The 144179-nt window shown below is 45.9% G+C and overlaps 1 protein-coding gene and 1 long non-coding RNA gene across 2 annotated transcripts; one reads left to right on the top strand and one right to left on the bottom strand.

Annotated features, from left to right (window-relative positions):
• Positions 1-6145: 6145 nt before the first annotated feature.
• LOC136996602 (transmembrane protein 164-like) lies at positions 6146-32390 on the bottom strand. Its single transcript, XM_067317497.1, has 6 exons — positions 31926-32390; positions 24133-24182; positions 22229-22295; positions 12916-12994; positions 7536-7636; positions 6146-7141 (listed from the first exon to the last, which is right to left on the bottom strand). Exons 1-6 carry the CDS (start codon positions 32388-32390, stop codon positions 6935-6937), a joined length of 969 nt encoding a protein of 322 aa, XP_067173598.1. The 3' UTR covers positions 6146-6934.
• A 1321-nt stretch (positions 32391-33711) lies between these two features.
• Positions 33712-67593, top strand: LOC136996603 (uncharacterized). Its single transcript, XR_010887610.1, has 4 exons — positions 33712-33762; positions 35290-35362; positions 46609-46662; positions 67517-67593. It is a non-coding gene; the product is annotated as an uncharacterized lncRNA (long non-coding RNA).
• Positions 67594-144179: the final 76586 nt, after the last annotated feature.

A 144179-nucleotide genomic window follows, 5' to 3' on the forward strand; every position in this document is an offset into this window, starting at 1 on the left:
TCCTGAATTAAATGCCTATTGCGCTGAGAGGCACTTTCTATTGCGTATGAGTGAAAGGGAACATACTCCCTCTGTAGGATAATTATTGAGACAAAGCAAGAAATTTTTAACATGCCTCTGCAAGTGTTTTTGTCTTTGACTAATCTAAGACTTGTGTCTCCTGTCCATAGATGCAAATTCCTAAAAAATAAATAACTAAAAAATCCACGTAACCTTTAGATGTCAAGGACTGATACAGACATTACTCCGCTTGCTTGAAGCCTCGATGTGGAAAATAGAAATTAACTCTGCAGGGAAAAGCTCCTCAAGTAAATAGCTTACCTTGTCATTTTAGCATTTTACAGATTTGGTAGCGGTACCAAATCCAAATCCATCTTTTGGATTGATGATTAGCTGTCAAATATTCAAGGCCCTCTAGGAATCTGTTAGTATTACAACTTGAAGTGGAAAGCCAAGTTCAGTTTTCCTACCTAGTTTTAAAAAGTCATAAGCAAGACACAGTGTCTGGTATGTCTAGAATGAAACAAACTGTACAGTATCCCTTAAAATGCATTTATTTGTTTTAATATAAAGATTTAACAATTATTTGCCCAGTGAGCTGGATTTAGGGCGCAACAAAAAACAACTGGACCAAATAATTACAAAAACAAATACACAGATTACCCCTTCTTTGCAAATGTTACCTCATAACCAAGTTTTAGCACATTACAAAGTTTACTAAATGTAGAACACTCTTACAGATTATTCAGAACTAACAGCACATGCGGCAGTTCAGCCTCCCCACACCAACCCTTGTCCCTGCCATTCCATCCTGTGCCTGCATAACATGATGCTTGAACGAGAGAGCTGGGCAAGCAGAACTGCGAGTTTCCGAAGACAGCGTTGTGCCTCAGCCCAGTGCACGAGCAGCGCCAGCTCCCTGGCACAGGCCGGTTGGCGAGAGCGGTGGGGGCACGCTCACTGTTCTGCCTGCTACGTCCTCTGCAGCACTGAGATAATGACATGGTAAATGCAGAAATGATCTTTAAAAAAAGTACGAAATTGACCCTGAAGAAAAATAAAATCAATTTTAAAACCACCTTGGCTTTAACTTGGAAGTTGAAAACTACCCTTCAAAAGAGGGGGGGGAGATACTGCAGCTCCCGCAGAGGGAGGCAGGGCAGGCCAGGAGGCCGGAGGAAGGCAACGGGGGCAGAGAGACAGTGGCTTTTGTCGAGAGGTTTGCAGTGCCTGGAAACACAAGTGCAGAGGGGGAAATGGGGTAGTGGAAGGGAGAGAGAGAAAAAGGAGAAAGGAAAGAAAGAAAGAAAGAAAGAAAGAAAGAAAGAAAGAAAGAAAGAAAGAAAGAAAGGAGAGAGGGTAGGGGAGAGGGTAGGGGAGAGAGGGGAGGGGAAAGGGGGGAGGGGAAAGGGGAGAGGAGAGGGGGAGGGGAGAGGAGAGGGGGAGGGGAGAGGAGAGGGGGAGGGAGGGGGGGCAAGGGGGGGCAAGGGGGAAGGGAAAGGGGGAAGGGAAAGGGGGAAGGGAAAGGGAGAGGGCAGAGGGGGGAGGGCAGAGGGGGGAGGGCAGAGGGGGGAGAGAAGATGGGGAGGGGAAAGGGGGGAGGGAAGATGGGGAGGGGAAAGGGGGGAGGGAAGATGGGGAGGGGAAAGGGGGAGGGGAAAGGGGGGAGGGGGAGAAGGGGGAGAAGGGGGAGGGGGGAGGGAAAAAAGGGGAGGGAGGGGGGAGAGGGAGAAAGTGGGAGGGAGAGAGAGAGAGGGAGAGAGAGTGAGTGCACGAGAGAGAACGCATGCGAGAAAGTGAGCGCACAAGAGAGGGCGCATGCGAGAGGCTGAGGGGGCAAGAGAGGGCATGTGTGGGAGAGAGAGGGGGGGCAAGAGTCAGCGCGTGAGAAAAAGAGGGGGGCAAGAGCCCGCGCGCGAGAGAGAGAGAGGGGGCAAGAGCCGGCGCACACGTGAGACAGAGGGGGGGGGGGCAAGAGCCAGGGCGCGAGAGAGAGAGAGAGGGGGCAAGAGCCGGCGCGGCGCGAGAGAGGGGGGGGGGCAAGAGCCAGCGCGCGCGAGAGAGAGGGGGGGCAAAAGCCGGTGCGCACGAGAGAGAGAGAGAGAGAGAGGGGGCAAGAGCCGAGGTGCGCACGAGAGAGAGAGAGGGGGCAAGAGCCAGGGCGCGCGCGCGAGAGAGAGAGGGGACAAGAGCCAGGGCGCGCGAGAGAGAGAGAGTGGGGGCAAGAGCCGGCGCGCGAGAGAGAGAGGGGGGGGAAAGAGCCGGCGCGCGAGAGAGAGAGGGGGGGAAAGAGCCGGGGCGCACAAGAGAGAGAGAGGGGGCAAGAGCCAGGGCGCGCGAGAGAGAGAGAGGGGGAAAGAGCTGGGGCGCACAAGAGAGAGAGAGGGGGCAAGAGCCGGCGCGCGAGAGAGAGAGGGGGGGAAAGAGCCGGCGCGCGAGAGAGAGGGGGGGGAAAGAGCCGGCGCGCGAGAGAGAGGGGGGGGACAAGAGCCGGCGCGCGAGAGAGAGAGAGGGGACAAGAGCCGGCGCGCAGAAGAGAGAGAGAGGGGGCAAGAGCCGGCACGCAGAAGAGAGAGAGAGAGAGGGGGCAAGAGCCGGCGCGCAGAAGAGAGAGAGGGGGCAAGAGCCGGTGCACGCGTGAGAGAGAGAGAGAGGGGGCAAGAGCCAGCGCGCGCACAAGAGAGAGAGAGGGGCCAAGAGCCGGGGCGCGCGCGAGAGAGAGAGGGGGCAAGAGCCGGCGCGTGCATGAGAGAGTGAGGGGGCAAGAGCCGGTGCGCGTGAGAGAGAGAGAGAGGGGGCAAGAGCCGGCACGCATGAGAGAGAGAGAGAGAGGGGGCAAGAGCCGGCACGCGTGAGAGAGAGAGGGGGCAAGAGCCAAGGTGTGCGAGAGAGGGGGCAAGAGCCGAGGTGCGCGAGAGAGAGAGAGAGGGGGCAAGAGCCGGCACGTGTGAGAGAGAGAGGGGGCAAGAGCCGGCACGCGCGAGAGAGAGAGGGGGCGAGAGCCGGCACGCGCGAGAGAAAGAGAGAGGGGGGCAAGAGTCGGCACGCGTGAGAGAGAGAGGGGGCAAGAGCCGGCACGCGCGAGAGAGAGAGAGGGGGGGGGCAAGAGCCGGGGCGCGCGCGTGAGAGTGAGAGGGGGCAAGAGCCAGGGCGCGTGCGAGAGAGAGAGGGGAAGTAAGAGCCGGCGCGCGCGCGCGAGAGAGAGGGGGCAAGAGCCGGCACGCGTGAGAGAGAGAGAGAGGGGGCAAGAGCCAGTGCGCGTGAGAGAGAGAGAGGGGGGGCAAGAGCCAGTGCGCGTGAGAGAGAGAGAGGGGGGGCAAGAGCCAGTGCGCGTGAGAGAGAGAGAGAGGGGGCAAGAGCTGGCGCGCGTGAGAGAGAGAGAGGGGGGGCAAGAGCCAGTGCGCGTGAGAGAGAGAGAGGGGGCAAGAGCCGAGGTGCGCGAGAGAGAGAGAGAGGGGGGGGGGCAAGAGCCAGCGCGCGTGAGAGAGAGAGAGGGGGGGCAAGAGCCAGCGCGCGTGAGAGAGAGAGGGGGGGCAAGAGCCGAGGTGCGCGAGAGAGAGAGAGGGGGCAAGAGCCGGGGCAGCGCGAGAGAGAGAGAGGGGGCAAGAGCCGGCACGTGTGAGAGAGAGAGGGGGCAAGAGCCGGCGCGCGCGAGAGAGAGAGGGGGGGCAAGAGCCGGCGCGCGCGAGAGAGAGAGGGGGGGCAAGAGCCGGCACGCATGAGAGAGAGAGAGAGGGGGCAAGAGCCGGCGCGCGTGAGAGAGGGGGGGGGGGCAAGAGCCAGCGCGCGTGGGGGGGGGGGCAAGAGCCAGCGCGCGTGAGAGAGAGGGGGCAAGAGCCGAGGTGCGCGAGAGAGAGAGAGAGGGGGCAAGAGCCGGCACGCGCGCGAGAGAGAGAGAGGGGGCAAGAGCCGGGGCGCGCGCGTGAGAGTGAGAGGGGGCAAGAGCCAGGGCAGCGCGCGAGAGAGAGGGGGAGGGCAAGAGCCAGCGCGCGTGTGAGAGAGAGAGGGGGCAAGAGCCGGCACGCGTGAGAGAGAGAGAGGGGGCAAGAGCCGAGGTGCGCGAGAGAGAGAGAGAGGGAACAAGAGCCGGCATGCGTGAGAGAGAGAGGGGGCAAGAGCCGGGGCGCGCGCGTGAGAGTGAGAGGGGGCGAGAGTCAGGGCGCGCGCGAGAGAGAGAGGGGGGGCAAGAGCCAGCGCACGCGCGCGAGAGAGAGGGGGCAAGAGCCGGCACGCGTGAGAGAGAGAGAGGGGGCAAGAGCCGAGGTGCGCGCGCGAGAGAGAGGGGGGGCAAGAGCCGGCACGCGTGCGAGAGAGAGAGAGGGGTCAAGAGCCGGGGCGCGCGAGAGAGAGAGGGGGGGGGGCAAGAGCCAGCGCGCGAGAGAGAGAGGGGGCAAGAGCCGAGGTGCGCGAGAGAGAGAGAGAGGGGGCAAGAGCCGGCACGTGTGAGAGAGAGGGGGGCAAGAGCCGGGGCGCGCGCGTGAGAGTGAGAGGGGGCAAGAGCCAGGGCGCGCGCGAGAGGGGGGGGGGGCAAGAGCCAGCGCGCGCGCGCGAGAGAGGGGGGGCAAGAGCCGGCACGCGTGAGGGGGGGGGGGGGCAAGAGCCAGCGCGCGCACGCGAGAGAGAGGGGGCAAGAGCCGAGGTGCGCGAGAGAGAGAGAGGGGGGGGCCAAGAGCCGGTGCGCGCGCGAGAGAGAGCAATGGCCCGCGCGCGAGAAAGAGGGTGTGCGTGCGTGCGTGTGTGCGAAAGAAAGAAAGAAAGAAAGGAAGAAAGGAAGGGGGAAGAAGGGAGGGAAGGGAGGGAAGGGAGGGAAGGGAGGGAAGGGAGGGAAGGAAGGGAAGGGAGGGAAGGAAGGGAAGGAAGGGAAGGGAGGGAAGGAAGGGAAGGAAGGGAAGGAAGGGAAGGAAGGAGTAGAGGGGGGGAGAGGTGAAGGGGGGGAGGCCGCTTCTCTTTTTGTTGCTCAAATTTTTCCAGTAGCTACAGTATTTTTTAGAACAGATGTGGAAACAGGAATGGTTCTTCAATAGTAACTAAAATTAAAAAAAAAAAAAAAATCAATAAATGCCAATGCTGCAAAATTTGATGCAACGCCAAACATTCTTCCTAAACTGGATTTAATCCAATTCAAGGCATTTTGCAAATTTCTTAAGTAAATAAATAAAACAAGATAAACTTAGCAGTAGCTGGGGGGAGGGCAGAGTGTGTGTGTGTGTGTGCCTGTATTTTACAGCCAGGCACGGAAGCAAGCCAGAAAGCAGTTTGTAAATTAGAACATGGGGCAAAGCACTCCCGATTCAAGTTTGTTTTTTTTTTGTTTTTTTTTAAATCAAGTGGAGTTAAAATATTTGGAGAAGCCATTTGCTCTCTCTCCAATGAAAATTTTGCTCTTTTAAAACAAGAAAGAAAAAAAACCACCACGCTTATCATTCTTACTTTGCTTCTTGAGGTATGTGTGACTGTACCTTAACTCCAGAATATATCTTCAGGTGACTGAGCTGAAGGAGGAGGTATGGTGGTTTTGTTTTATCTTACAAGTCACAGCCATGACAATGCAATGAAAAGAATCTATAAATTGCAACAAACGTCTGTACAACAAAATTCCTGCAGCCCTGAAATACAACAGTCTGCACAAACAATGGCCTTAAAACTAACTATCGGAATAGCTACAGGTCACGAGTTCCCATCTTGCCGCGCAGCCCTTTCCCCCTCCGGACGTGGCAGAGCTGAAGAGGTTCACCAGCTGACTGTTTATAATGCTCTCTACTTGCATCCCATTCTACTCCAAAACGTGTCAACAAGAAATTTAGTGCTATCTCTTCATATAAATGCAATCATACTAGTAAACTGGAACACTGCCTCTCCAGTAGAGGGTGGACTGATTTAACTCTGCTTTTTATACCTATACTTCTAAATCTGTATACAGAGCATATCAGAGCTGTAGAGAGAAAATAATTTAATTTTGTTCCCTCACTAACCACTCTACTGAGGTCAGTGCAGAGCACAGAGCAGGAATGTTTCAAAAGCTAGTAAGTTTAAAAAAAAAAATTGGATGTTCACATTGCACTTTGTATCTCTACTCCCGCTCCAATCTAAGCTAAATGTCAATAACCATCTTGTTCAAAGGCAGGTCGGAACAGTGGATGAAATACCTATTTTAGCCTAGATGTTACACGGCTTTTTGAAATAGTTTCAACCTGGTGTTTTTCCAGTCACTCAAAAACATCTCCAAAGCTTTAAGACAAATGGGACCTAGTTGGATATTAATCTACAGCAGCTTATAAATAAAGTAGCCGATTAAAACATAGTTTTTGTTTGCAACAATTTTTGTTGTTACAAATATTGTTGCAACAAGTTATTGTTGTTATTCTCCCATATTTTCAACCAGCTTAATGAAAATACAGTAGAACCTCATTGTTTCACACTTGTCACTGGGAGATTCAGTGTACATTTCTTCACTGTGACCATTTGACAACATTCAAGCACTAAGAGTTAAGCTAGGATGATGTACTTCAAGATATGCTCTGTTCTTATCAGTGATGAGTTATAATTCAGCTTTATCTCCTATTCCGGGATGTAAGTGTACTGATATTTAGTAGAAAAAAAGTCATAAAACGAGGCAGCACTGACACTCTCTTTGCTGGAATGTGGACAGATCCTGGGCCTAATTTTAAAGGGTGGCTTCGCAAGATTCTACTGTAATCTACACAAAATGTATAAAACACGGACCATTTCCAGAATAAGGCCACTAATTTTGCCATTGGCAATTAACAGTGAGAAACAGCAGTTAAAACACTCACTTGATTACAGAGGTGTTTTTGAGGCAATAAACTGTGGGAAGAAGTATAAACACACAGTCCTCTCATCCCTCCTCTTTCTTTTCCAGTAGGAGTATAGGTGTCTCTGCTTCCTGTATGTACCTATTCCCTGAGGAGAAATTTCAGTCTGTTTTCTTAGTGGGGAATCTAAACAAGTCCACGCTACATTTAAAGATGGGGACGGCGCTGTAAAACAGTAGGATTACAAGTTTCCCATGAGTCATAGTCATGACAGTCTGATGTCCAGATGCCCAGATTCGATACCAGCGCCCATAAAAAGGGTCCGAGATGGCTGGGCATAACATGTCGTTCAAATTCACTTCTGTGACCTAGGAAATGGACAACAGATTTATAAATTAGTAACATTTTGTGTTGCGCTGATTCAGACACCTAAAATGGTAATTTTCAAATTACCAGAGTAATCAAAAGTGTTTAGCTGGCAATCCTTTGCTCACCATCAGTAGGCCAGCTTTCAGAAGGAAAGCAGATCTGAAGGCAGTTGCGCATTTAAGAGATGGATTTATACACGTGCATAGCTGATTTATACAAGGTTTTGCCACTACTTGTGAAACATGAGATACAAATGGCCATTAGGACGTGCAATTAAAAATTTGTATTCAAGTAATTTTATCCATGTGAATCTGAACACTTTGAAAAACTAGTGAGTGTTTTTACTTTGAATGTACCTGCAAACTATCCATGTACTAACACACATTTACTTACCAATCCCAGAATCTGCAAGATGCTAAAATGATATACGAACATAAGCCCAGTAGACAGAAGAGCCCACCAGAAATTGGAGAGTGGTTCTGGAGTGTCGATGCCTTGAAAAGAAAGGAATACATTAGTATTCAGCTGAATTACTGTGTCCAAACACTCATGGAAAATCCTCTTTTCTCCTCTAGATGTTGGGGTATCTGGTTTTAGCTGATAACCTAGTGACTACTGTTATAGTAATTAATATTTGAGAACCTTACTTCTTACCTGGAGCATCTGGATCAGTTTCTTCCCTCCTTCTGCTCCAACATTAAAACGTACAGTATATTAGCTCATTAAGCTTGCCTATTTTCCACCAACACCAGTGATTTTCACCTCATTTACCTAATTTTTCCTTCTAACACAGAAGTACTAAATGTATCCAAAAGCAGGTTGTTAATCGTACTCAGACACCTGCTCGTTATGGGAGCTATGACTTTAGCCTGCACAGAACTAACCCAGGTAGTGGCAATTACTGCGCAGTCCTGTACTGGAGTGTGGCTTGATAGCCATTTCCTATTTTATTGTTGGTTGACATCTATTCAAGTAATTTGCACCAATAATGCACAGGAACAGAAAACCTTTATAAAGTAGTCAATCCATTAGTGACAGACCATGCTCTTACGTGAAAATTGCTGTGGAGATACTCTCAAATATACCCTATAAACAATTTTATGTTCAGTAGATATCACAGATGCTGTAAAGTATTTGTCCCCCTCAAATGAAGCAGCAGGTACCACAGTATTTTGGGCCTCTCCTCCTGAAAATGAGTTTTGGCAATTTAGTGAAAAAAACACAATGTCACATGATCTAGAGTTTACCAAAGAAGTAAGAATACTCTAATAAAAGTACCTTCAGATGCAAGACTATTTTTAGAATTAAATAGTCACACATATAGCGAGAACAGAAACAGCTTACAGAGTTGTCAGTCTTACTAACAGACACGTTAATAAGATGTGGGGAAAATATTACTTTCCTTATGACTTTAATAACCTAGGGACACACACACAAAAAAGATGCACACTGTCATGCTGTTCAGACTCTGTAAAAAGCTGTAGACTTTCAGACAACTATAAAAATACACTGTCATTTTTATCTGCCTTTGCCTGCTCTCTGCCCTGTTAGATATTATCAAATGTTGACACGTATATTCATTACTCAAAGGATGCCTTGTGGCAGAGACGGGCATATTCATATTACCCTTCACTAGCTAGCACATTCAGCAATAACCATAAAGATTCAATAGACTTCAGCATAGGCTGTACAAGCCTACTGGAGACTGAGAATAACTATGCACATGTGTAGGTAGCTATGACTACTCACTACACTAAAGCTGGTATGAGTACGCCTATGTACGGTATCTTATGAAGAAAAAGGCAAATAACTCCTTTTCCCTGCTTCACCGCACCACCATTCAGTCATGCATGCTCTCTGTTTTAAAACCACCAGAGGACTGCTTTCTCCATCCTTATTGCCCTTTTACAATCCTTTCCTGCATTTATTTTTCTGTAATTTTGGCTGTCATGCCAGGTAGCTACAGCAAAATCAATGTAATTTAAAGAGAAATTTCTGAAAGTTACAATATTCTTCCCAAAATTACCTACACTTTACATTCTAAAGCAGTAGAGCTATCCATTGTCCACTGAAAATAACATAGCGGCTCCGTTCCTAGTCAGGAAAGAGCAAGAAGTTGGTGGTATACTTGAATGACAGCACACGTATGCACCCCATATATCAATCGCTCTCACTGTGACTTTAATAAACAACAACATTATTGTAATTTCACCCAAAATACAATTGCATACCATGTGTTAGTAACCAACCTGTGATTTGATGCAGCCATGACAAAGAGGAGCAGGGAAGCTACTTTGAAAGCGTAAGGCAGCTTATAAGAGTTCTTTTCCAGTGGGCGGATGAAGGTCAGAGGAAGTGTCTGAACTACAAGCAAAATCCAAAGTTAAAAGTGAACTTGATATGAATAACGGAGTCCTCTGTAGTTAAAGGGAGAAAATTCAGACTCGTCTAATACTTCTAACATACTTAGCAAGTATGATCTAAGAGCTGGGGGGTATCCTGTTTACAAACCAGTACAGAAAGCTTTACTTAAATAGCAATGATATTAATTAAACTCTGCTACCCGAAAACGTCGGTAAGATGGCAGATACATGATACCACCTGACGTATGGTTTTTCATTATAGATAGTGAGAGAGGAAGCAAGTAGCTTTGGTGTCAGAGCTTAAGCGACCACAGCTCTATTACCAAAGTACCAACTTTAAGTGACCTGGTCAAGCTATACATAAACTTTTGTGCTGCCTCCCCAGCTGTAAAGAAAATGTCATTTGACTTGCAAAGTTTTTAGTGTTGTCTTCGCAGTTTTAGGTGCATTTTTAACCTAGATGCAATATACAAAATAATATTTAAATAAGTTAAGCTATCTAAAACAGCTCCCAGGAACTGGCAGAGTAGTGCTATACCATATTTGTTTTCACATGAACTCACCTGGTTGACATTTACTTATGTTATTTCAGAAGTATTCTATAAAGCCTGAGAACAGATGGTACTGGACTAAAGAGGTAAACATTCAGAAAAGCTGGGATTCAGAGACCTTGATATTTGGGGGACAACTTAGGGGCCTACATCGTTTCACTAGGCAACATGTAAAACTCTAAAATAGACAAGCGGTCCTAGCTATGAAACAGGCTTGGAGGAAGAATGCAGTCTTTAAGAGATTAAGTAAATTGCCCAAGATTACAAAGCAGAGCAATGGCATAGTTTGGCTTTGAACCCATGTTTCTCGTATCCAGCTCGAACAATCTAGTCAGAGAATCATGTTTCAGCAGACACTTAGGAGAGCTGTTCAGGTTCTTCCAGCTAAGAATTTTGCACTACTACATCCTCTTTTTTTTCCTTGCAAAATTAAAAAAAAAAATAGTTACTCTCACACTCCACAGACTTCTGATCTCACCAAATAATAGAAAATCCCCCTCGCTTGCTAGACTTCACAATCCTGAAAACAACAGTATGATATTCAGTAGTGTCATTATCCAGACATCGAGGGACAAAAAGGAAACAACGACCTCCGCACAGAAACATTTCAGAGCGATCTGGATTCCCACATGTGTTTTGGGATACTAATTTTAAATTCATATCTGGGATATTTTGTGAACGTTTCTCATTAGATAAATAATCGCTACAGATTCTACCTCTCTGCAACAGTGCTATTTAACAGATGACTGTTTAACAGGCCAGGGTGATCTACTTTCCTTAGCACACAGTCTGTTAACAACGGCATACAAAAAGGAAAACTGAGATCCAACTGAGAGGTTGTTTGAACGGCCTGCGGTGGGTTTGTCACAAGCTATTTGCTGCTCACATGGGAAATCAATTTCGATATGTAGCGGTGAGCTTCACCATCTCTCTATTCACTAAGAATCACAGGCACTTCTTATACGGTATGTTAAGCACATTCAAAAAAATTTAATCCGACTGCCAGTCTGGCACTAATCTCATTCTCAGAAACGCTCATGCCCCAGACAGTTGAGACCATTCCAGATCAGGGGCATCCAAGTAGGCTGTATATTTGCTCTTGTGTTGAAATAGCATGGTAATGGATATTTCAGTTTAAACTTTATTATTTCAGTAGCGCTGTTGGGAAGGACTTAATATGGATTCAGGAGATTTGGGTTCATCATCTGCTTCTGCAATAAGAACTCATGTGACCTTAGACAAGTCAAATAGTTAATTCTGTCATCTAGGCAATGGAAGTGTGGCTTTAAAATCTAAAGATCAACAAGGAACAGAGACTACATTTCTTTTATACTTTTTCCCCCATGAAGTCTTGTGCTAGTTCTAGTGTCCTTACTAATTATTTATTTTTATTCAAACTTCTCAAAAAATAGGCTTGTGAAAATCTTTACAGAATTTAACAGAAACTAATACTCTTTTGTATTTCCATCTAAGCATAAGGCAGTAGAAAATTACTCTTCTTTTGATTGCAAGCAGAGATTTATATTTTTCCCCTGCCCAAAATACAACCAAATCACTTTACTCTCTCCATAGTGTGGACAACCTGGGTTTGAATTGTGAATTTTGCACACCCATTTTAACAAAGAGGATGCTGGAGACTTAGCTCCCCCTGCAGTCTAATATGTCTGAACCATACAACGACGCTGTTTGACACTGAAGTGACACTGATACAGAGGCCTCTGATTAAGCATAAAGGATATTCCTGGAACTTCAGGTACATCTGTTCACACATCAGATTGCTCCATATGCTGGAGATCTCAAACTGTAAGAAGGATTATTACCTGAACTCTACTGCTAAGGAGTAGCCACATATTAACTCTTATTCCATACCATTGTGGAATGATGCCATTTGCTCACAGCACAAATATGTGGCTGGCATATTTCACTAACAAGAGACAAACAGAATGATCTCTGAATTACCGTACTTCACTTTTTCTTTGGATCATTTTTTACTTCACTTCACTCAATAGTCAAGAACAAAAAGGAGGTTACAAACTTATAGTATAGTAAGCGCAAAGGATTATAAGTGGCGGCTGCTGCTGTAAAACACAAGAGATTCACCAGAATGAAACAGGCTGAGTTTGTTCTGAGCATGTGCTAAATTGTATCCCACTGCTTGGCATCACATCCCTAGGTTGTCAACTGAAGCTACTGAACATCCAGACCATACATTATGAGCTTCTATTTCCTAAATGAAACAATGCAGCTCTGCTGGACAATGCGGCTGAGGGCACATCAACACTAGAGGGGGACAAAGCATCGCGCTTGAGGAACACGTTCTACATTACCTTCTCAGGGGTGATGATTAGAAAACCCCCTGTCGACGCAATGGTTTAGGATTCCCACACTTACTGCAATATTACAGTAAAGTGAATGCAAGATAGTAATCCTGTTTGAGCAGACAACAAGCAAGCTAGCCTATTTTACTAATGTGTGCCACTACAATTCATTAGAGCTTCAGAATTCCAAGAAATTATCTAACTAGCTGATTAATATTTACCTGGGATCTAATGCTAAAAAGAGATCTTTTCAGCTCAGTTTAAGGTGCAGTACTTCCCAAGAAACATCCAAGAGGGCAAAAGTCTTGAAAACAACATAAGCCTTTGGGCAAAAGACCATCTTTTTATTCCCCTAATTCAGGGCCTGATGCTGTTATCCAGGATGGAACTCCAACATATCACCAGAAGCTATTAAGTAACAACATACAAAAGAGTAATATATACTTCAAGAAAAAGAGCAAAATTTGTGGTAGCCATTAGGCACATCTTGTTCCATTGGGTGGGACGAATTCAACATACAAAGGGCAAAGTGCCAACCTACCTCCTTTCCGCAGCAGATAGAAGGGCACAACATAGAGCATCACATGCTGGATGTAGTAAATTTCCATTTCAAATGGGAGCTGAGGAATAAGGAAAACATTTGTAAATATTTTTCATTATTAACACCTGAATCACAAGGAACCATTTTTAAGAAGGAAAACTGCTCCTCATGCCCCACAAGAATCCCTTCATTTAAGTTCTTCTGTCACTGTGTATATTAACAAAGTGATGACAGACATTAATGGTCAGTGCTTTGAAAACGCAGCTATCTGTACCCGTCCCATCCTCCTTGCCGCTAACACAATACAGTGCTTCTAGCAGAGAATTCGCAAAATTAGCCAGCGGCACAATAAAGGAGGAATAACATAAGATAACATAAGCTTGCTCTCTTCCTTTTCCCAGTTAGCATAAATTACCAACAACAATGCAAAAAAGCAAAGTAATCAAACATCCCCCACATGGCAGCAGCCTATTTACAAAAAAAGTTAACTGCTAGCTTGCAAGTGATAGAAGGCTATAAAGCAGGTATTTTAAAATCATTGTAATGAAAAACAAGTTATTGCTGAGAGAGCCTGTGCAAAAATTTTCAAAAGACCTGATTTAGCAAACTGCACACGTGCAAAACTACTGCGCTTCTCTTAAAACCAATAAAATTCAAAATAGATGAATACCAGTCAATCTTCAAGCTGCAGAAGAATGCATATAAACAAGTTACCTGTTAGCAGATGAGCAATACCTGATTTACCACTAACAACTTTTGAGAAATTACTGTTAGACATTTGTCTGTTTAGTCGAATTCATGTTTCCTCTCACAGGAGGGGTCAGACAGACTGTGCTAAAATAATACTGTTCTAAAATTAACCTGAACCAGAGCCCAACTAATTCTAATTCTAGTTCTGTATGAGTTAGAAAAAGTAATACACTATATCTGAAAGTTATTCCCATCTCCTGTAAGTGTTTTTGTCTATATCCATTTGTTACAAAAAAAAAAAAAAAAAAGGCTCAAACTAGACCATAACACATTTAAAATTGAACAATGGCAGGAAAAATTCAAATTCAAACTTCAGAATCCAAGTTGTTGTTGCAGTTCACTTAAAAGGCTGAAAAGACATACTTTTCTAATATATTTCAGATGTGAAAATTGGACAATACCCTTACTTGAGTCTGAAATCTCACAGGAATAATGCAAAGCCAAATCATTAGCTTTGGTTTAAACGCAGGCTCATTTTAAATGCTAAAATGCTAAAGTGACTCCGGATGCAAGTATTACTATCATGGCTTGTCTGTTCAAAAAAACAAACAAACAAACAAACAAACAAAAAAAAACACCCAAAACCCCCACAAAAAAAAAAATCTGCATCAGCAGAAGTCAGAGATGGAAACAGTTCAATTTTCTTCCTAAATAAGTCAATAAAGAGCAGGTAAATACTACAGTGATGTTTTAAAGTCTACAATTCTTTTTAATCCAATTTTGAATGTAAAAGCTGTTAAACCCAACAGCTGGATTCCATTAGTCCTGGCATCCGCCAGCTGAATACTTTAAACACTATCAGTGTCCTGATTGCAAACTCCAACATGTTAGCTTACTCTCCCAAGAGCTGGCTGAAACGATCTTCCATACAAGCTGTTGGGTTAATTTGCTCCAAGTATTCTGCATCAAAACATAAAACCAATCAAGATAATAGTATGCAAAAGCAAGAACTTCACAGAGATTCTGAAGTTTCTTCAATATTAATCTTTCTTTTGTCTCCTGTATTACCTGTTGAAAGACACCTAGGGCAAAATAAGGAAATCAAACAAGAAGATTTGAAAAGAGGCTAACGCAGCTTTAGTAATGGAAAAAAATCCCTGTACCTCTCCCAGCTGGAATACGCACACTTCAGAAACAATAGCTCCTAATAGAAACAATACAACACGAGGCACTCGGTCCCTGCCAAGGAGCCTTCTCTAGTATCCTGTGGTTTCATAAGGGCTTCTGCACTCGCCGAGTTGTGAGGGTCAGTTACACAAACATCACACTCAGGACACTTCTGAGAACAGAGTAACAGTTATTTTGCCGCAGTAGTGTGGACAGTAACTTTTTGTGTAAAACAAAACTACATTTTTTTGCTGTGAAAGATTGATTGTTCTGAAGCCCGGCTAATTATGCAAGTGCATTTCCTGGTATGGAACTGACAACGCAGACTTCTCTGTACAGCCAGGCACTCAAGCTGTACAGCCAGGCTACAATAAAGAGAAAAGAACAAACACAAAAGATTAACTGTAAAGTGGTACAGAACAACTGACTCATCCGGCTCTAAAGGTCTGGTGTGTAAATTGTTTTATCAATAAACACTCATTCACAGATAGCAGATAGGTATCTTGAATGTGCAACAAGAATTTGCAAGTGGAGACAACACAGAAAGGATCACCCGTCAATCCAGGATTTTAAAAACCTCTTCATGAAAACAAATCAGCAGTTTAGAATGTGATCAAGTTTGAGATATCCAAAAATCAAAGCAACACTTATTCACAGAACACAAAGGAGCTCAGAATACTGCCTCCTGAGTTAATTCATCATCAATTCATTTGATGGTATGCAGCTGCAAAGGCCATGAGGATCTAAATCCAGACTCCAACAAACTAAAGTAGACCCTTGCCACAGGCCCCAACAGACGTGTCTTCTCCCATCAGATGCCTTTGGTGGAACACAGCAGCCACTCTCAAGAGCAACAAGGAATTCCCTAGTAACAGACCAATGTCTTGATGGTATATTTCTTTATCCACACCTGTCCCCACACTCAGAAACATTGAATGTTCATTACCAAGATGGACCACTCTGAAATCTGTATATTAATTTTCAATCTGTTTGCTGACTGTTTGCCCTAAACTCCTCTCTCCCTTGCAGGCTGCTAGCATCACTCTTCCTGCATTTCACCTTGTTTCCCTTCTCAGGGCATTAAAACTAATAAAGGTACAAGACAAAATGACAAATTATCCATTTCTTCTACTAACTCATATTCTAGGCTCTTAACAGTCTAAATGAACACAGAGTACAGGCTGCCCTGTTACTCAAGATAATAGGTTCTTTTCCTTTAAAGGTTCCTACTTGAAGAAAAATCTGTTCATTGTCCAGTCACTGGTTTTAACATTGGTATAAAATCGTGCTATGTTCAAAACACAACCTAATACTGACATACACAATTCTTCAAACAGGCATACAAAATCCAGAGTACGATGTTAGCATATTTTGAAATAAACATTTAGACTATTCAGTTTTTACATTTTCTGATGAAATTTTTGTTAGAAGATATATACGGTGTTTTGTTTTTCCAGGAAGAGTTCAGCTCAAAGTAGCCACATCTGCTGCTTGCCCCCACATCAGCCCAGTATGGTGCAGATTCAAAAGTGCCACATTCCCAGGAGACTTGCTAAGGGCTCACTGGAGACGTACCAAGAATAAATAGTGAGCAGGCAGTAAGTTTTCATCCCAGGAACAGGTAAGTTACGTTCAGCGGTCTAGCTAAACTCTTAGCAGCCACTTCTACTGCTTGTGAGACTGCAGAAAAGAGAAACTATGTGATGAAGGATTAGAACTTGCCTCTGAGCAAGAAAAGTCACAGCCATCAACAGCAGTCCTCTGAGCACGTAACGGATGCCCTAACTTAAACCAGCTATTGCCCTAAGGAAACAATTAGGTCTTTCCATTGACTGCACTAAGATTTAGAAAAAGCTCTTCAAAACTATAGGCTTCTGGGCTGAACTCTATTCGAAGTGCTGATATTTAGATGCGAGTTCCTCCCTGCCCTGCAAAGTGTGGCAACTAGTGTAAACCCACTTCAACTCAGCAGTTGGTTTTCAGTGGAATAGGAGGTTGCTACTTTGCTCTATTTTCTGAAAGCAGTACTCCTCCCTCTGTTAATTATTTATTCCTTGGTTTTATATTTGCAACAACAGCTCAAGCACCGTGTTGTGCAAGAACTCTCCCTCCACCATCCCCTACAAAGACTGCAGGGTATGACAGAAAAAGGGACAAAAGTCATTCAACTCTGCCCTTTTCTATAGCACACCCAGCAGGAAGGCTAGGTGTCTGCATCAACTGGCATTCTGTACCAGTAGCTTTCCTAGACACAGTCAGTAACCCAGATTCATAACTTATAATTAAGGACTAGTTTCCTAGACAGGGTCAGTAATCCACAAATAAACCACAAGCAGATTTTTTAATTTAACCTGAAAAGCAAACCACAGTATATGTGAAATGGGAGATAGGGGCTGTATGTATATGTATGTGTGTTTGTGTGTGTGTGTGTGTGTGTGTGTGTGTGTGTGTGTAGCTGTACAATGCAGAAATCATGGGGCAAACAGCTACTAGGCCCATGTAACAGATGTTGGTTACTTCTCAACATACTCAGGATAGCAAATAACTTACTTGGCAGAGGAGAGACAGCTGCCAGAGAAGTTTAGGAGAATGGTCTAAGGACAGACGTGGAAGTCTTTAAAAAGAAAAAAAAATCCAAAACAAAAACACAAGTGGCCTTCAGAAAACAGATTATTTCCAGTCCTGCTAGGACTCATTTCTCAAGCAGACATCCAAACTGGCAAGTAGCCAAGAAGTTGACCAGGGCTCAAGTTACTGTTACACTATTCAGCCAATTTACAGCTCAGGCACCAGTTTGTCCACCTGGCATAGATCAGATAAGGGATTCCCACATACCTGAGTGAGGCAAAAATAAAGATATGCTAATGTTGGCATTAATGTCAACAGCAAAGCCACTTAAAATAAGTGAGTAACAGGGCTGTAGCTAAGTATCAGGCACCCATCTGTGTGACATCTGTGCTAAGGTCAAAACCAGTTTCCCCAGATTTTATTTGCAACAATTCCTTTTCTGATATTTTAGGGGCAGCTTGTTGCATTCAGATTTCCTGCCATACACCTGCTTGTCTGTAACTGATACAAATACATATTGACGAGTGTCATCCCCCCCACCCAAAAAACCCTAATCTCAATTTCAAGTAGGCATCTGCCATCGTCTACACAATCCAGTCAGTAGAGAGAATTATAATATAATCCCTTAAGGTAGCATTAATTGATCAGTTCTATCCAGTTTTATCTAGTTCTCATTTTCAATTAATCCTATGAGGGTGGGCATATATACACAGAGGGAGAGAATCAGAATCTGCATCTGCTACCAAAGGGAAGCGTTAGCATGCACAAGCACAGTCATGAGATTTATAAAGAGAATCTGTTTGTGCTGAAGATTAGTAGAGTTAAGACATGGTGGAACACAGGACTAGGAATAACACCTTGCTACAGGGATGGAGGGGATCAGAAACATAACAAAACAAGAACAACAACTATATTTTTACTAGTGTACAAATGCCAGAAAATCCAGCTAGGGCAAACCCCCAGGATTCCAACTCATGACATACCCAAATGCTGCTAACTTGAGAGGGAATTTTTTTCTTGGCCTGTCACTACACAGGATGAAGCTGACCAAGAAGGTTAGGAAAATGCAGTTGTTCAATGCACTGCTGAGCTCAACGGTATGCGTTTATTTTAACTTTTATTAGTGTTTTCCTTATTTGACCAGTGCTAGATTTGATGTTTATTGTATCTCATAAAAAGGCATCCCAGTCTCCTGGTCACTCAATCTGATCGTACAAACCAGCTTACATGTAATGACTCTAGGGACACAATCAGGCATCCACAGAATTGAGTCCAAGATAGAAGATGTCAGTTTGGTACAATCTCTCAAGGTGATGGGAAGCAACAGTCTCCTGTTTCCTTGATCTCACTGATCTCAGAACTCTCTCCCACCTACCTGCCCAGAAGCATGATCTCCCTCCCCCACTTTTAAATGAGTAGTTGGGTCAGGTGTCCAGCTTCTCATGCTCTTACTTTCTGCCAGACGCTATCTATTACAACTCTTTACAGATGTAACTAGCTATACAAATTTTTTATATCAACCATGTATACAGTAAAATATATGTCTTAAAATATCACAAAACTGAAATAAAAAGTTGAGGCATAAAATGATGACCATTCCTGACTGAGTCAAAAGCTTTTCAGGAAGGCATTACAAATCACAGCAGAGGAGCAGAGAGCATGGACAAATTTATTGCACTTTTTTTGGAACTTCCGACTAAGTGTTAAGAGTTATTCAGTGCTTTCAGGAAAATGTCATTGTAGACAATTGCAATGACAGTTATAGAGCAGAATGCGTGTCTACCAAGAGATAATTTGGGCCAAAGCTGCAGTGCTATAAAACATCACCCATATTATCTTGTGCCAGAAGACACACAGAAAAGAGACCGGCCTAGCAAGCAGCTGTTAAGCCAAAAATATCTTAGAGCTGTATTTATTCCAAAAATATTTTCTCTTGGACATAGTCCTTTGGCTCCTCTACCTCTAGTTAAGGGCAGAATTTTATATAAGTAGTCTGTATTTTTCCTGTTCAATCACTACTGCCCAAATATAAATGAGATCTACTATAATATCAGAGAAAATACAAGCTAATGATTTATTAAAACATTTCAACATTAGTATTTTAACCTTAAAAGGTTACTCCTAAAAATCCGATAGAAATCAGAAAGCTACCTAATTTGAAATATGAAATGAGAAGTATTCAATTATCAAGAAATCATATTTGAATTTTTCATTTAATGCCCTTTCTATTCAGCAGTAACTAGTTTTAGTAAAAACAATTGCAAACTGAAAATAAGCATTTCTAGTATGAAAAAGAATATGTGTAGTTACCAGATTAGGAAGGACAACCTAAATCTTGAAGAAACTCTAGGCTTACGCTACTGAATACACTGAAATCTGAGAATGATGATCAAGCCTTCTGTGCATGTGTGTCTTATGCTGTATGGAAGATTATTTCTAACGTGCAAAAGCCTACAGATGAATGCCATTAATATCCTTTCTCTGGTAACTAAACCCTGTCTCAGTGCAAAGTTTCATAGTCTTAAAGAAGGGAAGGAAGAGATCATGTACAAATCCATAATAAAATCTTCAGTTTTCAGGTCTCCTAGCTACCAGTGTGGCCAATCAACATATCATCCATAAAATTCAATATGGAAGCAGACTTTTATACTTAATCCTACTAAGACTGTCAAGATTTGCAAATGGACAACCACTTGTAAGATCTGCAATGGCAACTTCAGACTCCAGTAATATAGATAAGTAATAATCTTGCTAATAATATAATTAATTCATATGCTATACAGATACAGATATGAACATTTTATCCAGACACCATATATATGTAAGCAGGTAAAGTCAAGAGTGAACACTATCTTAGAAGAAACATTTAAATAACTGCAACAAAAAAAATTCTTGCAAAGAAGTCAAAGGTATCTTTACTTGAAAAAAAATGAGCAAGCATGTGTACATACATACATACGCACCCATACGTGCGTGCATAACAGCTCTTAAAAATAATCCTTAGAAATATTTTATCCGGCTCAGATTCAGGACAACTTTTCTTAGCATTAATTCTTGATAGGTTTGAGTATTACTAAGGACACCAACAGGCTAATTTTTCTTCCAGAAGACAGGAATTTTGTGGCAGTTTTGAAAACTTGGAGGAAGAAACCCTGCTGTGCCTAATTTGGGGGGAGAGCAGGTGACAGACACCAACAACACTGGGCATTTTCCAGGCCTGAGGAATCTCCCATACTCACGTGTACCCATTTCTAGTTGTTTTAGTCTCCCACTACAGCATTTTAACCATGGGCCACATGCTTTCCTTGAAGCTGCTTTCAAAGCCATCATGTTCACTGTCAGTTTAAAGATCAAGGTGGAAACGACAAAGAACTTTGTTCCACACTTCCACTCTCCACGTTATTAACTCTCCACATTGATTTATAAGCACAATCACAAAAAATTCCAAGACTAGTATTTTGGATCCATTCTAGTGACCTGTACCAGGAATTTACAGGCTGGTAAAGTGGACTGTGAATTTTCCTAAAACCAAATATATTTACTTAGCATTCACTTTGATCGTAGGAGGGCTGTTATGTGACTTCACTCAGGAAAAAAGCTTATTGATTGAGGTAAATAACTTGAAGCAAAAAATCTAATTCAAACTATAATCTGTAGGACTAATAGCTCCCACCAGGCTGAAATAAAGACCATATCTATAGCATATTCAAAGGCTTAAATGATGCTGACAGGCATACATCTACTAACAATCTAGCCTGCTTCAGTACCAATAATATCAAAACTTTGGCAGCAGAGATTTCAGCACCAACTATACAACTCGAACCCTGAATATGCCCTTGTATTAGCAGCCTACACAAACTGCATTGCCACATCTTCACTGGTCTTGCTTGCCAAAGTTTCCTAGATTAAACCTACCCTGGTTACGATACGATGCCACGGCTACATTCCTGAATGCACTGCTGCCACCCTACAAAAGAGCTTAGACTTTTGAATTAACCTAATCATGTGAAAGATATAAACTACTTTTTTTCATTAACTTTTTTTCCCCCATAATCAATTTACCCTGTAAAACACAAGGACAAAAGGTAGGGCAGTGTAGCAACCGACCTCCAAAAGAAGTCACGCTTGACAGCTCCATCTCACAACTTAGCCATTCTACAGTCTAACCTTCTTTTTACACTTAAATTTTATTTATAGTTTTACATGCACCTGCTTGAAAAGAAACTAGTTCTTCAGTTTCAAGCATTCAATACCATTGTCTCAAACACCGTCAAAATACTTACAAAGAAAAAACTGCATTTCAGAAAGCAGTTTGTTTGCTCCAGCAATGTAGAAGAAACACCTTTTAGAGAGCTTTACAAAAAGGACTGGGATGAAGAAAGGCAGCTACTTGCAAGTGTTAGTAATCTGACTACCATATTCAAAGTGGCAAGTTCTTCATAGTAAAAGAAGCAACTCAGTGATAATCTAGTACTTCAGAAAGATCTTAGCAAAAGAGCTAACTTACCTGCTTTGAGTGAAACACTCTCATCCCATCATTTTCTCAGTGTCTTAGATATCTCTTCAATACACAAATCCAGCAGGTATTTATAGATCACTCAGATTCATTATGCAAACAGTATGTATCCTGCTGAATTTAATTAAGAGGGAGGAAATATTTGCAGAAACAAAGATATGGGAATAAAGAAGTTTTCCATGGCCAGTGAATTTACATGCAGCAAGAAATTTTAACTGTCAGAACTTGCTTAGTATTTTAGAAGTATACCTCCTAAACCAAATCTGTGTCATTTAGCCACCTCTAAAGACAGCTCAAGCAAGGGTCAAGCACGTTTCTAGAGAAAGCATTGTAGAAACACACACAAGAGAAGGAAAGGTATAGTACACTCACCAGACGCGTGTTAACAACAGGAAACAGCAATGCCAAGAGGGCCCCATTTAACATATGCATCTGTAACCTTAGAAGAGAGATGAGACATTATTTTCACAGATTGGAAATGAAATGCAAACTTTTTTATGTAGTATGTCATATGTATATGTTATGTATAGTTATGTAGTATTTTATGTAGTATGTCTTTCATAAACGGTAGCAAGAGATCTGAGAAAATTCTGCTGGCTTGAATTTGAATAAAGCCACTGTTAACTGCAATAACCAGGATAAAAACTCTCTTTAAATAAACATTTAAATAATTTCCTGAAGTAGGACTGCTTTCTAGAATGAACTTTGGATTCCTAGAAGGTTTGGACTGCCTGTTCATATTAATCCTATTCATGGTCCAGGCTGCTAAATGGTTGAAATTGTGCTGTTCATTTTGCTTTCAGAGCTTAAAATAGATATTTGACGAAGTTTTTACTTCCATCCAACTCCATAAACGTACGTGACATCAAACTAAAGCTTCAGGAATTTGGAAGAAGTCTGATTTTTGAGTCACTTAAATAAAAGAAGAATTATATTTGTCAAGATGCAACAGTGAATCCCAAGAGAAGAACAGGGAAAGAAAGTAGTATTTAACTTACAGTGCTGTATTTCGTACAGCTTTCAGTCCTCTCTCCCTGAACCACTGTTGCATCAGGCGCACACAGAAGTAAGGTCAGAACTGTTTAAGTTTACTTTATATAAGAGATAAAGTAAGGCATAAAATTCATTATACAACCACTGCCTGTCATAAACTCTATTAAAAATTACAAAGTTTGTAAGTAAATTGGGGGGGGGGGGGAAAGAAAAGAAAAAAGGTATTACAATTCCAAAACAGTTCTTCAAATGTCATTTATACGTCAGGACCTCAGAAAACAGAAAGGCTCATTCTGAAGAAGAACAAATACTGCAGCCTCTGCCCTGCAACCAGGCCTTTGCAAATGCATAGTAACTCCAGGATTTCCTAGACACCAGACTTACTTTGCACGCTCTCTGAGATGAAGAGGCACTAGTACTGTATCTCTGTACTCAGCCTACTCCCTGCCCAAATAAGGAGCAGCAGGGAAAAGTTGCAGCCAGACAGTAGCACCTCCAACACAATTCATGAGGCATGCCCCCAGCATCATATTTTCCAGTCACTGCCTAGACCAAGACAAGAAAGAGACGAGTGAACTGTCATGGTGGCAACTACAGCCATTCCTGATTATCATTCTGTCTGGGAAGTCCCATGACCCTCCCCACAACATGACTAGTGGTACCCCTATCACACAATGCACGTGAGAGAGCGCCTTTGAGAACAAGAACTCTAAGACCCTATAGGCACAAACCTGTTAAAAGTATGGGCTGTTTACTGGACACTACTGCACTAGTCCATTAGACCACTTCCTAAAATTAGTAACGATAAGCAATATTATAGAAAAGATTGCACACATTTGAGAAATAGCCAAATCAGTAAGAATTTGCTTTAACTATTTAACTTATCTCCACATTTTAAAAAATAGACCCATACTGTACATATGGCCTTCCATGAAGATCAGCTACTAGTTTTTAGTGAAGATAATCAGAAAGTACAAGGCACATGACATAAATTAAACAAGCCCATAGGTTAATCTGCAGAAGGACACCTGTGCTCTCATCAACTAATGGATGTTGTTAGTGAGACCAAAGCCACCACCAGTACAAAAGAAACAAGGGTAAGTGGACTCAGCACCCACAATTGAAGCCATGATCCTTTTCAAGGTCTCATCTTTCAGTCCAACCAGTATGTCTTTCTGACTAAGGGCTGGATGCATATCTTAATATTTTATGACTTAAGCCATGATCAACTTCTAAAGCACATCATGCAAGTAGATAGAAATGTAGCAAGGACAAGGCATTACCTGAGAAGAATCATTGCAACCCGGCATGGAGGACAGGCAAGAAGAAAAATCTGAAACATTAGGAAAAAAAAAAAAAGAAAGAAATTAATGATACAATCTTATTTAAACTCTATTTTGTACATCTTTCTTCCCCAGTTTTGTATGTCACAGATCATTTCTAACTAGAAGGACTGTTTTACAGCAGAGCTGCAAAAGACTAAAAATCATGAACAAATTAAAAGGTCTAACATTACCTACATATACAAGGATTTAAGCAGTATGAGCAGCATCTAGGATTCAGCTTCTGCCAGTTCCTAAGAAGCAAGTCAAACTCTAGTCCATTTGAAATTCTGTCATTATTAAATATATATATATATATATATTTAGATATAGATATATCTAACTCTCTCTCAGGGCTTTTTGTAAAGCAGATTACTGTATTACCAATCACTTAGATCTTCAAGAGCTGGGTCCTGCACTGCTGAGGCAAAGGAGAGCTTTGTCATCATAAATGCTTGGTATTCAGCACAGCAGTGACCTTATCATGACCGGAGGATATCTCAGTATCCGTTCTATGGATAACCTTAGTAGTCATCTTTAAATACGCCTGTTGCCTTATTTCCATAGAGTATTTTTGAAGTACTGTTTAAATTTCACCAGTAATTAACTAGCTATTTCCTAAGATGAAAAGTAACATAATGCAGTGTGAGCAGCATATATTTGTTTCTTTTTATAGGCCAGACTCCTGTCATAAATACAACCTGGTTTAAATCTTTATGTAATAAAATATTGTTGATTAGCAACAGTCTCCCATCCAACTTTCAAGGATAACCGTCATCCTTTGATACTGTTGTCCAAACCTCTCACAGCAACTTAAAACACTTCATATCAGCAAGTTTTACTCAGAATACAAAGAAAAAAAATGCGCAAGTGTTCAGTGCTAAATCCTCCCCCCCCTCCCCCCGCCATTTTTCTTTAATATTGCCCACTACTGGGAGGAAGGGGTGGGGGGGAAAATCGTACCTAGTCTGCTCTGTGAAAGTATTTCAGTGAAAAATGGATCATGCTTTTTTCTTTGTTTCTAAAAGAAGTGCACAATAGATTATTTCATTGTCAGGCTACTAGTCAAATCATTAAATCCCTTCAAGTGAGAATATCTGAAGAACATATCTGCTTTGGGGACAAGTTGGATAAATTCAACAAACATATTTCTTTGAAGTGCTACAGGGCCTACCTGGCCAGGTAACTGATAGATGTTCAAATTAATTACTATCAGGTCATGTACTTGCTACAGCAACAATAGAAAGGTTGAAGCCTGGATCATTCTATTCAGCCCTTGTGTCTAAAAGGGCCTGTTATTACCATATGAATAAATGTGCACATTTCAAATATTTTATTTCCAGTGCAGGTTCCTAATATACAGCCATTTATTTCTCTAATCAACTTGTATGTTTTAATTCAAGTCCATCAGTCTCAATAACAGTTTAGAATGTACACACACTCACAGGAAAAAAAAAAAATCTTTTTCCTTAGTCGTACAGAACTCTACAGTCTTCTATTTAAAAAGCAAGGCATTTCAACTCATCAAGGAAGGTTAAAGAGTAAGCGAACACAATGGACGCATGATGACAATCTGCTAGTTGAGGCTTTCTTTGCAAAGGCAAAGAAAAAAAAAAAGTATATACCACAAAATCTTATGTGAGGTCTATATATCACCTTACACATTAAGGCCCATATGGCTTCTGGGAAAAGTGTCCAACGCTTACTAATTACATTTCATTATTCCATCATTTGATATTTTTGCAACAGACTGTCTACTAACTAGACTAAAGTTCCTTCAGCTGTGGAGTATATCCCTTCTGTGGTGGACCATAAAATTTTCCCTTCTGTGGGGACCATAAAAGTTTTCTACAGGTCTTTTATAATACCTAGTTTTTCCCATGCTCTTTGTATATATTAGTCAAACTTTTTAAACATTCCATGAGATAAGGCACTTAGAGTCCTACTAGTTTATTTGAAGCTTTAAATTCAGGTATCTTATGATTTCCTTACATTCATAAGTATGACAGAAGAGAGGTGTTACATTAGAAGCATTGTTCATACTTAAATGAAGAAAATTCTACTCCTCCAGTACATATTTTTTTTCTTTTTATCTCCTACATCTTAAAAAAATATATATTTTTTTTCTCTGTGTACACAAAATAATCAAAACAGAAATGTGTCTTAATCACACCAGTCATTTATTTTTCTGACTGCAGAGCACTCCAATTACTGAACAGCAGAGGAAAATAAACTAGAGTACAACTCTATGTACCAGCTGAATCTTAATGTACCAGCTGAATCTCACCATTGTGGTGAAACAATAGCAAGTATTTAAAAAGTATGGTCGTAATAGTTACAAAGATTGAGACGAACACATCAGCCTAATCAAAAATACTTTACTGCCTCAGAGACAGGCAAAAAAGAGAAAAGGATTCACAGCTGCTCATTTTCAGGTCAGCTCTACAGCAACACACACAGTTTCAGGATTTGTGATGGCAAAAGAAATATTTACTATTTTGAGCATGCAAGTCCCTCTGTTATGAGGGATCTTTCAGAAAAATGTGTTTGACTTCCATTTTTGGAAAGGATAGCAGGGAATTTAACTAGAATGTTTATGTTAAAACTTAAAGACAGTGGAATAGATCTTCAAATGTTTCAGCTTTAGCAATTTAATATCAAGCACTCTCTCTCTAAATACCTACTTTCCATGATAAATAAACCTCACCACCTCTTAAAAGGAATGCTTTACAGACCCCTTGTATCAGATTTACAAAAGATTATTTCACAGAGTACATTTAAACATTAGAGAGCATTATCATTCAGCTCACATAGTAATTAGCAGCCTGAAAATATCTAGTTCACAGCAGACACTCATAAGCTCTAACATACTGAGTGTTCACATGCTCATCCCGTAATAATATTACATTTCACTTTCATCCTGGAAACACCATCCTTAGCCTTTAGGTAGAAAACAGCCAAGTCTTATAAACTGAACAATATCATATTAAGTTAGTGACATGGCTGTGAAGAGTACCCAGCTTCTGTTTTCCTGGTGAAACTCTGAAGGTTTTACTTGCTCAGACTAGCAGAGACAATAGCCCCCATCCTAGCTGATACGTTGCAGACACAAGACAACATCTCTTTGAAAGTACACTGAAGGAGGCTCTTCCACACACGTTTTTATCTGATCATCATTGCATACATTCAAGGCAGAATAGCTAAACTTTCAATTTGGAAAAAAGCTAAGAAACAACCTCAGTATCCCTCCTCATTTTGCCAGATGTGTTACCCATTACATTTTTGCATGTTACAAAGGAAAAGAAGGACAAAAGAATTAACTGGAAGCCCAAAATGTACAAAGTAACATTTTAGAGAGGAAAAATAAGCTATAAAACATCCATTGTTTGACATGCTGAATTCTGGGCACAGTTCTAGTCATTCCCTTCCCTCTCACTTCTATACACACACCACTGAAAATACAGCAGATTTGGGAAAGGGTTACAGAAGTCAACAAGAATGATCAAAATATACTGAATAGCTTCTATACATGGATCAACTTAACACATCAAGAATCTTCAACCTGAAAAAGATTTTGGGTGATGGGAGTGAGAGAAAGAGAAGATACAAAATCATGTGTGGTCTTAGGACTTGTTATCTGCGCGTTTCCTTAATGTGGGCACAGCACTGCGAGTCAGGATGCCTGAGAGACAGAAAGTAGCGTTTCAATCTTTCACCAGCACAGGATCAGGAGATTTGGAGATTCTTTTCAAGTAATAAACTACAAAGAAATTCAAAACACTGGTAAATCTGCAAACTGAAGTTCACTTCAAGCCTGAGGACCCAGAATAAAACAGAAGTCAGAAAGCCAGTCAAATTCCTAGTTGCTCTGCAAGGCCATAAATATCGTCCATCCCCATGGGAAATATTTCTGGCATGAAGAACTGCACGACCAGCACTCCCTCTGCACAAGCCCAAATACAAAGGTCACACCAGAACACATGATGGGTCAGCAGGGCTGTTATAAGTTGTAGACTGTAAGGAAGAGGCAGATTGCACTGCCTAACTATTCGTCTACTGAGAGGAGACCTGAAAGAGACTAAACTCATGGTTGCATTGAACCAACCCAAGAATCAGCCTATTCCACATTCCATTTCTTGAGCCATGCACCAAGAAAGAGGAGAAAGCTCCAAGTGATATCTGTAGGTCTGGGACAGACTGCAAAGAAGGAAAAGGATATTTTCCCCCCTGCAGTAATATGCTTAAAAATTTTCTAGAGTGAACATATACGTGATCCAGTCGCTCAGTATTTGATGGAGTTTCCAAGAAATACCATGTCTGAGTTCCTTAAACATCAGAGATCATTATTTTCTTAAATCTAATTTATTAGTCACCTGCATTACTGTGGTAGGTAGTAGAGCCTGTATGTAAAAGGACTATTCTGAAGACCATATCAAGATAATATTGCATGAGTTCATTCAGGAAAACTCCTGTAATCACAAACAGGATCACGTGAGAGACTACAGAGCTGCACAGGGATCAAAAGACAGAAACATCATGACCTAGAGCAAAACGTTTCTTCCTTTGGACTTAGATGCACTGTTCTCTCTACGAAGTAAACAGAGCAAAGTCTATAAGGATTCACACCACTGTTAAGTGAGGTCAATGGAACATTTCTTTCCCTTGTGTATCAATCCTCTCCTCCCATGCAAAAAGCACAGAGAGATGAAAGGCAGTCTTCACTATTCCTATGGTAATGTATGAGAGGAGGCATTCTGTAGGACTTCAAAATTACTTTCAACTCTTCATTTGTCAACTAATCCAAAAGGAATATTTTGCAAAGTATGCCTTCCCTACCTTTAATTTCCTGGCAGCATTGGCAAGATAGCGATATGTAGCTATCACGAAGTATTACATTTGCCCTCCACAAATTCCTGTTAAGTTCCTTCCCTTTTAATCACTGGAAGCAAGCATAACCACTCAAAGGAAATAAGCAACTGGGAAAAACAGGTATTTTTTTTTATAAATTCATTTTTAGAAGTCAGAATTTACAAAAAAATACTCCTTGACATTGCAATAATATCTCTAGGTAGAAGTCAAAAATAACATTCATGGAAAAAAGGCTAGATATCCACTGAAATAAAGTGGTATTTTGCAGCAGGTTTAGGGGCTTTGATTGATTCTATCAGTTTTCCTAGGGGCAAAAATATTAAAATGCATCCACATCTCAGAAGTGTGAAAAAAAAATCTAATATTGGAACAAACACCTAAAATTCACAGAAGACTGCAACTTTATGAAACCACAATGAACTATGTTAACATTAACCTGACGGCTCACTTAATACGAACTAATTTTCTAATCTGCATGCACTACGGTAACCCCTAATAGTATTTTCACTTCTTGCACTTTAAAGCATTACTTATGCTGCAAATATCAGATCAATTTTGAGATATCAGAGGTTTCCATTATTTGATTTTTCCAGTTCATACAGAAATAATTTTATTCAAACAATCTTTCACAGTTTGCAAATCTAGACTTCAGCAATGCGCAAGCGCACCAGTATGAGTTGGAAAGAGGTGAAGAACACAGTCAGACACACCTAGTTTTCTATTTTCCATTTAACTGTATTGCCAGATTGGACATGGTAAGAAAGGAAAGGAATTGGGGGGCAGGGGGGGAGGTTATTTGTTTGTTTGTTTGTTTTTTAATCCAGCGGTGCCTCTTTAGTACATTTGCTATGAATCACTTTTGGTGGAGGGGAAAAAAAAAGGCCATGATGCAAGCAGATTTTCCTAAATCAGCATTATTACAACCCCAGCATACTCAGATGTTGAGAGAAACTCAAACTTCAAGATGTAAATGTCCCAATATGTTGCCAGGCTACTACCTAGAGTAGCTAAAATTTACTACTTTATTTCTGCAGCTCTTGCATAACTTATGTTTTCCATGTTATGGAAACTATTAGGCTCGCTGGCCTCCATAACAGGGTCCGACCCGAGGTTCCTGCTGAGGCAGAAGTTCGAAGTCAGACTGGAGAGAAATAAAATTTAGTGATACACGTGCGGTAATTACAGCTCGAGCTGGGGGCCTCTGAAGAGGGACCCCGAACAAAGAAATCTCTGGGCAATTATACCCTTACAATCTAAATTCCCCACCCCTTAAGAGATAGTTTGGACCAATAGTAATAGTTAGGTCTGGGTTCTTCCCCTTCTTCCTTGGGCCCCTTCATTGTCTCTAGGCAGGCTGTTTCTTTTCTTATCTTCAAGGTTGGCTACTCCTGCTGTCCGTGTAACTTCTTTATCCCTCCAGCTTGAACCGGCTCTGGGGCCCCCCTTTACTTATCTAGGTAAAAATTCACAGCCCGAGGCCTAAGGCTTCAGCAAATTTAGCTACTAATGCTAAGCAAGTTATGCTAAGCAATTAATTCTAGACAGCTTCAGTCCAATATTCTCTAACATCCACTTCATTACCAATACTGACTAATTGATTGCACAGCTATTGTTACCACTTTATGGGCAGCAAGTGTCCTATAGTCCTATGAGCTAACGTTGCATCACTGCTAAGGAATTTACATACCCTACTAATTAAGTTCTGGAACAGCAAGTTAATCGCTGTAAATGTCTTGAATATTTCTGTAAGGAGCTTGGTTTTCCCCTCTTAAAAGGATACCCATCTTCCTTAGACCTCTGGTACAAAAATGTTACCGTTCCTTTTTCAGGAAATACTCTCCAGGAGTGAAAGTAAGAACTGGCTTGATCTGATATAGCCTAGATCAGTTGCCTCAGATCCTTTGCCTTCTGCAAAGGGAGACTGAGAGTAAGAACTACATTGGTTTGATTTTTATTTGTTATTGCTCTTAGACAGATGTTTTTATTATGGCAGCTTTTATGAAAGTCTTTTTGACATTCTTTTATTAATTTTTGAGCTTAAATTTTGTAAATTGTCCAGTGTTGAGGCTAGAGCATTAGAGAAATTAAACAGAATAATAAAGGAGTTTGGGAGATGTCAAAAATAATTAGTCTCAGTGAAGGTGACTTCTAGATACATGTACAGGACTATTGGAAAATATAGCTCGTATCACAGATATCACAGTTCAATAATTGTTTATGAGTATTTCCATTATTCCAACAGCTACACAAACTGTATATTAAAGTGCATCTGCAAGCTAGACACAAGTCATTAAGTTACACAGTGTATCCACAGGTATTCAGCCAGCCCGGTTATTTCATCCCACAGACAAATGTGACACAGGTAACACTGATTTCTTTACCATTCGGCTTTTAAAATTAGAAAGTCAAAATCAAAATTCTGCACAAGCAGTAATTCACTTCTTCAACAACTTCACAAAACACATTTGCATCCCTGAAAAAAGCTTACCTGAAAAACTTACCTGTGAACTGCATAGGTCCTTTAGCAATAGCCTGCTTTCATTAAGTTTGGTGAATTGGTAAATTGGTAAATTTTACCACTACTGTCACTGGAAACAGCATTTTCTATTTTTGAAGCAATAATCAGGTAAAGGTAACTAATGAGAGTTTTTATCTTTTGCCTTTCCAAGCAGGAAGTCTGACATTAGTATTTTCATTTGACTTTTGTTTCTTCAGAGATTTCAGTTCAGCCAGTTAAAAACTAAATCAGTATTAAAATGTTTATATCAATTCTTGACATTTGTACCCTTGCTATGCACTTTTGGTCCACAACTGACTACATAAAAATACTGCTTTGCAAGTATAAAGCTAAAGCAAACTTCCTGGTAATCACACATGGGCCTTACCTGTGTCATAGTGACCACATGACATGGATTCAGCAGGTAAATGACAGTCTTGGTAGCAAACTTGAACCCCACCTCCAGCCCAAAGACAAGACAGAGAGCCACCAGTAGCAGGTTTTTGCCCAAGCTCTCCTGCTTAGCCTGGGGCTGCTGTAGCAGATGACCCTCCAGCTCCCTGAAATGCAGCTGCCTCAGCTTCCACAAGGACAGAAGGATCTCCACAAAACCCACACTGAGGAAGACCAAGCTCTCCAGCAGACGCTGCTGCCCGGAGAGAAAGGCAGCACATTCTGGCCCTCCATTGCCAGCAAAGTTGGGGTCCGCCCCCCCGTACAGCCAGCCCAGGAGGTTACGGAGGCTGTAACGGGACATGGTGGGATAGTGCCTCTTCTCCTCCCCGTCACCATCTGGCAACAGGTAGGAGCAAGATGGAATCAAAGCCAAAACGCTGTCGGGCTGACGAAACATGAAAGGTAAGGACGTCCCCTCTGTAAACTCCTTCCCTCCCGAGTTTCAGGAGAAGCCAGCAGCCCAGCTCAGAGCAGGGCTAAATTTGGGGGTTTCCTCTTGACGCCAGGACGGTAACTGCAAGCAACAGCCTGCAAGGGGAGAGGAGTTACAGGTGAAGGGGGTCACTGAACGGCGCCGCCAGCCCCTCGCCCCCAGACCCATTACCCTCCCACCCCCGCTAACGCCCCTCGCTCTCCCCCGCCTGAACGTTACAGGACTGCCCTTCTCCCCGGCCGGCACCACCACGCGCCCCGCCCCGCGGCCGCCTCTCTCCCCTTACCCGGCCCCAACGCCGTCCTGCTCGGCTCGCTCCCCTCGGCCTCGGCCTCGGCCTCCCCCACCTGCGCCCCCCGCCCCTCGGCAGCCCTGCGCGGCCAGCGGCGGCCGCTGACTGGACGCCGAACGCCCGCGATTGTCCGCCGAGCGCCCGCTGATTGGACGCCGAGCGGCCCCTCGCCCGCGCGCCCAACGGCCGCTGCCCGCGCGCCCAGCGGCCCCTCGCCCGCGCGCCGCGGTCGGCGCCCTCAGGGCAGCGGCAGCGGGGGCGGATAGCGGCTCCGTTAGCGAGCGCGGCTCAGAGGCAGGCCCGGCGCCCCCCGCCACGGGGCTGGCCCTGACGGGCGGGGAAGGAGGAAGCAGTGTTCCCCTCAGCGGCGGCGCCTACAAGCCCGAGCGGCCGGGCTGTGCCCACCGCTACCGCGTCCCGCGGCTCTCCCAGCCCCTTCCCAGTGCCGTAGCATCACCCCGCTGACGTGCCTGACTCGCACCGAAAAATGGACGAGCCCCCTGGATTGGCTGCGCGCGCCCGCCCGCTCCTCCCTCCGCCGCGGCTGCTCCCGCCTCTCGCGGCTGCCTCCCCCGCCGCTCTCCTTCGCTGCTACTTCTTCCTCTTCGTCCTCTGCTAGGTGCCTCTCGCTCGCCTTTCTCTCTTGTTTTCTCCTTCCTCTGCTCTCCCTTAGCTGCCTCCCTTTCCTCCTCCTCCCTCTCGAAACCAGCCTCCATGAGACACCCGAGGGTTGTTCTGGGTCCTCCCTCGACCCGGCTCCCCTCTACACTCGGCAGAGAGGAAGTAAAGGAGCCAAGAATAGTTCTTTCTGTGCTCCTCGGGCTCTGGCTGCTGCGCTGCTGCCTTTTGTGGAGCTGGGTGCTCATCATCACAGTGCTGTTTGCTGAACTGATTCAACAAGCAGCATTAACTTGATAAACAAGTTTTGCAAGTGCTATTGCAGCATTAGTCAGCCAAGAAATTGCAGTGGCCTGCTTCCTTCCGGCACACCACGGAAGGGCAAACTTCAGAGGGGCCTCAGCTTAGTCCCTGTCTGCACGCATGGTAAGTATATGCGGTCAGTTATATGTGGAAATTGTGGTCATGCAATATGTACAGTAGAGACACCGCTTATATGCATGCATAAGTGATTTACACACATACCTGCAAAACTGAGTCTTTGCAAACAGAGGCCAGGTTTGGTTCTTAGAGTCGACTGGTTTATGGGTTTGTGAAGTAATTATACTGCAAATATGCAGTTCTGTTTCTATCTGAAGGACAAAGGCAGATGGAGATGTAGGTAGAACAGTGGATAAAAGAGATATTGTCAAGGTAGTTAGAACTGTAAGTGAATACACCCTGACAGCTGTCTCACTTTATAGATTTTGCTTCAGAGAGTCTGCCCATTGCCTGGGTGCAACTAGTCATTTCATGTTCGGTAGGGTACTGTATAATGCGTGTTGTACTGGGAACAGTTTGTATTACTGTTTCATTACAGCCTGTGCGTGACAATTATTATAGTGTAACAGTGAATCTAGAGTGCTCAGTTTATCAGAAGCGCGTGCATTTTATTTTGGGAGCTTGCATTATTACAAGTGGGAAAATCAGACAGACTTCTTTACATAGATTTAATGAAAAAATAGGCCATGTTTCAAAGACTATAGCTATTGTATGTTTCCGGTTATTGTTATACTATCAGTTGTCAAGGATGTTCTGAGGACTGTCTAACTACACTGATACTACACTGATATATCTTCTGGAACAGTTTCTATTCCAGAGACATTTATATTATACGGACTCTTGAATTTCAGCACTGACTATGATTTTTATTGTGTGTAGGCAAGTAATCCAATTTCTTGCCAAAATGTCACAATTGTCAAATGGTGATAATAATGCCTATGTTGCAAGGATGATATGAGAAGTGAAATTCGTGTCTGAAGGAAAAGAATGTTTATGAGCAGCAAAACTCATTTTTTCCTACAGATATATATTCTACATTCTCCTACCTCAATATTCGCAGTTCCCTGATTCTCCCCACACAGCCCCAACTCCCACCTTATCCACACTTCTCCCCACACAACCCCAACTCCTGCCTGATTCCTTTTTGTACCTCTAAGCGTTATCAGCATCGGAGGCCTCAAAGCCTAAGGAATGTCCCAACAATCCCCTGCCTCCAAGCTTCCTTCCTGTCTGCAGGGGCTTTCTAAATTTTAAGTTTTCTTACCAGACCCCTCTCAAAAGTGAAGAGGTCTAGTAGCTCAGCAGCGTAGGGGATAACAACACCTCATACTTCTGTGTGTTTTGAGAAACTACTGGCTACTCCAAACCAGCATTCCAGCTCAGGCTAGTTCAAAAATACAAATGCACCCATGGGCTTGTCACTAGCCCATCAAAACAGATCATTGTTGCACTCATGTTCTGGCCTTTTCCTCACTTGCTCACACATTTAGATCTCTTGCATATACCCAGTTATGAGGAACAGGGTTGGTAGAGCCTGAGTGCATAGGACTCATTTCCTTGTGAAAGCAATCTAAGGAAATTGCTGCATCTGAGGTAAGACTGCCTGACAATGTATTGCTCTTCTGATTACAGGTCACTTTCACCTCACAGAAGAGGAGTTCAGGAGATGAGAATTCCCAGAAGCAGACCACAGAGGCTGCAAAAGGTGAGAGACAAGATGACACACAGACGCAAGATACAAGTCTGTCTGCCATGGCTTTTAGCAGCAGTAGCTGTTCTACTGTATGGGGTTAAGGAAGTGGAAAGAGATGGATCTGTTCCAGGTTGTCCAGAGCAGCAGATGATCCAGTTGGTAGAGCCCACGAGGGAAAATAATCTGTGCTTGTCTTTATAAGCAGTATTGTTATGTTTTAGAAATAGGGAAAGAAAAGAACTGCCAAACTATTGGTGTTAGTGCTATTTCTTGTGGGGGGGGATCTTGTTACTATTGTTAAATATAGAAACCTTGCAATAAAGGTTGCAATAAATCTTTGGAGAAAGAATATATATTTAATATATAAATAACATTTTTACTTTTATATAATATTCAAAATCATAAAGTAAAGAAAGGAAACAAATTACAATCACAGCACATAAGAAGCAGCTGAAACACATTCAAATGTTCAAGACCGATCCACTTAATTATTGATCACTCAATTTGTTATTGTCATTTAGATGAGAATAGCTTAGATCTTAATCTTACCAGTGGATTAATGAGGAATCCATTAGAACAGGAAAGTGAAACTACAAGAGACTACTATAGCCTCTTTCAAAATTTAATAAGTGAAAATTTAACAGCAGTGGCAAAATAGCCTATGTTTCTTAACAGGTATAAAGAGGATTTTATAATAATAATGAATTTAGTTCTATCAGCCAAACTTTGAGTTTACTAAGGGCTTGTCTTACACTGTATCCATATGGATACATAAGAGGCTTCCTAAAACCAAGAGTCTTTTCTAGACATAGATGATTTCAGCAAGTGTGTTGCCAGAAGGATTTATCACTGTAAGGATTATTTCTACCTGAATACACAGAAACACCAGTTGGGTTTCAGTTAAAGTGTGTAGTCAGCAAGTTGATGGTCTCCCAAAATAAATATTAACATTTAAAAATATAATGTAGTAAGTTCACTAGTTAACTGAACATGGCCTCCTTTGAAAGCACACAAACATTGTCAAGTTTCAGAATCTTAGAGTATGATAGCTCTATTCTGCTTCCTCAGCTTCAAAAGAGCTTTGAATCTCTCTACCACTGATATGCATGATGCTTTGTTAACAAACCAGAGGATATTGTTCTGTGGATGAATGCACATTCTTATGTAACAAGGCATAAAAACTAAAAAAATAGTTATTAATAATAGAATAATAGGCAAGACAAGGAACTAATTCTTTTAGATATTGGTGTACTAATTCAGAGAGAATAAGAGACACTGGAAGTCTTAAAATAAGATCAAAATGATGACTTCATTAGCATGAATAGTTCCATATAATTAATGTATAATTTAACAGAAAACTAGAATATTAATATGAGGATATTAATATATCCTTATTCAAATAAGGATAGGAAAAGGGAGGATGTTTTGTTTTGCTTTGTATAGCAAGAAAACATACATTGTTTTGGGGTGCAGAATATGTCGTAAATTAGACTTGCGACAATATACATGATAATAATGAAAGGAGAGAAGCACATCACAGCAAGGTGAGCTTACAGTCAGACCATGAAACCCAAGATAACAAGGTGGATGGTTATTTTAAGATCAACTAGCTGAAATGAAAAACTTAGTAGTAATAAGGCATTTTAACTACTTGGACATCTATTGGGAAAAGAGCATGGACTAGCCACAAGAATACGGCGAATTGGTCAATTTGCTTGGTTTTGTTACAGAGAATGCAGAAAACAACTAGAAATAAGGCTCTTAGTTCAGTTCTAACCAGTGAGGAAGAACCGGCTGAGAATGTGAAAGTGGGCAGTGTTTTGTGTGAGAGCATTTGCAAATGAGAGAGTTTGTTGTCCATAGAAAAGGAAGGAAAGATGACAGCTAAAAAAAACCAGTTAGACTTCAGGAAAGCTTAAAAAAACTTAGGGAATTAATGGCTAAGATCTCATAGGAAGGAAGTCTTAGGAAATAAGGAGCTAAGAAGAGGGACAGTTCCTCAGAAAAATAATTCTAAGGGCACATTTATCCCAATTTTGAGTAGAATAGGGATAATAGTAAGGTTAGCTTGACCATGACATGAGCTCACTATTGACATTAAGCATGAGAAGAAAATATAAATCAAGATGGGTCAGACTACTAAGTATAAAGACTAAAAGACTAAAAAGATGTCATGAGAGGATTAAACTGTCAGGAGACATCAAAGATAACAAGAATTATTCTGTATTAGTAGTAAGAGAAAGACAGAGAAGAGGATTAATACCCTACTCAATAGAGAAGAAAATCTGTCAACAAATGATAAAGAAAGCTAAGTAATTGTTGCCTTTGTTTTATCAGACTTCATAAAAAGATCACCTGCAAGCAGATAGTTAGGACAGGTGATGCCAAAATCTTAGCCCAGAATGGGGAAAGAACAGATTAGGAGCACTCAGACCATTTGAAAACATCTGATTTATCTGAGTCTGATCAATATGATCCAAGGATAATTAAAGAATTGACTGAATTAATATCAGAACCATAAACAATTATATCTAATAGCTCTAGGAGGATGAATGAGATGCTGAAAAACAGAAGAAGCAGCTGTAAATTGCTCTTATTAAAGAGGCAGGCAGGAGCTGAGAAATACAGATTGGTCAATTTAATTAACTTCAATCCCCAGAAAAATTCTGGAACAATTAATCATAGAAACTATTATTAGCACCTAGATGATATCAGGGAACGAGAGCAATCAGCATGGACATGTCATAAATCGTGCCAGATAACTTGATTTTTTTCCTCCAATAAAGAAGAGAATTTAGGGAAAGGACAGAAGCAGATGACCTGTTGTCATGTGAGTGTCAAAAAACTAATTAAACTGACATTTTCATTAAAACATTAAAGAAATATGGTCTAGATAAGTCTATTATAAGGGCTATACAGAACTGGCTGGATAGCCAGCAGTAGTTCACCCTCAGAAAGGAAGACTATATTGCTGGATTCCTAGAGTTTGTATTTAGTCTGGTTCTGGTTGGTATTTTTTATTAACAGTGTAGATGATGGAATCGAGAATATGGTTATTAATCTTGTAGGTGACACAAAGCTGAGGGTAACAGAATTAAATTTTAAAATAGTCTTTACAATTTTGAAAAATGCTGTTTAAGAAAATAACAAGGAACATATTCAATAAGAACAAGTTGCATCCTAGTTCAGCACTTCATACTCATATAAGTCAGCTGGTATAAACCATCACTGCCTTTCCTCTTCCCCTTGCTACTCATTTTCTCTCACACCACCTTATGCTAGCATAAGCTTTTCTGGGGCTATGTGGTTGTCTGTATGAGAAAACTGATTCACACTACAATTATCATCTCGGAGTTAACTGTAATCTGGAGCACTTACCTGATCTATTTGATCCTACTTTGGGTTACGGCGATGGATGAGGTGACCTTGCTAGATGTCTTAACAGCCCTGTTTTTCTGTGATTATCCCCTCATTAAAAAGAAGGGGTATATTTGATATAAAATTGACATACCAGTATGATTTTTTTTTTTTTGGCAACAGCACAATATTGTTGATTCTTGTTCAGATTGTGATCCACTGTAAATTCAAGAGATCTGTGTTCTCTGATCTTGATCTACTGGGTGGCTTAGTCACAGTTCCTTGATTTGCTCTGTTTCAGTTTCTTCAGCTTCTTTGAGAAGCACTTTGAAATCTGTGAAAAAGAATTGTTGACAGAACACTAAGCCATTGCTCTTTCCTGTTTGTTAACCATTTCTTCTCTTCCTTTCACTAAGTAATTTACGTTCTTTCTAAGATCCTTTGTAAACATATATATCGCATATGTCAATAGAAATGGTTGTCTAAAAGCAATAAATTCCTGTGACTAGGATGTTTGCACAAGAGCCTGAGGCTTGTTCTTGTATCTAACATGAGATTTATTTTTCTTTCTGTGAATTCTTAAAATATCAAAGTAGTGAAATCTAATGTTAATCCATCAAGAAATGCCAGGGCCCTGTGTGCACCAGTAGGCCTTAACTACCCTGAGCAGCTTTGTCTGGGACCTCTACCAGGGAGCTCTATTTAAGCTCTGGCCTGTGCCCCCAGTCCTCGCCTACGTTGTGGGCAGCCCTGAACCCGTGCTCAGCCCTGTCCCCCAGTTGTTGACTGGACTTCCCTGACTGACCATGGACCTGACTTGTCACCTCTCGTTTCTCTGATGGTCACTGGACTGTCAACAGAACCTGTCACTGTCGCCAGCCCTGTTCTGCTTGCCTGCCTCGGTGCTGTGGCACTGCACCCCTGTTGGCAAGGTCACTGCCCCTCTCTGTGCGTGGTCACCCTTGGCTCCTGGATTGCTTCCCGTCGTAGAGCAGCCCCACTCTTGCTGACAATAAAAAGATTAAAAGTCAATTTATGTGAAATTGCTTCCACTCCAAAATAAAGCTGTATGTTCTTTTCTATTCCTAATACATCACTTGCAAATTCCCACTAACTTTCCTAAGTACAGCGGTAAAGGCAAAGCCTGAAGTCTTGCACATGGTAGATAACAGTCAATAACCATCAGAAGTTGAACTTCAAAGCAGAAGAACTGAAAGGCTAAAGGATATTTTCCTTAATTCTTATTCAGTAGAGCATTTAAGCACAGACTTATTTTCAGTCTGTCCTTAAATTCTCTGAATTTAAGTACATAAGTTAAGAGCTTTCCTCTGTCAACATCTAGCTATGTTTCTATACTTTAGAAATTTGATTCTATACATCAGTATGTAGTTACACCTATAGGTTTACTAGAAACTGTGCATCCTTCTTGTCATGTAAAAAAAATTTTTTTTTTTAAACCCAACAAAATAAAATAATATTTTAAGCCTTGAAATGGTGAGGAGTATGTTCCTCAGGAATAATTATACTTACAGTTATAGCTGAATACATCAGCAAAGTTACATTAACAGTGAATCTATAATTTACCATGAAAGTTTTTTGCACAATGTAATAAAATTCTGATGTTTAGTTGTTTATTAGATTCTTTGAGCCGATGGGAAACTAGATTATTTGAAGTGTCAGGATGAATGTTTAATGCTTTATATATAATCCATGATGTCTCATACAAAATGGAAAAACAGATGACCACAGCTTTAGGAAAAAATCCATTAAATTGTGTGTACTAATGTTAAGACTTTTAAAAACAATAATCTGAGAGGGACTGCCATTTTCGTAATGGTTGGAGCTGGCCCCAGCTGACAGGGCTCTGAGCACATTCCTCCCTTCCAGTTTTGTTGGCCAAGTTGAGGAGTTTAGCTAGCTGCTCCTTCACTGCTAAGAGCTGTTGTGAAGAAAGCTAGATGCAGGGGCCTGCACCGTCTTTCTTTTGTGAGCTGCTGTTTAAGCTGAAGCTTTATCACTGGCCCTCGGCTGTGCTACATCCTAGCTGTGCAGCAGCTATGTCTGTGCCCAGTCTCTTACCTCCTTGGTTCTGGCCCTGATCCGAACTCACTGGCTTGGCTTCCTGGCTTGACCTCAGACCCGTCTCATCTGTGACTTGCTGGGTGATCGCTGGGCTACGACTGACCCTGGTCACTGTCTCCAGAGCTGATCCTGACCTGAACTTGCTGGCTCAGCACCGAACTCCTTAGAGATGAGGTCACTGCTGCCTACCTTGTTAGCACGCTCAGGTCCTGGCTCTCCATCCCTTGCAGAGCAGCCAGGCCTTGCTGTCCACTGATACCAATCCATTATATTGGAGCTGATGCATCTCTTCAAAGCCTCGTAAAAAAGGTGGTATTTATTCCTATTTGACGAAAGAGACATGAAGTGCAATGCGATTGTGTCTTATAGTTCTAAGTTCATATAAGAAGCCTGTGGCAATCAGGAGTTCTAACTGAACCAAAAAACCTTCCCACTTCATTGTATCAGTAACTCTGTTTCATTTTCTCCACTCTTCCTTTGCCTGTTCTTCTCCCACCTTTAATAAGCATTTCTTGGTCAGCCATGAGTGTTACAGTCTTGCAACATTGACCATGCACTGGAGACAAAGGTTTGTTTTGTTCCCTCAGCTTGGAACTTAGCATTTTTGTAGTTTCATGTGCTTGATCTGAATAGTGAGGAGTTTTGAATTCCTACTGGTACAAACATGGATACTCAGAAAGAAAGGGGAATTGCTTAACTGAGATAGGAAGGAAAGAGTGCAGCTGGATTGAAAGAAAAAGCAGTAATGAGGACAAGTTTTGCAAAAAGTTGTGATCAGATGCCTATTAAAGTACTGCTGTTTATTTAGAGGGATTTTTATTAAAAGAACATAAACATTATGTGCAGGATCTTTGATGGTCTGATGATCTTTGGAGGTGCATATGGAGTCAGAGTTAGACTCGGCAGCAAATTTATCATTCATATATGCTTAAAATGGAAGCTGGGTTGAGACTCCCCTTTAGCTGTCATTTCTTGTCTGAAGGATGGTATTTGGCACAGTATTGCCGTCTGGAGTATGCTTTGAGCAGTCAGAATGAGACTTGGAATAGCCACAGTGCCAGTAGTTAACAGACTTGGGGCATAAATGTATTCAAGTCATGCCCGCAGAAAGCAACAACTTTTCTACTGCTTAGGCCTGTAAGCCAGAAGGCTTGTTTCTGTAAAAAATAGAAGCTGGAGTGTCTTTGGCTTTCTAGTGACATCCTAATTCTTTCCACTTTGCACCTGGCCTTCCTGCTGTGCTCCTTGGAACCCGGGAATTAAATCAAATGTACTTCCCTTTCAAAAATTAGGAAAATTGATTCTATAACCTAGATAATTCTGCAGAAATGTACCTACATATTTTTCCTCTCTCTCTCTCTCTCTCTCTCTCTCTCTCTCTCTCTCTCTCTCTCTCTCTCTCTCATTTTCCATGTTTTTTCTGTTGTTAGGATGGCTTTGGTACCCCAAGCTGAGTTCTACTAAGTCCTGAAATTTTCATCTAGTCTTAAGAAAATTCTTCCCTTATTTTCCATCTCTTAAAAAGTAACCAAAACTTTGATCACTGGCAAAAGCAGTGGACCTACAAACAGTGCTGTGCTGACCATGGTAAATGCTGTTTGTTTACTCGTTTTATTTTATTCAGTATGAACAAGGGAAATAGATTGATCAGTTTTGATTTCCATTTTTAAACACTTCTGTTGTACTTCAGTGTAAGGGACATGGGCAAGGGACTATTGAATCTAGTCTTCAAAACTGTTTAATTTGGGAAAAAACGTCTAACCAAGATTATTTCCTTCGGTGCTAGTTTTGATAAATGTATTTCTCTTCACAAAACAGTTTGAGCATAAGATGCTAATTCAGAAATGGTTTTTTTTTCTCTTCCAGTTCTTTCATATATAACTGTTATAAATGGTCGCATACAGAATAACCGTTGATGGTTCTCTCTCACGTTTTGGCAAAAAAAAAAAAAAAAAAAGCATTTACCCTCCAGGGGCACCAGAACAAGACGCCTCCCAGCAAATCAGTAAACAAGTCTTTCCTCTTGCATGCTGATATCAACAAGTGAAATAATTAAGAGCCAGTAGTTATATTGTCATTAGTCCCCTGGGTTAATATTTAACTCCCTCAAAAATGGACATGCTTATAGATATTACAATTTTTCGTGTTGAATTATCTACAGTATCTGATATGACTGCATCGCTGAACATTTAGTTCACATTTTGAAAATTACCTTTGCAATCAGAAGTGCCTACAGGGCAACCACATGGAAAAATTCAGTCTGGTAAGCCGTACTCAGTACAGCTTTGTTTCTGATTACTACAAATCTGGTTTAATAGAAATTCTGCCATTAGTTATGCTGACTTTCTTCCATTTAGTCAGTTGCTCACCTATATTTTTTATGAATTTGAAGAAAGGCTTGTGGTACTGTAATTGCTGATTTCCTCTCAAGGGTTTTTCTTCAGAGAAAGATGAAAGGCTGTTGTGTTTGTCATATCTCTCTCCCTGTCAGCTAATTTAGCTAGAACATACGCTAGACAATACTGAAAAAAACTAAATGTCAACTTGAAACATTCAAAATAGAAGCTTAGAAGGCATATCATATTTTCATGTTTTTTAATCTGAAGGACTGAAAATAATTATAAAGTACCGACGGAAACTTGTTAGATGACAACCGGGTGAACCAGCTTTTTGTTGAATCACATTCCTGTCATTTGTTTGCAGTATCTGACTTATTTTTTCCCTTACGTAAAAAGCTGCAGTATTAATAGACACAGAAACAGTTGGATGTAAAAGCAAAGAGAAAAAGAAATATCATTAGTGTGTGAGATTTGCTTTGAGATACAGAAGATTATGGCTAACAGTTCTGCATCTGGAGGCTGAGTATGTGAGAAATGGTGATACATTTCATTTTAGGTTCATATCTTAAATGAGTAAAGGAATTCTCTGAAAATATTTGGAGCTTGGGGAAAATATTTTTTTAAGATGAGTGTGAAAAAAGAGTCTAATATAAAATAAATAAAATGTTTCTGTAAGAAAATTAAAGTGTCCATCCAGATGTTATTTATGTATTCTTCCTAAGCTTGAAGTATCTTGAGAACTAACTGAAAGAAGAACAAAACTGCTCTTTTCACACACCAGTAACTAAACATCTTATGCCTTAAAGTGCTTGATGACATTCACGCCCTTCTGAGGCTGTGTCCTGTGCTGTTTAGCTATTTTTCAATTTTCATTGTATTTTCAAGGCATTTGCTTTATTTCATGTCCAGCGCCAGCACCATTTTATTGTTAATATAATAAAAGGCATTTCACAAACCACCCAAACTCTTTTTCTGGAAGCTCAGTCTTAAGAGCACTTTTTTCACCCTTTCCTCCCAAGTCAAAATATTACAATATTAATATAATGCACACTTACAGATGTTTACAACCACAATAATTAAATAGACTTGTTAACAGTATTTAACTAGTCTTTCAACTGGCTGCACCCAGATGGGAGGTGATCTCTGACTTACCTATAGGTAGACTACAAGATACTTCTCATACTGTTGTCTCAGAAAAAGAAGAACCAAATCAGTGATGAATTTGATTGTCAAATTGAATTTACAAGAATTGTTAGTTAATTCATGTTTGGTAGAGTTTAACTTTACCCATTGCTGGTATACACAGGACTTATATGATTCTGTAAGTCTACACAGAAATGCAACGAGAAGAATTTGTGCTTTCCAGTTTTGTTCTATCAAACCTTATTAGAAATTCTTTTAGTTTTTGCTTATGAAATCTGTCATCACCTGTCAATCAGAGATGGAGGACAGTAATCAGTGTAACAAATTAGTGGAAGGGACGTGTATTCTTTCTTTTGTTTTAATGTGTTTTGTGTTGTGAAATTTTTCTGACACTTCAGATTTTAAATGCTAAAGCAGGAGACTAAGTGTTCATGAAAAATTTGTATATGAATTTTAGGGGTTTAAAAATATGTTACAAAATTTACAATTTTAAAGTTTGCTGTTTAAGAAGATTACCTGGTAATTGTGTGCAAACAGCCTCATTGTTCTTCAGCTTAGATCAAAAGCAGCGCATAACATGGTTAACAAGCAAAGATTTAAAAAATCAAGAGATGCAGATGTCGATTCATTCTGAATGAAGATCATTTTTAAAAAATACGAGTTATTTCCCTGAATTTCATTTCAGATTTAAAAATCACCCATGAAGAGTCTGAGTAGCACAGGTACAGTAGCAAGCACTGACATAGCGGCTTATGCAACATCAGTTAAAAAAACACCTTGCCTGCAATAGAGGCTTTCCAGGCCACCAGACTCGGGAGGAAAACTTCAGTAACCAGAGCAAGCTGAAATCGGTAAAAGGAATATCAGTCTAAAATACAGACCTTTACTTTTGTACAGTGGTACCACCACTGGTTATTAATACAGGGGAAAAAAACCCAACCATCAACTATTGTAGTAATACATAAGGGGAAAGTTGATTTGTAAGCAAATCAGGATTCAAATTTTCCACATCTTTAAAGGTGAAAATCAACACCTTGAATGGGTCTATGGAGATTAGGTAATGCATACTCCAAAAAGTTAAGTGAGGTATAATCAAAGTACTAGGTTAAAACTTTCTTTTTCCCCCGCACATGAAAAGGATACATTTCTAAAATTGTAAGGTCAAGTAACTGAAGTTTTTCTAGTATGACTAGGAAAGAGTTAATTTTAGATGAACACCTCATTAAACGAAAGCAGAGTGTTTATATTAGTTTTGTCATTTCAGTAGTAATTCAAATTGCCAAGCATGAGAAGGGGTGGGTGTTAAGTGCTTGAGTAATAATAAATCCATGATCAAAATGAAACATAGTGTTTGCATATGGGGATGACAGTGACATGGTGAATGTCTCTTGGCCAATCAGAGACTAGTACAAAATAATAATCTTGTAGAATTTGAAAGCATTGTGAAAGAGTGGTGACTATAATGCCACAGTCCATATGTGTTTAAAGGTGACTGTGATGCAAGAGAACTTTAGATAGTACCTGTGAAACCAAGTTGCGGCCCCTGACTTTCATCTGCAGATAAAAGAATTTGATGCTTCTTTTATCAGCAACTCAAGACTGAGTTCTGTCTTAAATTCTGAAATCTTATTTCTGATTATGAGACACTCTATTACTACTTATAAATCTCAGCCTGAGAGATTCTGAACACTTGCATCTTCCCTAAACTTCTGTGTGTAGTTTGCCTTTATTATGAATACTGCAGTGAAATGTTGTAATATATAACAAAAGGTAATTCCAGTCTCAGAAACAAGAAAAAAGGTAGGAAGGAGAACTATTAGATTATCTGATCCCTGGTTAAATAAGTTTTATAAAATTTGTACTACTCCATTCCATTGTGGAATAGTATGTGATGAGACCAATTATGTCATACTATAGTATTATCGCTATGTATTTTCATGTCTTGTGATATTTAGGAAAGGAGGTGTTTAGTGTCTCAGCTTTTACAGTGATATATCAGGAACTCAGCACACGTTTTACTTAAAGGTTTCCAATCCAAACATGCTTGCAACAACTGTCTTGAAAATGTGAAGCTTAATCATTCAAGAATTAGACCGCAAAAAGAGATACCCAGATTTATTATTTGGCGTGTTTTGGTTTGGGGGAAAGTGAATTATTGGTTTTTAATCATCGGGCTACTGGTATTGTAATATGTGTGTGCAAAGAGGCACAGCTGGTTTTTTTTCTTACACCATTATATCAGAGAAGAAGGAAAGAATAGATCAATACCATTAGGAAAATATGCCAACTTTGGGACCAGACCAACCAGAGTATTTAGTTCTTTCAATTCTTTTACAGTTGATGAACGGAGCAGACAACAGGATTAGGCCAAATCACACAAGCTTTGCTCAGGTGAGTAGTAACTCTTACCTTTTATCGTCTCAGGTTTGAATCAGGGTTTCTCTGAAAAGGTGAAATATTTAAAGTTCTGTTAGATACTTGTATCTTTTATTGACCTATAAAAATATTGGAACTGCACTTTTAACCTTTCTGTTGAATGTAAGTAATATTAAGCGTTATTTTAATATGTTGAATTCATTTTTTACTAATCCACAAAAGCAGATTCTGTAAAATACCAAATGGCTCCTCTTCTAGTGTACACCATGTTGAAAACCACATGGTTCATCACACAATGAATTCTGACTTTTATGCTTAATATGCTATAGTTCTTATTTGTAGTCTAGAACTGCTTTCAGCTTTGCCAATATTTTCTAGCATTGACTCACTGAAGATATGCATTTATAAATGCATATTTATTATTCTGTAGAATGTCATCTCTTTAGAGTTTATTTTAGTAAGTTATGGAGAAAGATGGGTATGCTCAGTTTTTCCATGCAAGTTTATGTGTTTCATAAAGTCACAGGAACACCACACAAGACAGAGGTCATGTTTAAGTTCTTTACTGTTTGCTATTGATGGTTTTATTTAACCATTTTGTTAAAAAGACTAGATGGAATAATGAGCCCTCTAGTGGCTGTTGACCCTCTTAAATACTCATTGTAACGCTCTTGATTTAACTAATACAAAAAAAGAAAACCCTCCTTTCTTTTTCAGTAGCAGCATGATTTTTGTTGCTTTAACTCTTGGGATGTTGTTACCACTACTCTTATACACCTAGGAAATGGAATAGTAAGAGCTGGGCTGCTTCTTTTTAAGGCATGAAAGAAGTACCAGTAGAAAGCAGATTCAGAATTACGTCTGCATGATACATAATACTCTCTCTAAGGAGAGTTTTGCTTTAAAAGCAAGAATAGATGTCTGATTCTGCAAAGTTTTTATTATAGAGAAAGCTCATATCCTTGCTTTCATATTAATGAGTTAAAATCCAGGGAGCTTCTGATGGGGCAGCCTGGTGGTCTTTGCTCTTTCCAATCATGCTTTGACTGGCAGACGTATCCAAAGAGGCAGGAATCCAAAAAAAAAAAAAAATTTTTTTTTTGGTTCCGCTAATGGCAGTGGCATTTGGTCACTAGGAGCTTGGCAGGGGCCTAAACTCATCAAGCATTTTTTAGTACTTCATGTACTGATAGAACAAATGCTAGAAAAAGTTGTGTCAATGTTCATTCTCATTTCTTGCCTTGTAGAGTGGACTTGAGCTGACACTGCCACAGTTCAGGGTAAGCAACTGCTTGAGAAAGGCCAGGCAGACAGCATTTTGTTGGATAATTCTGAATAGGTCACTTTGCAAAGAATTCTGTCATGGGAGACATGGATAGAGCCTTGTTTTGCATCTGAGTACTCTAGCTATCCAGCTACAGAGGGTCCTGCAGGGAAGGAATAGGAACTAAACTCGATTTCCTAACCTCACATCCGCAGATGAAGGAGAAATAGGGGATGGCAGGAGGGAAGGGCAAGACTGAATCCCTGGAACAAAGGGGTGTGTAAAAAAGGCAAAATAAAAGAAATCAGGTAATGAAAGTGACAGTGGCAGAGGTTCTGCAGCAAGGAGAGGAAGGAGGGGACAAGAAATTGCATTCCCTCCTCTGTTAGAAATAGAAGAGGGAAATAGATTCAGTATTTCTCTAATGAGGTGGGGTAAGAAGGATCCAGCTCTAAACAGCAGCAGTCACCAGACTGAAATTCAGTGATAAATAATTTGGATTAAGTTTTCTTAAAATGTGTAAGGATTGCATTTTTGGAAAGGAGTTGTCATGAAAATGTAAGATGTTTTGCTTAGGCCTATGGAGCGCATAGTGTTTGAAGGAAACAAGAGAATATGATTCTGATGCAGATTTAGTATCTCTGCCTATATTCCCTGTCTCAGGATTCAGATGAATCCTGTAGTCAGTGGTTCCTGTATTCATACTACAGCAATGGATGTTTGCTAACAGTTTTCATTAATAGAAGGGATTTTTCTTTTTTCAGTCCTGCTGGGCTGTGATTCCTAGATAGCTCAGTTCCTTTTAGTTTCATTCAGTCTGTTTCATGAGTCCAGGAAATATTTGCCATAGAGCTCTCCAAATGTATCAGGGCTCAAGGATCAGGTACACGTGAGCGTTTGATTGATGGTATGTGTCATGCTTCAGAGCTAATTGATTTTTGTTTTCTCCCCTGGTTGATTGCTAGGAAGACTTTTTCCACATTCTCAACCTTGAATCTTCCTTTCTCTGTAGCACAGTCTTGTCTTCCTGCCAGGATATGGGCCAAGGCTATGGTACTCAGTACAGGCATTTTACCCAGTGGGTCATACCGGACTCAGTAACTGATTTTTCCCTTTAGAAACTATGACAAATGGTGAAAAGAAGAACCCAAATTACTTTCTTACAGCAAAGCATTACTTAACAGCAGAAACAGGGAAAAAGAGATTAGCAGAAACTGTTTGTAATGTAGTCCTGCAGAATTACACCACAGCCAGGTCTTCTCATTTGTCTTGGTGATCTGTGAGCAAATCTGTGGAATGATTCAGTTAAGCCAAGTTATCTACCAACTACTTCAATCTGCAGCATAATCAGAAACTCTCGTGCAGGCACAAAGTGATCAAGCATCCACAGGAAACACTGAAACTGAGAAAACCCAAGATTACTTTCAAACCCACAAAGTGAAGCCGAGAGAGGAAGTGGGGAAAGTTAGGGACTTTTCCTATGCTTACAGTTGTACTTACACTAGATGAAAGTTTTTCAAGCAGAAGGGTAAAATTTACACGGATGGTTCCCTTTCAGATATTTCTACAAGGAGAAGGATCAGTAAGAACAACGTGAGGTCAGTTTCTCCCTCGTCTTACCAAGTCGTGATCCTTTCTACCCCTCTTCCTTCTACTGAGCAATGACGTAGACTTCTCAACAAAATAAATGACAGGGATGAAATGAGCACACCTTTATGGCTGTGCAGTACCCAGTCCAAAAGAAATAGCTGGGCTCCATCCAAGCCAGAGCATGACTGGAAGCATACCGCAGCAATCCCAGGGCCATATTTAGGCAGCTGGAAAGGAGTGACCAAGAGAGAAATGGTCAGGGGAAACTATATGCCTGAATACCAGCAGGTGGCAAATTCCTGAGCTAAAAACAAGGTGTGCATCTACAAAAGGACCGATTCACAATTCAGACAGCTCGGCCATGTATCTTGCTTTCCATCACCACCAAACTGCATTTAACAAACTACCCATCTGTCTGATCTCATCTCATCGACTTAAGTCATGTAGGCATCTGTACCTAAGCTAGGCATATTACACCTGACCAGTCTACTTGTAGATGTGATGAATCATGTGCTGCCGGTACCCGTTTCTTACTGTTGACTCCAAGAGGATTACTAGAATGACTAATTCAGTAGAGGATTCCCACCAGTTATGGCTTATCTCTTAGTGCCTTTGCAGGGGTAGACCTGAGGTATATGACATAATGCAATCAGCTGCAAAATAAAATGAATCTCATGTGTACTCTTAACATCTCAAAAAGGGTGAGAAATTGCACCATCTCCTTACTGCATGCATTCTTCCCTAAAATCTCAGGTGGTTATGGGAAACAAAAGAATAATATCGAAGCAATCTAATCTGCGGCTGTAGAACTAGCTCTGTATGTGATTCTAGCCAAAGATAACTAGAGACAGTTGATAACTTCAGTGGAAGATTCTTTCTGTATTTTCACATTTGTGCAAGAAGAAAGGAAAAGGAAGAGGAAAGCAAAGCAAAACAAAGCAAAGCAAAGCAAAGCAAGAAGCCAGAGAAGCTGCAAAACTTACCTTGCCTGTGTTTAGAGATCTAATTTTTTGTGTAAGGGCTGTACAACTTTATCTCCTCAACTTCTGTCTTCCCTGGTATGTTAAAGAACATAGAATGGCTTCTGGAAAGCTTCCAAAACTTGCTTAGGAGGTGGCTGTTAGTGTATAATCCAATCCCATCTAATTTAACTGGCCATGTCCTTTCATTGAAATTCTTCCGATTGCTGGGGCATTCCAAGCTGTCGTGGCCGTGGCCGTTGCAAGTGGGAGGGGCGTTAGATGAGGGAGGACAGAAGAGTTAGTCCAGGGTGCTTTGGTATCAAAAACTGCAAGCAGGAAGCACGGAGATATAACTAGGTGCTACAGTTGTAGGAAAGCAAGTAGCTCCAGCCGATCATCCGGAAGGAGCCAGCCTCCTTTTCCTCCACCAAAGACATCCACAGACAATTAGGGCATGCTGATTTCATGCATGCTGTTCTTCAAGGATTCAAGGCCAAAGAAATGTGTTGTCTCTCCTCTTAGCTAAAAAAATGCAACGTGGGTTTGTGGAGTCACCTAGCTTCCCAGATTGGGAATGCAGGAGTGACTCACTTCGTAGGAAGAAAATTGAGGAATGGCCGGCTAAAAGGGCATAATAAAAACCCTGCAAAAAAGGGCTTCATTTGCGATCTTTAAGCCACTATGCTTACATTCATATTTTGATATTGCAATGTGAAAGTAATTCAATCCCACAGTGGAGAAGTTAGCTTTTGGGGTCCCAGCTGCATCAGTAATTTTTCTCACTCTCTCTTACTGTGCTGCTCAGGAAGGTTTCTGACCCACAGAACTTGGTCCAGTCTCTAGGCTCCTTGGCCTGAGCCAGAAAAGGTCCTGCAGTACTGGGATGGCAAAAAAAAAAAAAAAAAGAAAAGAAAAAAAAAGGTGCTATTCACAGATGTATTCCATGATAACAGAGCAAAAACCACGAGAAAGTTGTATTTGCAATCTAGGAGACAGCACACAAGGAAAGATGAAACCATCTGAATGAAGGAATCTGATAAATATCCTCCAGTTCTATGGACTCACAGGAATGTTTTGCACTTTGTTAGATACAGCTAAGGCCTTTCAGAGCCCACGGCATTTCTTTTCCCACAAGGTTCTTCTGCTCCTTCCTGACCACCTTCTCCATTTCCAGTGGACCCCTTGCACCTAAACTTGACCAAGGCAGAGGCCTCAAGGCTGCTCAGTCAAGACATAATGAACATGAGAGCCTCACGGCCGGGGGGAAGAGATCCAGACCAGTGTGTGCTGGACAAAGAAAGATACTTTTAACATCTGTGTCTTGATCGATCACTTCCTTTGCAAACTTCTTGTTTTGCAGTTACGCTCCTAGCAATGCTTGTTGCCAGCCAGCATGTCACAGGCCCAGGTTCTTAATCGCTGGAGAGCCCGGGTACGGGCAAAGTTCCCACTTGGCGCCTGCACTAATACACGCGCTGGAGAGGTTTGCGGTTCACGTGCTGGACCTGCCGGCTCTCTTTGCTAGCAGCACCTCACCCGAAGAAAGATGCGCACAGGTACCTCTTCTCTCTGCCGTCTCACAGGATGAATAGACTCAGGGGAAGCAGGCAGACCTCCCGCGGTTAATGGTGGTGGCCTGGCTTTCCTCTGCTTCCTGTGGTGGTTATTTCGCGCTGAAAGAACACTTTTCTTGTACGCTGACCCATGGAGAAGAAGGATGTTGTGCATGAGCATCTTTTCCATTCCCGGCTAAACAGTAAGGATGTTGCTAGCAGCTCAGGGAGCTCCAAGATGCTCTCGATAAAGCCCTCTGCATGGCAAGAGCTGCTGCTCATGACAGCGGGCTCTCCAGAGCTGTTTCCCTTGCCTCTTCAGGCTCTGTAGCTCCCAGGAGGCGCCTCTGCCTCAGCCTGACTGCACATCCTGCCCTTTCTCTAGCCTCCCTCTTTATAACACTGAAATGCAACCCAGGCTTGGGAGGGGGGAAGAAAAGGGTTCCTCTTCTCTCATCATACCGCAGGGAAGAGGCAAGAACACGCTTGTTGCATTCGAGCGGTGTAGCAGTGGCCCCAGGCTGATGTGGACCCTGCTGAAGGGCTGGGCCTGTTTTTTCAAGCACACTACCACTCGCACCAGGCGTGAGGCTCTGGGCGAGTTACCTGACATCTAAGCAGTTTGGAAATCAGGCGGAGATTCAGGCCTGCCTCTCGCTGTGGAGAGGCTGAAGAACTGGCTCCAAGCAGCAATGTTACCTTATTCTTGGTGGCTTGTTTGGACACTTTGTGCACTCCCGTTTTGCAGGCAATTTTGATTGATACATTGTTGTTCAGCAGCAGCCTCTGCTGCCCGCTTCAACAGTCTTCTCCAAACTTCCTTTTGACCAGTTGATCCGAGAAGCCCAGAGGACAGCACCGAGCATCCTTTATATTCCACGTATCCATGCCTGGTGGGAGGCTGCTGGACTCACCTTGAGAGCTACGCTCACAACATTGCTAGAGGGCGTTCCAGCATATGCTCCAGTGCTGTTGCTCGCTACGTCGGATGTTTGCCATGCAGATCTCCCGGCAGAGGTATTTCTCTCACTGCCTTCCCGGCTTCTTTCAGTCTCACGTTAATTTATCACTCCATTAAGCACCGAAATACTGTGCTCTCCTAAGCCATTCAACACCGGCATTACTAGGGCACCCTGCTGGCATCTCTTCCCTCTGCAGTTGCCACAAGGCTTCAACCTGAAGGGCAGCAAGGCAAGTAAATCCAAAACAGGCAACCTAGGAGATGCTCAGTGTCCTCCCTTGGAGCACTGGAACCTCGGGTCGCTTCACAGAGCTTTAATCCTAGAGGTGTTCCTTAAACAAGATGCCCTAAGTTGCCCTGCCGACCCACTACAATCTCGCCTTTAAGGCCAAGAAGCAAACTTGTTCTAGCCTCTCCCTTATTCAAAGCATTCCTCAGCTTCACTGGAAAAGGCATTCATCTTTGTGGAGCAGAACACAAATTTGCGGGGGGCTTACGGCTGCGCTGTCTTTTCTCCTCCCACCTCAGGTACGAGCTTTATTTTCTGAGCTTTACGGAGAAGTTTTCAGTGTCCAGTCACCTAGCGAGGAGGAAGGGAGAAAGTTTTTCGAGGACTTGCTTGTCCAGCAAGCTGCTAAGCCTGCTGCACCACAAAAGAAAGCAGGTGAGGCTATTCTACAAACACAGCGTTGCTATCTCTAGCTTAGCAGCCACTCGGCATTTGCTTTGGTAATAGATTTCCTGGCACGAAGGTTTACTCTGCTTGTGTCCGAGTATCATCACTTGGCTAACCTTTTCTGGTTGACTGAAGCTTGTCAGGCACGGGAAGTCCTCCTGCCTGCGGCATCACCACCTGAGCCTCGACTGCTGACAGAGGAGGAAGACAGGCAGCTCGAGGAGCAAGGGGATGAGACACGGCCAGCGGTGCCTGCAGAGTCCAGTACACCCCTCTCTACTGGCAAGTCCTTTCTTCCTTTTTTCTTTTTTTCTTTTTTCCTTTTTTGGATAAGGTGCCAATGACATTGATATCTTCCCTCTTGTCATGGCATACCTGGTTTTGGTGATGCCGGTGGCTTTATGCCAAAAGCATTCCATTTCCAAATTAGGTGCAGCATGTGAGGTCAGTCCCCAGGACAGTCACTCAACGTGCTTATGAAATAAAGCCCAGCCACAGAGCTTGGCTCACACTGTAAAACACTGGCCTCGATGGCCCCGCAACGGCTAACTCCTCAAATGTAACATGTTGTTTAGAGCAGTTGCTGAACACTGCACAAGTTCTTATGGTAACAGGAAACAGTGAGGATTTTTCCTTTGCTTTTGCTTCCTTTTTCTCTTCCTCTCCCTCTTGCCTTCCTGCCCGCCACCCCCGCACCAAGTAATTGCCGTCTGTCTGTGAGGCTTAGGCAACCTCTGCTTTTGGAACACAGGGGAAGGAGAGCTTGTCTCCAAAGACTTTTCTGCTTCTCACCTCTTTTACTTCCTGTGATGAGAGACGAAGCCACCTGAGCTTATGACCCTGCTTTGTGCTCATGTCTTCGGTCTACAGTCTGCTCTGTGCCCAAAATCGTCAAGGGCATTCTTTTATGCATGATATAATCTAATAGTTGTTGCGCTTTTTAATTCTAATAACAATTGGACCCCCTTCACTTGCTGCCCTCTCTCCCTCAACACATGCATGTAGTGAGCCAGCACAATGGTACTTCAGTCCCTCTCACCATTTCCCTTGTGCACCGAGTAAGACGACGGTGCTAGAGTTTGCAGACAGAACTGCTTAGCTAATGCTTTGGCTTGCTTTTTCTCCTATCTCTGTGCAGCTGCCTGCAGACAAAAGCGAAGGAGGAACGCATCTCCCTCAGAGAGCCTAGCAGAGAAGAGGAGGAAACGCTCACCCCCTGCTGAGAAGGAAACCAGCCTCTCTCTCAGGGTAGGCTGGAGCTCACTGATCCACCTTTGCTTCCCGCTCTGCTGACGACCCTTGAGCTATCCGTTCTGCCAGCAGAGCTGCAGGCATGGGCAACATTCAGCTAACGGGGAGACAGAAGCACCTGAGGAGGCTCCCACTGCCAGCTGGCAGCCCTCTTTCTAGAGGCTCTGTGGCCTCTCTTCAAAAGATGCATTTCGCAGGGCCCTGCGCTGCAGCCACAGAAGCTCATGCAAGGCAAGAGGGGCTTTGCTGTGGCAGCCGCTGTCCTTTACTACAAAACGGGCCATGGCAGTTCCCGCTGTTCTCAGAGAAGTTCACTTGCAGTTAGGATCGTGGAGGTGACTGATAGCCTGAGGAGCAGCACAATGCTAGCTGAAACTGGAGCCTTGCTTTTTCTCGCAAGTCGGACACAGGAGCTCATTTCCTCCATGGAAATCTGCTGCGATATTTAGTCTGTTCTTGGGCGTTTCACTCCTTTTTTATTTAGCCATACAAGGAAGGAGGATGCGAGTTGTGTGGGACCATTTTCTTTTGTGTCTGAACACATCGAGAGCCTATTCAAATGATCACGTGTTAACGTAAACTTGTACTGTCTCCCTTTTTTCTTCAGCAACTGCTGAATGTCGTTGGCGACGCAACAAAGGGCTGCAACATCCGCCACCTCGAAAAACTACACCTGGTGCTCAGCCAGTGTGTTTTCCGCCATCGGCAAGACGATGACAAAACGCAGTTGATAGAGGTACTTTGCTTACACAGCACTTCCTGTCACTGTTCTGCACTTCTTCCTTGCGCACTGTGGATATCCTGCTTATTCGCTATTCCTCTCTTTCCTGCTTAGCAGTCTGTGTTACATACGAGTTGCTGACTTCCACCTGGAAGGCATCTACACAGACTTTCATTTCATACAAAGCAGCTAGCTACAGGATTTTACATTTCTATTCCAGCTTATAGCAAGTTTGCCTGTGTTTAGTTGGCAATTATTATTCCTTTTTTATCTTTTTTTTATCTTTTTTTAGGAAATGAAGGAAGAAATTGAAAACTTCTCCCGTGCTCAGTAACAGGAAACGTGCTTCTACTCTGCCATTCTTTTTCATTATTTGCTGTTTAGTCCTCAGTGCACAATTCAGTGAAGAGAGCCTGTAGTTATAATATAAAGACATCTGTTTGAATATATATCCAAATATAGCGAGGCTATACCAATAAAGCTCATATAAATCCTTTTAAGCTTTCTTACTGGCTATTTGTTGCTGTTGTTGTTCCATACCTATTGCGTATACATACGTGATCTGTTGAGATCAATGTGTTTGGCCTTCCTTTCGCATGTGCATTGCCTGAAAGTCTCGTGCCTGGCATTTTTAGGAGACCAATGGTCCTCAGTGCCTTTGACCTACACACATCTGGACGTCTTCCCAGTAATCTCAGTGCCTCTCTCAAAAGAAAGCAATGGAAAACTCGACCATCTTTGCCCAAACGGTGACAGGCGGTTTTTCTGGCGCCGCCTGTGCTGCTGCCTATGCCGTTGTCTATTAGGCAACGTTGCAAGGCAGCGCAGAGGTCATTCTTCTCCGGACCTGCTCGCGCCCCCAGGGATTCTCAGAGAAGGAAAACAAGCCTGCAGCAAGCGTCGGGGAGGAAAACTCTTCCCCAGGCAGCGGCACTTTGCTGTGCTCGGGGTGCCCCGCGCCCGGGCACGTCTCAGCCCGCAGCGCTGCCTGCTGCGCGCCGCCCCCCCCCAGCAGCTCTCCTCCGCCCGCTCGGCGGCAAGCGGCGCTCGCGCTCTCTCGGCCCCTCGCCTCGGCCCCGGCCCCCTTCTCGGCCCGCCAGCGCCCCCGGCAGCCGCTCCGCCGCCGGGCACGGCTCTCCCGGCACAGCTCTCCGCCCGGGCGGCCGCGCCGCGCCGAGCCGCGCCGCGCCGCGCCGAGCCGAGCCGAGCCGAGCCGCGCCGCGCCGCGCCGAGCCGCGCCGAGCCGAGCCGAGCCGCGCCGCGCCGAGCCGAGCCGAGCCGAGCCGAGCCGAGCGGCGCCGAGCCGAGCCGAGCCGCGTCGAGCCGCGCCAGCCCCCGGCTCCCTCGGCGCCCACCCCCGCCCGCAGCGCCCGCCCGGCGCCCACCCGCCGCGACCCGCCGCGACCCCCAGCGCCGCCGGCAGCCGCGCTCCGCGCCGGGAGCCGCCCTCGCGGCGGGAAGCGCCCCCGAGCCCCGCCGAGGCTGCGAGCCTGCCCGGGGCTGCAGCGCCCACGGCGCCGGCTGCCCCCGCACCCTCGCCCCCGCCGCGCCTGTCGCGCTCTCGGCTCCGCGCAGCGGCCCCGCGCCCCGACGCCTCGCCGCCCGGCGCCCGCGCTCTGCCCCGCCGCTGCCCCGGCCCGCCTCGCCCGGCCGCAGCCTGTGCTAGCGCGCCCCGCAGCCGCGGCGCTCCAGCCCAGGGCGCTGCTCTTCCCCAGCGCTCTCCTGCTCGCCCCGCCGAGGCTCAGCGCCCTCGCCACGGATGCGACCGGCGTGTTCGTCGCACTGCTTTAAAGGCTCGCGTCTGGCATTGTAACACAAGAAATCGGCTTGGGGCAATGGTAACTCCCTTGCCAGGCTTGCTTGCCTGGATCGGCAGCGGTAATGGGCCTTCTTCCCTTCTGCCCTTCTGAGCGCAGATCCAAAAGCTGCCCTGGCAGATGGCCGTTGGCAGACGTCCATCGCAGAGCAAGCGGCCGTGGGAGCGTCGTCTTTCTTTTCCTGCTTCTGCCCGCTGCAAACAGCAATCAAGCAAACAGCAGGCAAGAAAATCAGGAGGAGAGAGCGCTCCTGCCCTTCCCCTTTGTGCAGTGCAGTGCTGTGCGATGCAGCAGGAAGAGCCGAGAGCGAACAGCTGAAGGCGCCACACACACTTTACCCCAGACTTTGGAGAAGCTCCAAGACAGCTAAGTGCTTACGAAGGAAACAACCACCCGAGCTGTAAAACTGTGAGCATCCCTCAAGGGGCACAACCTTTGCTGATCTGGTTTTACATTTGACTCACTGTGTCCCCTCAGAGAGGGCTGCTGCCCAGGCGCTCCTGCTCCTCTGCATCTTCTACCCTTTCACTTGAAAAGCCCTCCCTCCTGCTCTCTCTCCTTGCTGCTAGCACTGGTGTCGAATGGTAGTGCTCCTACGAGTAGGGCTGCTGCTTGCCTAGGTGCTTGCCCAGCACTCCCTGGCAGGGCAGCGCTACCCAATGCAGTGCACTTGCCCCGGATGACGGGAGCATCAGTGCAGCCCTCTTTGGCTTCAGGAGGTTCAGAAGCCTCTTAGCCTGGGATTTGCACCTGCATCTTAGGAAGGAGAGTGTGCTGGGAACTGACAAGTATGGACTTGGTGGTGTGGCTGTGTGTTTCCTTCCCCTTCGGAATGAGCAGAAGAAGAGGACGGTGAGCATAATCACGGTGAAGAGCCTGCCTGTTTGGAGGTGCTGGGAGCTGCACTTGACTTTGAGGAAGAGGGTGAGGCTGAATACCAGCATGAGGGGCGTGCAGAAGAGGAAGTCCAGGACTCCAATGGTGATGAGGAGTATGTGGCAGTTGCTAGAGAGGCGAACAGTGCTAGAAACTTACCCCAGCATGTTCAGCAGCAGCGAGAGGCTCCAGAGCAGGCCGGAAATGATGCCAGACAAGTGCTTTGGGCGATGGCTTCGGCACCAGATGGGACAGAGGACAGACGGGCACCTCTCGATGCTGATGGCTGTCAGGAGATACAAGCCAGTTCCGTACGTGAAAAGATCCAGGAAGAGGAATATCCCAAACTGCACTCCCACATTGAACTGCATCAGGCACTGAACTGTTTCGATGGCGATGCAGAGCAGGTAGCCAAAGTCAGCGGCAGCCAGGTTCAGGATGTAGACAGTGAAGCGGTTCCTCTGGATGCAGAAGCCGAGGTACCACAGGACCGTGCCATTTCCCACCATGCCAGAGGCAGAGCTGATGAGGCAGAAGCTCTCCATGAACTTGAGGAGAGCATATGACGGCTCTGCCTTTTGCACAGTCCCACTGTAATTAGTCCCTTCAGCCAGGCTTGAACTGCTTTGAAAGGAGAGCATTATGAACTGATCAGTCACTATGAAATAACCAAAATGGAGAAAGTTTCTTCTTCTCTCTGTTTCTCCAAGAGACAGAGGGGAATTTAGTGACTGATACACTGCTTTTATACTTACAGCCTTGTGGCCTGGGACAGCTGTCGCTCACGGAGTATGCATGGCTGATGTCTGGGAAGGTAACAGCAAGGTGCTACATATTGAGGAGAAGGCAAAATCATGCAGAAATTTGGAGAGGTTGAAGCAGGAAGACAGGGTGAGACAGTTCAACAGAGTTAAAAAAAAGAAGCAGAAGAAAACATTGCTACTTATAGAGAGGGAGGAGCAGGAGATGGGGAGGGGGTAACTCTACGCAGTGATCGTGTGTGTGTGGATGTCTGTGAGAGAGGACATGAAGATGGAACAGCAGAGACAGAGAACATCCCAAAGCATTAATGATGGCAAGGAAATGCTGAACCTTTCCCACAAATGCTTACCTTCCTGCCCCAGTGCATCGGAATTGACTGCTCAGAGAAGCTGGGACCTGACATCAGCTCTAGTGTCTTTCTCTTGGTTTCTGATTCATCCCATGGATCTTCTGGGAAACATTTTCTGTGAAAAAGACAAGGAAGTTCTTTCAGCCTGCAGATTCAGTTTCTGTCTCCTGTGCGTAATGAAGCAGGTGTTGTCAGGAAGGAGTGTTTTCACTGTACTGAGGAGGCTGGGACGAAGTCAGCGGCAGATGAGAATGGGGCTCTCTCATGTTGTGAGGCAGTTTCCTATTTCTGCTCTACTTCTCTGGTTGCTTTTACAGTAGGTGGGGAGAAAATTACCTGCCAGGGATTCCATTCCCAGGGATGCTGTGGGATTTTGCATGCATCTGTGAAAGGCTCTTGGTGCGTTCGTACTCTGGCCAAATGCTGTTATAAAGGAGATGTACAAATGAGCAGTCAGTAGAGGTTGCGGGAAGTTTTCAGAGTAACTGTATTCTGTTTTGTTTTTTCTTTCTTGGAATATGAGAATCAGCTGGAATGGGATTATTCCAGAGGAGGATGTCCCTTCTTCCAATGTTTCCTTCAAAAATCACTTCCTGTGCAATGTCTCGCCCCAAATCCTGCCAAGACCCCCAAAAGAGAAAGGGCTTGTGTGCTGCGCGTGGGGTGTGAAAGGGAGATCAGACATTGAGGCCTTCACAGCCTGGGTGCTAGGCATCAATAATCCTCTTTGGGCATTATCAGCCTTTGCCTGCCTCCCCGAATGCTTCTGGGCCTCCCTTTGACAACACGTGTAGAAAGGTGCCTATTTCTTTCTCCTGCAGATAGGAGGAGTCTCCCCAAACTGCACAGGGCTCTAACAGCATTTGATGACTCGTCGTTCACCTCTGGCCCCAGAGAATTAAAGTATTTTAGCAGCTTGACCTGAAAGGGACTTCAGAAAAATAGTAAACACAGCGATTTATTCGCCGTAATACAACAGAAACCCTGCAGACCAGAAGTATGCTTGCTGTGTGCCACTTACAAAATGAAGAGGAAGAAAAGAGTTTTAACAGTGTGATTGTGCAAGCTTCAAAATGGGCAGGTGTTGGCTCCAGAGGGACAAATCTCACTCAGACTTTGGGTATCACGTGGTGAAGCAGCAAAGGTCTCTCTCTGCCTCTACAGTCAGGAATTGTCTTTGATTAGACAAATTAGACCTATTTTGTGATATTGTGACTTTTGTTTGCTACTTTTGTTTGATGTTTGAGGTAGGCTGAGGTGAGGGAGAGAAGAGGGTTGACTGCAGTAGGAGCTCTTGGAGTTGAGAAGGGGGTAGCTGTGGGAAAGGAAGGGTGGGGATAACTACTGAGGGCAGAGGCTTGGGAAAGGGAAGCAAATCAAGTCTTTTTAGAGTTTTTCTCTGACCCTTCTTCATGTGGTGAAAATTGGACTGCTCTGAAACACGCATATGCACCTACAGATTCCTTCCTCCAGGCCTCAACCACATTGCAGAAATACCAACAGTACCATGAGTGCCTTATGTTGCAATCAATGAGAAAATAAAGACTATTTCAAACGCTGGTGTCTAGGAGCTCTTGTGATGAGTGGAGTCAGGTTTGCTGCCCTCAGGGCGGCAGGTGTCCCTTGCAGGCACCTCATGCCACTGGTACATGGACTGTGTTGAGGAACACACTCAGCACTAACATCCTTGGCTGCCTGTCTCCTTTCAACCGTCCCCAGGAAAGCAGAAATGTGGTTTTTTTACAGGGTGCTGGTGGCCCCCGAGGAACGCATTCTTCTTAGCCATGACCACTGACCTTCTAGAGTGCTCTGTGTCCTGGCATCTTCCCAGAGAGATACTGAGCAATTCAGAGGACAAACATAGCTCACTTGCTGAGGGCATGCTCCATGGTAGGCTGGGCTGGCTATCTTAATGTTAGTTCAGGGCAGAAAATTCTGCATATGATCCCTATTCCTTGCAGTCATCCTATCACCGACTTCTTTCGGACCACAAGAAATATATTGCAAACATGTGGCAGATGCCACCTCTGAGAATGCTTATTTCTTACTGTCAGTGATTGAGAGGGTCTACGATAGTGGTTTACATCCTCTGGAGGTGCCTCTCTCTCCATTGGGCATTCAGGGAATGTCAGGTGATTAGCTTTCTGTCTAAGGCATTTCAAACAGATTTCATAATGTTAAATAGCATCAGCCTGGGCCATTGATATGTACTGTCATGTACTGTCATACTGGTTGTAGTGGACGCCCTGTGGAGATATGCCGAATCATCAAAAACTTTGCATTCCATATAATGCAAGTGAAGTAACCATCCTATGACTTCCATAGACCGTGCAAAAGCATGCTGAAAAAGTCACTCACAGTTCTCGTATATCTATTATAAGGCTTTGGTAAGATTGGTCTCTTGTCTCCAAAGCATATTCAAAACCTGAGTCTACTTCCTTAACGAAACTAATTAATGAAAGCCTGCATCAAATAGCAGCAGCATAGCTCTAGTTTCACAGACCTTGCAGAAGATGCTCTACTGCTGCTCAGGGTCACACAGATTGAGAAACTGTCAGTCCTCTTCCCTAATGCCTGCTGCTGATTTCACAACCTCCCTCAACAAAACTTCTCATTCCCCAAGGGTCCACTGTCACTGCAGAACCTCCCTTAGCACACTCATCACTACCGAGTGTCCTCTTCTGACCTCAAAACCTCTCCCAACACAAGTTGTCACCATACATTGTCCCCTACTACTTCACAGAACCTGTTCTACAGTAGGGTCTCCTTGAACTCTGTAGCCAGCCTTATGACACCTCAGCAGCCCCAATTCTGCAACCTCTCCTAGTGTTACCCTTCAATACACGATGCCCGCTTCTGATGTCACAAGGTCTTTCAACACAGCTTAGCACCCACAGTATTACCTGCCACTTCATACGATCTTTCAGCACAGTCCCTCACCGCACCTCAGGCACTTCTGATTTCACAAACTCCATGAAGACAGCTCCTGGCCATGTAGCATCCATTTCAAGTTTCACAACTTCCCTCCACACCGTGCCTTGTCCCCATCCTGCCCATCATCAAATTCACAACACACATTCACCATGGCTCTATCAACAAACTCCTTGCCAGTATTCACTATGCAGCTGCAAAACCTCATTCATCTCACCATGCACAGTCCCTCCTTGTCCAAATCACAGCTCCCCTGAGCATGACCTGCTGCCATAGTGGTGTCCAGAGCCAGGTGCCAAGGTAAGTGGAATGAAAATGGAGAAAAGACCTTTCTCCTTTGCTGGCACTAAGCACAGCCCTACGGGGAATTATTTTGCAGCAGGAGGTAGCAGCAATTCTTCATTTGGACTTGTGCATTAAGTCACCTCTGGTAGTCCATTTGGCTAGGGAAACAAAAGGACATGAATACGATGCTAGCCAAGTTGCTGCCATGTGTGCCACTGGGTACAGAAAGTGGCAGGCTGATTCATACTAGGTTAGCAGGCCAGATGCTATTGGCCTGATCTCTGGCTTCTGTCATCTGTTGTTCCTCTTCCTTTCCCAAAGATTGTAAGACTTTGTTTACCTTCTTACCCAATACTCTTGTTTCCTGTAGTGACTACTGATAACCCTCATTAAGCTGCCCAAGACTCCAGGCGACAGTAAAAGGATATTTAAGTTAGGGGACTATTTTCACCAAGACATTTCTTTACCAGTATTTATTCTCATTAATTGTAGGATTTCTGTTTTCACTCTGTAGATCGCTGGCATTCTGTGCAGAGGAGATGGAGACATTAACTATGTTGCTATCAGGCCATTCCACATTTCCAGAAACTTCAGCAAAACAAAGTAAAGGACGGCAGCTGAGACAATGTCTTTCCTGACATCCGTGAGGCATAAGCTACAAATACACAGTAGAGTTGAGAGAAACGATGAATTTGACTTGGGCCTTGGTTGAGATGATATGCTGATATAAATCAGCATGTCTATTTGCTTCATAGGTTCACCTTTGACTGCAGCTGCTCAGGTTAAGAAAGATGGGGCCCATCATGACAGTGAGATTTGTCCGCCCTAAGTTATTTTGTTTAAAAGCTAGATGTCTATTTCAGACCTAATCGCATCCTAAAATCAGTTCTGAGGTAGATCAGATGCATCTGCCTCCGGAGACATTCATTTTTTTCCGCAGAAGAGCCTAGAGTGACTAAGTCAGGGTTAAATTTACTGACTTCCATCAGCATTAAATAGGTGACGTCCTCCCTCAGTTTCCCAATTCGTAAATGAAGGATTTTTTTTGACTGACTTTGTAATTCACTGACCTCTGTTAAAACATGCAAATTCTTGCAAAGAGGCTGGATTTCCAGTGATGAAATTTCTGGTGAGATAGGACTTGGAGGGTCATCAAGAGGTCACCCAGGACATCTTCTGTCCCTATAAAAACTTAATCGTAACCACTCCTGAGAGAAATGAGCCCAACCTGTCCTTAAAAGACTCCTGTGATAGGAATTCTTTACCGTCCCTGGAGGATGGTGACACTTCCTACAGCTTGAGGTTTCTTTCTTTTTTTTTCTTTAATGAAGATTTCTCTTTTACATGTTTTTTGGAATACACAGAAGTTAAAAAAGGAGAGAAAATATCTAGATTACAAATGGACTGTTTTAGCATTCACAATGCTAGGAAGCCAGAGCAGTGGACCTAATGGCCCTTTACACATGGGAAATCCATACAACTATCAGCTTGGAGTAAGGAAGACTCCGAGAAGCGTTAACTGGATAGTTCCATGCATATGCTTGTCCAGTTGAATACTCAGCTACTCCTTTGACTGTTATTTCTTATGGAGAAACCCTGAAATGCCTTTGTGATATCATTATAAAAGCATTGACTGACAACTGTTTCTTTACAATATATTTACTTAAACTTTTCAGTCAAGACAGAACTCATTCTCCTCCTTTGCCTCTTTCTTTCACGCCTTCCCTTCACCAAGCCTCCACACCGGCTTCCTCCAGCCCCAAGAGCCCTTCAGGTGGAAGATTTCCTGGGAGAGGGTTAAAGGTTGGTACTTAAATGGTTTTCTTCTCAGCCCTTTTTGCAGCTGCTGGGGTATGAAAGCATCATTCAGCACACCCAGGTCACATCATCCACACAGCCCATTAAACCACTTCTCACATAGGCAGGAAACATCAAGATACACTTGTGACACACGAAAGCAAGTAATAAATTAGATGGGATTGGATTATACACTAACAGCCACCTCCTAAGCAAGTTTTGGAAGCTTTCCAGAAGCCATTCTATGTTCTTTAACATACCAGGGAAGACAGAAGTTGAGGAGATAAAGTTGTACAGCCCTTACACAAAAAATTAGATCTCTAAACACAGGCAAGGTAAGTTTTGCAGCTTCTCTGGCTTCTCGCTTTGCTTTGCTTTGCTTTGTTTTGCTTTGCTTTCCTCTTCCTTTTCCTTTCTTCTTGCACAAATGTGAAAATACAGAAAGAAACTTCCACTGAAGTTATCAACTGTCTCTAGTTATCTTTGGCTAGAATCACATACAGAGCTAGTTCTACAGCCGCAGATTAGATTGCTTCGATATTATTCTTTTGTTTCCCATAACCACCTGAGATTTTAGGGAAGAATGCATGCAGTAAGGAGATGGTGCAATTTCTCACCCTTTTTGAGATGTTAAGAGTACACATGAGATTCATTTTATTTTGCAGCTGATTGCATTATGTCATATACCTCAGGTCTACCCCTGCAAAGGCACTAAGAGATAAGCCATAACTGGTGGGAATCCTCTACTGAATTAGTCATTCTAGTAATCCTCTTGGAGTCAACAGTAAGAAACGGGTACCGGCAGCACATGATTCATCACATCTACAAGTAGACTGGTCAGGTGTAATATGCCTAGCTTAGGTACAGATGCCTACATGACTTAAGTCGATGAGATGAGATCAGACAGATGGGTAGTTTGTTAAATGCAGTTTGGTGGTGATGGAAAGCAAGATACATGGCCGAGCTGTCTGAATTGTGAATCGGTCCTTTTGTAGATGCACACCTTGTTTTTAGCTCAGGAATTTGCCACCTGCTGGTATTCAGGCATATAGTTTCCCCTGACCATTTCTCTCTTGGTCACTCCTTTCCAGCTGCCTAAATATGGCCCTGGGATTGCTGCGGTATGCTTCCAGTCATGCTCTGGCTTGGATGGAGCCCAGCTATTTCTTTTGGACTGGGTACTGCACAGCCATAAAGGTGTGCTCATTTCATCCCTGTCATTTATTTTGTTGAGAAGTCTACGTCATTGCTCAGTAGAAGGAAGAGGGGTAGAAAGGATCACGACTTGGTAAGACGAGGGAGAAACTGACCTCACGTTGTTCTTACTGATCCTTCTCCTTGTAGAAATATCTGAAAGGGAACCATCCGTGTAAATTTTACCCTTCTGCTTGAAAAACTTTCATCTAGTGTAAGTACAACTGTAAGCATAGGAAAAGTCCCTAACTTTCCCCACTTCCTCTCTCGGCTTCACTTTGTGGGTTTGAAAGTAATCTTGGGTTTTCTCAGTTTCAGTGTTTCCTGTGGATGCTTGATCACTTTGTGCCTGCACGAGAGTTTCTGATTATGCTGCAGATTGAAGTAGTTGGTAGATAACTTGGCTTAACTGAATCATTCCACAGATTTGCTCACCGATCACCAAGACAAATGAGAAGACCTGGCTGTGGTGTAATTCTGCAGGACTTAAAATGGTGCATTTTAACACCAGCTGACTGGGAATGTTTTGATACTAGAAGGAAGCCCATACAGTGGATATTGTTATTAAAAGAGTGCCTGCTTTTGGCTGACCTTAAACTCTCTGTGAAGAGTTTAATCTGGTGGTTCCCAGACTTCTTTGACCAAGGGAATTCTGGTGGTCTGGGTGCATAATGGCAAGCTAGAGACGTTACACTCTTTCTAAAGATGTAGGCTACTCATTTATTAGTGACATGTAATGCTCGATGGGTTGTAGCTGGAATACAGGGTGCACCAAAGAAGTCCCATGTTTATGCTGGAATGTGACCTTGTCTCGAATGAGAAACTGTATGGATGTAGAAATGCCTAGGGACAAGGAGCTCAGCCATAACCTAAAACAGGTGGATGGCATTACAAAAAGCTCTGAGCTACTTTCAGGGACCAAAAGGGATTATTCTCTGAGGTTCATTCTAACCTGGTGGTGCTAATTTGCTTAAGCTCCTCATAGTGAATGGAGGAAAAAAGGGTTCTGCAATGGACCCTAATTTAGTCTTTCTGAATCAGCCTATAGAGAGACTTATACTGGCTGTTGAAGGAGTTTAGTTAGATTAGCTTCATTAAGCTAAGTTAACCCTTGAAAGCATCACGCAGAGCGTATCAAAAATCACACTAGGTAAAATCAGTACAATGCTGGGACAGAAGATCTCACAAGAGTCTTTCATTCTTCCTTCCTCGGATAGAAGCAATGCTGAGATTTAGAACAATGTGAAATACTACATTAAGTCATATGTGCAATTTTTTTCCCCTCCATGATAGATAACCTTCCCAGAACTCATTTTTCAGCCCGTGACATTTCATATTTACGTTTCAAAATGTATATACACAAAAGAGTTCTTTTCTCTGTGTGTGGGTACGTTTCCCTTCTAAACAAGAATTCAAAGATCATGTGTACTTATAAAAGAAATCATCATTCTGAGCAATATTTCCAGGTATTCTTAAAGACACCCATTTTACAAAGATTGCTGTCAGGGACTTTGTCTACCCTGAGGGCAAACATACTACATTATCTGCCTTGTAGTGCCCGAGGTGAACACTCTGGCCTTGTCCTTAGTGCATGGAAAGCTATCAGCCATGGAGACAATCCTTCAAAATCCTGGAGGATCAGGATTAAGGAACATATCACAGAGTGCACCTATCTCTGTGCCACCAAAGCCATGGCAGAAGTTTTGTACTGTGGAGAATTAAATAGCCGTTAAAAAAAAATACATGACAGAAACTAAACACTTCATAAGCTTAATACTAATGCTATATCTTTCTTGGTTTGTATCCACTTCTGATGTAGAACTCATTATTAATAATGAAAAAAATGCTGATGAATCATGTGTCTGTCTTTGTTTTCCCAGGTGTATAAGCTGTATATTGCATATTGGCACCCGACTGATCAACATGGAGAATGTAAGCAGTGTGAAGGAATTCATTCTTCTGGGCCTTTCAAAGAACCAAGGGGTGCAGAAAATATGTTTTGTGGTGTTTTTGTTCTTCTGCATTGTTACCGTGGCAGGAAATCTGCTCATCGTTGTCACTGTAGTTAGCAGTCAACGTCTGAACTCCCCCATGTATTTCTTTCTCTGCCACCTGTCCATTGCAGATCTTTGCTTCTCTTCTGTCACAGCTCCCAAAATGATTGCTGACTTCCTTGTTGAAAAGAAAACCATTTCCTTTGGGGGTTGCATGGCACAGCTATTCATGGAACATTTCTTTGGCTGCACTGAGATCTTCATCCTCACAGTGATGGCCTATGATCGCTACTTTGCCATATGCAGACTCCTCCACTACACCACCCTCATGACCAGGCGTGTGTGTGGCTGGATGGCGATGGGTTCATGGGTGGGGGGCTTTGTGCATTCCCTGGTGCAGACCCTCATAACCGTTAGCCTCCCTTTTTGCGGCCCCAACAAAATTGACCACTACTTCCGTGATGTCCACCCCCTACTACAACTGGCCTGTACCGACACCTATGTTGCGGGCATCATTGTCGTTGCCAATAGTGGAATGATTTGTTTGGTCTCTTTCTTCATCCTGGTCACATCCTACATTGTCATTTTGTTATCCTTGAAAAGGCGAACGTCCGAAGGGCGGTACAAAGCCCTCTCCACCTGTGGGTCCCACATTACTGTGGTGATTCTCTTCTTTGGGCCATCCACATTCACCTACATACGCCCATCCAGCCGTCTCTCGGAGGACAAGAGGGTGGCTGTGTTTTACACTGTCATCACACCCCTGCTGAACCCACTCATCTACATGCTGAGAAATGAGGAGATGAAAAGTGCCATGAGAAAACTGTGGAATAGAAAAGTCTGGAGTGAAAAGGGTGAGGTGTAGAACTGTGGTAACATTTTCTCAGGAGCTGAGAAAATCAAGTCTCTCTCACTATAATTCCATTTTGGAAAATTCACTGAAAGCTCCCTTTTGAAGAAAAGCTTGGTTTTAGCTGTTGCAGTAATTAGGAAGACACTGAAAGTTCATGTTTTGATTGGAATGGCATTGCAAACTCTGTGACTAGCAGGGATTCCTTTTATGTTCTCTTTTTGAATAGCACAGGCCCAGGACTGGGGCTTCCAAGCACTGCTGAGACACCAGCAAATACATAAATGAATGCTATCAAAAATACTAAAATGTGTTCCAGGCAGAGCATCCCGTTAGTCCGAGCTCTCCCAGGTGTAAACTTTCCGTCAGACAAACTCCATCTACTCTGCAGTTTACTCAGCTAGGAAACGATGGCCCAAGGTGTCTGCAAGACCTGGAAGGTCACCTGCTGCTGGAAGCAATTGTGCCAAAGGCTTCCTTCCCCTTTACTTTGGAGTAAATGCCTTCTTATGAGCACTGCATTGTCATATGCTGAATCCATGGGTTAGCAAGTGAAGTGCTGATATTAGATGCTGGCTGGGTCATTTGCTGATGCAGATGATATGAGGAGAAGCTTCTCCCCTTCCCATTCCAGTGCAACTCTCTGCCTTTCTGCAGTAGTTCACCTATCGCTAATGCCCTCCTTCCTAACCATCCCCTCTGCCCTTCATCTCTGCCTCAGATTTTGCATTTTACTGTTTAGACTAATAGAGAATCAAAGATCCAAGTGGAAGATGAATTGCTCACTGTAGGAAATTGTCATCACCAAAGAAAGCATTGGGGGGCAAAGAAAGCATTGGGGGGCACAATTTTATGTGTCAGTGAAAAAAAAGAGTTATTTGGGAATAATTCCTGTATGCAGGATAACTCCTAGCCCAACAGGGCACATCTACAGGCCCAGGCAAAGGAAGACACGTATTCCAAGGGAATAGCTGGAGCAGCTACTACTGCAGGAGGGAAGAGAAGAAATGTGAAGATGGAAGATTAAATCATCTCAGAGCCAGCCAAAGCTGCCACAGGGAGGTTAGTTGTAGCAGCTAAGGTTCTCCACAAGGACGAAGGAGCCACGAGGAGCCACGGGACCCTGACTCCTACCTTGCCAGGAGGAAAAGAGCAAATCAGCTGCTTGAGGGAGAAAGACATCTGTGTAATGCACTCTGAAAGTAACTAAAGCACTTTCTTTTTTCTTCCTTCTCTTCACGTTCCCTATAAACACTTGCTTGCACTTGTGTTGCACCTTAACACGGCTTAAGTGTGATTCAAGACAAGAAGGTGTTCCCTGCACAGGAGAGCGGCAGATCTACAGACCAAACCCTGGCACAATGTCGGAAATGCTCTGCTTCCCTGAATGTCCTCTGCTCTATGCAGGGGCTGGCAGAGTGGGTTCCCATTTCACAGGCATGCACCAGTACACTGCGGACGTCTCATTGTCTTCTCCTCACCATGGTGGGTTATGTGGATGGCAGCCAGCAGGACGGAACTGGGATAAATCCTGATTCTCAAGGCTTAGAGGGATAGTGTCCCTCAGGCCTGGGCCAGCATGTCCCTCACCCAGCATTCACACTCTGTGGACACAGCTAAAGGTGGGACCATCCCCACCTATTTGTAGCAGTCTAAATTCTTCATGCAATGAAGGACAGTTGTCGAGCTCAGCACCATTGTCAACAGAGAGGGACAGGCGCCTTCAGAGGTTGGTCTGTCTCACCGTAGGTGGGGCAGGTAGAAAGGCAGATGGGGCCCACTGACCCCCTTCATACTGCAACTGCTGAGGGGTTAGGGCACACGGCCAGTTCAAGCTAAGGCTTATAATTTAAAAACTGTTTGTTTGGGGGTTTTTTAATGTTTTGGGGAAGAACGCCATGATTCTTCTGATTTCTCTTCCATCTGCCGGATGCTAGCAGGCAACAGTGGGACCATAGCTTATGGAAGGCGTCAACAACAACAACAACATTCGATTCCTCTACACATTGGCGCATGAGCTTCAGGCTCTGCAGCAACAGAAAGATGACAACTAGCAGGACCATAAGGCTACATTTTCACATTCTTTTTCCTGCATTTTAGGACCGTCAGGCCAGTGGGATAATAGTGCATATAGTCCAAATGCTTTTACTGCCCTGTGCATATTCTAATTTTAGCGTTACTGAGATAAACGGCTTCTGAGACAGTGATGGCCTTTAATCATCACTACTTGATCAAAATTCAGACTATAACATACTGAAGATAAGTTTTCTCCCCAGCCGTGTGTCTTTGGGCAAAAATAATGAAGTTTCGCAATCATATCACCTCTCTGTAAAATATGCTGGCAGCAGTTTGAAAGAAAGAGACTTGTAAAATCCGTCTTTAGGGTGCCATAGATGATCATAGGGACACAATCTTTGCTATAGTTATGCACAGCTTTAAGGAGAGGAAGTCAGGGGAAATAACAGCCCTAACAGGCTTGCAGTGAAATGCAAAGGGAATCTGCAAGACCTCTTTCCATCCCCCTTTGACTGTAAACCTTATGCAGAGGCAGGAACCTCTCACCTGTCTGAGATTAATTCTGTCACTTTCAGCTCAATAAAGATTTCAACTCCTTCTGCCAACTGAGGGACAGCATTTGTAAACTCAGCCAGAAGGGATGAAACATCTACTAGTGATAGAACACCTATCCTTAGAGCTAGCTTAGTTGAATCAATAGAAGGATTCCAAAGCCTTTCCCAACTTTCTCATCTCCCAGAAATGACTGGCCATTTATTCTCAAAATCGCATTGATGACAGACATGTAGCTGGTAAGTCACCATCTTATTCCGTCATTCTTTTAAGTGAAAGAACACTGCAGCTTGATTAACTTTCAAATTATGTCCAATGTCCTTAAAATAACTACCAGTTCACTCAGTTGCCTCAAGTGGATTGCTGATATGTGGAGATGAAAAGCAGGAATAAGTTCTTGTTACTTCACAATGGTAGCAAAATTAGAAGTCAATCTTTTTTGCATTTCTGTAGTTTTTTCATGTTTCCAGGCAGAAGGGGAAAAAGGAGGTAGTAATGAGTGACAGAAGAGGGAGATTTAAGAGAAGAGGGACAGTTACTTTCCCTAGTGTTTGGGGGGCAAAAACACAGGTGTGTGTTCTCCAAGATTTCCTTTCCAGAACTTCAGGTTCTGTGTGTTGCACTGGAAGAGGCTACTCCTTTCAAATACTGAAGACGTAGCAGAAATGGCCATAAATTCAAATCACATTGCTTTTCTCCTCTTGAATATCTTTGAAAGCTTTTTCTCATCTTGACAGGCTGGTGGCTTTCCTACATGAGCAAGCGTTCCTAATAGAACAGAGAACTGAAATTCTGTGCCACGCACTCCTCAGGCAGGAGTCCTGTTTGTGCTTGGAACTTGCAAGTTAAAAGTCAGGATTCCTCCAGCTTTCAGCAGCAGAGGAACACAGTCTTTCAAGATAGAAGTTGCAGATACAACCAGTTAAAAGTCCACCTAAAATCACTTCTAACAATTAAGTACCTTTCTGAATCTCACCCTTGGAAGCTGATCAAAGCTTCCTTGGAAGTCCTACTCTTTGTACCAAGGTTTTGATAAACAAGTCCAAGTTTGGCACTACAATGGTTTTCGTATGCCCTCTTTCTCCTTTTCTAAGGAAAAAAGTCTGCTTTTCTTGAGGACATCTATGGAGCACTCTTCTCCCCTCACTCGTGGCCAGGGTTGGGTGTACAGTATCATGCAAATGGCCCACTCCAAGGGCAATGGCCCGCTTGTTCCTGAAGATACATGGTCTTGACACTAGTTCAGACATCATTCTTTCTGTATTGCAATCACCAATACATTTTTTGCCTATTAGCTAACTCCCCCAGGCATTGGTAGCAGGGTAGTTAGAGCCCAGTATGGGCCAATAAGTCCATTAATGGGACAAAGCAGCCCCCGTTCAGCCTTGCTGAAATAGGAATATAATGGTTAGGCTGCAGCTGTGCCAACTTGGTAAGACCTGCCTTAATTACATGGACCTCCACCAGCCTGACCTTTGGGACTGCAACTTGTAAACATACAAATAACAAATCCACATCCTGGCAGAAGAAAGTAAGAGTTTCCTCTCTTGAAAGAAATGGCGGCAAGCACTAAATGGCAACAGCAGCAGGAAAACTCAGCTTTGCACCTTCCCAAAGAGGAGCAGATACCACAAGATCCTCCAGGTTTGGCTGAGAAAGGATTTCTCATTTGCTTGCATCCCTGTTGTCAAGGAAAAGTGGCCATTTTCTGCTCAGGAATAAATTGGGAAGAGTCACCAAATGAAATACTTTCCATTTAGAGGGTGAAAAATCTCATGCTAAAAGGGAAGGAATCCTGAACAAAAAGGGAATCAGTCATCCCTGTAAAGGTTCTACCAGCTTCACCTCACATGAAAAATTATTGTTCATCTATTGGAGGTTAAAAGTAACCTGGCTGACGCTCTCAAAGCGGAGTTCTTATCATGTGGGTGACTGAATGGAGGTTTCAGTTCTTGCTGAGGTCTGTTTCTAGCATAGGCTTCAAGGTATTGCATATGTACAAAACTATTCTCTTACTGACCTGTTTCATCCAGAAAGGCAAGAGTAGGTACTGTAGGTACCAAGCCAGTTTATTCCCCCCTTGAGCCAAATCTTCAGAAGTACTTGCCCGTTTCAAGAAGCAGAGAGCAGGATTAAAACCAGCCTATAATGGTTAGGTACACAGTTTAAGTGAGGAAAATGCTTACCCTGCTTAGATGCACAAAAGACCAGACTGCCTTTACACACTGAGTTGTCCTTGCATAGTTGGCTGTTGTTTATCTCCAGCCTACCCAACATTTTCTGCCCTAAAGCACAGCAACTAGCCCAGCTAATTTTCAGAAAACGGCTTCAACGAGCTTGCTATCAACAGGTTGCTCTCTTCCATGGACTACTTGGGAAACTAAAGGAGGAAATTTCCCTCTCCTGCCCCAACGTCAGTGATCAAACACTGGATTAGGTGCAAATTTGTAGAATCTCCATCTGTGCTGACATTTAAAATTCAATGGGATCGGGCCGGAGCAATCTGATCTGACTGAACCTGCTTTGAGGAGGAGGTTGGACTTGATGACCTCCAGAAATCCTTCCCAACCTAAATTATTCTATGATTCTATCTGCAGATTGAAAATGATCTTTTTGATCTCTAAAATGAAGAAATAGGCCTACCTTCCTTGCATGAAGGTGCGAGATATTTTATGCCGTATTGATCCCAGAAATAAACTCTTATTTCAAAAGCTACAAACATTTCATGTACCTTCGTAATAGTGAGTAGCTTCCTTCTTCACTACAAAGACATCTTACTGAAACAAATCAGAAGATTTATCTAAATAGAAAAACTTTAGGACTTCAAACTTGCAATAGAGCCCCTCCCTGCTCCACCTGCCCAGATAAATGTTATTTGCTGAGAAGTTTGCAGAACTATGCAATTCAGTACTGCCTTTAGAGCAACAGCTCCTTCTTTTCCCTATATGTTGCAGCTGACCTGCAGCCTGGGCGTTGTGAAACATTAGTGGAGTGACACGCTGAGAAACAACTTCAATATGAAATGTGATATTCTAACACTCAGCTTGCCGCTTTGGAATTCTTTCTTCAGAAAAATGGTGTTACTGAAGTACTTGGTGTATTTATGACTCTCGATGCAGTTTAATGTCTGTAAATTAGATCTCCTGCAAGACACCAGGCCTTAATTAGGAGTCTCAGCAGATGCACTGTAATGAAGAATCTTTCTGTGAATTAATTTCCCCTACCCGTGGTTAGGGGTCCAGTCAACATCTATTCTAGGCTCCCCCTATAGACAAAGGAAGCAATATCACCTTCAGAGGACAATTCATCCCATCTTAAGATAAGTGTGAGAAGCAGAAGGAATCATCCTCTAAGGGTGTCTTTGTTGTCATTGATTATAGGACATGCCCGTCTCATTCCCTGCCCTTACTACTTTTTACTAGTGAAACTGATGACATAAGTATCCTAGCAAATTCAGTGAACCCTGGTCATGTCTGTCCCTATCAACTCACAAACAAAGCTTAACAAAGCTTTAGACTGCAAACTTTAATATAAATTCTTTTAATAATAAGACCATATTCATGTAAATAGCAGTACAGTGCAAGATATCAGAGTAATCAGTTCTGCTTATCTGACTCTGAAGAACTGCAGTGCAACTCCGTGGAGTTTAAGTATGCCATCTGAATGTGAATCCATCTCTGTTATTAATTATGATCAAACTTGATAATTCTTCCTCTCATTAAAATGCACAGTCCTGATACACAGTTAGCTGGTTTTTCCACAGAAGACTCCTGTTGTCTCTAATAACACATCCACCCTTGGACTCGTGTCCTTTTGTTAGATAACCTCTTTGTCTCATGGACCATCTAGTTTCAGGCAGCCTGCTCACCGGTGGAGCATATATTTTGCTGTGATAACCTGTTCATCTGTGGACCATCCAGGCTCAGATTATGTGTCCATCCATCGGGGTAGATTTTTCTTCAAATGCAGATAGAAAATTCTTCAAGTAGGTAATCGCTGGTGATTTGCTTAGAGTTCTGGTGCCTCTGCCTTAACACTGCCTTTGCACTTGCACCTAATCCCACATATATTTTTCTTCTAAGATCCTTGAATAATTAACTCTTTTGAAGAAAAGAAAAATAATGGTCTATTGGAAGATGTTGACATAGATATCATGCTTTAGTAAACAGTTTGCCATTAACCTCTCTCTGCTCTTGCAATATCACTGGACACTTATTGAAATTGCTTTACGATAAGATGATGAAGACAGCTGTTCTGGGAAGCTGAGGAGCCTTTGAGACATATGAACAAAGACCCTTCCCCTGATTCTGGCATGAGTTTAAGGACATCTCTACCTGCCAGAAAAGCTAGCTTATTTGTGCTACTTCGAGGGCTTAGAGGTTGTTCGACAAACTGTTGGCCTTCAGAGCAGAGAGCTGAATTGGGTTACTCAGCTGAAGAGTGATCTGCTCTGACTGTCCCTAGCAGGGAAAGTCATCAGTGGGGCTTAGGCAGGCAGAAATGTCCCAGGTAACGCAGCCCCGGTTAGACTGTGCTTACAGTGGCTGCTCGTGTTGTGGAGTGGGGGCGACTCCTGGGACAATGAATGTGCAGTGCCATGTGTAAGATGATGAGTGAGGGAAGCTCGTCTCTTTGGGCTGCACCATGAGGTCTGCAATGTATTTGCATTGGACCAAGTCCTCTTCCAGACTGGATTAGACTGGCAATGTAATGGCTTCCGGCGTTCTCGTCTAGACTATGTGAAAGCCGTGGTGTTCAGGAGATAGCTGGGTTAAAAGTGGATCAACAGGTATTGCTTGTCTGGGTTATTTATCTTTCTTTGCTGTAGTCCTCTCTCACAGTTTAGTCAGGAATATCTGAAACCTCCATGGTATTCTAGGAAGCATGAAAATGTTTGCTTGCAGAAAATTTGTACTTCTAGATGCTGCCAGAGTTGCTCTGGGAACTGACTGGTTATTGTTTAATAGCACCTGTCAGTCTTAATGATAAATCTATGGATATGGAAGAGTGGAACATATTTCTTCCTCAGACACCACGTTTACACATTAAGGGCTCTAAGTGGTTCAGGATGGGCAGAATGGGGTGCTCTGAGTGATGACCCCCAGTGAGAGGGAGTGTAGCTTTTTATGGCACCTTTACTTGCAGTCCTTCCTAAGGATAGGGAAAAATGGTCTTACACCCATTTGTCTAATAACTCTGTGTATTGAGGCAGTGTTATAGCAGGTTCCGTTTCCTTCTCTGTGCTACTTCCATGGCCATGTGACTGAAGTCTTTCTCTACTGAAGCCAGTGGCTTTTTGTTCTCTACGAGCCAGCTCCCTGAGTCAGATGGAATGTGATCCAAAACCAGAACTCAGGGCAGCATTAAGCTGCATTAACGTTGGACTTGAAATAATTCCATAAACCTGAGCTGGTCACTCTACACTCTTCCTGTAATTCATAGATATAAGTATATACCTTTCAAGGGAGACAGAGACAGGTGTGATCAATCTCTCTTCCAAAACTATGGAGGCAAACAGACTTTTATTTGCCTTCATGAGCTATAGAAAGAGCCTACAAGTTTGGTTTATGCTTTGGCAGCTCATTAACAGAAGTCTAAACTTAGGTAAGATGAATCCCAGCCTCAGCATTTGTAAAAAATTCTTCTGTGTGCACATTTTTAGCCTGCGATGAATGTGAATTGGTTCAAGGATATTCACCCACAACAAAAGAGGGTAGGCTGTCCCTCAGGACCACCTGCTGTGTGGTAACTTTGTTCTTGCATCGAGGACTCGAGTCGCCCACATCACTAATACTGTAAACAGTTTAAGGTGCCTGATGAATGTGACCCACTTTTGCTGAAAGGTTAATGATCACCTTCAGACTGGGAGTCAGGAAAAAAAAGACTACAAGGATGTATGAGGTAAGGGAATGGAAACAGAACATGGAAGCGATACTGCTGAACTGGTACTAGTTAGCAACAGTTGAAAACAAAGCTGGGATGTCTTCAAGGCATCCAACTTGAAAGTAAAAACTTAGGTGAAACTAATCGCCTTCAAAAGTGTCACAATTGTACTTTCTCACAGTAAAGCTGTAGCTCTTGCTATTACAGAAAAGATTTTAATATTACAGTTATTTCTTTCTTCACTTCTGCATTCACTTTTCTCCTACTTCTGTTGCATAATGAGCAATTATTTCAGAGTAAATTCATCCATGAACAGCTGTACTCATCATTTTAATTTTTTAAGCACCTGTTCCAACTCCTTTGGAGGTTTTATTGACTGACAAACAATTTTCCCCATGTAACACTCTGTTCAGTGCCTCATTTTGAGGACCTCCTTGGTCCTCAAGCTGTAGACTGTGGGGCTTACCATTGTATAAAACACAGATATCACCTGGTCTTGGTCAGGCAAGGAGCCAGAGCTGTGGGGTGTGTAGCTGGAGTGCCAAAGGATATGGCAAAAACTATCAAGTGCACAGGAGGAGAAGGCTTTGTGCCTTCCCTCGCTGGAGTGACACCTCAGGATGGCAGAGATGATGTAGATGTAGCAAAATGCGTACCTGCAGTATGACAAAGATGTCACCTAAGATGCAAAATGCTGCAAGGATGATCTTGTTAACCCCGATGTCAGAGCAGGAGATACCACAGATCAGGGGCACCACACCACAGAAGTGACTGGTGATGCTGGAATGGCAGAAGGACACCCCAAAGGCACAGCTGCTGTGTATCATTGAGATTAGAGACCCACAAAAGTAAGAACCAAGTCACAGCTGGATGCTGAGGCTTCATGACATGACAGCTTTGTATAGCAGTGGTTTGCAGCTGGTCATATGCCATCACAGCCAGAATGAAACATTCGTTGGTGCAAAATGTAGAGAAACAGTACATCTGGGCAGCACAGCCACCAAACGAGACAGCTTTGCTCTCTGCTAAGAGACTGGCCACCGTCCTGGGGGTGATGCCTGAGCAGCAGAGCTCTAAGACTGCCAAATGGCTAAGGAAAAGCTATTTGGGAGGGTGGTTTGGGGAGACAATCCTTATTAATGCGGTCAAGCCCAGACTTCCAACTACAGTCATCAGGTAAATAATTAAAAGCATTACAATGAGAGTGGGCTGTGCTTCTGCCTTGTTGATTAGATCTAGACCTCTGGGAGGAGGAACTCAGCTACTGTGGTGTAATTTTCTCCTGCCGTTTTGCTCAGATATTTGTTCACATTAGGTAAGCAATCTTGTCTTGATACGCTCCGGAGAACAACTGGCAAAAACCGATCATGATCATGTGCTCCTGCTAGCGGTGAACAGCATACTTCCTTTGGTCAACGAGGACAGTACTGATTTCATCCAACATGCCATTCTGAAATGTAATCACTTGTCTGTGTTATCCCAAACCAGCTGTAACATACATTATCTACCTAGATTGTTCCAGTGTGAAGCTGGAGCACTATGAATGCCACCAAGTCACAGTCTAATAATGGGAAATACATAGGTATCAATGTTCAAGAGCTGTTAGTGGCAAGTAGGCTAAATGAGACTGGAAACAGAAGAAATAGTCTCTGACAGATCTTAAAGAGGTAGTAACATTTCCCAGTTCTTTGAATTCTTAAATCAAAATTACATATGCTAGTGAGCATTTCAGTTACTACTGTTTCCAGGGTCTGAGGGCACTACTAGGCCTTAATGGGCCTGATCATCCTCGCCTGAGGCATCCACTTGCACCTCCTGCCCATGGGCCCAGGAGCCCCATTTAAGCTCAACCCTGGGCCTTCAGTTTCTGTCTGAGCTACCCTAGAGGAGCACTGATCTCCAGCTCAGCTCAGCTCAGCTCAGCGTGCAGACTCCATTGCTCTGGACCCTGCCCGTGGACTGACTTCCCAGCTTGACCCTGGACCTATCTTGTCACTTTGGGCCTGCCCAGTAGGCACTGGACTGTCTCTGTCCCTGGTTACCCTCACCAGGCCTGATCCTGACTCTGACCTGCAGGCTGACTTCTCAGCTTGACCTCATACCTGCTTCATCACCATGAACTCTCCTGGTCATCCGGACTCTTGGCTGAACTCGGCTACCATCTCTAGGTCTTCTCTGCCCACCTGGCTCAGGGCCAGAGGGACAGGCCCTGGCTGCAGCCTCCTGAGCTTATCATTCTACACATCCTGAATAGGGAAAAGGAAGGAAAAAATGGGCACTTCTATGGCATAACTCATCTCATCGTGTAGCAGATGTCTAAGATACTCACATGAACCATTCTGTAAAAATACCTGTTACTTTTTTTTTCCTCCCCCTCCCTATTGAGAAGAAACTAAGATGGAAGACAGAATCGAAGGCATGCTTAAAGGTATATCTCTAGGTGAGATGAATTCCATAAGCAGGCATATGCATGTAGAGCTACTCCAGATTTATTACAAATAAACCAACTATTCCTTCAGTGCCATATTTATAACTGCGATACTAATATTTGTTTAATTCAGAAAAGGATATTAAAGTCCACTGGTTGGATTCCAACTGTTTCCAGTCAACTTGATAGCATTCTGCTAGACAAATGTCTGATAGAAAACACTCTTTGATTAATTCTGCTCATTCCTGCACCAAACCAAGCTCCATTCACACTCATAACAAACTGACTGTCTGACTAGTAGGTAAATGGGCGTATGAATTCATGAGCTGACTTTTGAAGGTGTGCAGGATATACAGAGTTACCTGTGAAGACAGAAATGGATGGTCAGCATCTTTGGGGACAATAAGGTTTCAAATGCATTTGTCTGCATGGGATTACAATGATATTCCAGAGTAGATGTCAACTGCACTTAAACTCCACGACTATGAAAAGAGTTAAATTCATATCCATTTTCACTTATCATGCCTTCATTAAACCAAAGGTAAGTAGCTGCAATTTGTTTGCACAGAAGAATACATCACTACAATCTGCTGCTGCTGTATCAATTCTATCAATAAATTGGACATACAAGCCACAAAGAACACGTGTGAAAATGAGGCTATTCTAGGATTCCTAGACTGTAACATTCTAGTTCCACATTGTCCTGAAATGATGTTTTGCTAAATTTCAGTCTACTTTTAAATAGAAACAGACTTTATCTCTGTTATTTCTGTTTTGTATAACAGAGATGGTCTCTTTCCAAAATGTTGAGAAGATTTGGATTTATTCCACTCTTGCTAATACCCAGCACTCTGAAAAATAAGGAGAACAGGCTTTTATCTATCTGGTTAACGATGGAGCTTCTATATGTGTGTATAGACATCTGGAGATCAAGGGTCTATAAGCAAATCTGGTAAATAATCCAGTCCTTATTGGAGAAAAAAAAAAAAAAAAAAAAAACCTTGCAAGCAATTACATAGCAACTTATGCTTGGATCATACAAGAACTTCCAAAGTGAACCCAGATGTTCCTTCCCAGTTGAGAAAGCAAGCAACTCCACCTGTGTTGAAATCCAGTGTTGTAGCAGGCAGGATTAAGCAGTGGGTGTAAGAAAATGAATGGCCATCCTTCATAGCAAAGAAACTAGAGATGGGAAATAGATCTTTCAGCTACTAATTTCTAAGGCCAGGAAAATGCAAATTTCATACTATCCAGTGCAACTAGTAAATCCCCTCCTACACAATGTAAGAGTTAGAAAAAAGAAAAAGAGAAGTACTTTTTTTAAAAAATTTGATCTTAGTATGTAATATGGCTCAGATATCTTTCTCAGCTCCAATATTTCAGGATACATGAGAAAGTAACTGGGTTATAATTACACTCACTGACTTGGATTCCCCAGTTGGAAGGACAAGATGTGAGGTTTTTGCTCTCTGCACTTTGGCTTTCTATGATGTAAGGTATATGATCTCAGAAGTAATCGACTTCACCTAAGCTCTGCATCTCCTGTTCTTCGTAGTTTACAAAGAAGATTCATGTGTCCCGGGCTATGAAGATGTCTCTTCTAAGAAAAGATGAACGGTGCCCAAGAAGTGCTTTTTTTTTTTTTTTTTTTTAATTAACCTTAAAGGAAGATTAGATTGGTGAGGTCAGATGGACTCAAATCTGCTGCAGAGGTTTAAATTTGGGTAAGATAAATCAATGATGTGCCCACCTATGACCGGAATAAGCCGGGACAGCCTTTTGCTCAAGCCTATGACTAGATGCATAGTCAACTATCTGAAAAGAGCATGTCGGATATTTTTGTGCCACAACACTCAGATATGATGCAACGCAATGTTGGTCAGTACAATACAATACAAGATAATACATTGAAACAAGTAGCAGCAGTAAACAATAAGTATCACCTATTTACAAAATAGAAGCTCTCCAAATGATGTATATATATATAACTGATGATATTATCAATAAACGTTGAAAAATGGAAACTTTCTCAACAATCTTACTTATTTCGAATCCCCATTTTCAAACAAATAGATAGGGTCCAAAAACTTTCTCAGCTCTGTGGACACGCTATGATCGTGCTTTGCCACCAGATGGCGAAGGCACAAACCTGAGTGTAAATAAATGTGTATTCACTGGTGCTGATGTTTTCCAGTAAGTTGAAGATGGCTATTTTATTTGTTGGATTTGTTGAAACATTGAAATGTCTTCTGGGTCAATTATGCTAAATTTCAACAGAGAAAAATCAAAATGCTTCACTTTGATCATTTTGAATCATTTAATTTCAATAAAGAAATTATTAGATATTTCAGAATGTATATCATAGACATTGCAATACAGTCATATAGTATGTAATAGCAGAGTGTGTTTTGAATTAAATGAAACCAGACAAGAAAGTAGGTATGAAAAATGCTTTGGAAACTGGAAGTACATCTCAGATGTAAGGATGGCTCAAAGTCAAACTATACGAGCTGACTAGCTGGGCAGTTGGTTTAAAAGGAAGTGCTAAAAACATGAGAATAGGAGCACTTACAGAGATGATTTATTTATTTATTTATGTATTTATTTATTTTTCCTTGGGAGATGTTGTGCTGGAAGCGGGAAGGGGACCTGTGGGAAGATGGAGGCACTGTGGGATGCGTGGAGGAATACCGGGGCTATTAAGGTAGTGGTAATTCCGCATGTGTGTCCATCGCATGCATCTCTAAGCACACGAGGTTTATCAACTGGAAATAACTGAGTATGTAATTACCTCACAGGAACAGCTTTTGGGAAAGAGGTCTTCAGATATGCATGGGGGTGAGGGCAGACTGAAATAGCAGCAGGTGGCTATGGCCCAAAACTGAAGGGGCTCGGCTGGACTTCAGGGAGAAAAAGCAGAATGGTGGAAACAGTGAATTTAGGAGCAGAGTTAGCCAGCTACAAACGAGGGACATGTCTGCAGAGGATGCACAAATGACTTTTTTGCAATTTCTGATCACCTCACAGCCTGTCATTGCTTGAAACAAGGTAAACCCTGGCCTCAGCTCAGTTCTGCCATTACGAGCATTCACAGTCTGTGTCATTGCCTGTGGAGGCTAGGTTGAGTGCCAGTCTGGACTTCCAGCTGCTTGAGCTTATCTAGGTAGTGCCCTAAACTGCACTTCTCACGCTCGCTTCTGTCACTTGCTCCAATTACTCATTTCTTCTCCTCCTGCTACGCTGAGCCATGTCTCCTTTTAGTCCTCTCCTCCCTTCCTCTGCCTTCCCTCCATCCAGAGTCAGCGTCCTCACGCACAACCTAACCAGGCCACCACAGCGGGACCATTCTTTCCCCAAACAGCCCCTGGAGTCTTCCTCAGCTGAGTCCCTTGCTCCAGGAGCTCAGCCAGACCTTGGCACTTACTTCACAGACCCCCTCGGTGTCGGCTGTAGCCTGTCCGGCCACCAACACATCCAGGTTCCCCCACCCCCTGGACTCTACCTTCTTCAGCCATGGCCTTGCAAAGGAGGCCACAGAGTTGTGCAGGGACAGCCCTGAAGAGCTGGAATTTACTACCCGCTGCTAAGGATACAGCAAAAAAACAAAGACACAAGTGCCACTTTGGGGAGGGGGCTGTTCTTCCTTCCCTGCCCCACTCCTTCAGTGACCACCTCCATTTATGCTCCACTGAAATTTTCCAGGATTCTGCTCTGTTGGGGTCTTGGCAATTTTGCTGCCATTACTTAGAAACCCAATTTTTAATTTAGTTTTAGAATAAAGAACATTCTGAGGAAGCCTAGCAGGGAGGATGGAGCCCACCTGCAATGTGAGCTGCAGTGAGGGATTATTCCCTTGCAACAGAACTACCTCAGAGCATCTTGTCTCTATGCCTGAAACACAAATGGCCATGAAAGAAAAAAGGATTGTTCTCAGCCCCATGTCTAAAGGCAGCAGCTAAGTCTGTAATTGGCCTGGGCTCATAACGAGCATCCTTAGTTGGACAGCTCAAGACCTGACAAAGCTCATTAATCCCACTATTAGTCAAAATCAGATTGCTTTGATCGCGTTACTCCAGGAACATAGTCCTGGTGTGGCATGAGAGGGCTGAACAAAGCCCTTCTCCAGACAAACACTTGCCTCTCTGCTGCCTACATAAACCCCACGGTGACGGCTCCTCAGCTATAAGGCCGACGACCCTCGGTGGAAGCACCAGTCTGCAGGGTTACACAATGCAGTAGCATGCACAGTGCAAAGAAGAGGCCTAAACAAATCTCAACAGCAGTATGGCATGCATAAAAAGACTTTTCCTCTCCTTCCGAGCTTTCTATTTGCTTTGAGATCCAAAGCTAGGATGAAACGAGGCAGGGGCTGCCTGACACAAAGCTTCGTTAAGCCAAAAGGCATCCTCCCAGGACTGCCTTTGGCTCCTGCATCTCCAGAGCTCTGGGGATACCCATGAACGGACAAGCTCTGCTGTGAACACTGCGGCTCTCCAGATTTCATATGGGCGGCCCCCTTTGCCCACAACACTCCTTGCCTGCTATTCAGGAGCGATGAACTGCTAAGAGGAACAGTGCTGGCTGGTGCTCAAACAGGTGTAAAGGCTGCCAGGTGAAAGCCAGTCTGCTGGTTTTGGAGAGCACAAGTCATCACTTTGACCGGGGGCTGAAGGACACAGAAGTGCACCCCTGCACACTGGCGCCATCTGGTCCCAGCTGTCTGCATGCTCACCTCTCAGCCCCACTCCCCCCTGCAAACCTGCCCTTGCTCATGTCACGCTGCACACTCTCTGCACAGGCTTTTCACAGAGGCCACGGTGGCAATGCAGCAGGCAATGTGGGCATGCCTGAAAACCGAGGGGTGCCTCTCCTTCCACTTCCCACCCCCGGGCTGGAGCCTGCCGTTCCCGACAAGCATGAAGCCTGAGCACTGTGCCATGGCGTCCAGCCCTGCCACGTGACACGTCCCCACGACTCACCAGCAAGTGTCAACGCACGTGCCGGAGGGCCAGAGGAGGATGAGGGAATTCCTGCTTCTGGGGCACAATCCCTCCTCCGCCAGCTTCTTCCTGCCCAGGCACCTCCTTCGCACCGCAGAGCATCTGCAGCTCCCGGGGCCCCAGCCAGTGCTTCAGGCAGAAGGTGCTGCCTCCTCTGCAAAGAGGAACAGCAGGGGCTGACGTGGAGGCTGCTTTCTTGGGGGCCGTGCTGGCAATCCCCCGGCAGAGTCTCGGCAACGGAGGCCAGAGCGCACGGTGCTCGAAATCTGCCACGGTCACTGCCCCTGTGGGCCCCTGCTGTGGAGGTTCGAGCTGGGGCCGTGGGGCAGGAGGTCTGGGCTGGGGCTGTGGGGCAGGGGGAAAGAGCTGGCCCCGGGGCTCCACGGGGGCAGGGGCCGCGTCTCCCCGGGCGGAGCCGTGGTGCCCCATAGCAGCCCTGCTCCCAGCAGGCCGTGGGGATGCCCCAGGGCATGCTGGGAGGGTGGCTGCCGCCAGCCCGGCCCTGGTGTGGCGGAGCCGAGGTGCTGGCAGCCTGAGGGCGCTGCCTTCCTGCCAGCTTAAAGCCATGGGCTCTGTGCAGCCAGTGCGTCGCTGTCTGCTTTCCGGGGGCGTGCAGTCGTGTGCCTTGCAACCTCCTCGATTGCCTCCTTGGCACGCTCCAGGCTCCTTTGTGCGACCTTAGATCCCTTCTCCATGCATGCTCTGATGCTCTGGTCCCCTCACACCTGCTAAAGTCTCCTCCAGTCCTCTCCCTGCATCCTCAGGTTCCTTCCGTTTCCCTCCGTGAGCACCTGAGCCCCCTGCTTTCCCCGCCCGCAGCACTCTCCTCCCTTCCATTTCCCCCAAGGCTTCCTCTGATCCCCTCCGTTGCTCGCCACGCGCACCCTCAGCCCCTCCATCCCCTTCCCTCGGTGCTCCCGTCCCCTCCGTTCACCTCCCGGCATGCTCGCATCCCCTCCCTTTCCCCCACTCACACTCGCTTCCCCTCTACAGCTTCTCTCTTCTGCAGGCAGTGCTGCTGCCGAAGGCACCGTGCCCCTTCCACAGACCTCTGCAGCTGCAGAGTTGGGGCGCGGGGGTCAGTAGGAACTCAGCTCTGCTCCCACTGTCTCGCTCACTCCGTTGCTTCCTTTGAGGCTCCCTCAGATTTGCAGGGCGGAAAATAATGTGCAGGGGATGCCTTTCGGGCACTCGGTGTAAAGCCATTCTGCTCTCCATGCAGCCATCTCAGCTATCTGTTCTGCTTCTGCAAGGGGTCTCCCAGCCTGCAGTGCTTACCAAGCAGGTGAGAAAGCAAAGACCTCAGGCATCGTTTCCTTCCGAAGAGGCCAGAGGGCCGGCCGCTCCTCGGACCACCCTCAGGGCAGACTGAGAAGTAACCAGAGAGGGTCACCAGAATGTACTGCGTGCAGGCATTATTCCCGTGCCTCGTTGGGGTGTGTGATACTGCGCTGTCACGCTGTAGATGGGAAGCTGCTCTCAGTCTCCTCCACTGGGAACCCAAGCGGTGTGATGGCACTGCGAGTGTTGCAGGCTCCATCAGAGGATCACATTTTTCTTCTGCAAAACGAGTGACTTTAGAATGGAAATGGGCTTTTGGGGCTCCAGTGATAATCTCCACCTGGCGCCACCCTTCTTTTTGTTTTGCCCTGTTAGGATCACATCTTCAAAACCCCCCCAATTAGAACCCACCCCAAGACCAGGATTCCCAGACGTCGTCTCTAACGCAGAGAGAATTTAGTGCCGAGGGAAAGAAATGACCTTTCTGATAAGCCTTTCCCCCCCCCCCCCCCCCCCAGGCTTTGACACCATTTGGAGGCATTCATGGTGGATTTGCCTTAACACAGTTTTCAGGGTGAGAGAGCAAACCCCTCTGCTCCTTCGCTAGGCCATGCCATCTCCATGCCTGTGGCCTAGGGAAGCAACAGCTAGGAGTTGGCCCTTCCTCCCCAGAGGCTGAGAGAGTGCAGTTACAGTCTTCCTCTTTATTCATTCACTTGCTCATTTAGGCCTTCCTTCCTGAGCAGAGCCTCTCCCTGCCAGCAGTTGTAGCCCTGCAACCCTGATCTGGGGACACTGCGGGAGTGGCATGCCTGAGGTGAGCCCCAGCCTGGGGGACCCCTCCTGTGGCTCCCCGTGCCCCCTCTTGTCCTTGGGGAGTGGGCAGTGAGGTGCGGGCAGCTCCCTAAAGTGCCCCAGGCGGCTCCCCTTGCCCTTGCAGGGCCCACCTTGGCAGCACCTGGGGGGTCAAGGGGACCCTGCAGCCCCTCTGTGACATGGCCTGGGGCATCACGCAGTGCATCGCAGCAACAGCTGCGCCCTCCCCATATGGCCCTGGGAGCCTGAGCTGAGCCCAGGTGCTTGGGGCTGCTCTCGCCACGACTCTGCCCTGCCCTGCTCTGCTCTGGAGCAGCTGCTGTGCAGCGAGCAGGAGAAGGCGAGAGGAGGCGGTGGGACAGCGCGAGACGCTGTTTGGTGACCTTCCCAGGAGGTTGTTGGAGAGGAGCGTTTCTCCCTGGCCACAAGAGCTCTTTGGACTAAGTCGGTAGGCTGGGAATTCCCTCTGTGCCCCTAGGGAAGTCCTCAGTGCTGCTGGGAATTGCTGCCTGCGGGAGCCCTCCATAATATGGCGCTGTCAGGGCTGCAGAACTTGCACGTTTAGAATCTTTGCTCCCCGGCAGCGCGTCCACCCCCGTGTTACTAGTCCCTTGTCAGCTGCGGCCATAGGACCTTTGGTCCTCGCTCCAATAACTCTTTCCTCCTTTGCCGCTGTCACACCTGTGGTCCTTGGCACTGCGGAGCCAACCTGGTTTGACAGGAGTGTTTTGGAGGTGGACAGTCATGGCTACTGGAGTCTTTGAGCACTGGGAAGGTGCATGAGAGGAGGACTTGTACAGGTGCTTCATGTCTGAAGAATTTGCAGACAGCTCCTGTGTATTTCCCTGTTGCTGCTGTTTTCGGTTTTGGATCATCTTTCCAACTAGACCTTCCAACTTCTGCCCCTCATGTCTGTCGGCTCAGTAATTTACATATTCTCTTGTGAACCAAACGCTTGCTTCACTCACAAGAGATTTACCTTGTCCTCTTCAGCAATTTTCTTTGCCTGAGAAACTTCTGCAAAAGTAAAGAGCTTTACTTCCGTGCTTACAAAAGTTCATTTGTGGTTCATATGCTCTTTGAGTTCAGGTTCTGAGGAAGAATGGACCTCAGGCAGACTGAGCGAGTCCTTGCAGAAGTCAAAATGACTTTACCTTACTCCTTTTCGGTAAGTAATGGATTTCACACAGCACAGTGATGCCAGTGCACTTTTCGCTAAGCTGAGAAGAACTTCCTCCAAAGTGTACCACAGTCTAAAAGAACCTGTATCTTTGCTCCCTATAGGCACGCTATAGCGTGAGAGAAAGGAAGCCTGTTGTATGCTATCAAGCTCCACTGGAAAGTAGGTTATAGGCACAGCTTCTCGGAAGGGCTAATCTCTCCTGTATAAGGGGGATAGAAGATGTTAAATGAAAATGTAGCTACGCACAGCGCAATCAGAAACTATGTCTAGGTTCTGTAATTGTAGGGCCATCAAAGGCCGGTGGACACCAAGAAGGGGAAGATGGCCAAGATGCTCGCAAGGAGTATAACCTTCGGCGCAGGAATACTGTTGTCCAGTATCAAGAGCCTTTGGAATGTGGGTTACGCACACAGTTTGTCAGAAGGGCTGATTCCTTGTGCTTAAGGGTGGGAGCTATAAGTTCTTGAATGAAAATGTGCATGCGCAGAGACAAACAAGAAATGATGACTTGGTACTGTAATGACAGGGTCCTCAGAGGACGATGAAGAGCAGGAAGAGGATGACGCCGAAGATACTCCAAAGCCATCTAACCTTAGGCAAACTGCTGAAGACACTCAAGTCCCACTGGAAGGTAGGCTATATGCAGAGCCTCTCTGAAGGGCTAATTTCTTGTGCAGAAGTGGCATACACGTTGTTGAATGAAAAGCTATACGTGCACAGACCAATAAGAAGTTCTCTCTAGGTTCTATAATCATAGGGGCAACACAAGAAGGTGAAGGCCGAGAAGGGGAAGATGGCAAAGATCCCTGCAAGGAGTATAACCTTCGACCCAGGAAGACCATCATGTACTTCCAGGATCCACTGGAAAGTAGGTTCTATGCACAGTTCCTCGGAAGAGCTGATTTCTTGTGGATAGTGGGCTAGAGGCTGCTAAATGAAAAGACATATACCTCCCCCCCCCCCACCTTTCATTTAAATTCCTTGCCTTCATTCTGCAGATAAAACTCTCCCTTTGGGATCGAGATGCCTGTATCCTGCGCACAGTGCAGTTCTTGGCCAGTGTGCATGCTCACTGCTGCTTTTCATTTCTTCAGGGCCATCTTCTCCTGACAGGCAAAGGGCTGCTCCGTCGCAAAGCCCATGCTGCAGAAGAACAAACAGGTTGGTGTACGGATAGTGATAGTTCTCAGGGATCCAGAGTGCTGCCACTCCCATCACTCAGTAATGCTTGAAAAGATTTTCCGATTGATGGCCGTGATGGGAAAAGAGCAGCATTGTAGCTGGGACAGCTGGAGGGTCTAGAGGAAGCAAGGCTTTTCCTTTGGGAGAGAAGATAACTTTCATTAGCCCACGGCTTTTAAAAAGGCAGGATTTGGGGGTCAGCGATGAGATGATTGCGGATTGTCCTGGCTGAGATTGGGGATCTGCAATTCTTCTGTTCTGCACTTGAAGCCAGAATCCCCTTCCACAAATTGTCATTAGACGATTTCATCGTGCAGTATAAAAATGCCCACCTGCCTTTCTTCACGCTTGCATAGTGAACGCCAATCAAGTCTAGGGAATATTTCATGGTTTGGGAAGTTTATGCCAGTGTATAAGCGCTTCTGCACTTGCTTGCCAACATGAAAACCACAGCAATCCCGCTAACTGCATGTTCAGTTAGAAAGCCCCTTTCCCTTTCTCCTCCATTCACATCTGGTGTCTTCCCCAAAGCTCTGGGAAAGACGAATTCAAGGGAAAGCACGTGGATGGAAGGAAAACCGGAACCACCCTGCCGGAAGCTGATCCAGTGCAAATCCAGAGTTCGGTAAGCAGTGGTAACTCATTGTGTCAGTGGGGACTTTTCCAGGGGTCATGAAAACCTTCCCTACTGTGCTGCCGACAGCTCCCGGGCTTTACACTTTCCTCTCAGGGAACTTCAAGATCGTCCTGAGCCTTTCCTTTGTGCTGGCATAGGAAAAATTTGGAGGAAGCCTTTTTTTTCCAGGTGGCAGCTTTCTCTGACCTCTGACATGTCTTCTGTTGCATGTCTCTTTAGGTATGCTTTGATGGTGTGGGTGGTCTCTCTCACCACATTTCAGCCTTAAAGGAGATGGTCCTGTTCCCACTGCTTTACCCAGAATTCTTTGAGAGATTCCAAATCCGACCCCCCAGGTAACGGGCAGTGCATTCGAACTACAGAGCTAACTGCTGCAATATGCTTTTCAACATGAAAAGTATTCTCCTTTTTTTTTTTCTTTTTTTTTTTTGTAGGGGCAATATCTCAAGACGTAATGCTTAGCTTTATATATTCTTGGCCAACAAAGCTTGACTCACTCGATGTTGAAATATGACTTGAAATCCTTCCCTTTCCATACCTTTAAAAGTGTGCAAATCTTCAGATGCTTTGCTGCTTTGTTCACAGGAATTCCCTTTTCTGGCTGATGTTCTAAGTAGGGTGTGGAAACACAGAAGACCTTTTTTGGCCTCCCAGCTTAAGGCTTCCTCCCCAGTGCTTCCAACAAATTCTGGGAGGCACAGTCCAAGAGACTCCAACTGTGGCAGGGAGAAAGACAGGCTTTGCTCTCAAATCTGTCTAAGACGGGAAGTGTTTTGGTTAGGAGGGAAGGCCGCTTTGCTTTCACAACAGGGGCTGTCATGGGCACTTTTCCATGTTTTTGTTGTAGCTACGTAAATCTCTTTTTTTCATGTTGCAGAGGCTGTCTGTTCTATGGCCCACCAGGCACTGGAAAGACACTGGTGGCTCGAGCGCTCGCAAATGAATGTAGGCAGGGAGACAAGAGAATAGCGTTCTTCATGAGAAAAGGTGCCGACTGCCTCAGCCAGTGGGTGGGAGAATCCGAGCGACAGCTGCGCGCATTATTTCAGCAGGTAAGGAGGAAATGCGCAGTAGGCTGGGTCAGAGTTGGACCTCTACTTTTCCGGGGTGGACGTCTTGCAGGAGGACTTGGCCTCTTGGGCAGTTTGGCAGTGTCTCCTGTTGAAAAGGGAACATCAGTGTTTCCTTTTCCCGTGCCGTGCTGCTTTGCCTGAGGGGCTGGAAATCTTGCAGATGTTGGGTCCAGCACAGTGCCAGTGCCTTTGCAGCCATAATGTTTATCCTGCATGTTCTCGCTGCGTGGTGCTCGGTTTCACATACGTCAGTATGCCTGCATCTGTACTTCCCTTCCAGGCCTATGAGATGCGGCCTTCGATTATTTTCTTCGATGAGATCGACGGTCTCGCTCCTGTGCGCTCCAGTCGCCAAGACCAGATTCACAGGTACTTCCTTTCGCTTCCATTTCCATGTCATCTGCTTCATCTCTAGGAAAAGAAGACCCACCTGCTTCCCTTTATAGGACGCACACGCACACCCACACTCTGAACTCCTCGAGTACAATGACACAGAGCTTCGTAGCAGTTTAAAGGCAGGAGTTGAAATCAGGTCACTAAGCTTGGTGTCCAGACAAGGTCTCTCTCGAGACCTTGCCTCGGTTTTTCTGTCTTACCATGAGTCCTTTCGCTAACAACAGCTCATCCAGAAAAGCTTATCCTTTCTGAGCGACGTGACTTTGGAGAAAGTCGTGCCAAAGGTAACAACAGCTACTAACCCAGGGAATCCAAACAACATTTTTTTGGTAGTTCTATTGTCACAACGCTCCTGGCGCTTATGGATGGCTTAGACAGCAGAGGAGAGATCGTGGTCATTGGAGCCACCAACAGGCCAGACTCCCTGGATCCTGCTTTACGAAGGCCTGGACGCTTTGACAGGGAGTTCCTTTTCACCTTGCCAAACAAAGAGGTAAGGCTGTTTCGTCAACCTTCCTGCTACTGGCACAAAGCCTTGCTTGACAAGAAAACCGGCTTGCCCCACAGCATCTCCGAGAGCGAGCAAGGAAACAAGTGGCATACGTGCTCCACACCTCCCGGTTCCCCACACAGAACTGGCAGGAAGGCTGCAAACAGGAGTTTCACTCCGGCTGGAGCACATGGATATTCTTCCTTGCCCAAGGGCTTGCTCTTTGCTTAGTTAGTGAGTCCACCTAGGCTCTTGCCTTCTGAGGTTGCCGCCTTGTTCTCAGTTCTCCAGTTGGGAAAGCCTCGGGGGAAGACTTGGGCTTGAGCGTGGCTGGGCTGGGAATCCTCGGAGCCGCCCAAAAGCATTTAGGGAGCTGACATTGTTACTGGTATTAGCAGGGAGCTCGGGCTCTTTTTCTTTTTCTTTTTTCTTTTTTTTTTCTGGCTACCCCAGATTCTTTTGTCTTTAGTTCACATTTTGTGGGGAAAAGGAGAAAAAGGTTATTGGATTGAAGGCCAGTAAAAATGCACAACACACTATACTGGACAGAAACAGGAAACACTTCACTGAAGCTCTGGCAAAGAGCAGCGATGAACATAGGCACAGCTTGACATTTGCTCGTTCAAGGATAGCAGCTGGAGTCAGAATTCTTGCTCCTGCTACTCTACTTACTCTTCCTATCTACTTGAAAAGTACTGAGCTTTGAAAAGCAGGCAGTGTGTTACTAGAATGTAAACATTTCTTAATTTTAGCAGAGGAAGACAAGCAATTACGGGAATGTGACGGGGGGAGGGGGACTGCGCATTGCTTATTTTCTTTTTGAGAAAGAGGCTTAAGACAAACCACAGTGTGACCACCTGGTTTGTAGGCTCGAAAAGAGATTTTCAAGATCCACACCAGAGACTGGAGCCCTAAGCCCCTGGACGCATTGCTTGAGGAGCTTGCTGAAAAATGCGTCGGTAAGATGAAAAAACGCACCGAGTTCCTGCCTGCGCCTGGCTCCTGACAGCGTCTGAGCTTGTGCCAGGCAGTACCCAAGCTGCTTCTGTCTCCTTGCCTTCCCTTGCCTCTGAGAACATGGAAGGCTCTGGGGGGCGTCTTCCTCAGGAGCTAAGGTTGGCTCAGAGGCCTACTTCCGAAGCACAGGCTGTAGGGCGCTGGGCCTCCCGTAACGCAAGCTCCGCATCAGGGCACTGCTCTGCAGTGCAGGAACTCTTTTGCCATTGCCCATGAAACTCTTCCCCTTTGGGCCACATGCAAAGACTTTGAGAGTGTCCCTTTGCAAAGCCTGTCCTTGACTCCCTTCTGCTGCCTGAGACTGACATCCCTTTGGATTCTGCTCTTGTTGCTCAGGATACTGCGGGGCCGATATTCAAGCCCTCTGCGCTGAAGCTGCCCTCTGTGCTTTGCATCGACACTATCCGCAGATCTACACAAGCAGTCACAAGCTGCACATTGATGTTGCTGCCATTGAAATCACAGCAACAGATTTTCTTGTGGCTATGCAGAAGACTGCACCAGCTTCACAGAGGGCTGTGGCTTCCCCTGGACAACCACTGCCACCCCTTTCCAAGCCACTGCTTCAGAACACGCTACAGAGACTCCTAAAAGGCGTGCAGAGGGTATTTCCCCATGCAGCACTTGCACTCCAGCAGGACCAACAGCCAGGTAGGGCTTCACTGCCTTCACCGCCGTAAAACTCTCCCAAAGCAAACACTGCTAGTTTGCGCAAGCAACAGAAACAAACCTTTCAGTCAGGATGAGGTGAAACTGAATGGTAGAGAGGGCAGAGCTGGGAACTCCTCCCACTTCACAGTACAGAACTCTATGTTCTCCACTCGAGCATCCAGTTTCTGAAGGCTGTCAGCATCATCTTTCCCATTTGCAAGGAGAAAAGGAGCTTTCACCACTAGCAAAACATAGCTTGCGCAAATCCAGACACTTAGGAGAGCTCTGTAGAGACTGAAGGCTTTGGAAAATGGCATTCAGCGTATGCCCCTCAGACGAAGAAATACAAGGCCCCGGGTTTCAGCTCACATTTAGAAGCTGTCTTAGCGCAAGAGAAGGTTGCAGACTCTTCGGGAAAGTTAACAAGCCTCTCTTGCCTTCTCATGGTACCACTCATTTCTTAGAAAATGACTGCATGGACAGTGATGAGGAGTCACCTTCTGGTCCTGAAGATGAGCCGTTTCCTCCAAGGCCTGGCCGGCAAAAGCAAACCTTCCTTAACTGTAACAGGTAACTGGCCGTGTCCTTTCATTGAATTCTTCTGATTGCTGGGGCTTTCCAAGCTGTCGTGGCCGTTGCAAGTGGGAGGGGCGTTAGATGAGGGAGGACAGAAGAGTTAGTCCAGGGTGCTTTGGTATCAAAAACTGCAAGCAGGAAGCACGGAGATATAACTAGGTGCTACAGTTGTAGGAAAGCAAGTAGCTCCAGCCGATCATCCGGAAGGAGCCAGCCTCCTTTTCCTCCACCAAAGACATCCACAGACAATTAGGGCATGCTGATTTCATGCATGCTGTTCTTCAAGGATTCAAGGCCAAAGAAATGTGTTGTCTCTCCTCTTAGCTAAAAAAATGCAACGTGGGTTTGTGGAGTCACCTAGCTTCCCAGATTGGGAATGCAGGAGTGACTCAAGAAAACTGAGGAATGGCCAGCTAAAAGAGCATAATAAAAACCCTGCAAAAAAGGCTTCATTTGCGATCTTTAAGCCACTATGCTTACATTCATATTTTGACATTGCAATGTGAAAGTAATTCAATCCCACAGTGGAGAAGTTAGCTTATGGGGTCCCAGCTGCATCAGTAATTTTTCTCACTCTCTCTTACCGTGCTGCTCAGGAAGGCTTCTGACCCACAGAACTTGGTCCAGTCTCTAGGCTCCTTGGCCTGAGCCAGAAAAGGTCCTGCAGTACTGGGATGGCCAAAAAAAAAAAAAAAGAAAAGAAAAAAAAAGGTGCTATTCACAGATGTATTCCATGATAACAGAGCAAAAACCATGAGAAAGTTGTATTTGCAATCTAGGAGACAGCACACAAGGAAAGATGAAACCATCTGAATGAAGGAATCTGATAAATATCCTCCAGTTCTATGGACTCACAGGAATGTTTTGCACTTTGTTAGATACAGCTAAGGCCTTTCAGAGCCCACGGCATTTCTTTTCCCACAAGGTTCTTCTGCTCCTTCCTGACCACCTTCTCCATTTCCAGTGGACCCCCTGCACCTAAACTTGACCAAGGCAGAGGCCTCAAGGCTGCTCAGTCAAGACATAATGAACATAAGAGCCTCACGGCCGGGGGGAAGAGATCCAGACCAGTGTGTGCTGGACAAAGAAAGATACTTTTAACATCTGTGTCTCGATCGATCACTTCCTTTGCAAACTTCTTGTTTTGCAGTTACGCTCCTAGCAATGCTTGTTGCCAGCCAGCATGTCACAGGCCCAGGTTCTTAATCGCTGGAGAGCCCGGGTACGGGCAAAGTTCCCACTTGGCGCCTGCACTAATACACGCGCTGGAGAGGTTTGCGGTTCACGTGCTGGACCTGCCGGCTCTCTTTGCTAGCAGCACCTCACCCGAAGAAAGATGCGCACAGGTACCTCTTCTCTCTGCAATCTCACGGGATGAATAGACTCAGGGGAAGCAGGCAGACCTCCCGCGGTTAATGGTGGTGGCCTGGCTTTCCTCTGCTTCCTGTGGTGGTTATTTCGCGCTGAAAGAACACTTTTCTTGTACGCTGAACAATGGAGAAGAAGGACGTTGTGCATGAGCATCTTTTCCATTCCCAGCTAAACAGTAAGGATGTTGCTAGCAGCTCAGGGAGCTCCAAGATGCTCTTGATAAAGCCCTCTGCATGGCAAGAGCTGCTGCTCATGACAGCGGGCTCTCCAGAGCTGTTTCCCTTGCCTCTTCAGGCTCTGTAGCTCCCAGGAGGCGCCTCTGCCTCAGCCTGACTGCACGTCCTGCCCTTTCTCTAGCCTCCCTCTTTATAACGCTGAAATGCAACCCAGGCTTGGGAGGGGGGAAGAAAAGGGTTTCTCTTCTCTCATCATACCGCAGGGAAGAGGCAAGAACACGCTTGTTGCATTCGAGCGGTGTAGCAGTGGCCCCAGGCTGATGTGGACCCTGCTGAAGGGCTGGGCCTGTTTTTTCAAGCACACTACCACTCGCACCGGGCGTGAGGCTCTGGGCGAGTTACCTGACATCTAAGCAGTTTGGAAATCAGGCGGAGATTCAGGCCTGCCTCTCGCTGTGGAGAGGCTGAAGGAACTGGCTCCAAGCAGCAACGTTACCTTATTCTTGGTGGCTTGTTTGGACACTTTGTGCACTCCCGTTTTGCAGGCAATTTTGATTGATACATTGCTGTTCAGCAGCAGCCTCTGCTGCCCGCTTCAACAGTCTTCTCCAAACTTCCTTTTGACCAGTTGATCCGAGAAGCCCAGAGGACAGCACCGAGCATCCTTTATATTCCACGTATCCATGCCTGGTGGGAGGCTGCTGGACTCACCTTGAGAGCTACGCTCACAACATTGCTAGAGGGCGTTCCAGCATATGCTCCAGTGCTGTTGCTCGCTACGTCGGATGTTTGCCATGCAGATCTCCCGGCAGAGGTATTTCTCTCACTGCCTTCCCGGCTTCTTTCAGTCTCACGTTAATTTATCACTCCATTAAGCACCGAAATACTGTGCTCTCCTAAGCCATTCAACACCGGCATTACTAGGGCACCCTGCTGGCATCTCTTCCCTCTGCAGTTGCCACAAGGCTTCAACCTGAAGGGCAGCAAGGCAAGTAAATCCAAAACAGGCAACCTAGGAGATGCTCAGTGTCCTCCCTTGGAGCACTGGAACCTCGGGTCGCTTCACAGAGCTTTAATCCTAGAGGTGTTCCTTAAACAAGATGCCCTAAGTTGCCCTGCCGACCCACTACAATCTCGCCTTTAAGGCCAAGAAGCAAACTTGTTCTAGTCTCTCCCTTATTCAAAGCATTCCTCAGCTTCACTGGAAAAGGCATTCATCTTTGTGGAGCAGAACACAAATTTGCGGGGGGCTTACGGCTGCGCTGTCTTTTCTCCTCCCACCTCAGGTACGAGCTTTATTTTCTGAGCTTTACGGAGAAGTTTTCAGTGTCCAGTCACCTAGCGAGGAGGAAGGGAGAAAGTTTTTCGAGGACTTGCTTGTCCAGCAAGCTGCTAAGCCTGCTGCACCACAAAAGAAAGCAGGTGAGGCTATTCTACAAACACAGCGTTGCTATCTCTAGCTTAGCAGCCACTCGGCATTTGCTTTGGTAATAGATTTCCTGGCACGAAGGTTTACTCTGCTTGTGTCCGAGTATCATCACTTGGCTAACCTTTTCTGGTTGACTGAAGCTTGTCAGGCACGGGAAGTCCTCCTGCCTGCGGCATCACCACCTGAGCCTCGACTGCTGACAGAGGAGGAAGACAGGCAGCTCGAGGAGCAAGGGGATGAGACACGGCCAGCGGTGCCTGCAGAGTCCAGTACACCCCTCTCTACTGGCAAGTCCTTTCTTCCTTTTTTCTTTTTTTCTTTTTTCCTTTTTTGGATAAGGTGCCAATGACATTGATATCTTCCCTCTTGTCATGGCATACCTGGTTTTGGTGATGCCGGTGGCTTTATGCCAAAAGCATTCCATTTCCAAATTAGGTGCAGCATGTGAGGTCAGTCCCCAGGACAGTCACTCAACGTGCTTATGAAATAAAGCCCAGCCACAGAGCTTGGCTCACACTGTAAAACACTGGCCTCGATGGCCCCGCAACGGCTAACTCCTCAAATGTAACATGTTGTTTAGAGCAGTTGCTGAACACTGCACAAGTTCTTATGGTAATAGGAAACAGTGAGGATTTTTCCTTTGCTTTTGCTTCCTTTTTCTCTTCCTCTCCCTCTTGCCTTCCTGCCCGCCACCCCCACACCAAGTGATTGCCGTCTGTCTGTGAGGCTTAGGCAACCTCTGCTTTTGGAACACAGGGGAAGGAGAGCTTGTCTCCAAAGACTTTTTGCTTCTCACCTCTTTTACTTCCTGTGATGAGAGACGAAGCCACCTGAGCTTATGACCTTGCTTTGTGCTCATGCCTTCGGTCTACAGTCTGCTCTGTGCACAAAATCGTCAAGGGCATTCTTTTATGCATGATATAATCTAACCAGTTCTTGCACTTTTTAATTCTAATAACAATTGAATCCCCTTCACTTGCTGCCCTCTCTCCCTCAACACATGCATGTAGTGAGCCAGCACAATGGTACTTCAGTCCCTCTCACCATTTCCCTTGTGCACCGAGTAAGACGACGGTGCTAGAGTTTGCAGACAGAACTGCTTAGCTAATGCTTTGGCTTGCTTTTTCTCCTATCTCCGTGCAGCTGCCTGCAGACAAAAGCGAAGGAGGAACGCATCTCCCTCAGAGAGCCTAGCAGAGAAGAGGAGGAAACGCTCACCCCCTGCTGAGAAGGAAACCAGCCTCTCTCTCAGGGTAGGCTGGAGCTCACTGATCCACCTTTGCTTCCCGCTCTGCTGACGACCCTTGAGCTATCCGTTCTGCCAGCAGAGCTGCAGGCATGGGCAACATTCAGCTAACGGGGAGACAGAAGCACCTGAGGAGGCTCCCACTGCCAGCTGGCAGCCCTCTTTCTAGAGGCTCTGTGGCCTCTCTTCAAAAGATGCATTTCGCAGGGCCCTGCGCTGCAGCCACAGAAGCTCATGCAAGGCAAGAGGGGCTTTGCTGTGGCAGCCGCTGTCCTTTACTACGAAACGGGCCATGGCAGTTCCCGCTGTTCTCAGAGAAGTTCACTTGCAGTTAGGATCGTGGAGGTGACTGATAGCCTGAGGAGCAGCACAATGCTAGCTGAAACTGGAGCCTTGCTTTTTCTCGCAAGTCGGACACAGGAGCTCATTTCCTCCATGGAAATCTGCTGCGATATTTAGTCTGTTCTTGGGCGTTTCACTCCTTTTTTATTTAGCCATACAAGGAAGGAGGATGCGAGTTGTGTGGGACCATTTTCTTTTGTGTCTGAACACATCGAGAGCCTATTCAAATGATCACGTGTTAACGTAAACTTGTACTGTCTCCCTTTTTTCTTCAGCAACTGCTGAATGTCGTTGGCGACGCAACAAAGGGCTGCAACATCCGCCACCTCGAAAAACTACACCTGGTGCTCAGCCAGTGTGTTTTCCGCCATCGGCAAGACGATGACAAAACGCAGTTGATAGAGGTACTTTGCTTACACAGCACTTCCTGTCACTGTTCTGCACTTCTTCCTTGCGCACTGTGGATATCCTGCTTATTCGCTATTCCTCTCTTTCCTGCTTAGCAGTCTGTGTTACATACGAGTTGCTGACTTCCACCTGGAAGGCATCTACACAGACTTTCATTTCATACAAAGCAGCTAGCTACAGGATTTTACATTTCTATTCCAGCTTATAGCAAGTTTGCCTGTGTTTAGTTGGCAATTATTATTCCTTTTTTATCTTTTTTTTATCTTTTTTTAGGAAATGAAGGAAGAAATTGAAAACTTCTCCCGTGCTCAGTAACAGGAAGCATGCTTCTACTCTGCCATTCTTTTTCATTATTTGCTGTTTAGTCCTCAGTGCACAATTCAGTGAAGAGAGCCTGTAGTTATAATATAAAGACATCTGTTTGTATATATATCCAAATATAGCGAGGCTATACCAATAAAGCTCATATAAATCCTTTTATATGGCTGTTTGTTGCTGTTGGTGTTCCAAACCTATTGCGTATACATACATGATCTGTTGAGATCGAGGCGTTCAGCCTTCCTTTCGCATGTGCATTGCCTGAAAGTCTCGTGCCTGGCATTTTTAGGAGACCAATGGTCCTCAGTGCCTTTGACCTACACACATCTGGACGTCTTCCAAGTAATCTCAGTGCCTCTCTCAAAAGAAAGCAATGGAAAACTCGACCATCTTTGCCCAAACGGTGACAGGCGGTTTTTCTGGTGTCGCCTGTGCTGCTGCCTATGCCGTTGTCTATTAGGCAACGTTGCAAGGCAGCGCAGAGGTCATTCTTCTCCGGACCTGCTCGCGCCCCCAGGGATTCTCAGAGAAGGAAAACAAGCCTGCAGCAAGCGTCGGGGAGGAAAACTCTTCCCCAGGCAGCGGCACTTTGCTGTGCTCGGGGCGCCCCGCGCCCGGGCACGTCTCAGCCCGCAGCGCTGCCTGCTGCCCCGCCGCCCCCCCCCCCCCCCAGCAGCTCTCCTCCGCCCGCTCGGCGGCAAGCGGCGCTCGCGCTCTCTCGGCCCCTCGCCTCGGCCCCGGCCCCCTTCTCGGCCCGCCAGCGCCCCCGGCAGCCGCTCCGCCGCCGGGCACGGCTCTCCCGGCACAGCTCTCCGCCCGGGCGGCCGCGCCGAGCCGAGCCGAGCCGCGCCGAGCCGAGCCGAGCCGAGCCGAGCCGAGCCGAGCCGAGCCGAGCCGCGCCGCGCCGCGCCGCGCCGCGCCGAGCCGAGCCGAGCCGCGCCGAGCGGAGCCGAGCCGCGCCAGCCCCCGGCTCCCCCGGCGCCCACCCCCGCCCGCAGCGCCCACCCGCCGCGACCCGCCGCGACCCCCAGGGCCGCCGGCAGCCGCGCTCTGCGCCGGGAGCCGCCCTCGCGGCGGGAAGCGCCCCCGAGCCCCGCCGAGGCTGCGAGCCTGCCCGGGGCTGCAGCGCCCACGGCGCCGGCTGCCCCCGCACCCTCGCCCCCGCCGCGCCTGTCGCGCTCTCGGCTCCGCGCAGCGGCCCCGCGCCCCGACGCCTCGCCGCCCGGCGCCCGCGCTCTGCCCCGCCGCTGCCCCGGCCCGCCTCGCCCGGCCGCAGCCTGTGCTAGCGCGCCCCGCAGCCGCGGCGCTCCAGCCCAGGGCGCTGCTCTTCCCCGGCGCTCTCCTGCTCGCCCCGCCGAGGCTCAGCGCCCTCGCCACGGATGCGACCGGCGTGTTCGTCGCACTGCTTTAAAGGCTCGCGTCTGGCATTGTAACACAAGAAATCGGCTTGGGGCAATGGTAACTCCCTTGCCAGGCTTGTTTACCTGGATCGGCAGCGGTAATGGGCCTTCTTCCCAACGGAGAGCTGCCAGAGGCTGGTTACAGCCTGCCCTTCTGAGCGCAGATCCAAAAGCTGCCCTGGCAGATGGCCGTTGGCAGACGTCCATCGCAGAGCAAGCGGCCGTGGGAGCGTCGTCTTTCTTTTCCTGCTTCTGCCCGCTGCAAGCAGCAATCAAGCAAACAGCAGGCAAGAAAATCAGGAGGAGAGAGCGCTCCTGCCCTTCCCCTTTGTGCAGTGCAGTGCTGTGCGATGCAGCAGGAAGAGCCGAGAGCGAACAGCTGAAGGCGCCACACACACTTTGCCCCAGACTTTGGAGAAGCTCCAAGACAGCTAAGTGCTTACGAAGGAAACAACCACCCGAGCTGTAAAACTGTGAGCATCCCTCAAGGGACACAACCTTTGCTGATCTGGTTTTACATTTGACTCACTGTGTCCCCTCAGAGAGGGCTGCTGCCCAGGCGCTCCTGCTCCTCTGCATCTTCTACCCTTTCACTTGAAAAGCCCTCCCTCCTGCTCTCTCTCCTTGCTGCTAGCACTGGTGTCAAATGGTAGTGCTCCGAGTAGGGCTGCTGCTTGCCTAGGTGCTTGCCCAGCACTCCCTGGCAGGGCAGCGCTACCCAATGCAGTGCACTTGCCCCGGATGACGGGAGCATCAGTGCAGCCCTCTTTGGCTTCAGGAGGTTCAGAAGCCTCTTAGCCTGGGATTTGCACCTGCATCTTAGGGAGGAGAGTGTGCTGGGAACTGACAAGTATGGACTTGGTGGTGTGGCTGTGTGTTTCCTTCCCCTTCGGAATGAACAACAGATGAATCCTCTTGCTGAAGGGCCTACAGAAGCACTTGCCTCCTCCACAGAAGGCATCCACCACTGCCCCAGAATGAAATTGTCCCACACCAAGAAGAAGCTCTCAGCACCTCTATTTGTGGCTCAGCACAGGCCCTGGAGAGAGAAGGGTTCCAAGCCATGTGTCTGCAAAATAATTTTTCTTTTCCTGCTTCTGATGCTCTGGAAGTGCGTATGCCATGACAGCTTCCTCCACATCTGGCCCTGCCTTGCTGACCGTCTCTTCCAAGTTGCTGGCTGTAGCAGAGACTTGGCACAGCCAGAGAAAACAAGTCCTGCTGCTGCTGGTGCTGCTGGTGCTGCTGGTGCTGCTGCCAAGAGGGTTTCCTGGCTCTGGAGTCCATCTTCACTGCCCGGTGGGACCAAGGGAGGGCATTTCCACCTGCCAGCCTGCAAGAAACTGTCATGCTTACCGTGCAGCCTCTCAGCAGTAAGGGCCACCAGTGAGCAGCATCAGCAACTCAGAAATCTGGGAGAGGCTCCAGGGAAAAAACGGAGAGAGCCGAGCATGTGCTGGAGAGACTCCTGGGCCCAGGAAGGAAGCTGTGGCTCTATACCCCGCAGGGAGGTTTGTCCCAATGGGTTGTGCTGCATCCGTTTTGGTGGTCAAGGGTCTGGGAGCCCAGGTCATCTTCTCCTCAATCCTGCCAGTGAGGGGGATGGATGAGAGGAGGAGGAGACAGACTTTCCAAGGTAACGACTGGCTGCGCCACTGGTGTTGGCAACAGGGTTTTGGTTTCTACGACCATGGGACCCTGTTTGAAGATCGACAACTGCTGGGGAGAGATGGGATCCACCTCACTAAGTGGGGCACATGTGTCTTGCCAACAGGTTGGCCAACCTGGTAAGGAGGGCCTTAAACTAGGAAAGACTGGGGAAGGGGAGAGTTATAGTGCCAGGGTAGTTGGCAAAACACACCTCAAGTCGGGACACCTCCAGCAGGTGAATGCAGCCAGGGAAGTGCGCATGGGATGTGGCTATGGGGGATCCTCTTGTATCCCTCCTGGGAAACCTTCGTGCTTGATCACCTCCCTGAAATGCCTGTACACCAATGCACACAGCATGGGGAATAAACAGGAAGAACTAGAGGTGTGTGTGCGGTCGCAGGGCCATGATCTCATTGCCATTACAGAGACATGGTGGGATAGCTCGCATGACTGGAGTGCCGTCATGGATGGCTACATGCTTTTTAGGAAAGACAGGCCAGGAAAGCGAGGTGGTGGAGTTGCTCTTTATGTGAGAGAGCACTGGAATGTATTGAGCTGTGCCTAGGGGTGGATGAAGAGCGAGTCGAGAGCTTATGGGTAAGGATTAAAGGGCAGGCTAGCATGGGTGACACTGTTGTGGGTGTTTACTACAGGCCGCCTGATCAGGAAGAGGAAGTCGATGAGGTCTTCTACAGACAGCTGGAAGTAGCCTCACAATCCCAGGCCCTGGTTCTCATGGGGGACTTCAACCACCCTGATATCTGCTGGAAAGACAACACAGCTAGGCACAAACAGTCCCGGAGGTTCCTGCAGAGCATTGGTGACAACGTCTTGACACAGGTGATGGAGGAGCCAACAAGGAGAGGTGTGCTGCTGGACCTCGTACTAACAAACAAAGAAGGACTGGTGGAAGATGTGAAGGTCGGGGGCAGCCTTGGCTGCAGTGACCATGAGATGGTGGAGTTGAGGATCCTGCGAGGAGGAGGCAGGGCACTAAGTAGGATCGCAACCCTGGATTTGAGGAGAGCAAACTTTGTCCTCTTCAGGGACCTACTTGGAGGAATCCCATGGGTTAGGGCCCTAGAAGGAAGGGGTGTTCAAGAGAGCTTGTTAATATTGAAACATCACTTCCTCCAGGCTCAAGAGCGGTGCATCCCTATGAGTAGGAAGTCAAGCAAAGGAGGCAGGAGACCTGCATGGATGAGCAAGGAGCTCCTGGCAAAACTCAACCAGAAGAAGGAAGTATACAGAAAGTGGAAAGGGGGACAGGCCACTTGGGAGGAATATAGGAACGTTGTCAGAGTATGCAGGGATTCGATGAGGATGGCTAAGGCCCATTTGGAATTAAATCTGGCAGGGGATGTCAAGGACAACAAGAAGGGCTTTTTCAAAGACATCGGTAGCAAGAGGCAGACTAGGGAAAATGTGGGGCCTTTGCTGAATGGGGTGGGTGCCCTGTTGATGAAGGATGCAGAGAAGGCAGAGTTACTGAATGCCTCCTTTGCTTCAGTCTTTACTGCTCAGTCTGGCCCTCAGGAACCCCAGACCCTGGAGACAAGAGAGAAAGTCTGGAGAGGGGAAGACTTTCCCTTGGTGGAGGAGGATCGAGTTAGAGATCATTTAAGCAAACTTGACACCCACAAATCCATGGGCCCTGATGGGATGCACCCACGAGTGCTGAGGGAGCTGGCGGACATTATTGCTAAGCCACTCTCCATCATCTTTGAAAGGTTATGGAGAACAGGAGAGGTGCCTGAAGACTGGAAGAAAGCCAATGTCACCCCAGTCTTCAAAAAGGGCCAGAAGGAGGACCCAGGGAACTACAGGCCAGTCAGCCTCACCCGCATCCCTGGAAAGGTGATGGAGCAGCTCATGCTGGAGGCCATGTCCAAGCATGTGGAGGAAAAGAAGGTGATCAGGAGTAGTCAGCATGGCTTCACCAAGGGGAAATCATGCTTAACCAATCTGATTGATAGCCTTCTGTGATGGAACGACTGGCTGGGTAGATGAGGGGAGAGCAGTGGATGTTGTCTACCTAGACTTCAGCAAGGCTTTCGACACTGTCTCCCATAGCATCCTCATAGACAAGCTCAGGAAGTGTGGGTTAGATGAGTGGACAGGGAGGTGGATTGAGAACTGGCTGAATGGCAGAGCTCAGAGAGTTGTGATCAGTGGCACAGAGTCTAGTTGGAGGCCTGTAGCTAGCGGTGTCCCCCAGGGGTCAGTAGTGGGTCCAGTCTTGTTCAACTTCTTCATCAATGACCTGGATGAAGGCACAGAGTGCACCCTCAGCAAGTTTGCTGACGATCCAAAACTGGGAGGAGTGGCCCATACACCAGAGGGCTGTGCTGCCATTCAGAGAGACTTGGACAGGCTGGAGAGGTGGGCGGAGAGGAACCTCATGAAGTTCAACAAAGGCAAGTGCAGGGTCCTGCACCTGGGGAGGAATAACCACATGCACCAGGACAGGTTGGGGGTTGACCTGCTGGAAAGCAGCTCTGCTGGGAAGGACCTGGGAGTGCTGGTGGACACCAAGTTAAGCATGAGGCAGCAATGTGCCCTTGTGGCCAAGAAGGCCAATGGTATCCTGGGGTGCATCAGGAAGAGTGTTGCCAGCAGGTGGAGGGGGGTGATCCTCCCCCTCTACTCAGCCCTGCTGAGGCCACATCTGGAGTACTGCGTCCAGTTCTGGGCTCCCCAGTACAAGAGGGATGTGGCACTACTGGAGCAAGTGCAGTGAAGGGCTACAAAGATGATTAGGGGACTGGAGCATCTCTCTTATGAGGAAAGACTGAGAGAGCTGGGCCTGTTTAGCCTGGAGAAGAGAAGGCTGAGAGGAGATCTTATCAACGTGTACAAGTATCTGAAGGGAGGGTGTCGAGAGGATGGGACCAGACTCTTTTCAGTGGTGCCGAGCGACAGGACGCGAGGCGATGGGCACAAACTGAAACACAGACACTTCCATCTGAACATGAGGAAAAACTTCTTCACTGTGAGGGTGACAGAGCACTGGAACAGGTTGCCCCGAGAGGTTGTGGAGTCTCTATTTCTGGAGATATTCAAAACACGCCTGGATGCAATCCTGTGCAATGTGCTCTAGGTGACCCTGTTTGAGCAGGGGGTGTTGGACTAGATGATCTCCAGAGGTCCCTTCCAACCTCAGTGATTCTGTGATTCTGTGATTCTAAAGAAGGATTTTACAAGTCTCTTTTCTTCAAACGGCTGCCAGCATATTTTACAGAGAGGCAATATGACTGCGAAACATCATTATTTTTGCCCAAAGACACACGGCTGGGGAGAAAACTTATCTTCAGTATGTTATAGTCTGAATTTTGATCAAGTAGTGATGATTAAAGGCCATCACTATCTCAGAAGCCGTTTATCTCAGTAACGCTAAAATTAGCATATGCACAGGGTAGTAAAAGCATTTGGACTATATGCACTATTATCCCACTGGCCTGACGGTCCTAAAATGCAGGAAAAAGAATGTGAAAATGTAGCCTTATGGTCCTGCTAGTTGTCATCTTTCTGTTGCTGCAGAGCCTGAAGCTCAAGGTTTATCTCTTGTTTCTGATTATTAAGTATCATCAGATATGTGAAGTTCACTGTTTTTACACGTATCAATGTTGTGTTGTTCTTATCTTGGACAGAGAAGTGAGATTTTTAAACCAGATTTCTGAGGTGTCCAAAATTGTCTTTTTCAGTGGAATCCCAGCTCAAAGGAAGGAAATAGCTTGAAAAGAAATCACAGGCATCATTTTACTTTACTGTGTATGTTTACAGGTCTCTGGGAAGAGCAATGTACAATACTACTCTTCCAGAAAAAGACAGGTAGGTTGTCATCAAAGAGCTTCCCTGCACAGCAATGAGTCATGTCTGCACACCTCTCTCTGCGCTGATGTTTAAGATGGTCAAAGCCATCTAGAGCTAAGCATCAGCAGAACCGGCAGCATGTTTCAATCAAGAATCACAATCTCAAACCTAAATATGCTTTCTGACAAATATCATCAAAAAGAACAGATTTTCATAAGCCCCGCATTCATCTAAGCCCTGCATTCACCTATCCCTTAGTCTCCACCTCGAGAAACCCAGACAAAATTAGGGAATTTAAAATGTTAAAGAGCTGCTGTCTCTTCAAATCTACAGTTTGCTTTTCTAAGAAAGCCTTCTGATCCACCATCCAGAATCCTGTTCCTCTTCTTTCCTTCCCCAAATCTCAGTTCCAGGAGGAGATTTGGGAAAATCCCTGCCTTGAATCACTTGTCATGACAGCAATGCTAAAGTAAGTCTCTTTGTGGTAGAACAGCATTGCCCAGAGTCAGGAGGTCCTAGGGGCGTTTGGGGCTTTCCCTGCTGCAAACAGTTGAGGAAAACTCAATGAATCAAGAACAGTACTGTTAAGAATTTTAGGGAAATTTTCAGCGTTCATCTAGGAATTAGGTTATATCGTATGGAGTATGGAGAGATATTGGATCCCCATATTTCCACTGAGATACCTGTTCCTTAGACTTTTATAGTGTAAAGCACCAGACGACTGGCCAAAGTATGAAACTTCATCCGATCTCTAAATAAAGCGGTGAAAAATGTCCCGATAATTGATCTGGATTGTGGCTCCAACATTGACTATGGTATTTAACCGTGCTTGGATTGCTGCTCTGATAGATTACAAAGCTCAGCTATGACATAAGGTCAAGGCCTTGGAAAGGTGTTAGCAGAGCTCCTTTAAATGAAGCGTTCCCAGAGACACCAGGTTGGCACAGACTGATGAAAGTCAGAGTTAATGCCTGGCATCGGGGAATGACCTCTGTGTCCATCAGTGTTCCTGGGAGCCTTGGAAAGTCTAGTACAGTGTATGTCACCCTTCACTGTAAGGCAGACACCTAGTGCAGCATCCTGCTCCTCTCATGCTCCTATTTTACCATGCAATGAATCTCAGTCCCCTCAAAGGTTATTGCTGTCTTCAGCAGCTCTCTCAAGTTGAGGCACCTCATGTCAGCACACCAATATATGTGAGATGAAACCTGCTTGTGCTGTGCCATCCTGAAGGATTTGCTTTCTCTTGGAAGCTTAGCACCACCATCACTTTTTTTGTGTAGAAACGTGAGCAGACACCACTCTCTGAAGCTCGTAGGAGCTAGTGAGAAAGTATAACCTCTCAAAATACCTAGTTATTCCTCTTAATGCCAGGAGAAGCCTAGACCTGAGACTTACACAGCTCTAAGGTGTCTAAAGGTAAGAGCCACAATACCACCCCAAATGCTCGGGTTTGACTGGTGACAATATCCTCACATCCTTTTGACTGACAATTTCCAAAGAAAGATGAGAGCTACATGAAACCTTGGATTTATTTTCAGTTCTATTCTGAACAGCCATGCTAAAAATAGAACAACATTCCTGAAAAGTCCCTCCTGAAAACTTCTCTTTGCCTCCCCATGGTTGAGATGGACCCCAAAGAGCTGTGCTATGCAGCCCACAAAAGAGATGGTCTTCTTTTCAGCAAGAAGGTCATAAATGAGTTTGGGAACTGTGACAGTAGAGTAACTGATATCTACAAAGGACAAGCAGCTCAGGAAGAAGTATGGGGTGGGAGAGTCCAGCTGTTGACTGTTCTGTATAGTGATGATGATAAGCAGGTTTCCAAGAATAATAGTGGCATAGAAGACTAAGAAGAATGTGAAGCATACTTTTGCTAATGTATCATCTTGTGTGAGTCCCTGGAAGATAAACTCCATCACATTTTTTTTGTTCTTCATATACGTCACGTAGACAGGACCTGAAGCACAGAATAAAGCCACCTGTGATGGCATTAGAAACACAGTGTTATCAGTACACATCCATATCAATCACTGGTATGTTCAATATCAATGTATTCCCTTTTATGCCTTTTGGGGAAAGTTTCCTTTCCAAGTCAATGCTTCTCTCAAGGAGTGACAGTTGATATCTAACTCAGAATGTATTACTGAAGTGTGTAATAGCGAGCTCCGTTTATTTATTTGAGGGAGTTGGTGGAAATATCCTCCAGATTCATATTTCTGATCTTTGCCCCTTTTAAAAAGGAAGACTAGTCACTAGGTTGCCTAAACATCCACTTTTGAAGTGTTGATTTGGAAATGAAAAACTGACTGAGAAGGATAGTGCATGTTACCATTTGAGTCTCAACACGCTAGTCATGCCCTAAGGAATTCTGCTCAAGCAGTGAACGTACCTTCTTTTTCAACCCTCTGAAGGAATTCAACAGAACTAGTCCTTACTATTGCTCTCTGACTCTGGTAGAATGTCCATGCATTTTTGTGCAACCATCAGTATTCACATCATGACACAAGGCAGCTGGCTAATTAACATCACTTCAACTATCAGCGTAGATCCTTCTGGAGGAGGTAAAGTGGACACCTACCTCATGTCTGTTTAGCAGAGATGTGCCTTTAGGCACAAACTGTCTTTAAGGCGCCCTAAGTGAAATCAGACCATGTTCAAGGGATGCCAGGAAACCTGAAGCAGGAGAGTCATTGTCCTATATGTGCTGTACTGGGCTACATCTTGTGTGGATTGGTGCCAGTTATTGCTCATGAGTTTCTGGCTTGCGACCTCAGTCTCCAAAAGAGCAGGCTTGTATTTCCTCAGACCACCTTTCCTACAGTACATGGGTGAATACTGGAGATAATCTGCATTAACGATGTGTTAGTAAGGTTTTTGTACACCTCAGCCAAGTTCTGGACTATGGAAATCCCCATAAACACACCTGTGATGCCACTGGGGTAATCACAGAATCACAGAATCGCTTTTGCATTTGCAAAATTTTGTGTTCACATTGCCCTTGCAATCAAACATTTTTTGAGTAAAGATGTCTCTTACACGTGTCAGATATTTTTTCCCTTCTAAGCCAATATTTCACATATGCTTTCTTATTTCTTATTAACTTACTCTTACCATTGCACGTTTGCAGCATAAATAAATATCATAACTGTGCTATATGACTGTTATTACTTAAACATCTGATCTGTACAAGTTTGAAACAAGAAGTAAACGAGGAAATTATTTCAAGACTTTAAAAATGTTTGTGGTCAGGCCTCACTACTTGCCAGGTATTTTTACTCAGACAATGCAAAATACAGAAGCAGCTGGTTAGTCCTCATATTAAGTCATTATAAGAATCTGGGCCAATGTGTAGAGGAATCAAATGTTGTTGTTGCTGTTGACGCCTTCCTTAAACTATGGTCCCACTGTTGCCTGCTAGCATCCAGCACCCGGAAGAGAAATCAGAAAAATCATGGCGTTCTTCCCCAAAACATTGAAACAAACAAACAAACAAACAGTTTTTAAATTATAAGCCTTAGCTTGAACTGGCCGTGTGCCCTAACCCCTCAGCAGTTGCAGTATGAAGGGGGTCAGTGGGCCCCATCTGTCTTTCTACCTGCCCCACCTACGGTGAGACAGACCAACCTCTGAAGGCGCCTGTCCCTCTCTGTTGACAATGGTGCTGAGCTAGACAACGGTCCTTCATTGCATGAAGAATTTAGACTGCTACCATTAGGTGGGGATGGTCCCACCTTTAGCTGTGTCCACAGAGTGTGAATGCTGGGTGAGGGACATGCTGGCCCAGGCCTGAGGGACACTATCCTCTAAGCCTTGAGAATCAGGGTTTATCCCAGTTCCGTCCTGCTGGCTGCCATCCACATAACCCACCACGGTGAGGAGAAGACACTGAGATGTCTGCAGTGTACTGGTGCGTGCCTGTGAAATGGGAACCCACTCTGCCACCCCCTGCATAGAGCAGAGGACATTCGGGGAAGCAGAGCATTTCCGACATTGTCCCAGGGTTTGGTCCGTAGATCTGCTGCTCTCCTGTGCAGGGAACACCTTCTTATCTTGAATCTCACTTAAGCCATGTTAAGGTGCAACACAAGTGCAAACAAGTGTTTATAGGGAATGTGAAGTGAGGAAAAAAAAAAAAAAAGAAAGTGCTTTAGTTACTTTCAGAGTGCATTACACAGATGTCTTTCTCCCTCACGCAGCTGGTTTGCTCTTTTCCTCCTGGCAAGGTAGGAGTCAGGGTCCTGTGGCTCCTCGTGGCTCCTTTGGCCTTGTGGAGAACCTTAGCTGCTACAACTAACCTCCCTGTGGCAGCTTTGGCTGCCTCTGAGATGATTTAATCTTCCATCTTCACATTTCTTCTCTTCCCTCCTGCAGTAGTAGCTGCTCCAGCTATTCCCTTGGAATACATGTTTCTTCCTTTGGCTGGGCCTGTAAATGTGCCCTGTTGGGCTAGGAGGCGTGCAGACCTTGAGTACAGGAATTATTCCCAAACAACTCTTTTTTTTCACTGACACATAAAATTGTGCCCCCCAATGCTTTCTTTGGTGGCGACAATTTCCTACGGTGAGCAATTTATCTTCCACTTGGATCTTTGATTCTCTATTAGTTTAAACAGTAAAATGCAAAATCTGAGGCAGAGATGAAGGGCAGAGGGGATGGTTAGGAAGGAGGGCATTAGCGATAGGTGAACTACTGCAGAAAGGCAGAGAGTTGCACTGGAATGGGGAGAAGCTTCTCCTCATATCATCTGCATCAGCAAATGACCCAACCAGCATCTAATATCAGCAGTTTACTTGCTAACCCATGGATTCAGCATATGACAATGCAGTGCTCCTAAGAAGGCATTCACTCCAAAGTAAAGGGGAAGGAAGCCTTTGGCACAATTGCTTCCAGCAGCAGGTGACCTTCCAGGTCTTGCAGACACCTTGGGCCATCGTTTCCTAGCTGAGTAAACTGCAGAGTAGATGGAGTTTGTTTGACAGAAAGTTTATACCTGGGAGAGCTCGGACTAACAGGATGCTCTGCCTGGAACACATTTTAATATTTTTGATAGCATTCATTTATTTATTTGCTGGTGTCTCCACAGTGCTTGGAAGCCCCAGTCCTGGGCCTGTGCTATTCAAAAAGAGAACATAAAGGGAATCCCTGCTAGTCACAGAGTTTGCAATGCCATTCCAATCAAAACATGAACTTTCAGTGTCTTCCTAATTACTGCAACAGCTAAAACCAAGCTTTTCTTCAAAAGGGAGCTTTCAGTAAATTTTCCAAAATGGAATTATAGTGAGAGAGACTTGATTTTCTCAGCTCCTGAGAAAATATTACCACAGTTCTCCACCTCACCCTTTTCACTCCAGACTTTTCTATTCCACAGTTTTCTCATGGCACTTTTCATCTCCTCATTTCTCAGTGTGTAGATGAGTGGGTTCAGCAGGGGTGTGATGACAGTGTAAAACACAGCCACCCTCTTGTCCTCCGAGAGACGGCTGGATGGGCGTATGTAGGTGAATGTGGATGGCCCAAAGAAGAGAATCACCACAGTAATGTGGGACCCACAGGTGGAGAGGGCTTTGTACCGCCCTTCAAACGTTCGCCTTTTCAAGGATAACAAAATGACAATGTAGGACGTGACCAGGATGAAGAAAGAGACCACAGAAATCATTCCACTATTGGCAACGACAGTGATGCCCGCAACATAGGTGTCGGTACAGGCCAGTTGTAGTAGGGGGTGGACATCACGGAAGTAGTGGTCAATTTTGTTGGGGCCGCAAAAAGGGAGGCTAACGGTTATGAGGGTCTGCACCAGGGAGTGCACAAAGCCCCCCACCCATGAACCCATCACCATCCAGCCACACACACGCCTGGTCATGAGGGTGGTGTAGTGGAGGGGTCTGCATATGGCAAAGTAGCGATCACAGGCCATCGCTGTGAGGATGAAGATCTCAGCGCAGCCACAGAAATGTCCCATGAATAGCTGTGCCATGCAACCCCCAAAGGAAATGGTTTTCTTTTCAACAAGGAAGTCAGCAATCGTTTTGGGAGCTGTGACAGAAGAGAAGCAAAGACCTGCAATGGACAGGTGGCAGAGAAAGAAATACATGGGGGAGTTCAGACGTTGACTGCTAACTACAGTGACAACGATGAGCAGATTTCCTGCCACGGTAACAATGCAGAAGAACAAAAACACCACAAAACATATTTTCTGCACCCCTTGGTTCTTTGAAAGGCCCAGAAGAATGAATTCCTTCACACTGCTTACATTCTCCATGTTGATCAGTCGGGTGCCAATATGCAATATACAGCTTATACACCTGGGAAAACAAAGACAGACACATGATTCATCAGCATTTTTTTCATTATTAATAATGAGTTCTATATCAGAAGTGGATACAAACCAAGAAAGATATAGCATTAGTATTAAGCTTATGAAGTGTTTAGTTTCTGTCATGTGTTTTTTTTTAACGGCTGCTTAATTCTCCACAGTACAAAACTTCTGCCATGGCTTTGGTGGCACGGAGATCGGTGCACTCTGTGATATGTTCCTTAATCCTGGTCCTCCAGGATTTTGAAGGATTGTCTCCACGGCTGATAGCCTTCCATGCACTAAGGACAAGGCCAGAGTGTTCACCTTGGGCACTACAAGGCAGATAATGCAGCATGTTTGCCCTCAGGGTAGACAAAGTCCCTGACAGCAATCTTTGTAAAATGGGTGTCTTTAAGAATACCTGGAAATATTGCTCAGAATGATGATTTCTTTTATAAGTACACATGATCTTTGAATTCTTGTTTAGAAGGGAGATGTAACCACATGCAGAGAAAAGAACTCTCTTGTGTATATACATTTTGAAACGTAAATATGAAATGTCACGGGCTGAAAAATGAGTTCTGGGAAGGTTATCTATCATGGAGGGGAAAAAAATTGCACATATGACTTAATGTAGTATTTCACATTGTTCTAAATCTCAGCATTGCTTCTATCAGAGGAAGGAAGAATGAAAGACTCTTGTGAGATCTTCTGTCCCAGCATTGTACTGATTTTACCTAGTGTGATTTTTGATACGCTCTGCGTGATGCTTTCAAGGGTTAACTTAGCTTAATGAAGCTAATCTAACTAAACTCCTTCAACAGCCAGTATAAGTCTCTCTATAGGCTGATTCAGAAAGACTAAATTAGGGTCATTTGCAGAACGCACCAAGAGTCTTTCACAGATGCATGCAAAATCCCACAGCATCCCTGGGAATGGAATCCCTGGCAGGTAATTTTCTCCCCACCAACTGTAAAAGCAACCAGAGAAGTAGAGCAGAAATAGGAAACTGCCTCACAACATGAGAGAGCCCCATTCTCATCTGCCGCTGACTTCGTCCCAGCCTCCTCAGTACAGTGAAAACACTCCTTCCTGACAACACCTGCTTCATTACACCACAGGAGACAGAAACTGAATCTGCAGGCTGAAAGAACTTCCTTGTCTTTTTCACAGAAAATGTTTCCCAGAAGATCCATGGGATGAATCAGAAACCAAGAGAAAGACACTAGAGCTGATGCCAGGTCCCAGCTTCTCTGAGCAGTCAATTCCGATGCACTGGGGCAGGAAGGTAAGCATTTCTGGGATAGGTTCAGCATTTCCTTGCCATCATTAATGCTTTGGGATGTTCTCTGTCTCTGCTGTTCCATCTTCATGTCCTCTCTCACAGACATCCACACACACACGATCACTGCGTAGAGTTACCCCGTCCCCATCTCCTGCTCCTCCCTCTCTATAAGTAGCAATGTTTTCTTCTGCTTCTTTTTTTTTAACTCTGTTGAACTGTCTCACCCTGTCTTCCTGCTTCAACCTCTCCAAATTTCTGCATGATTTTGCCTTCTCCTCAATATGTAGCACCTTGCTGTTACCTTCCCAGACATCAGCCATGCATACTCCGTGAGCGATAGCTGTCCCAGGCCACAAGGCTGTAAGTATAAAAGCAGTGTATCAGTCACTAAATTCCCCTCTGTCTCTTGGAGAAACAGAGAGAAGAAGAAACTTTCTCCATTTTGGTTATTTCATAGTGACTGATCAGTTCATAATGCTCTCCTTTCAAAGCAGTTCAAGCCTGGCTGAAGGGACTAATTACAGTGGGACTGTGCAAAAGGCAGAGCCGTCATATGCTCTCCTCAAGTTCATGGAGAGCTTCTGCCTCATCAGCTCTGCCTCTGGCATGGTGGGAAATGGCACAGTCCTGTGGTACCTCAGCTTCTGCATCCGGAGGAACCGCTTCACTGTCTACATCCTGAACCTGGCTGCCGCTGACTTTGGCTGCCTGCTCTGCATCGCCATCGAAACAGTTCAGTGCCTGATGCAGTTCAATGTGGGAGTGCAGTTTGGGATATTCCTCTTCCTGGATCTTTTCACGTACGGGACTGGCTTGTATCTCCTGACAGCCATCAGCATCGAGAGGTGCCCGTCTGTCCTCTGTCCCATCTGGTGCCGAAGCCATCGCCGAAAGCACTTGTCCGGCATCATTTCCGGCCTGCTCTGGAGCCTCTCGCTGCTGCTGAACATGCTGGGGTAAGTTTCTAGCACTGTTTGCCTCTCTAGCAACTGCCACATACTCCTCATCACCATTGGAGTCCTGGACTTCCTCTTCTGCACGCCCCTCATGCTGGTATTCAGCCTCACCCTCTTCCTCAAAGTCAAGTGCAGCTCCCAGCACCTCCAAACAGGCAGGCTCTTCACCGTGATTATGCTCACCGTCCTCTTCTTCTGCTCGTTCCGAAGGGGAAGGAAACACACAGCCACACCACCAGGTCCATACTTGTCAGTTCCCAGCACACTCTCCTCCCTAAGATGCAGGTGCAAATCCCAGGCTAAGAGGCTTCTGAACCTCCTGAAGCCAAAGAGGGCTGCACTGATGCTCCCGTCATCCGGGGCAAGTGCACTGCATTGGGTAGCGCTGCCCTGCCAGGGAGTGCTGGGCAAGCACCTAGGCAAGCAGCAGCCCTACTCGGAGCACTACCATTTGACACCAGTGCTAGCAGCAAGGAGAGAGAGCAGGAGGGAGGGCTTTTCAAGTGAAAGGGTAGAAGATGCAGAGGAGCAGGAGCGCCTGGGCAGCAGCCCTCTCTGAGGGGACACAGTGAGTCAAATGTAAAACCAGATCAGCAAAGGTTGTGTCCCTTGAGGGATGCTCACAGTTTTACAGCTCGGGTGGTTGTTTCCTTCGTAAGCACTTAGCTGTCTTGGAGCTTCTCCAAAGTCTGGGGTAAAGTGTGTGTGGCGCCTTCAGCTGTTCGCTCTCGGCTCTTCCTGCTGCATCGCACAGCACTGCACTGCACAAAGGGGAAGGGCAGGAGCGCTCTCTCCTCCTGATTTTCTTGCCTGCTGTTTGCTTGATTGCTGTTTGCAGCGGGCAGAAGCAGGAAAAGAAAGACGACGCTCCCATGGCCGCTTGCTCTGCGATGGACGTCTGCCAACGGCCATCTGCCAGGGCAGCTTTTGGATCTGCGCTCAGAAGGGCAGGCTGTAACCAGCCTCTGGCAGCTCTCCGTTGGGAAGAAGGCCCATTACCGCTGCCGATCCAGGTAAACAAGCCTGGCAAGGGAGTTACCATTGCCCCAAGCCGATTTCTTGTGTTACAATGCCAGACGCGAGCCTTTAAAGCAGTGCGACGAACACGCCGGTCGCATCCGTGGCGAGGGCGCTGAGCCTCGGCGGGGCGAGCAGGAGAGCGCCGGGGAAGAGCAGCGCCCTGGGCTGGAGCGCCGCGGCTGCGGGGCGCGCTAGCACAGGCTGCGGCCGGGCGAGGCGGGCCGGGGCAGCGGCGGGGCAGAGCGCGGGCGCCGGGCGGCGAGGCGTCGGGGCGCGGGGCCGCTGCGCGGAGCCGAGAGCGCGACAGGCGCGGCGGGGGCGAGGGTGCGGGGGCAGCCGGCGCCGTGGGCGCTGCAGCCCCGGGCAGGCTCGCAGCCTCGGCGGGGCTCGGGGGCGCTTCCCGCCGCGAGGGCGGCTCCCGGCGCAGAGCGCGGCTGCCGGCGGCCCTGGGGGTCGCGGCGGGTCGCGGCGGGTGGGCGCTGCGGGCGGGGGTGGGCGCCGGGGGAGCCGGGGGCTGGCGCGGCTCGGCTCCGCTCGGCGCGGCTCGGCTCGGCTCGGCTCGGCGCGGCGCGGCTCGGCTCGGCTCGGCTCGGCTCGGCGCGGCTCGGCGCGGCTCGGCTCGGCTCGGCGCGGCTCGGCTCGGCTCGGCGCGGCCGCCCGGGCGGAGAGCTGTGCCGGGAGAGCCGTGCCCGGCGGCGGAGCGGCTGCCGGGGGCGCTGGCGGGCCGAGAAGGGGGCCGGGGCCGAGGCGAGGGGCCGAGAGAGCGCGAGCGCCGCTTGCCGCCGAGCGGGCGGAGGAGAGCTGCTGGGGGGGGGGGGCGGGCAGCAGGCAGCGCTGCGGGCTGAGACGTGCCCGGGCGCGGGGCGCCCCGAGCACAGCAAAGTGCCGCTGCCTGGGGAAGAGTTTTCCTCCCCGACGCTTGCTGCAGGCTTGTTTTCCTTCTCTGAGAATCCCTGGGGGCGCGAGCAGGTCCGGAGAAGAATGACCTCTGCGCTGCCTTGCAACGTTGCCTAATAGACAGCAGCATAGGCAGCAGCACAGGCGACACCAGAAAAACCGCCTGTCACCGTTTGGGCAAAGATGGTCGAGTTTTCCATTGCTTTCTTTTGAGAGAGGCACTGAGATTACTTGGAAGACGTCCAGATGTGTGTAGGTCAAAGGCACTGAGGACCATTGGTCTCCTAAAAATGCCAGGCACGAGACTTTCAGGCAATGCACATGCGAAAGGAAGGCTGAACGCCTCGATCTCAACAGATCATGTATGTATACGCAATAGGTTTGGAACACCAACAGCAACAAACAGCCATATAAAAGGATTTATATGAGCTTTATTGGTATAGCCTCGCTATATTTGGATATATATACAAACAGATGTCTTTATATTATAACTACAGGCTCTCTTCACTGAATTGTGCACTGAGGACTAAACAGCAAATAATGAAAAAGAATGGCAGAGTAGAAGCATGCTTCCTGTTACTGAGCACGGGAGAAGTTTTCAATTTCTTCCTTCATTTCCTAAAAAAAGATAAAAAAAAGATAAAAAAGGAATAATAATTGCCAACTAAACACAGGCAAACTTGCTATAAGCTGGAATAGAAATGTAAAATCCTGTAGCTAGCTGCTTTGTATGAAATGAAAGTCTGTGTAGATGCCTTCCAGGTGGAAGTCAGCAACTCGTATGTAACACAGACTGCTAAGCAGGAAAGAGAGGAATAGCGAATAAGCAGGATATCCACAGTGCGCAAGGAAGAAGTGCAGAACAGTGACAGGAAGTGCTGTGTAAGCAAAGTACCTCTATCAACTGCGTTTTGTCATCGTCTTGCCGATGGCGGAAAACACACTGGCTGAGCACCAGGTGTAGTTTTTCGAGGTGGCGGATGTTGCAGCCCTTTGTTGCGTCGCCAACGACATTCAGCAGTTGCTGAAGAAAAAAGGGAGACAGTACAAGTTTACGTTAACACGTGATCATTTGAATAGGCTCTCGATGTGTTCAGACACAAAAGAAAATGGTCCCACACAACTCGCATCCTCCTTCCTTGTATGGCTAAATAAAAAAGGAGTGAAACGCCCAAGAACAGACTAAATATCGCAGCAGATTTCCATGGAGGAAATGAGCTCCTGTGTCCGACTTGCGAGAAAAAGCAAGGCTCCAGTTTCAGCTAGCATTGTGCTGCTCCTCAGGCTATCAGTCACCTCCACGATCCTAACTGCAAGTGAACTTCTCTGAGAACAGCGGGAACTGCCATGGCCCGTTTCGTAGTAAAGGACAGCGGCTGCCACAGCAAAGCCCCTCTTGCCTTGCATGAGCTTCTGTGGCTGCAGCGCAGGGCCCTGCGAAATGCATCTTTTGAAGAGAGGCCACAGAGCCTCTAGAAAGAGGGCTGCCAGCTGGCAGTGGGAGCCTCCTCAGGTGCTTCTGTCTCCCCGTTAGCTGAATGTTGCCCATGCCTGCAGCTCTGCTGGCAGAACGGATAGCTCAAGGGTCGTCAGCAGAGCGGGAAGCAAAGGTGGATCAGTGAGCTCCAGCCTACCCTGAGAGAGAGGCTGGTTTCCTTCTCAGCAGGGGGTGAGCGTTTCCTCCTCTTCTCTGCTAGGCTCTCTGAGGGAGATGCGTTCCTCCTTCGCTTTTGTCTGCAGGCAGCTGCACGGAGATAGGAGAAAAAGCAAGCCAAAGCATTAGCTAAGCAGTTCTGTCTGCAAACTCTAGCACCGTCGTCTTACTCGGTGCACAAGGGAAATGGTGAGAGGGACTGAAGTACCATTGTGCTGGCTCACTACATGCATGTGTTGAGGGAGAGAGGGCAGCAAGTGAAGGGGATTCAATTGTTATTAGAATTAAAAAGTGCAAGAACTGGTTAGATTATATCATGCATAAAAGAATGCCCTTGACGATTTTGTGCACAGAGCAGACTGTAGACCGAAGGCATGAGCACAAAGCAAGGTCATAAGCTCAGGTGGCTTCGTCTCTCATCACAGGAAGTAAAAGAGGTGAGAAGCAAAAAGTCTTTGGAGACAAGCTCTCCTTCCCCTGTGTTCCAAAAGCAGAGGTTGCCTAAGCCTCACAGACAGACGGCAATCACTTGGTGTGGGGGTGGCGGGCAGGAAGGCAAGAGGGAGAGGAAGAGAAAAAGGAAGCAAAAGCAAAGGAAAAATCCTCACTGTTTCCTGTTACCATAAGAACTTGTGCAGTGTTCAGCAACTGCTCTAAACAACATGTTACATTTGAGGAGTTAGCCGTTGCGGGGCCATCGAGGCCAGTGTTTTACAGTGTGAGCCAAGCTCTGTGGCTGGGCTTTATTTCATAAGCACGTTGAGTGACTGTCCTGGGGACTGACCTCACATGCTGCACCTAATTTGGAAATGGAATGCTTTTGGCATAAAGCCACCGGCATCACCAAAACCAGGTATGCCATGACAAGAGGGAAGATATCAATGTCATTGGCACCTTATCCAAAAAAGGAAAAAAGAAAAAAAGAAAAAAGGAAGAAAGGACTTGCCAGTAGAGAGGGGTGTACTGGACTCTGCAGGCACCGCTGGCCGTGTCTCATCCCCTTGCTCCTCGAGCTGCCTGTCTTCCTCCTCTGTCAGCAGTCGAGGCTCAGGTGGTGATGCCGCAGGCAGGAGGACTTCCCGTGCCTGACAAGCTTCAGTCAACCAGAAAAGGTTAGCCAAGTGATGATACTCGGACACAAGCAGAGTAAACCTTCGTGCCAGGAAATCTATTACCAAAGCAAATGCCGAGTGGCTGCTAAGCTAGAGATAGCAACGCTGTGTTTGTAGAATAGCCTCACCTGCTTTCTTTTGTGGTGCAGCAGGCTTAGCAGCTTGCTGGACAAGCAAGTCCTCGAAAAACTTTCTCCCTTCCTCCTCGCTAGGTGACTGGACACTGAAAACTTCTCCGTAAAGCTCAGAAAATAAAGCTCGTACCTGAGGTGGGAGGAGAAAAGACAGCGCAGCCGTAAGCCCCCCGCAAATTTGTGTTCTGCTCCACAAAGATGAATGCCTTTTCCAGTGAAGCTGAGGAATGCTTTGAATAAGGGAGAGACTAGAACAAGTTTGCTTCTTGGCCTTAAAGGCGAGATTGTAGTGGGTCGGCAGGGCAACTTAGGGCATCTTGTTTAAGGAACACCTCTAGGATTAAAGCTCTGTGAAGCGACCCGAGGTTCCAGTGCTCCAAGGGAGGACACTGAGCATCTCCTAGGTTGCCTGTTTTGGATTTACTTGCCTTGCTGCCCTTCAGGTTGAAGCCTTGTGGCAACTGCAGAGGGAAGAGATGCCAGCAGGGTGCCCTAGTAATGCCGGTGTTGAATGGCTTAGGAGAGCACAGTATTTCGGTGCTTAATGGAGTGATAAATTAACGTGAGACTGAAAGAAGCCGGGAAGGCAGTGAGAGAAATACCTCTGCCGGGAGATCTGCATGGCAAACATCCGACGTAGCGAGCAACAGCACTGGAGCATATGCTGGAACGCCCTCTAGCAATGTTGTGAGCGTAGCTCTCAAGGTGAGTCCAGCAGCCTCCCACCAGGCATGGATACGTGGAATATAAAGGATGCTCGGTGCTGTCCTCTGGGCTTCTCGGATCAACTGGTCAAAAGGAAGTTTGGAGAAGACTGTTGAAGCGGGCAGCAGAGGCTGCTGCTGAACAGCAATGTATCAATCAAAATTGCCTGCAAAACGGGAGTGCACAAAGTGTCCAAACAAGCCACCAAGAATAAGGTAACGTTGCTGCTTGGAGCCAGTTCCTTCAGCCTCTCCACAGCGAGAGGCAGGCCTGAATCTCCGCCTGATTTCCAAACTGCTTAGATGTCAGGTAACTCGCCCAGAGCCTCACGCCCGGTGCGAGTGGTAGTGTGCTTGAAAAAACAGGCCCAGCCCTTCAGCAGGGTCCACATCAGCCTGGGGCCACTGCTACACCGCTCGAATGCAACAAGCGTGTTCTTGCCTCTTCCCTGCGGTATGATGAGAGAAGAGAAACCCTTTTCTTCCCCCCTCCCAAGCCTGGGTTGCATTTCAGCGTTATAAAGAGGGAGGCTAGAGAAAGGGCAGGACGTGCAGTCAGGCTGAGGCAGAGGCGCCTCCTGGGAGCTACAGAGCCTGAAGAGGCAAGGGAAACAGCTCTGGAGAGCCCGCTGTCATGAGCAGCAGCTCTTGCCATGCAGAGGGCTTTATCAAGAGCATCTTGGAGCTCCCTGAGCTGCTAGCAACATCCTTACTGTTTAGCTGGGAATGGAAAAGATGCTCATGCACAACGTCCTTCTTCTCCATTGTTCAGCGTACAAGAAAAGTGTTCTTTCAGCGCGAAATAACCACCACAGGAAGCAGAGGAAAGCCAGGCCACCACCATTAACCGCGGGAGGTCTGCCTGCTTCCCCTGAGTCTATTCATCCCGTGAGATTGCAGAGAGAAGAGGTACCTGTGCGCATCTTTCTTCGGGTGAGGTGCTGCTAGCAAAGAGAGCCGGCAGGTCCAGCACGTGAACCGCAAACCTCTCCAGCGCGTGTATTAGTGCAGGCGCCAAGTGGGAACTTTGCCCGTACCCGGGCTCTCCAGCGATTAAGAACCTGGGCCTGTGACATGCTGGCTGGCAACAAGCATTGCTAGGAGCGTAACTGCAAAACAAGAAGTTTGCAAAGGAAGTGATCGATCGAGACACAGATGTTAAAAGTATCTTTCTTTGTCCAGCACACACTGGTCTGGATCTCTTCCCCCCGGCCGTGAGGCTCTTATGTTCATTATGTCTTGACTGAGCAGCCTTGAGGCCTCTGCCTTGGTCAAGTTTAGGTGCAGGGGGTCCACTGGAAATGGAGAAGGTGGTCAGGAAGGAGCAGAAGAACCTTGTGGGAAAAGAAATGCCGTGGGCTCTGAAAGGCCTTAGCTGTATCTAACAAAGTGCAAAACATTCCTGTGAGTCCATAGAACTGGAGGATATTTATCAGATTCCTTCATTCAGATGGTTTCATCTTTCCTTGTGTGCTGTCTCCTAGATTGCAAATACAACTTTCTCATGGTTTTTGCTCTGTTATCATGGAATACATCTGTGAATAGCACCTTTTTTTTTCTTTTCTTTTTTTTTTTTTTTGGCCATCCCAGTACTGCAGGACCTTTTCTGGCTCAGGCCAAGGAGCCTAGAGACTGGACCAAGTTCTGTGGGTCAGAAGCCTTCCTGAGCAGCACGGTAAGAGAGAGTGAGAAAAATTACTGATGCAGCTGGGACCCCATAAGCTAACTTCTCCACTGTGGGATTGAATTACTTTCACATTGCAATGTCAAAATATGAATGTAAGCATAGTGGCTTAAAGATCGCAAATGAAGCCTTTTTTGCAGGGTTTTTATTATGCTCTTTTAGCTGGCCATTCCTCAGTTTTCTTGAGTCACTCCTGCATTCCCAATCTGGGAAGCTAGGTGACTCCACAAACCCACGTTGCATTTTTTTAGCTAAGAGGAGAGACAACACATTTCTTTGGCCTTGAATCCTTGAAGAACAGCATGCATGAAATCAGCATGCCCTAATTGTCTGTGGATGTCTTTGGTGGAGGAAAAGGAGGCTGGCTCCTTCCGGATGATCGGCTGGAGCTACTTGCTTTCCTACAACTGTAGCACCTAGTTATATCTCCGTGCTTCCTGCTTGCAGTTTTTGATACCAAAGCACCCTGGACTAACTCTTCTGTCCTCCCTCATCTAACGCCCCTCCCACTTGCAACGGCCACGACAGCTTGGAAAGCCCCAGCAATCAGAAGAATTCAATGAAAGGACACGGCCAGTTACCTGTTACAGTTAAGGAAGGTTTGCTTTTGCCGGCCAGGCCTTGGAGGAAACGGCTCATCTTCAGGACCAGAAGGTGACTCCTCATCACTGTCCATGCAGTCATTTTCTAAGAAATGAGTGGTACCATGAGAAGGCAAAAGAAGCTTGTTAACTTTCCCGAAGAGTCTGCAACCTTCTCTTGCGCTAAGACAGCTTCTGAATGTGAGCTGAAACCCGGGACCTTGTATTTCTTCGTCTGAGGGGCATACGCTGAATGCCATTTTCCAAAGCCTTCAGTCTCTACAGAGCTCTCCTAAGTGTCTGGATTTGCGCAAGCTATGTTTTGCTAGTGGTGAAAGCTCCTTTTCTCCTTGCAAATGGGAAAGATGATGCTGACAGCCTTCAGAAACTGGATGCTCGAGTGGAGAACATAGAGTTCTGTACTGTGAAGTGGGAGGAGTTCCCAGCTCTGCCCTCTCTACCATTCAGTTTCACCTCATCCTGACTGAAAGGTTTGTTTCTGTTGCTTGCGCAAACTAGCAGTGTTTGCTTTGGGAGAGTTTTACGGCGGTGAAGGCAGTGAAGCCCTACCTGGCTGTTGGTCCTGCTGGAGTGCAAGTGCTGCATGGGGAAATACCCTCTGCACGCCTTTTAGGAGTCTCTGTAGCGTGTTCTGAAGCAGTGGCTTGGAAAGGGGTGGCAGTGGTTGTCCAGGGGAAGCCACAGCCCTCTGTGAAGCTGGTGCAGTCTTCTGCATAGCCACAAGAAAATCTGTTGCTGTGATTTCAATGGCAGCAACATCAATGTGCAGCTTGTGACTGCTTGTGTAGATCTGCGGATAGTGTCGATGCAAAGCACAGAGGGCAGCTTCAGCGCAGAGGGCTTGAATATCGGCCCCGCAGTATCCTGAGCAACAAGAGCAGAATCCAAAGGGATGTCAGTCTCAGGCAGCAGAAGGGAGTCAAGGACAGGCTTTGCAAAGGGACACTCTCAAAGTCTTTGCATGTGGCCCAAAGGGGAAGAGTTTCATGGGCAATGGCAAAAGAGTTCCTGCACTGCAGAGCAGTGCCCTGATGCGGAGCTTGCGTTACGGGAGGCCCAGCGCCCTACAGCCTGTGCTTCGGAAGTAGGCCTCTGAGCCAACCTTAGCTCCTGAGGAAGACGCCCCCCAGAGCCTTCCATGTTCTCAGAGGCAAGGGAAGGCAAGGAGACAGAAGCAGCTTGGGTACTGCCTGGCACAAGCTCAGACGCTGTCAGGAGCCAGGCGCAGGCAGGAACTCGGTGCGTTTTTTCATCTTACCGACGCATTTTTCAGCAAGCTCCTCAAGCAATGCGTCCAGGGGCTTAGGGCTCCAGTCTCTGGTGTGGATCTTGAAAATCTCTTTTCGAGCCTACAAACCAGGTGGTCACACTGTGGTTTGTCTTAAGCCTCTTTCTCAAAAAGAAAATAAGCAATGCGCAGTCCCCCTCCCCCCGTCACATTCCCGTAATTGCTTGTCTTCCTCTGCTAAAATTAAGAAATGTTTACATTCTAGTAACACACTGCCTGCTTTTCAAAGCTCAGTACTTTTCAAGTAGATAGGAAGAGTAAGTAGAGTAGCAGGAGCAAGAATTCTGACTCCAGCTGCTATCCTTGAACGAGCAAATGTCAAGCTGTGCCTATGTTCATCGCTGCTCTTTGCCAGAGCTTCAGTGAAGTGTTTCCTGTTTCTGTCCAGTATAGTGTGTTGTGCATTTTTACTGGCCTTCAATCCAATAACCTTTTTCTCCTTTTCCCCACAAAATGTGAACTAAAGACAAAAGAATCTGGGGTAGCCAGAAAAAAAAAAGAAAAAAGAAAAAGAAAAAGAGCCCGAGCTCCCTGCTAATACCAGTAACAATGTCAGCTCCCTAAATGCTTTTGGGCGGCTCCGAGGATTCCCAGCCCAGCCACGCTCAAGCCCAAGTCTTCCCCCGAGGCTTTCCCAACTGGAGAACTGAGAACAAGGCGGCAACCTCAGAAGGCAAGAGCCTAGGTGGACTCACTAACTAAGCAAAGAGCAAGCCCTTGGGCAAGGAAGAATATCCATGTGCTCCAGCCGGAGTGAAACTCCTGTTTGCAGCCTTCCTGCCAGTTCTGTGTGGGGAACCGGGAGGTGTGGAGCACGTATGCCACTTGTTTCCTTGCTCGCTCTCGGAGATGCTGTGGGGCAAGCCGGTTTTCTTGTCAAGCAAGGCTTTGTGCCAGTAGCAGGAAGGTTGACGAAACAGCCTTACCTCTTTGTTTGGCAAGGTGAAAAGGAACTCCCTGTCAAAGCGTCCAGGCCTTCGTAAAGCAGGATCCAGGGAGTCTGGCCTGTTGGTGGCTCCAATGACCACGATCTCTCCTCTGCTGTCTAAGCCATCCATAAGCGCCAGGAGCGTTGTGACAATAGAACTACCAAAAAAATGTTGTTTGGATTCCCTGGGTTAGTAGCTGTTGTTACCTTTGGCACGACTTTCTCCAAAGTCACGTCGCTCAGAAAGGATAAGCTTTTCTGGATGAGCTGTTGTTAGCGAAAGGACTCATGGTAAGACAGAAAAACCGAGGCAAGGTCTCGAGAGAGACCTTGTCTGGACACCAAGCTTAGTGACCTGATTTCAACTCCTGCCTTTAAACTGCTACGAAGCTCTGTGTCATTGTACTCGAGGAGTTCAGAGTGTGGGTGTGCGTGTGCGTCCTATAAAGGGAAGCAGGTGGGTCTTCTTTTCCTAGAGATGAAGCAGATGACATGGAAATGGAAGCGAAAGGAAGTACCTGTGAATCTGGTCTTGGCGACTGGAGCGCACAGGAGCGAGACCGTCGATCTCATCGAAGAAAATAATCGAAGGCCGCATCTCATAGGCCTGGAAGGGAAGTACAGATGCAGGCATACTGACGTATGTGAAACCGAGCACCACGCAGCGAGAACATGCAGGATAAACATTATGGCTGCAAAGGCACTGGCACTGTGCTGGACCCAACATCTGCAAGATTTCCAGCCCCTCAGGCAAAGCAGCACGGCACGGGAAAAGGAAACACTGATGTTCCCTTTTCAACAGGAGACACTGCCAAACTGCCCAAGAGGCCAAGTCCTCCTGCAAGACGTCCACCCCGGAAAAGTAGAGGTCCAACTCTGACCCAGCCTACTGCGCATTTCCTCCTTACCTGCTGAAATAATGCGCGCAGCTGTCGCTCGGATTCTCCCACCCACTGGCTGAGGCAGTCGGCACCTTTTCTCATGAAGAACGCTATTCTCTTGTCTCCCTGCCTACATTCATTTGCGAGCGCTCGAGCCACCAGTGTCTTTCCAGTGCCTGGTGGGCCATAGAACAGACAGCCTCTGCAACATGAAAAAAAGAGATTTACGTAGCTACAACAAAAACATGGAAAAGTGCCCATGACAGCCCCTGTTGTGAAAGCAAAGCGGCCTTCCCTCCTAACCAAAACACTTCCCGTCTTAGACAGATTTGAGAGCAAAGCCTGTCTTTCTCCCTGCCACAGTTGGAGTCTCTTGGACTGTGCCTCCCAGAATTTGTTGGAAGCACTGGGGAGGAAGCCTTAAGCTGGGAGGCCAAAAAAGGTCTTCTGTGTTTCCACACCCTACTTAGAACATCAGCCAGAAAAGGGAATTCCTGTGAACAAAGCAGCAAAGCATCTGAAGATTTGCACACTTTTAAAGGTATGGAAAGGGAAGGATTTCAAGTCATATTTCAACATCGAGTGAGTCAAGCTTTGTTGGCCAAGAATATATAAAGCTAAGCATTACGTCTTGAGATATTGCCCCTACAAAAAAAAAAAAGAAAAAAAAAAAGGAGAATACTTTTCATGTTGAAAAGCATATTGCAGCAGTTAGCTCTGTAGTTCGAATGCACTGCCCGTTACCTGGGGGGTCGGATTTGGAATCTCTCAAAGAATTCTGGGTAAAGCAGTGGGAACAGGACCATCTCCTTTAAGGCTGAAATGTGGTGAGAGAGACCACCCACACCATCAAAGCATACCTAAAGAGACATGCAACAGAAGACATGTCAGAGGTCAGAGAAAGCTGCCACCTGGAAAAAAAAGGCTTCCTCCAAATTTTTCCTATGCCAGCACAAAGGAAAGGCTCAGGACGATCTTGAAGTTCCCTGAGAGGAAAGTGTAAAGCCCGGGAGCTGTCGGCAGCACAGTAGGGAAGGTTTTCATGACCCCTGGAAAAGTCCCCACTGACACAATGAGTTACCACTGCTTACCGAACTCTGGATTTGCACTGGATCAGCTTCCGGCAGGGTGGTTCCGGTTTTCCTTCCATCCACGTGCTTTCCCTTGAATTCGTCTTTCCCAGAGCTTTGGGGAAGACACCAGATGTGAATGGAGGAGAAAGGGAAAGGGGCTTTCTAACTGAACATGCAGTTAGCGGGATTGCTGTGGTTTTCATGTTGGCAAGCAAGTGCAGAAGCGCTTATACACTGGCATAAACTTCCCAAACCATGAAATATTCCCTAGACTTGATTGGCGTTCACTATGCAAGCGTGAAGAAAGGCAGGTGGGCATTTTTATACTGCACGATGAAATCGTCTAATGACAATTTGTGGAAGGGGATTCTGGCTTCAAGTGCAGAACAGAAGAATTGCAGATCCCCAATCTCAGCCAGGACAATCCGCAATCATCTCATCGCTGACCCCCAAATCCTGCCTTTTTAAAAGCCGTGGGCTAATGAAAGTTATCTTCTCTCCCAAAGGAAAAGCCTTGCTTCCTCTAGACCCTCCAGCTGTCCCAGCTACAATGCTGCTCTTTTCCCATCACGGCCATCAATCGGAAAATCTTTTCAAGCATTACTGAGTGATGGGAGTGGCAGCACTCTGGATCCCTGAGAACTATCACTATCCGTACACCAACCTGTTTGTTCTTCTGCAGCATGGGCTTTGCGACGGAGCAGCCCTTTGCCTGTCAGGAGAAGATGGCCCTGAAGAAATGAAAAGCAGCAGTGAGCATGCACACTGGCCAAGAACTGCACTGTGCGCAGGATACAGGCATCTCGATCCCAAAGGGAGAGTTTTATCTGCAGAATGAAGGCAAGGAATTTAAATGAAAGGTGGGGGGGGGGGAGGTATATGTCTTTTCATTTAGCAGCCTCTAGCCCACTATCCACAAGAAATCAGCTCTTCCGAGGAACTGTGCATAGAACCTACTTTCCAGTGGATCCTGGAAGTACATGATGGTCTTCCTGGGTCGAAGGTTATACTCCTTGCAGGGATCTTTGCCATCTTCCCCTTCTCGGCCTTCACCTTCTTGTGTTGCCCCTATGATTATAGAACCTAGAGAGAACTTCTTATTGGTCTGTGCACGTATAGCTTTTCATTCAACAACGTGTATGCCACTTCTGCACAAGAAATTAGCCCTTCAGAGAGGCTCTGCATATAGCCTACCTTCCAGTGGGACTTGAGTGTCTTCAGCAGTTTGCCTAAGGTTAGATGGCTTTGGAGTATCTTCGGCGTCATCCTCTTCCTGCTCTTCATCGTCCTCTGAGGACCCTGTCATTACAGTACCAAGTCATCATTTCTTGTTTGTCTCTGCGCATGCACATTTTCATTCAAGAACTTATAGCTCCCACCCTTAAGCACAAGGAATCAGCCCTTCTGACAAACTGTGTGCGTAACCCACATTCCAAAGGCTCTTGATACTGGACAACAGTATTCCTGCGCCGAAGGTTATACTCCTTGCGAGCATCTTGGCCATCTTCCCCTTCTTGGTGTCCACCGGCCTTTGATGGCCCTACAATTACAGAACCTAGACATAGTTTCTGATTGCGCTGTGCGTAGCTACATTTTCATTTAACATCTTCTATCCCCCTTATACAGGAGAGATTAGCCCTTCCGAGAAGCTGTGCCTATAACCTACTTTCCAGTGGAGCTTGATAGCATACAACAGGCTTCCTTTCTCTCACGCTATAGCGTGCCTATAGGGAGCAAAGATACAGGTTCTTTTAGACTGTGGTACACTTTGGAGGAAGTTCTTCTCAGCTTAGCGAAAAGTGCACTGGCATCACTGTGCTGTGTGAAATCCATTACTTACCGAAAAGGAGTAAGGTAAAGTCATTTTGACTTCTGCAAGGACTCGCTCAGTCTGCCTGAGGTCCATTCTTCCTCAGAACCTGAACTCAAAGAGCATATGAACCACAAATGAACTTTTGTAAGCACGGAAGTAAAGCTCTTTACTTTTGCAGAAGTTTCTCAGGCAAAGAAAATTGCTGAAGAGGACAAGGTAAATCTCTTGTGAGTGAAGCAAGCGTTTGGTTCACAAGAGAATATGTAAATTACTGAGCCGACAGACATGAGGGGCAGAAGTTGGAAGGTCTAGTTGGAAAGATGATCCAAAACCGAAAACAGCAGCAACAGGGAAATACACAGGAGCTGTCTGCAAATTCTTCAGACATGAAGCACCTGTACAAGTCCTCCTCTCATGCACCTTCCCAGTGCTCAAAGACTCCAGTAGCCATGACTGTCCACCTCCAAAACACTCCTGTCAAACCAGGTTGGCTCCGCAGTGCCAAGGACCACAGGTGTGACAGCGGCAAAGGAGGAAAGAGTTATTGGAGCGAGGACCAAAGGTCCTATGGCCGCAGCTGACAAGGGACTAGTAACACGGGGGTGGACGCGCTGCCGGGGAGCAAAGATTCTAAACGTGCAAGTTCTGCAGCCCTGACAGCGCCATATTATGGAGGGCTCCCGCAGGCAGCAATTCCCAGCAGCACTGAGGACTTCCCTAGGGGCACAGAGGGAATTCCCAGCCTACCGACTTAGTCCAAAGAGCTCTTGTGGCCAGGGAGAAACGCTCCTCTCCAACAACCTCCTGGGAAGGTCACCAAACAGCGTCTCGCGCTGTCCCACCGCCTCCTCTCGCCTTCTCCTGCTCGCTGCACAGCAGCTGCTCCAGAGCAGAGCAGGGCAGGGCAGAGTCGTGGCGAGAGCAGCCCCAAGCACCTGGGCTCAGCTCAGGCTCCCAGGGCCATATGGGGAGGGTGCAGCTGTTGCTGCGATGCACTGCGTGATGCCCCAGGCCATGTCACAGAGGGGCTGCAGGGTCCCCTTGACCCCCCAGGTGCTGCCAAGGTGGGCCCTGCAAGGGCAAGGGGAGCCGCCTGGGGCACTTTAGGGAGCTGCCCGCACCTCACTGCCCACTCCCCAAGGACAAGAGGGGGCACGGGGAGCCACAGGAGGGGTCCCCCAGGCTGGGGCTCACCTCAGGCATGCCACTCCCGCAGTGTCCCCAGATCAGGGTTGCAGGGCTACAACTGCTGGCAGGGAGAGGCTCTGCTCAGGAAGGAAGGCCTAAATGAGCAAGTGAATGAATAAAGAGGAAGACTGTAACTGCACTCTCTCAGCCTCTGGGGAGGAAGGGCCAACTCCTAGCTGTTGCTTCCCTAGGCCACAGGCATGGAGATGGCATGGCCTAGCGAAGGAGCAGAGGGGTTTGCTCTCTCACCCTGAAAACTGTGTTAAGGCAAATCCACCATGAATGCCTCCAAATGGTGTCAAAGCCTGGGGGGGGGGGGGGGAAAGGCTTATCAGAAAGGTCATTTCTTTCCCTCGGCACTAAATTCTCTCTGCGTTAGAGACGACGTCTGGGAATCCTGGTCTTGGGGTGGGTTCTAATTGGGGGGGTTTTGAAGATGTGATCCTAACAGGGCAAAACAAAAAGAAGGGTGGCGCCAGGTGGAGATTATCACTGGAGCCCCAAAAGCCCATTTCCATTCTAAAGTCACTCGTTTTGCAGAAGAAAAATGTGATCCTCTGATGGAGCCTGCAACACTCGCAGTGCCATCACACCGCTTGGGTTCCCAGTGGAGGAGACTGAGAGCAGCTTCCCATCTACAGCGTGACAGCGCAGTATCACACACCCCAACGAGGCACGGGAATAATGCCTGCACGCAGTACATTCTGGTGACCCTCTCTGGTTACTTCTCAGTCTGCCCTGAGGGTGGTCTGAGGAGCGGCCGGCCCTCTGGCCTCTTCGGAAGGAAACGATGCCTGAGGTCTTTGCTTTCTCACCTGCTTGGTAAGCACTGCAGGCTGAGAGACCCCTTGCAGAAGCAGAACAGATAGCTGAGATGGCTGCATGGAAAGCAGAGTGGCTTTACACCGAGTGCCCGAAAGGCATCCCTGCACATTATTTTCCGCCCTGCAAATCTGAGGGAGCCTCAAAGGAAGCAACGGAGTGAGCGAGACAGTGGGAGCAGAGCTGAGTTCCTACTGACCCCCGCGCCCCAACTCTGCAGCTGCAGAGGTCTGTGGAAGGGGCACGGTGCCTTCGGCAGCAGCACTGCCTGCAGAAGAGAGAAGCTGTAGAGGGGAAGTGAGTGTGAGTGGGGGAAAGGGAGGGGATGCGAGCGCGCCGGGAGGTGAATGGAGGGGACGGGAGCACCGAGGGAAGGGGATGGAGGGGCTGAGGGTGCGCGTGGCGAGCAACGGAGGGGATCAGAGGAAGCCTTGGGGGAAATGGAAGGGAGGAGAGTGCTGCGGGCGGGGAAAGCAGGGGGCTCAGGTGCTCATGGAGGGAAAGGGAAGGAACCTGAGGATGCAGGGAGAGGACTGGAGGAGACTTTAGCAGGTGTGAGGGGACCAGAGCATCAGAGCATGCATGGAGAAGGGATCTAAGGTCGCACAAAGGAGCCTGGAGCGTGCCAAGGAGGCAATCGAGGAGGTTGCAAGGCACACGACTGCACGCCCCCGGAAAGCAGACAGCGACGCACTGGCTGCACAGAGCCCATGGCTTTAAGCTGGCAGGAAGGCAGCGCCCTCAGGCTGCCAGCACCTCGGCTCCGCCACACCAGGGCCGGGCTGGCGGCAGCCACCCTCCCAGCATGCCCTGGGGCATCCCCACGGCCTGCTGGGAGCAGGGCTGCTATGGGGCACCACGGCTCCGCCCGGGGAGACGCGGCCCCTGCCCCCGTGGAGCCCCGGGGCCAGCTCTTTCCCCTGCCCCACAGCCCCAGCCCAGACCTCCTGCCCCACGGCCCCAGCTCGAACCTCCACAGCAGGGGCCCACAGGGGCAGTGACTGTGGCAGATTTCGAGCACCGGGCGCTCTGGCCTCCGTTGCCGAGACTCTGCCGGGGGATTGCCAGCACGGCCCCCAAGAAAGCAGCGTCCACGTCAGCCCCTGCTGTTCCTCTTTGCAGAGGAGGCAGCACCTTCTGCCTGAAGCACTGGCTGGGGCCCCGGGAGCTGCAGATGCTCTGCGGTGCGAAGGAGGTGCCTGGGCAGGAAGAAGCTGGCGGAGGGGGAATTGTGCCCCAGAAGCAGGAATTCCCTCATCCTCCTCTGGCCCTCCGGCACGTGCGTTGACACTTGCTGGTGAGTCGTGGGGACGTGTCACGTGGCAGGGCTGGACGCCATGGCACAGTGCTCAGGCTTCATGCTTGTCGGGAACGGCAGGCTCCAGCCCGGGGGTGGGAAGTGGAAGGAGAGGCACCCCTCGGTTTTCAGGCATGCCCACATTGCCTGCTGCATTGCCACCGTGGCCCCTGTGAAAAGCCTGTGCAGAGAGTGTGCAGCGTGACATGAGCAAGGGCAGGTTTGCAGGGGGGAGTGGGGCTGAGAGGTGAGCATGCAGACAGCTGGGACCAGATGGCGCCAGTGTGCAGGGGTGCACTTCTGTGTCCTTCAGCCCCCGGTCAAAGTGATGACTTGTGCTCTCCAAAACCAGCAGACTGGCTTTCACCTGGCAGCCTTTACACCCGTTTGAGCACCAGCCAGCACTGTTCCTCTTAGCAGTTCATTGCTCCTGAATAGCAGGCAAGGAGTGTCGTGGGCAAAGGGGGCCGCCCATATGAAATCTGGAGAGCCGCAGTGTTCACAGCAGAGCTTGTCCGTTCATGGGTATCCCCAGAGCTCTGGAGATGCAGGAGCCAAAGGCAGTCCTGGGAGGATGCCTTTTGGCTTAACGAAGCTTTGTGTCAGGCAGCCCCTGCCTCGTTTCATCCTAGCTTTGGATCTCAAAGCAAATAGAAAGCTCGGAAGGAGAGGAGAAGTCTTTTTATGCATGCCATACTGCTGTTGAGATTTGTTTAGGCCTCTTCTTTGCACTGTGCATGCTACTGCATTGTGTAACCCTGCAGACTGGTGCTTCCACCGAGGGTCGTCGGCCTTATAGCTGAGGAGCCGTCACCGTGGGGTTTATGTAGGCAGCAGAGGGGCAAGTGTTTGTCTGGAGAAGGGCTTTGTTCAGCCCTCTCATGCCACACCAGGACTATGTTCCTGGAGTAATGCGATCAAAGCAATCTGATTTTGACTAATAGTGGGATTAATGAGCTTTGTCAGGTCTTGAGCTGTCCAACTAAGGATGCTCGTTATGACCCCAGGCCAATTACAGACTTAGCTGCTGCCTTCAGCCATGGGGCTGAGAACGAGCCTTTTTTCTTTCACGGCCATTTGTGTTTCAGGCATAGAGACAAGATGCTCTGAGGTAGTTCTGTTGCAAGGGAATAATCCCTCACTGCAGCTCACATTGCAGGTGGGCTCCATCCTCCCTGCTAGGCTTCCTCAGAATGTTCTTTATTCTAAAATTAAATTAAAAATTGGGTTTCTAAGTAATGGCAGCAAAATTGCCAAAACCCCAACAGAGCAGAACCCTGGAAAATTTCAGTGGAGCATAAATGGAGATGGTCACTGAAGGAGTGGGGCAGGGAAGGAAGAACAGCCCCCTCCCCAAAGTGGCACTTGTGTCCTTGTTTTTTGCTGTATCCTTAGCAGCGGGTAGTAAATTCCAGCTCTTCAGGGCTGTCCCTGCACAACTCTGTGGCCTCCTTTGCAAGGCCATGGCTGAAGAAGGTAGAGTCCAGGGGGTGGGGGAACCTGGATGTGTTGGTGGCCGGACAGGCTACAGCCAACACCGAGGGGGTCTGTGAAGTAAGTGCCAAGGTCTGGCTGAGCTCCTGGAGCAAGGGACTCAGCTGAGGAAGACTCCAGGGGCTGTTTGGGGAAAGAATGGTCCCGCTGTGGTGGCCTGGTTAGGTTGTGCGTGAGGACGCTGACTCTGGATGGAGGGAAGGCAGAGGAAGGGAGGAGAGGACTAAAAGGAGACATGGCTCAGCGTAGCAGGAGGAGAAGAAATGAGTAATTGGAGCAAGTGACAGAAGCGAGCGTGAGAAGCGCAGTTCAGGGCACTACCTAGATAAGCTCAAGCAGCTGGAAGTCCAGACTGGCACTCAACCTAGCCTCCACAGGTAACGACACAGACTGTGAATGCTCGTAATGGCAGAACTGAGCTGAGGCCAGGGTTTACCTTGTTTCAAGCAATGACAGGCTGTGAGGCGATCAGAAATTGCAAAAAAGTCATTTGCGCATCCTCTGCAGACATGTCCCTCGTTTGTAGCTGGCTAACTCTGCTCCTAAATTCACTGTTTCCACCATTCTTTTATTTCTCCCTGAAGTCCAGCTGAGCCCCTTCAGTTTTGGGCCATAGCCACCTGCTGCTATTTCAGTCTGCCCTCACCCCCATGCATATCTGAAGACCTCTTTCCCAAAAGCTGTTCCTGTGAGGTAATTACATACTCAGTTATTTCCAGCTGATAAACCTCGTGTGCTTAGAGATGCATGCGATGGACACACATGCGGAATTACCACTACCTTAATAGCCCCAGTATTCCTCCACGCATCCCACAGTGCCTCCATCTTCCCACAGGTCCCCTTCCCGCTTCCAGCACAACATCTCCCAAGGAAAAATCAATCAATCAATCAATCAATCAATCATCTCTGTAAGTGCTCCTATTCTCATGTTTTTAGCACTTCCTTTTAAACCAACTGCCCAGCTAGTCAGCTCGTATAGTTTGACTTTGATCCGTTGTTACATTTGAGATGGAGAAGCACTTCCAGTTTCCAAAGCATTTTTCATACCTACTTTCTTGTCTGGTTTCATTTAATTCAAAACACACTCTGTTATTACATACTATATGACTGTATTGCAATGTCTATGATATACATTCTGAAATATCTAATCATTTCTTTATTGAAATTAAATGATTCAAAATGATCAAAGTGAAGCATTTTGATTTTTCTCAATTGAAATTTAGCATAATTGACCCAGAAGACATTTCAGTGTTTCAACATTGCTCTCTCATGCAAAAGGAAGATTAGAGAAGTAGGAATTCACCATTGAAGAGAAACACTATTTGCCCAAAGATGGGAGATCTTTGGAGAGCAGCCTCCACCAGGAATATCAATGACTCCCCCACTATTTCTGACCTTCCTTCTCTTTCTGCAGGTGTGGGAGTGAGGGCAAATTTAAGATAGCATTTAAAATACCAGCAGGAAATGAGTGGAAATGGAAAATGTCCCACTTCCCTGTAAGATGAGTTTGCAAGAGAGAGATGATGAATTATCTTCTTGAACGGCCTGTCTCCTTCCTTTACTACAAAGGCAGTTTAGACAAGAAGATTAGATTTAGTCACCTAACTTTTAAATAGCTTAACTGCGGGGAGATGAATCCCATCTGCTGTATAGACATGTGGCATGTGCTCAAGATCCATGATGGGTCTGGATCTACTGCACAGCTATGTCCAGGAGATGCATTTCACATTCTCTGAAATATCACACTGAGCTGCACCATGTGCTGTTCTGCCTGTCTTTATGTGCACAGTAAACTATGCACATCCCAAAATCTGGGATGCATGGAGCCTAATCAACATGACATGGAGAAAGCATGTGTGAAATTGCACGTGCATGTGTAAAAAAACAAAAACCAAAAATCCTGCCCTGGAAATCCACCAGCCTTACCCTCCCAAGCCTGCAGTTCTGCGCCATGCCATCACACCGTATTTCCATACCACAGCAATGCAGGAGGCCAGGCTCCATGATTACTCTTTCAAATGCTCATAGGTGTGAAACACTTGGGGAAAACATACAGGAAGACGTCCTTACTGAGCTTTAGCTGTATGCAAGTGACCTACTTAAAGCTAATCAGGCTTCCTCTGTGTTCATCAGAGAGAAAGAAGTTAGCATCTTCACAGAGCGCTTCTTCCTTAGGGTGGGTTGAATCATCTCCAGGAACTGCCTGTCTCTCTCCGTTGAGTACCGAGGGGGTTTAGATGACTAGATTAGATTCAGACAAAGCTTTTACGTGCTTCCTGGTAGATGACATGAGCGTTTTCACCCACAGTCCTCCCTAATTTCTCCCTTTTATCTCTACCGAGAGATCTCAAACCACCCAGGCGCCAGCATGAGGTACTTCAGTAGGATGCCTGAATTTAGGCGAGATGAACTGAATCCTAAGAGTCAGTTAGTCTAACACAAACAGATAATGTAACTCCCTGTATTTCTCTTGTTGGCAGATGTTGAACTTTTGACGTATTTGGTGACATAATTAATACATTCATAATGGATAATTTGCTGAAGGAGCACAGTAACTTAATTACTGCAAGGTGGAAGTTTCACAGTTATTCAATTCACCTCACAGAAGAAAATCCTCTTGTCTTCCCTTTACTCTGCTTCCCAAAATACTTGTGCTGCCTCCCCAGCTATAATACTGGATTGTGTCACTTCCTCCTTTACCTATGGACGTCCCCTTGTATGATTTTTCATAATTAACCTGTGCAGGAGAATTATGACGATTTTCAGAAAAGTTTTTTAAAATGTAGCGCCCTACTATGGCTAAAGAAAAATCCAACAAATAAAATAGCCATCTTCAACTTACCGGAAAACATCAGCACCAGTGTATACACATTTATATACACTCGGGTTTGTGCCTTCGCCATCTGGTGGCAAAGCACGATCATAGCGTGTCCACAGAGCTGAGAAAGTTTTTGGACCCTATCTATTTGTTTGAAAATGGGGATTCTAAATAAGTAAGATGGTTGAGAAAGTTTCCATTTTTCAACGTTTATTGATAATATCATCAGTTATATATATATATACATCATTTGGAGAGCTTCTATTTTGTAAATAGGTGATACTTATTGTTTACTGCTGCTACTTGTTTTAATGTATTATCTTGTATTGTATTGTACTGACCAACATTGCGTTGCATCATATCTGAGTGTTGTGGCACAAAAATATCCGACATGCTCTTTTCAGATAGTTGACTATGCATCTAGTCATAGGCTTGAGCAAAAGGCTGTCCCAGCTTATTCCAGTCATAGGTGGGCACATGGATTTATCTTACCCAAATTTAAACCTCTGCAGCAGATTTGAGTTCATCTGACCTCGTCAATCTAATCTTCCTTTAAAGTTAATAAAGAAAAAAGGGGGGCACTTCTTGAGCACTGTTCATCTTTTCTTAGAAGAGACATCTTCATAGCCCGGGATCCATGAATCTTCTTTGTAAACTCTGAAGAACACGAGATGAAGAGCTTAGGTGAAGGCGATTACTTCTGAGATCATATACCTTATATCATAAACAGCCAAAGCACAGACAGCAAAAACCTCACATCTTGTCCTTCCAGCTGGGGAATCCAAGTCAATGAGTGCAATTATAACTCGGTTATAACTCGGTTTCTCATGTATCCTGAAATATTGGAGCTGAGAAAGATATCTGAGCCATATTACATACTAAGATCAAATTTAAAAAAAATACTTCTCTTTTTCTTTCTTCTAACTCTTACATTGTGTAGGAGGGGATTTACTAGTTGCACTGGATAGTATGAAATTTGCATTTTCCTGGCCTTAGAAATTAGTAGCTGAAAGATCTATTTCCCATCTCTAGTTTCTTTGCTATGAAGGATGGCCATTCATTTTCTTACACCCACTGCTTAATCCTGCCTGCTACAACACTGGATTTCAACACAGGTGGAGTTGCTTGCTTTCTCAACTGGGAAGTAACATCTGGGTTCACTTTGGAAGTTCTTGTATGATCCAAGCATAAGTTGCTATGTAATTGCTTGCAAGCTTTTTTTTTTTTTTTTTTCCCCCCCAATAAGGACTGGATTATTTACCAGATTTGCTTATAGACCCTTGATCTCCAGATGTCTATACACACATATAGAAGCTCCATCGTTAACCAGATAGATAAAAGCCTGTTCTCCTTATTTTTCAGAGTGCTGGGTATTAGCAAGAGTGGAATAAATCCAAATCTTCTCAACATTTTGGAAAGAGACCATCTCTGTTATACAAAACAGAAATAACAGAGATAAAGTCTGTTTCTATTTAAAAGTAGACTGAAATTTAGCAAAACATCATTTCAGGACAATGTGGAACTAGAATGTTACAGTCTAGGAATCCTAGAATAGCCTCATTTTCACACGTGTTCTTTGTGGCTTGTATGTCCAATTTATTGATAGAATTGATACAGCAGCAGCAGATTGTAGTGATGTATTCTTCTGTGCAAACAAATTGCAGCTACTTACCTTTGGTTTAATGAAGGCATGATAAGTGAAAATGGATATGAATTTAACTCTTTTCATAGTCGTGGAGTTTAAGTGCAGCTGACATCTACTCTGGAATATCATTGTAATCCCATGCAGACAAATGCATTTGAAACCTTATTTTCCCCAAAGATGCTGACCATCCATTTCTGTCTTCCCAGGTAACTCTGTATATCCTGCACACCTTCAAAAGTCAGCTCATGAATTCATACGTCCATGTACCTACTAGTCAGACAGTCAGTTTGTTATGAGAGTGAATGGAGCTTGGTTTGGTGCAGGAATGAGCAGAATTAATCAAAGAGTGTTTTCTATCAGACATTTGTCTAGCAGAATGCTATCAAGTTGACTGGAAACAGTTGGAATCCAACCAGTGGACTTTAATATCCTTTTCTGAATTAAACAAATATTAGTATCACAGTTATAAATATGGCAGTGAAGGAATAGTTGGTTTATTTGTAATAAATCTGGAGTAGCTCTACATGCATATGCCTGCTTATGGAATTCATCTCACCTAGAGATATACCTTTAAGCATGCCTTCGTTTCTGTCTTCCATCTTAGTTTCTTCTCAATAGGGAGGGGGAGAAAAAAAAAAGTAACAGGTATTTTTACAGAATGGTTCATGTGAGTATCTTAGACATCTGCTACACGATGAGATGAGTTATGCCATAGAAGTGCCCATTTTTTCCTTCCTTTTCCCTATTCAGGATGTGTAGAATGATAAGCTCAGGAGGCTGCAGCCAGGGCCTGTCCCTCTGGCCCTGAGCCAGGTGGGCAGAGAAGACCTAGAGATGGTAGCCGAGTTCAGCCAAGAGTCCGGATGACCAGGAGAGTTCATGGTGATGAAGCAGGTATGAGGTCAAGCTGAGAAGTCAGCCTGCAGGTCAGAGTCAGGATCAGGCCTGGTGAGGGTAACCAGGGACAGAGACAGTCCAGTGCCTACTGGGCAGGCCCAAAGTGACAAGATAGGTCCAGGGTCAAGCTGGGAAGTCAGTCCACGGGCAGGGTCCAGAGCAATGGAGTCTGCACGCTGAGCTGAGCTGAGCTGAGCTGAGCTGGAGATCAGTGCTCCTCTAGGGCAGCTCAGAGAGAAACTGAAGGCCCAGGGTTGAGCTTAAATGGGGCTCCTGGGCCCATGGGCAGGAGGTGCAAGTGGATGCCTCAGGCGAGGATGATCAGGCCCATTAAGGCCTATTAGTGCCCTCAGACCCTGGAAACAGTAGTAATTGAAATGCTCACTAGCATATGTAATTTTGATTTAAGAATTCAAAGAACTGGGAAATGTTACTACCTCTTTAAGATCTGTCAGAGACTATTTCTTCTGTTTCCAGTCTCATTTAGCCTACTTGCCACTAACAGCTCTTGAACATTGATACCTATGTATTTCCCATTATTAGACTGTGACTTGGTGGCATTCATAGTGCTCCAGCTTCACACTGGAACAATCTAGGTAGATAATGTATGTTACAGCTGGTTTGGGATAACACAGACAAGTGATTACATTTCAGAATGGCACGTTGGATGAAATCAGTATTGTCCTCGTTGACCAAAGGAAGTAAGCTGTTCACCGCTAGCGGGAGCATATGATCATGATCGGTTTTTGCCAGTTGTTCTCCGGAGCGTATCAAGACAAGATTGCTTACCTAATGTGAACAAATATCTGAGCAAAACGGCAGGAGAAAATTACACCACAGTAGCTGAGTTCCTCCTCCTAGATCTAATCAACAAGGCAGAAGCACAGCCCACTCTCGTTGTAATGCTTTTAGTTATTTACCTGATGACTGTAGTTGGAAGTCTGGGCTTGACCGCATTAATAAGGATTGTCTCCCCAAACCACCCTCCCAAATAGCTTTTCCTTAGCCATTTGGCAGTCTTAGAGCTCTGCTGCTCAGGCATCACCCCCAGGACGGTGGCCAGTCTCTTAGCAGAGAGCAAAGCTGTCTCGTTTGGTGGCTGTGCTGCCCAGATGTACTGTTTCTCTACATTTTGCACCAACGAATGTTTCATTCTGGCTGTGATGGCATATGACCAGCTGCAAACCACTGCTATACAAAGCTGTCATGTCATGAAGCCTCAGCATCCAGCTGTGACTTGGTTCTTACTTTTGTGGGTCTCTAATCTCAATGATACACAGCAGCTGTGCCTTTGGGGTGTCCTTCTGCCATTCCAGCATCACCAGTCACTTCTGTGGTGTGGTACCCCTGATCTGTGGTATCTCCTGCTCTGACATCGGGGTTAACAAGATCATCCTCGCAGCATTTTGCATCTTAGGTGACATCTTCGTCATGCTGCAGGTACGCATTTTGCTACATCTACATCATCTCTGCCATCCTGAGGTGTCACTCCAGCGAGGGAAGGCACAAAGCCTTCTCCACCTGTGCATCCTGTGCACTTGATAGTTTTTGCCATATTCTTTGGCACTCCAGCTACACACCCCACAGCTCTGGCTCCTTGCCTGACCAAGACCAGGTGATATCTGTGTTTTATACAATGGTAAGCCCCGCAGTCTACAGCTTGAGGACCAAGGAGGTCCTCAAAATGAGGCACTGAACAGAGTGTTACATGGAGAAAATTGTTTGTCAGTCAATAAAACCTCCAAAGGAGTTGGAACAGGTGCTTAAAAAATTAAAATGATGAGTACAGCTGTTCATGGATGAATTTATTCTGAAATAATTGCTCGTTATGCAACAGAAGTAGGAGAAAAGTGAATGCAGAAGTGAAGAAAGAAATAACTGTAATATTAAAATCTTTTCTGTAATAGCAAGAGCTACAGCTTTACTGTGAGAAAGTACAATTGTGACACTTTTGAAGGCAATTAGTTTCACCTAAGTTTTTACTTTCAAGTTTGATGCCTTGAAGATATCCCAGCTTTGTTTTCAACTGTTGCTAACTAGTACCAGTTCAGCAGTATCGCTTCCATGTTCTGTTTCCATTCCCTTACCTCATACATCCTTGTAGTCTTTTTTTTCCTGACTCCCAGTCTGAAGGTGATCATTAACCTTTTAGCAAAAGTGGGTCACATTCATCAGGCACCTTAAACTGTTTACAGTATTAGTGATGTGGGCGACTCGAGTCTTCCATGCAAGAACAAAGTTACCACACAGCAGGTGGTCCTGAGGGACAGCCTACCCTCTTTTGTTGTGGGTGAATATCCTTGAACCAATTCACATTCATCGCAGGCTAAAAATGTGCACACAGAAGAATTTTTTACAAATGCTGAGGCTGGGATTCATCTTACCTAAGTTTAGACTTCTGTTAATGAGCTGCCAAAGCATAAACCAAACTTGTAGGCTCTTTCTATAGTTCATGAAGTCAAATAAAAGTCTGTTTGCCTTCATAGTTTTGGAAGAGAGATTGATCACACCTGTCTCTGTCTCCCTTGAAAGGTCTATATTTATATCTATGAATTACAGGAAGAGTGTAGAGCGACCGGCTCAGGTTTATGGAATTATTTCAAGTCCACGTTAATGCAGCTTAATGCTGCCCTGAGTTCTGGTTTTGGATCACATTCCATCTGACTCAGGGAGCTGGCTCGTAGAGAACAAAAAGCCACTGGCTTCAGTAGAGAAAGACTTCAGTCACATGGCCATGGAAGTAGCACAGAGAAGGAAACGGAACCTGCTATAACACTGCCTCAATACACAGAGTTATTAGACAAATGGGTGTAAGACCATTTTTCCCTATCCTTCGGAAGGACTGCAAGTAAAGGTCCCATAAAAAGCTACACTCCCTCTCACTGGGGGTCATCACTCAGAGCAACCCATTCTGCCCATTCTGAACCACTTAGAGCCCTTAATGTGTAAATGTAGTGTCTGAGGAAGAAATATGTTCCACTCTTCCATATCCATAGATTTATCATTAAGACTGACAGGTGTTATTAAACAATAACCAGTCAGTTCCCAGAGCAACTCTGGCAGCATCTAGAAGTACAAATTTTCTGCAAGCAAACATTTTCATGCTTCCTAGAATACCATGGAGGTTTCAGATATTCCTGACTAAACTGTGAGAGAGGACTACAGCAAAGAAAGATAGATAACCCAGACAAGCAATACCTGTTGATCCACTTTTAACCCAGCTATCTCCTGAACACCATGGCTTTCACGTAGTCTAGACGAGAACTCCGGAAGCCATTACATTGCCAGTCTAATCCAGTCTGGAAGAGGACTTAGTCCAATGCAGATACATTGCAGACCTCATGGTGCAGCCCAAAGAGACGAGCTTCCCTCACTCGTCATCTTACACATGGCACTGCACATTCATTGTCCCAGGAGTCGCCCCCACTCCACAACACGAGCAGCCACTGTAAGCACAGTCTAACCGGGGCTGCGTTACCTGGGACATTTCTGCCTGCCTAAGCCCCACTGATGACTTTCCCTGCTAGGGACAGTCAGAGCAGATCACTCTTCAGCTGAGTAACCCAATTCAGCTCTCTGCTCTGAAGGCCAACAGTTTGTCGAACAACCTCTAAGCCCTCGAAGTAGCACAAGAAAGCTAGCTTTCCTGGCAGGTAGAGATGTCCTTAAACTCACGCCAGAATCAGGGGAAGGGTCTTTGTTCATATGTCTCAAAGGCTCCTCAGCTTCCCAGAACAGCTTTCTTCATCATCTTATCGTAAAGTAATTTCAATAAGTGTCCAGTGATATTGCAAGAACAGAGAGAGGTTAATGGCAAACTGTTTACTAAAGCATGATATCTATGTCAACATCTTCCAATAGACCATTATTTTTCTTTTCTTCAAAAGAGTTAATTATTCAAGGATCTTAGAAGAAAAATATATGTGGGATTAGGTGCAAGTGCAAAGGCAGTGTTAAGGCAGAGGCACCAGAACTCTAAGCAAATCACCAGCAATTACCTACTTGAAGAATTTTCTATCTGCATTTGAAGAAAAATCTACCCCGATGGATGGACACATAATCTGAGCCTGGATGGTCCACAGATGAACAGGTTATCACAGCAAAATATATGCTCCACCGGTGAGCAGGCTGCCTGAAACTAGATGGTCCATGAGACAAAGAGGTTATCTAACAAAAGGACACGAGTCCAAGGGTGGATGTGTTATTAGAGACAACAGGAGTCTTCTGTGGAAAAAACAGCTAACTGTGTATCAGGACTGTGCATTTTAATGAGAGGAAGAATTATCAAGTTTGGTCATAATTAATAACAGAGGTGGATTCACATCCAGATGGCATACTTAAACTCCACGGAGTTGCACTGCAGTTCTTCAGAGTCAGATAAGCAGAACTGATTGCTCTGATATCTTACACTGTACTGCTATTTACATGAATATGGTCTTATTATTATTAAAAGAATTTATATTCAAGTTTGCAGTCTAAAGCTTTGTTAAGCTTTGTTTGTGAGTTGATAGGGACAGACAGGTTCACTGAATTTGCTAGGATACAGTATCTACAGTATCTTCTCTTGCCTTTCTGGATGAAACAGGTCAGTAAGAGAATAGTTTTGTACACATGCAATACCTTGAAGCCTATGCTAGAAACAGACCTCAGCAAGAATTGAAACCTCCATTCAGTCACCCACATGATAAGAACTCCGCTTTGAGAGCGTCAGCCAGGTTACTGGTAACCTCCAATAGATGAACAATAATTTTTCATGTGAGGTGAAGCTGGTAGAACCTTTACAGGGATGACTGATTCCCTTTTTGTTCAGGATTCCTTCCCTTTTAGCATGAGATTTTTCACCCTCTAAATGGAAAGTATTTCATTTGGTGACTCTTCCCAATTTATTCCTGAGCAGAAAATGGCCACTTTTCCTTGACAACAGGGATGCAAGCAAATGAGAAATCCTTTCTCAGCCAAACCTGGAGGATCTTGTGGTATCTCCTCCTCTTTGGGAAGATGCAAAGCTGGGTTTTCCCGCTGCTGTTGCCATTTAGTGCTTGGCACCTTTCATTCAAGAGAGGAAACTCTTACTTTCTTCTGCCAGGATGTGGATTTGTTATTTGTATGTTTACAAGTTGCAGTCCCAAAGGTCAGGCTGGTGGAGGTCCATGTAATTAAGGCAGGTCTTACCAAGTTGGCACAGCTGCAGCCTAACCATTATATTCCTATTTCAGCAAGGCTGAACGGGGGCTGCTTTGTCCCATTAATGGACTTATTGGCCCATACTGGGCTCTAACTACCCTGCTACCAATGCCTGGGGGAGTTAGCTAATAGGCAAAAAATGTATTGGTGATTGCAATACAGAAAGAATGATGTCTGAACTAGTGTCAAGACCATGTATCTTCAGGAACAAGCGGGCCATTGCCCTTGGAGTGGGCCATTTGCATGATACTGTACACCCAACCCTGGCCACGAGTGAGGGGAGAAGAGTGCTCCATAGGTGTCCTCAAGAAAAGCAGACTTTTTTCCTTAAAAAAGGAGAAAGAGGGCACACGAAAACCATTGTAGTGCCAGACTAGGACTTGTGTTTCACAGTGCTGCTGTTGCCTTTTGAATAAATTATTTTATCTTTCTGCGCTTTCTTATCTGACCTGAAAAACAGGAACAGTACTCCCTTGTATCACAAGTCATTTCAATGCGTAATTAAAGAAGTCTAGTCAGAAGCTATGATGAAAATGTGCCGTACTTCCTTGTGGCTACTGAGACAATCCATTGTGTGTTGCCAGTTTCCCATTACTTCTAGGTGTTGAACCAGTTTCCTGTCGGGAGATAATATGAGTGTGCTAGCAATATGCCTGAGAGGAATCACTGTGTGGCCATTGAGTTTATC

Source organism: Apteryx mantelli, unplaced genomic scaffold, assembly GCF_036417845.1.
Source record: "Apteryx mantelli isolate bAptMan1 unplaced genomic scaffold, bAptMan1.hap1 HAP1_SCAFFOLD_53, whole genome shotgun sequence".
Classification (NCBI taxonomy): domain Eukaryota; kingdom Metazoa; phylum Chordata; class Aves; order Apterygiformes; family Apterygidae; genus Apteryx; species Apteryx mantelli.

Bases quoted from the DNA above. Each gene is read 5' to 3' on its own strand.
- LOC136996602 (XM_067317497.1), bottom strand. From the start codon at position 32,390: ATGTTTCGTCAGCCCGACAGCGTTTTGGCTTTGATTCCATCTTGCTCC. The intron at 24,183-31,925 runs GTAAGGCCCATG...CTAATGTTTCAG, and splicing joins ATGTGGTCACTATGACACAG to ATTTTTCTTCTTGCCTGTCC. The intron at 22,296-24,132 runs GTAATGCCTTGT...CTCTCTTCTAAG, and splicing joins GTTGCAATGATTCTTCTCAG to GTTACAGATGCATATGTTAA.